Source organism: Mirounga leonina, unplaced genomic scaffold (genome assembly GCF_011800145.1).
Source record: "Mirounga leonina isolate KUSES-001 unplaced genomic scaffold, KU_Mleo_1.0 Mir_507, whole genome shotgun sequence".
NCBI lineage: Eukaryota > Metazoa > Chordata > Mammalia > Carnivora > Phocidae > Mirounga > Mirounga leonina.
The window spans coordinates 967,944-1,112,122 of record NW_023270789.1 but is presented as its reverse complement, the minus strand read 5'-3'; the positions used below and the strand labels follow the sequence as shown (position 1 = coordinate 1,112,122).

Sequence of the window (144,179 nt, the reverse complement as noted above, 5' to 3'; positions counted from 1 at the left end):
CCCCAGTGGCATTTGTCCACCCCGTGGTGGATGGTAGCCAGTGGGAGGCAGACCACCACCTCTGCCCTCAGATTGGGAGTTTCCTGAGAACAGAGCCTGTTGATCTAGCATTGGAGCCATAACTCCAAGGTCACTAGGGAGATGCTGCTCCCTATGGTGGACCCTCAAATGTTTTTAAAGTGAGTTCTCCTCCTGCCTCCTTTTTCCTCCCACCTCCTTCCCCCTCCCAACTGTACACATATTCACAGGGCTCAACTTTGAGGTCCATAGTATATTTTAGTCCTCATTCCTCCAGCTCAGATCTGTTTGAAATGCAAATAAGGAACAGGTCTTGTGGCCCCAGCACTGATTGGTATCAGCGGTTTATTCCTCAAAATAGCTGAGGCCCCAGATACCAGATTTGTCGCATAAAAAGGAACAAAGAGGGAAAACTCCTAGGGCTTTGGGGCCCAGCCTAAGGGAGAACTTTGGAGTTTGGAAGAAATACCTTGTCTTGGGAGGAATAGCTTTTTGGTTTAATTTGGTGGGAAAGGAGAGAAAAGCAGTGGTCCCTGGTGCCCAAGGAGGTCTCACTGTGGAGCCACAGACCTGCCAGGCTTGGGCAAGAGACAGACTCATCATCGGAGTCCTCATCCCTCAAAGGTGCACTTCAGCAGGGATGCCCCGAAGTCCCAGGAAACCTTCAGGCTCTGTGGGACTCAAACAGAGTCCAGTCATGTTGCATGCCCAGGGGACTGCAGCCTCCTCCCTTCACCCAAGTCACAGACCTAGTTCTTTCCTCCTACACCCAGTGAAGGTGGGCAGGCGTGGGGAGTTGGGGCTGTGGGTGTGAAGGGAGCTTTTCAGATGGAGAACAGTCCCTGGGATGGCCCCGGGCACTGGCCCCAGCCAGCCACTTCCTGCAGGATCCAGAAAGAGGGAAGAGGGTGAAACTCAAGCAGACCATCCCTTCTCTTTTTTCCCTTTTCCCGACTTTGGTTTCTTGGTGGAATGTTGGCAGCCTCTCTTCTTGGGCTATTTTTTCTCTCTGCCTGATGGCAAATCCAGTCTCCCTGGCTGACTTGCTCTGAGCAAACACTGCGTGAAAACTCCTGTCGAGGCCATGTAGTGATGTGCCAGAGTCCTTGGGGTGGCTGTTTCCCCAGGCGGGAGCTCCATGCTGCTCTCCAGCCTCCCTTGTGCTCTCACTGGTAATATCTGCCCCTGTCTCTCGGGCCAGGGAGCTTCCCTCAGTGCCACAGATGCATTTTTCCACCCAACCAGCTGACCCAGTCCACTTTTCTACCTGCCCGGGACTCCCACGTGTCTCCTTTCCATCTATTTTTCCTGAATTTTTACATTGAAACTGGAAGCGGAGCTCACACGTGTCCTGTGGGGTGGAGAGCGAGGTGAGTGAGGGTGTTAGGGCTAAGGAGAGGAAAAGAATGTGCAGGGGGAGCCAGTCCCTGTCCTGGGCCTTCACCTCAGGCCCTGAGAGGCCCTTGACCACTCTAAGACGGTCAGCTTCTGTTTTGCTGCCAGTTCCCCAGGCTTCCCATAGGTTCTATCTCAGATCTAGTAGTGCCGATGGGCAGTGACAGTGGCCTCCTCAGAGCCTGAGAAACATGATTGGGACTTTTAGGGCTGAGGCTACAGAAAATAAAAGCCAGAGAAACCTAAGAGGGAAAGGAAGGATCCAAGGATAAGACAAAACTTAAGGAAGAAAGAAAGAAAGAAAAGGAAAGGAAAGAAGAGGAAAAAAGAAAAAGAGAAAAATCGAAGGAAAGAAGACAGGACTGCTTCACCTCCTAAAACCTTAACCCTGGCCTGGGCATAAAATCAGGGTCCCCCACTCTGATCCATCTTCCCAAAGTAGGATTTAGGGTGAGTCAGGACAGAGGATTGGGGACCGGGCCTGGAATGGGTCTTCGTCAGGCAGAGCAGAGAGAGCCCCTGTAGCCAACCGCCTAGCCTAGGGTTCTTAGTACAAACCAGACTCCTACAGAGACCCCAGTGGCCTAGTTAAGACCCGCCTGCAGACTGAAGATGGGCGAGGCTCCAGCATGGCTTCCTCAAGCTGTGACTTGCTGGATACACAGTCCCCAGGTCTCAGAGAGAGAAGAGATTTGAATTAGACAATAGAAAGTTAATGGGGCGAAAGGGCTGGCGGGCTGAAGACCCCAGGGAATCCAAGACTCCAAGCGGGCTCTGGAACAGTGGGAGTTCCGCGGGGTCGGCCTCCTCAGAAAAGGGAGGGCCTCTCCGCTGGGTGTGCGGGTGGGAGACATCGGTGTTTGGAGCTGTACGGAGTTTAATATTCTCGAGAACCTAATCCAATTTGAGGCTATTAGGCAAAGTGCCAGAAAAGGTTGCACGTGGGTTTTATTTCAGTAAATCCCTTTGGCGGGAAAGACCGATAGAACAGGTTGATACTGGACCTCCACCCACCGAATCTGCAGCTGCCCCATTCCCGGCGAGGAATACGGTGGCGGGTACCGAGTTTGTCGCAGGAAGGCGGGAGGGTCTTTTACTCTCTGAGCTCCTCCACCCCTCTCTTCCAATTCAATTCACAAAACGTGAAGCCAGAGTCGGAGCTCTTCCTACCGCACCTTCCCCTCCGCCCCACCCCCCGGGTCCCGCCCTGGCCAACCTCTCCACACCTCTCCTAGCATCTCTAAGTCAAAGACAAATAAAGCACAGCTTCCTGCCTGGGGTGAATCACGCGGTCCCGTCCGCTGGGAAGGAAGAAGAAAAAACCCTGGCGAAGAGGAATGCGCTGCAAACCGGGGCCGAACAGATGTGCCTGGCATCCCGGGCCCAGCCCTGGTCCGGCCCAGAAAGCCGCTCCTCAGCCCCGCGCCCATGGAATTGCATTATGTTCTCCCCGGCCCAATCATCTTTTTACAGAAAAAATTTTTTTTTAAGAAATAGAAATTACTGCTTTGCAAGATCAAAGTGCCGCTTTCTGGTGCATCTGGCTGAGCGGGGAGATGGGGGAGATGGGGGAGGGAGTGGGGCAGAGTGGCGCAGTCCTAGATACCCAGCTTCAAAGTGTTCTCAAGAATGAATTTTGGCTAGTGTATTTTAAATTTTCTTTCTCCTCCAACTTCGCCGGGTGCGCAGCGGGGAAGCGCGTAACTGCGCTGGTTCTGGGCGCGTGGAGGAACTGCCTGCACCAACTCCACTCGCACTAGATTCAGAGCCCTGAGGCTCCAGCCCAAAACACTGACTCCGGGACTGCGCAGGGGCGTGGTGAGCTGGAGGGCGAGGGTGGCTAATCGCGGACCATGGGGTCACCAAATACCCAAATAAACCGCGGAGACGCCACCAAATCGCCAAGTTCCTACCAGGTAACTGCCAGGGGATCCTTGTCAGCCTCCTCTGCGCTCCGGCAGGCAAGTCACTTTTGCTCTGCCGGAAGAACTGGGGAGAACTAGGTTAGGATTCGAATTATTCGGGGGGACTCGGGCCAGTCCCAGGCTTTCCAGGCAGAAGGTAGCGAAGATCTTAATTGTGGACTTGTTTCTATATGACAGGTCAACTATTCAGACAGGGCGACTATTCAGGCCTGGTCAATTAGACCAGAGCTCCCCTGAGCCCCCTCCCGCTTTCCAAGCGCAGGGCTTGGCATCTGCCACGCCAAAATCTCGCAAGGGTGGTCGGGGTGCCAGCGGCGGAAGCCGCGAGAGGTGCGCGGCGAGTTCGCAGGGCTTGGGAATTTTTGCGGCCAAAGAGGCTGAATCCAGGTTGGGTTGAATCCCGGGGAGGGGCCGGCCGCCTCTTGGCGTTCGCCGCCAGGTTATCGCGGAGCCAGGCGGCAGAGATGAGGGCTTTTTCTCGCGCGTCTGCTGAACCCACCTCCCGAGCAAGGCGCGGAGGAGGACCACCATGTCCCCACTGGGCTCCCCAAGCCCTTCGGGGCCGGCCCGGGGGCAAGCCGGAAGACTCGGCTGTTCCCAAACCGCGGCGGTCTTTCCTTTCCTCGAAAGACCAAGTGCGCAATAGCACCTCGATTGTACTTGATCTGCGTTATCCCTGCGTGGCCGTTTCTGATGTTTTAAATTTCAGATTTTCCTGCCAGAGCAGAATGGGTTAAAACCATGGAGAGCGCGGCTGCTTTTTTTCCTGCCCTGGGTTCCGCTTCTCCCCAGCCGCCTTGGGGACTGCATCTCGGACCAGAGAGCTGTCACTCCCCTGGGGCGTGGGGACAGCATGCTGTTATTCTCGATTCTAGATAAGAGAACTAGAATCTCTAGATAAGAGATTCTAGATAAGGTCCCTAAAACTTCGTTGACTGCTCCGAAATTATTGTGAGGCAAAATTACGTAGGACCTTTCACCCAAGTCGCCTAAAAACTCTTATTCTTCCCACTCCCTGAGGGGTGATTCGCCCCGCTTCGCACTCCCTTCTCCCGCCCATCACTCGAGGACGTCGCCGCGGCCGCTCGGGCAGCTGGGCGCGGGCCTGTGCGCACCGCCCTCAACGCGCGCGCCGGGCATCTCACCTCAGCCAGGCAGGTGCAGAGGTGGCGGGCGCGGCAGCCGTGGGTCGTCCGGCCGAAGGGCAGGAGAAGGCTGGCCGCCTCCTTCTGCTGCCCGGTGGCTGAGGGGGCAGGGCGGGAGGTGGGGGGGCGGGGGGGAACGGGGCTGGGGAAACCGCCGTCAGCGGGTCCCGGCCCCGCCTCCCGAACAGAACATCCAGGAAACCTCGTAACTTTCCATTGTCTTAGGAGCTTCACTGAACAAATTGTCTCTGTAGCTCTGGAGGTACTTAGGCGAGCGGCTAATTGGGGGATCGAGTTGAAGAGCCGGCCCGGGCAGGCCAGGGAGGAGCCCCGTGCCCGCAGCCTGCCCGCCGGGGAGTGTGACCACCGGAAGCCCTCAACCGCCCGGGCACCGCGAGGAGGGAAGAGCACAGCGCCTGTGCTTCCCGGCGCCTCAGTCTGGGAGCTGCGCTGCGGGCGTCTAGGCCCCAGGAGGAAGGGGTGTCCAGGCCTGGACTCCTGGGTTCCGGATGGGCAAGAAGGGGCTGGCTCCTGGGAGAGTGCTTGTTCCTTGGAAGACCTGGTGCCATAATACCGAGCCCAAGGGCCAGGTTTCCCGGATATTGAATTTGTAGAGATCCCCACCCTAGATGGTGGCGGGTGGTGAAGCTCCCGCTTCCTTGTCTGCACAGAAGTTACACCCCTCCACCCCCAGACATTGCCTTCCTGTCTCTGCAATGCACGCGCCTTCCTGCTACGTGCACTACCCTCAACCCCACCCCGCCCTCAGAGGTGGATTCCCAGGAGGCCCAGGGACTCTCTGAACGTCAATCCCCAGTTCTTCTCACTGCATGGGGTAAAAGAGATCGGCTGCCCTTTCTTGGGAAGTAGATGCGTGTGGGCGTGGACCCGACTCCCTGGGCCACCGAGTCGCGAACTAACGTGGCACAAGTCTCTTGATCACCAAGCTCACATTTATTTGTCAAATCAGGGCGATTAAAGCAGCCGAAACGGGCTTTACGGTTCCTGGGGACCGTCAACTGTGGCACGGATTCCAAGCACATCGGACACGTGTGCACAACTACATTGGAATCCCTCCACCTGAGACCCTCAAACACCAGTGCACAGACCTGCACTGTCTTTCTGTCCCTCTAGCCACTTTTCCTGCTTGCTGGGCTGGTTTCTGCTGGGTGATTAACGACCCCAGATAGTGTAAGGAATTCGGCTTCTCAAGCTCAGCATTTTCAAATTCTTTAATTTGTCCCTTGGTGACCATTAGCGATCGCGGCTGTAGATCCCATCGGGGGCGGGTCAGGTAGAGCGAGCAGCTGATTCAACACTGTTGAGTTGGATTTGATTTCGTTTTTTAAAGGCGACTCAGAAAGCAGCCCCCGGAGAACTTCAAGAAGGCAGCAGGCGGCAAGCTGCCCAGGTCCTTGAGCTAGACTAGCCTTTTGGGTTGTCACCACTCTCATTCTTTATAAACTGTAAAGCGCTAGCAAATCGCAAAGCCCCTCTGGGCCTTAGCCTCTGACGTGGGTGGGGCAGACAGGTGAGGAAACAGAGGATCACAAGTGTCCTGACCCAAATCCAAAGCCTCACTGGGAGAACTATGCTCTGGGTCAGGCCTGTTTCTGGAAACTGCTCACCACCGGGCAGCTCCAGAGGCAACCACGGCTTGACATTTTTCTAGCTGTTCCAGTTAGAAACAAGTTGCACTCCCCTCCACCTCCACAGTCTGTTTGCCGGCGAGACCCCTTTTCCCCAACCCCTGAGTCCTGATCGCTGTTCATCTCATTTAAAGAGGAGATATTATCCTTCCTGTGGGGCTGGCGGTGCCGTCTGAAACATTCTAGGTTGTCCTCCAAAGAGCTGCCACTGGTTTTTTGTTTGTTTGTTTGTTTGTGTGTTTTGTTATTTTTTTCCATTTGGCTTTAGTGGAGTTTTCACATGCTCCCTTCTTGCCCCTGCCCCCACTCTCCTCCCTGATGAAGGAGGCAGCAACCCTGGGGGCAGAGCCTTTGGAGACAGCTCCCCTCCTGGACCTCCTGGACTTCCAAATGCTAGGGGGCCTATGAGGGAAGAGATGAGAGGTGAGGAAGGGGAGAGCAGAGGGTTTCGAAAGGGAAGAGTCTTTGCCCTTGTTTTCCTGGGTCTCTCAAACTCAGGCAGACTCTGTTCAGAGAGAACAGAAATTAGCCGGGCTCCTGCCCTCTGGTGACTAGGACACTGGTTTGGCTGCTCCTTCCCAGCTTGCTCCTCTTCGGAAAGGGTATGGAGGCAACAGGAGGAAGAAGGTACCTCATCCTCTAGGTGGCAGCAGGATGGCTGGGGCACAGAAGAGGATCTTCCCACTCCCTCAGAGGAATGATGACTTGGGGTCTACCGGATAGTAGTAGTGAGACCCACTGGGCTCAAAGGTCCTGGCACTGCACTCTCTGAAGCACCAGGTTTGTAATTTCTACACACAGAATTGTGATTAAATGCACATTTTTGTAATACAAATCTAGGTTTGTAATACAACCTAAAGCATGAGACTAGTCTCAGCCAGATTGGGAACCATGGCTTCTATCCTTCCCGGAACTGGCAATCCTTTCCCATATTAAGACCCAAAGCTTCCTGGGAACTTTGGCCACTCTATGAAAATGCTGACTGAGGCTGGGTCTGTTAACAGAGGCGACCTGCCTGTTCCCAGGCCTGTGAAACCCAAGCACTATACCACCTATAGAGAGTATGAAGGAATGTGGGGGTGTGCAGGATGAAATTAGCCGAAGAACCTTTATAGAAACATGAGTGTGATCTGTGAGGGAAGTAAGGACGTGACCAAAGCAATGCATTTGCTTTTACTGGCTGACTGACAGCCTTTGGTGGGGGACGGATAAGTTTACCAACTAGTTGCAGAGACCTGTGCCTCTGGCAGGGATTTAGGGGAGGGGATTGCTGGGGGGTGGGGGCTGGAAAGCAAAAAGGGACAGATACAAAAATTCCCCTATATTCTGGGCACACAATTCTTTGTTACATAGATGTTACATATGCATATGCAAGCTTATTTAGTTTAAAAATTGCCTTGGAAAGAATAAATATACATGAGTTCATTCATTCACTCAACAAATAATCATTTATTGAATGTCTACCACGTGTAGGGCATTTTACTAAGCTCTCCTTTGTAAAAATGTGTGTGTGCGTGTCTGAGTACAAATTCATCCAGCAAGCTCTGATTTGGCTTCATGGCAGGTTTGTGAGACTTGCAGCTCTGAACCATCAGAGCGATGGGGCTCAGATACACACACACTTTGGGTCATTGCCAGAGGTGGTAACGAGTCTGCTGGAGCCCTAGGAGTTCACACTTTTCCTCCTGTGCCATTGTGGAAGTGGGGGAGGGAAAGCCTTGAGCTCCAACTTCCACTTCTGAGAAGTGGGGGGAAATGCTGAGAAGCAGAGTGTGCTAAATCCCTTTTAAATAATGCTTTCCATTCCTAAAGCCTGTTCCCCTTCCAGGAGCAGTCTAAGGAGGTTGGGAACCATAAAGCCTGCAACCAAAGAATTTCTTTTCAATGTATATGCCAGAGAGAAGGAGAGACAGGTTTAGGGCAATTTCCATAGGTGCGCACTTCAATATCACCCTCTCACACACAAACATATGTGCACACAAATACATACATTGTAACATTACTATACAGTGTCATTTGCACACAGTGTAATCACACCTACAACAAAAGCAGAATGGGAGAAGAGTTTTTCCTACTTTCCAAATTCAGAAGCTCTGCAAGTAAGCTCAAAATACCACTTAGTTGTTTTTTGTTGTTGTTGTTTTGGGTTTTTTTGCAATCATTTTCTTGCATCTTTACTAACTTATCTGCTTTATCAGTGCGTGACCTATCCTGGACCTGAAGCAGCAAATGAACCAATGGCCCGTGGCTTCGGTTAAAATCCAATCTGCACTCCCTGGTGTTGAATGCTCAGACCCTCTGAGACGTATGAGAGCCTGAACAAGGCTCAGCAGGCTTGGGGTAGGCATTTGCATGTACAAGCATATTCCTGGGTAGTGACTTCGAATTCTACAATTTAGGCCAAGCAAAGAGGTACTAATATGGGCATTCGGTCTGGAAGTGCCCCCTCCTTTGTTTTTGGTCAACTAGGGTAGGGTGTGACAAAGGAGTAGGGAGGAAGGTAAAACGTCCCAAAAGACAGAAAAGCGACCACAAAATGTCACAGAAAATAATGCCGCTGGAGTGACGGGGGGCAAAGGCAGGGGTGGGGGTTGAACGTCAGCCAAACTCGTCCAGATGTGGCTGTGCTCAAGCACACCCTGCGCCAACGGCCGAGGCGGGTACAATTCTCTCAACGCGAAGGCAGTGACGAGAGGGCACTGCGAACGGGGAGCCTTTCCTTGTACGAATTCAGAGGAAGTGTAAATTTCACGCGACCTCCCTAATTGCCCATTCGCCTTAGCTATATCTAGTGAAGCAGACAACAGAGAAAATCATCCAGCTGTATCAAGCTGCAAACATTTTCACTTTCACCTTAAACAAGTGAAGCAAACGGCTTTTCCTTTTCTGAACATCGCTCTTATTTCTGCAACTAGTTTTTGGAAATGTAGCCTCGGACTTAAACGCGCGCAGTCATTTTCACTGCACCTGCACAGGTCAGAGACGCTCACACCCCTGCGGCGTTGGATCGCTAAATTACAAAGCCAGGCGGCTACCACCCAGGGGTGGCCGCGAGCTTCCCTCCCCGGCCCGGGTTCTTCGGCAGGGCCCAAACTGGTGCGGGCCGGTGGGAGAGGCAGCGAGGCTGCTTGAGGACCCCAGCCGCCCACCGGCGCTGCAGCTTGGCTGCAAAAGGGAGTCCGGCCGCCGGCCGCTCTAGCGCAGGAAGCGGACGGTGCCAAACGCGCCCTTCGCACCTCCGCGCTTTCCACTCAGCGGGGAGGAGAGCAGAGGCTTCTAGGTCAGGTTCGGTCCCCAACCTGCGCAGCGCAGGAGCTCCTTGTGCGACTCGGGCACGTCCGCGATATTCAGACGGAGACCTGGCCGCTACGCCTGCCTTTGTCCCAGGCGGGAAGCGCCGTGCGGAGCTCGGGTGGGGCTGCAAGAGGCAAAAAAGGAAAAGGGTGGGGGAGCCGGGAGCGGCGCGGCCGAGCGCCTGGCCAGGGCCCTCTAGGAAGCCAGCTCTGCGTCCAAATACGCGGATTTCACACCCACAGGGACACCCAAGAGCCTTCGACCCCGGCTCCCCGGCGCCCCGTGCTCCCTCGCGAGGTTTCCGAGCAGAGGCTCTTTCCCACGCAACCCACAGCGCTAATGCCCCACGTGGGTGGGCCGCGCGGGCGGCTACGGCAGCGGCGAGGGGGCAAAAAGGCGCCCTCGTCTTATTTCTAAGGGCTCGAGATGAAGAAGGACTGAGGCGCCTTGTTCACCCTAACCCAGAGATACCTCTTCCATGTCTTTGGGGGGGGGGGGGGGGCCGTCTTGAGTTTTCACTTTTTTTTTTAGATTTTGAAAAGCTACGGCCTCGCCTTCCTTGCCACTAAGGGCCTACCCCTCTGGGCACAACTTCCGGAGAAATGGGTCCGCGCCGCGAGCTCCGTGGAGCCTGCGGGCTGTGCCCTGGGGCTCGGATCGCCCCCTCGCGCCGCGCAAACCGGCGTGTGGTCCTGGGCCCGAGGAGGCCTCCGGAGCTGGCTCCAGGTTAAAGCGGAGGCCAAGTCCTCCAGGAAGCTTCCCCTCTTCCTGACTTTAGCGGGTGCCCCCTTCTTCTGCCTGCACGGTGGGCCCGTGGGGAGAGGTAAAGCCTTGAGGAAGTCCTCCCTCATAAACCCAGGCTCCCCGCCGCTGTTTTGTGGAGCGAGGATCTGGCTTCGTTTCGGGCTCGGGGCTCTTAGGTTTTGCTCTACACTCTCACGGCTCGCACGCCCGACTGCACGGGCGCTCAGCCGCCTCCCGGGCCGCACCAACACATGCACGCCGAGGGACAGAACCGTCTAGGCCCCGGGCTCCCGCCGGCCGGCTGGCTGAGGCTGCGGTCCGCTTCCCTTGCACCGACTTTAGCTTCTAGCACAGGAAGGTCTTAGGAGCTCTTAATTAATGCCAAGACGTGATCCCCGTCGGAAACAGCACGCAGGGCTCGGACAGTCTCGCGCCCTGACTGCCAAGGGTGCGGCCAGTAAGCCCCAATCGCGCCTCGCTGCAACGCGTCTCCCCGGCCGGCCGTGGGGGGAGGCGGGCGGCCTGGGCCAGCTCTGCGCCCTGGGGGTGGGCTGTGGGTGCCCGGGCGCGGGCCGGGAAGCTCCTGCGGAGCGGACCGAGGAGCGCACTAGCTTGTGAGAGAGGGATTGTAACACTTGCGGCGGCCGCCAGATAGGGGCAGGCCTGGCTGCCGCCGCCAGAGTGTCCACGTTGGCCAGTGAGCACCCCGCGGGGTCCACGCCCCCTCCTCCCTTTGCTAACTAGTCCCCGCGCGGTCGTGGGCTGGAGCCAGGGCGTCTCCGAACCCGCGGGGCAGGCCCGGCGCGGTGGGGTAGGGAGGCGGGGACGTGTGTGTGTGTGCGTGCGTGTGTGCGTGTGTGTGTGTGTGTGTCCGGGTCGGGGTTGGGGGTCTCCGTAAATTCCCGGAATCTCGGGAATCCCGGGCCTCTGGCTCTTGCCATCCGCGCCGAGGTCGTTAGTATCCCAGGACCCGCTGTCTGCGGGCCCCCACCCCGCCGCCTCCTCGGCTTCTGAGGCTTTCCATTTCAAAGACCCAAAGGAAAACCTTTGTGGCTGTTCACAACCTCTGGCACAGTCCCGTGCTATCGCCTCCCGCCGGACTGAGAAGGGCGTGAGGCTTAGTTCCTGAGCGTCCTTCCCCTTTGCCCCCCCTTTTTTTTTCCTCACTCCTCAACCTCAGATAAAGAAGCTGAGCCCATCGAGAAAAAAAGTAGTGAAATCCGTGCGAGAACGAGGCCGAGGAAACTTAACAGTCACAAGACTGCCCCCCGGTGATGGTTTACAGCAATAACTTTTCTGGGTAACTTCAGGTCGCTTTATCTCTCTTTTGAACTAATGTCATCTGTGGTAGAAAAGTTACTGAATCCAAACGTTTACGTTAATCCCCCAAGAAAAGGAGAAATGGCCTTGAGAAACCTCCTTTCCACAGACGCTGAGAAATTGTTCAATTTGTCTTTCTAGCCTCACTACATTAACATTTGATGAGGGCACCTTCAAAATCAAACTCTCCCCTCCTGGAGGGGCAGACCTGCTCCCACCCATCCCCTTTTCTCCCTCCCCTTCCTCCTTGTTTTCTCTTTCTGAAACAATAGTCCTCCAGGCTGCTGGAGTCAGTCTGATGATATAATCCTTAAGGCATTCACGGGCAGACCAAGGGCCAAGCTATCAAAGGGTTCAGCTTCTTCTTTTTTTAAGCTGTTTACTATTCAGGAAATTTGGTAATTATTTTTTTTCTCCATGTAGTGGTATTACCCTCTTCCTTTTGATATTAGATCCTCTATGGGCCCCTAGCTTCATGCTGTAGAGAAAGGAGAAAGATGAAGGGGCTGAATTCTGCATCAGAATGTAATTTTCCTTTATGTCATCATTGCTGCTAAAGACCAGCTGAGGGCTTCCAAAAGAACAGGAACCCCCAGAGCAGGCAAAGTCCTCATGTTTCTAAGAGCAAAAGGGAGTGCCAGTTTCATTTATTCTTTTACACCGCAAACTTGTTTTTTTTCGTACTTCACTGCACCAAAATATTTTCAGTACTTTTATAGTAGGATTGAAAGGGTACATCGGGAGGGGCAAGGGAAGATAATAACCAAATTGTATTTATTTTTTTTTAAAGATTTTTTATTTATTTATGAGAGAGAGAGGAAGAACACACGCTAGAGAGAGCACAAGTAGGGGGAGCTGCAGAGGGAGAGGGAGAAGCAGGCTCCCCGTTGCACAGGGGGCCAGGAAGCGGGGGCTGGATCCCAGGACCCGGGGATCACAACCTGAGCCGAAGGCGCTTAACTGACTGAGCCACCAGGTGCCCTGATAAGAACCACATTTTAAAAAATCATTTGTTTAGAGTGCTTCACAGTGAATCATTTTTAGGGGGTTTTATTGATCAGTGTTAATATCCTTGATACGTTATCAAGGTTTTCTCTGTGCCCAGCATAGTGCCTTGCTCATAACAGGAGGCATTCAATAAGTATTTGTTGAATGAATGGACAAACTGAGAAGTATAAAACAAAAAGGATTAGATATTTAACTACATTCGGTTAAAAACTCCTCCAAGACACATTACTTGTGTCATACAAAGCAAAACCAATTTTGCTAGATTGTCAGGGACTGACCATGTTTAATGGGTTTACTTTTTTTTTGGTCTGCCAGACTGTAACATACTGAGATGAGAGACTCAAAGTTAATACTTTGATTAAATACAATGTCTTATATCTTGCTGGGTATACTGGTTAATTATCTTAGAGTAAGGTGAAGGAGGAAGACTCAGTTATTTAAGATGGAAAATGTTAAGAGACATTTAATGTTCAGACATCCCTTTAGGCAGTGCCAGGTATCCTGAGGGACAATATACCAATATACAGTAGTCCAGGGGTATTGAAGTTTCTATTCAGATTTCTCCTTTAATTGGGTCAGATCTCTTCCTGCCCCAGTTCTCTCCAGAACCAACATCCTCTCCTCCCTTATCTTCCCACATTAGGCTATAAAACACAGAGAAGGGGATGAGTTAAGCTGAAGATGACTCTTCTGTGTTATTTCCTCCAATCGCCCAGCCATAACTTTTTTTTGGTTCCACCATTGTACGCTGTGATGACTGGTTAGTGATTGTGTGGGTACTAATGAGGTCATCCCAAAGGTTCCATCCACTTGGGCATTAGTTGATTTGGTCCTATTCCAAGTATGTCCTTTTTTTTTTTTTTTTAAGATTTTATTTATTCCTTTGAGGCACAAAGATCGAGAGAGAGCATGAGCAGGGGGAGAGACAGAGGGAGAGGGAGAAGCAGGTTTCCCGCTGAGCCAAGAGCCCTATGTGGGGGGCACGCGGGGGGCGCCTGGGTGGCTCAGTCGTTAAGCGTCTGCCTTTGGCTCAGGTCATGGTCCCAGGGTCCTGGGATCGAGCCCCGCATCGGGCTCCCTGCTCCGCGGGGAGCCTGCTTCTCCCTCTCCCACTCCCCCTGCTTGTGTTCCCTCTCTCGCTGTGTCTCTCTCTGTCAAATAAATAAATAAAATCTTAAAAAAAAAAAAGCCCTATGTGGGGCTCGATCCAGGACCCTGGGATCACGACCTGAGCCAAAGGCAGACGCTTAACCATCTGAGCCACCCAGGTGCCCCCCAAGTATGTCCTTGATAGCCTTTTCTGTAAATGTGTGCTGTCTGGCTAAAGGGAACTGGGAAAGAGCCACGCTTAATATATCCTCAAGGGAGGTTATATTTTTGGAAAAGGTATACCAATCAATTGGATTTACCAAGGGAGCCAACTTATCACATAGGCTTATGTGCTGTGTCAGACTATGTAATAAAAAAAGATGTAAAACCCACTTTCAAGGAGCTTTCTGTTTTCCACCTCTTTTTGTATTTTTCATTTAAAATTTCCCTATGGCAAACATAGGCACTCAAGGTCAAATTGTTGGTCATTCCTTGTGGCTTTCCAAATAGAAAGACTTTCTGCTTTCTTAAGGAGTCATCTCATTAATACCCTGTACCTAGATGTAAAGCATAAGGCACAGAGGGCCTTCCTAATAATGAATAGCTCCTTCTTTGATTCCTCACTATGTTTCTGCCTTAGCATGTTCAAAAGTCTCAAATATTTGAATTGGATGTTGGCTAAATTAGAAAGTGAACAGTGTTGAGTTTGATCCTAACTCCACCAAATCAGAAGTATTTTCTATCTCAGCCACACATCCTGCCTGTTATGATGGTGAAGAGTAACTGTCACTAAGGACTCTTTCCTTTGATCAGTTAAATTTTTTAAAAAGGATTAAAGGATGGAAAGCTGACTAGAAAGCAATGGGGCTGATAGATATTTTTAAACACCAGAATTTATTTATTCAAATTGGAGTTGTCCTTCAAAGAAGATACCCTGGGATTCTCTATCTTATTCAAATGCTTGTTCAAAACATTTTTGGAATGCTTCTTTTGGAAATGTCTTTAAGAATAGCTTACCAGCCACATGAAAGACTGCATCATCACTGACTCCAGCATTCTTTTCCTCTTAGCCAGCTAATATGGGTACACGTCTAGAAATCAAAGCTGTTCATACTGAGGCAGTAACTCTAAAAACTAGGAGTGTCAGGTGCAAAGCAACATCTTTGCCCAGAGAAAGTATGTCACCTCAATGGTGTCCCTGTGACGGAACACTTAGCAACCAATGCAGTGCCCTAGAACAACCGTGCGTCAGTCCCACCTTCATCCAGGGGCTCCAGAGCTCCAGAACAAAGCAGCCCCAGGTAATCAGAGCAGATTTCTAGAGAGGGTGTGCCTGCCTGGAGAGCCCCGGGTATTCTGAGTCTCTTTATTCGAGAGAGGGCTTGTTCCAGGAAAGTCTCCCTATGTGGAAGTGTCTGAGATATTGTAAAACAGTCTCAGAGGAGGGGTGCCTGGGTGGCTCAGTTGGTGAAGCAGCTCAAGTCATGATCTCACTGTTGTGAGATCGAGTGCCGTGTAGGGCTCTGCACTGGGCGTGGAGCCTGCTTAAGATTCTCTCTCTCCATCTCTGTCTCCCCCCATCCCACACTTGCCTTTCTCTCCCCATTTAAAAAAAAAAAAAAGAGAGAGAGAAGGAAAAGAAAAGAAAGGTCTCAGAGGAATTGGATAATTTAGCTGCCAGGCCCCTCATCTTCCTAACCCCTCTAAACAAAATAAACAAAACAATAAAAACAAGTGCTTTAGACTAAGAGTCAGACTAGCAGGGCCAAACAGTGAAATTATAAAAGTTTGCCAATGGCTTAACTGATGATGGATCATCTATAGGTTAAGAAATAACAACCCAATGGCCAACCGCATGTTTCTCATGCCCTCCCCACCCTGTAATCTTCCAAAGTGCAGACCAAAGAAAAACTACCTTGCTCACTACCCATGGTCACTACCCAGCCTAAGCCTGCTACCAGGGGATGCTGGAAATGTGGGGGATCTCATGCTCCAGCCTATACATAATACTGGCAGCTGGAGGTGGAGGATGTGTCCCCTTTGCTCCTCATTGTTATTTCCAGATCATTATCCCTCATTCCTCCCTAAAACCCCTGGCTTGGGAACTTGGGCCATCAGCCTACAGCCTCCCAAGACCACTCCCCTTCATTTCTTGAAGATTTTCTTCCTGGCCCTCTCTCATTGTCTCCAGCGCCTCTCTGGGCAAAGTCTTTGTGGTTGCACATTGAAGTCAATGATCTTTACAATACCCTAGCTCCTTCGACTTTCTCTTCTCCTGAGATCATCCTTTCCAACCCATATATCCAATCATTCCTCAGGCCATCCCTCACACTTGATTATCAGTACCGAGCATTACCTGCCCATAAGCTTGAATTCTCAGATTGACATCTCCTTCAATTCTTGGACACCCCTGGGACCTTCAATCAACTGATCTTGCCATCCTTCACTGTTTCCCCACCCCTCAGAGCCTCACTTCCCCCCTCGCCTGGTTTGGATGCCATGGCCCATTGTTAAACCCACTTAGATCCTTTGCCCACTTTGACCTTTTGTTGCAATTACCCAGTAAAGCCCAGCTCTAGGTTAAATCCAACTCTTAACTACAGGAACAAACTGAGGGTTGCTGGAGGGGAGGGAGGTGAGGGGATAGAGGGATGGGCATGAAGGAGGGCACTTGATATAATGAGCACTGGGCGTTGTATGCAACTGATGAATCACTGAATTCTCCCTCTAAAACTAATAATACAGTATATTAATTAAATTGAATTTAAATAAAAAATTTTAAAAAGAAAATCCAACTTTTCCTGTACTTGTGCCTACACTCAACACAGTGCAATGTGGCTGGGCAAAATAATCAACTGCCTTGATTGCCCTCATAAATTCATGTTCCGTAGCCTCAAGAGAGCCCGTAAATGCTGCCTGTCAGTACCATTTCATTTCCCTGGTACATTCCCTTTCCTTTTCCCCACGACTGTCCCCTCCTCCTCAAACCTCCATGTCCTTCCTTGTCTTAATTCTCTGCCGTGGACTTTGATTCCTATTTCACTAGGAAAATTAAGGCAACGAAGAGACTTTCTACCACTTGCTTTTCTACCACATGTAAAAATCCATCTGCATCTGCGTCCATCGACTCTTCCTCCTCTTCTGTGCTCTCCCATCTAACGCCACCCTGTTCGCAGGTGCTCTGGATCCTATCCCTTCTTACTCAAGAACGTTCCTTCAGCAATTGTCCTCTCTCTCTCTCCTGCATCACCACATTTTCATTCTCTACAGGATTATTCTCATCAGCATACAAACATGCAATTATCCATCCCCCCCCCTCTTGATTCCATATCACTATACTCCTGTCCCATTTCTCTGCTTCTCTTTACAGCATTACTCCTGCAAGGGTTGTCAAGGTCACTGTCTTTCATTTCCCTTTTCCCATTTCCTCTTAAACGTATTCAACTTTTGACCCTTCCATCCACCCGAACTGCTTTGATCAAGGTCACCAATGACCCCCACGTCGCTAAATCCAATGGTCCTTTTCAGCCTTCACTTTACTTGACACAGATTTGTCCTTTTCTGGGAAACAGCTTTTTCATGTCTTCCAGGGTAACACTCTCTTCTGGTTTTTCTTCTGTCATATTGGCCTTTCTTTCTCAGGCTCCTTGCTGCATATTTTCTCATTTCCTTCTACCTTGAAATAGGATCAGTCCTTGGACCTCCTCTTTTCTCTGTCCACACTCATACATGCAGAGATTTCTTCAAGACTCCTGGCTGTAAGTGCTGTCTCTATCTTGATGACTCCCAAATTAATATCTCTAGCCTGGACCTCTCCCTGACCTCTAATTTTAAATATCCAACTGCCCGCTAAACATCTCCACATGTCAAAACCAAACTCACGCACTTTCCAGATTTACTTCCCCTACAGTCTTTCCCATTTCAGTAAACAGCTACTCCATGCTTCTAATTTCTCAGGTCAAAAACCTTGAAGATAGAACCTTGACTACTTTTTTCTCTCAAATATCACAACCAATCTATCAGCAAACCCCATTAGCTCTCCTTTCACAAATGTATCCCAAATTTGACCACGTCTTAGCACTTCCATCACTGTGATCCTACTCCAAGGCTTCCCTCTTCTATGGATGATTAAAATAATCCCCTAACTAGTTTTCCCACGTCCATGTCTGACCTCTATAATCTATTTCCCAACATAATAGCCAGCATGAACCTTGTCTAACTTAAGCCTACAATGGCCTTCCAGTTCCATTGCCCTAAAGTAAAAGCCAGTATCCTACAATGACCTGTCAGGCCCTGGCTGCACTAGATTTCCATCCTCATCTTACACTTCCCTTCTCATTCACCCAACTCTACCCCCAAAGGTTTTCTTGCTGCTCTTTCAACAAGTCATGTACACTCCTGCTTTTGCATTTGATGTCTTCTCTGGACTGGTCTCACCCCAGATGTTACCTTGCTGTCTTCCTCACCTCATTCAGTTTTCTGCTTAAATTTAACCTCAGCAAAACCATCCTTTATAAGCCTATTTAAAACAAGCACTCTGTATGAGTTGGGTAGGGCTTCCATAACAAGATGCTGCCAACTATTAAACAGGAAAATGTGTGGAGGTTGGAAGTCCTAGATCAAGATGTCAGCCTCTTTGGTTTCTTCTGAGGCCTCTCTCCTTGGCCTGCAGATGGCCACCTTCTTGTTATGTCTTCACACGGTCCTTTCTCTGGCAAGAGCACCTCTGATGTCTTTCTGGATGTCCTAATCTCTTCTTATAAAGATACCAGTCAGATTGCACTAGGGCCCACTCTAGCTGCTCATTTTAAGTTAATTACCCTTTTAAAGGCCCTGTCTCCCAATAAAGGCACATTCCCAGGGTGCTGGGGGTTGGGGGCTCAACATATGAATTTTCGGGGGTGGGAGGAACCACAATTCAGTTCACAGCACACTCTATCCCATTTTCTTTGTATTTCTACATCACTCATCACCTTATGCCTAACCATTTACTTTCCTAGTTCATTTATTGTCTGTCTCTCTCCACTACAATATCAATTCAAAGAGGGCGGGGATTTTTGTCTTTTTTTTTTTTTAAGATTTTATTTATTTATTTGACAGAGAGAGACACAGCGAGAGAGGGAACACAAGCAGGGGGAGTGGGAGAGGGAGAAGCAGGCTTCCCGCTGAGCAGGAAGCCCGATGCGGGGCTTGATCCCAGGACCCTGGGATCGTGACCTGAGCCGAAGGCAGATGCTCAACGACCAAGCCACCCAGGTGCCCTTGTCTGTTTTGTTCACCACAGTATCCCTGGTGTCTAGAGCAGTGCCTGGCACATAATATGTGCTGAATAAATATCTGTGAAGTTATTTAATGAATTCACATAGTTACCTGTCTTGTGAAGCCATTTGAATTTGCAATGCCCTCAAAGGCACTTACAAACACGTACACACACAATAAATGAATAGTAATTTATGGTGCAAATTTCAAGGGCAGTAAATAGGTTAATGAGTGCCAAAGTACACATGGAATACTTAACTGTAAAATGGGGATAACAATTCCTATGCTCTATACGGGTTTGTGAAGATGTAACATGGTTATTGTTTGCCAAATATTTCTCTGTGTGTTAAATTAGGAAAAGATTAGAAAGTCACAAGAAGAAAGACAGAGACTTCTGGGGGCCAGATAAGCTCTCTCATGGAAGGTTCTTGAAGATTGACAGGAGTTAACCTGCCTGGAACACCCAGGGGCCTGTTAGGCCTGGTCAGCCAACATAAGCAGATCACAATGATGTAATCCTTGTAACATGAATCCTTGCTGGGGTGCAATGGTGGGGCATGCTGGAGCCTCACAGAGGGGTCCCTCTCTAGCCTGCCCACACAGTTCAATTTGCTCCCAATAAAAATGCAATAAAAAGCTCACTTGCCTCCAGACTGTTGAATGCTTTTGATTCCAAATTATTTGGAATAGAAATGCTGACTGAGAGTATTTTGGGGAAGACGATGGATGAAATATCCTTAAAGGGAAAATGAGGGAAAGAAGGAAAGAAATTGGTTGTATCTTACCAAGCTGGACGATAGTTTCAAGACCCTGCAAGATTTTAAAAACATGTAAGCCAGGGCTGAAGTGATTTCTAGCAGCAAATGACTTTGTTCCTAACAGTGGGGTGGGGAAATTAAACCCTTTCTTCTAAAGATGCTCAGAGCTTTGAGCAACACTGACTGCTACCTCTTCATCATCACAAAGAGTCTAGCATTCCTAAGTTTGGCTAAGTGTACTAACACTTATTTTAAATTTTTTAAAAAAGACTGTATTTATTTATTTGAGGTAGAGAGAGCAAGCAAGCAAGAGGCAGAGGGAGAGGGAGAAGCAGACTCCAAGATGATCAGGGAGCCTGATGTGGGGCTCGATGTGGGGCTCAGTCCCAGGACCCTGGGATCGTGACCTGAGCCGAAGGCAGACGCTTAACTGACTGAGCCAGCCAGGCACCCCTAACACTTATTTTATATGTTAGCACTATCTAAAGTGTTTAGCTCTGATGCCAAAGGCATAAGAACAGTTTGCTATGTTTAGTAATAATATTTTATGTAGCTTTTAGATTTTCTACAGATTTCAATGATCTGAATCATCTCTTCTCTTATTAAGAAGAAGAATGGCAAACTGATTTTAATCTGAAATAACAAATTCTTTTACAAATTGCATCCATTGTCTCCTTTATTTCCTCTACCTTTACTTAAGCCCATTAAATCTGAAGGGTATACAGGTTTTATACAAAACACACTAAGTCCAAGAGTCTTTATTCTCGGGCATTCTCCTTTCTAGCCCATCACCGATACCACATTGGTCTAGCCCAGTCTAGCCTAGAATTCTGAACACTGAAGATTATGATAATAAGGGTGGTGACAGCAAGGACGATACTTACCTTTTATGATACTGATGTCAGATACTTTCAGAATAACTTGAACATTCCTAACTTGTGTTTAATGTAATTTTATGACTTTCTCACCCATGACTTTAATCCATGCTCAACTGTTTTTATTTCTAGACCATATAATCCTTTATAGGGTAATAAGTACTGTACTTTTACTACCCACGGTATAAAATAACTCCCTCTGCTTATTTGTCTTTTTTGGCTTCAGGAGATGCTCATCAATTCTAATATTGATGATCAAATCTGTTTATCCTATTACAAATGTAGCTTTAGTTATTTCCCCCTTTAGGATTTGCATAGACCCACATGACCTAAATTTTTAGGCTGTCTTTAAACAATCACATTTGTAAACAAAAACAATCTAAGCTATATTCTTTTGAGTTAATCTGACGAAAAAAGAGAAGCAGACAGGAAAATAGACAGTCAAGGCAATAATTATGTTTTTATGACTGATTACCTATTTGCACCCTTTTCCCTCAAATGTAAATTCCTTGATAGAGGCCCGTTTTTATTCCTTTTTTTATCCCCCAGTACAGTGGCTCTAAAGCATTAACATTCATCCAGATCACCTGAAGGGCTTGTTAAACCCAACTGCTGAGCTCTACCCCAGAGTTTCTCATTCAGTAAGTCTGGGGTAGACAGTTTGTGGATTTTCATACCTAACAAGTCCCCAGGTGAGGATGATGCCCCTGGTCTGGGACCCATAATTTGAAAAACAATGCCTCACCACATAGAAGGTTCTCACAAAATGTTGGTTGGATTGAACTGAAATAACCCAACTGGAAGGAAGACATCAGACAAAGAGTCTAGTAAGATTTGTGTATTGGTTGGGATAATAGCTAAGGTACTGTAACAAAGAGATCTCAAGATAAAGTGGCTTAAATATAATAAAAGTTTATTTTTCACAGAACAGTCTGGAGTTAAGTAGGGCAATCCAGGGCAAAAAGATAGCATTGCTTACTGAGCCCAGGGGACCCAGGCTGAGGGGTTGAGTGCCCCCATCTTTCTCTTGTGGCTTCCATCAATGGGCCCAACAGGCTGTTCCAGTAAGGGTGTGTGTGTGTGTAAGCAACTTCCTTTAAAAGGATGTGTCTTGGAAATCACATATCACTTTTGCCCATATCCCATTGGCTAGAACAAATTCACAGAACCATCCGTTGCTGAAGGGTAGGCTTGCAAATGTGGTCCCTACCTGGCACTATGTTCTCTGCTAAAACTAAGGAAGAGGATTCCATCACTAAAAAGGAAGGAGAGACAACATACTGGGGCATGGTGAGGAGTCTCTGCCACAGCAGCTTGATGGCAAGTGATGTAAAATCTGAACCACAAGTACAGTAAGGGTTCTTTGTGTATCTATACATATTGTTTTCTGGGGGTGGGGATGGGAGGTGGGGAAGCATTTATGCTTAATACAGAGGTTGTTACTTTGGGATTTAGATGGATCAAGAGGCAAAAACTCTTCTGTATACCTTGACATGTTCACATGCCAGGACATCAAAGGGGCATCAGAATGTGCTCTCCTCAAAAGAACATGAAGCCATAGAGGGCGTGAGAATGGCATGGAAGTGATGTGGCTGATGTAGGAAGGACAATGTAAGAACCAGCAACTTGCAAGAACCAGAGGACAATGTAAGAACCAGAACTTCAGGAAGTCCATTATTTGTTAATTCCCAGGAGGAGAATCCATCATAAAACAATTCTGTGGCTCTGAATTCCCATGAGGTCTCATCTCTCCTTCTAGTATAAGAACTTTCTTCTGGACTCCTGCTAAGGAATAACACCCTTCTTGCTCACTGGCTCTCTGGCTCTAGGTGGGAACACCTCTCCCCAGGTCTGGTTTCTGTGGTCGTGTCTGAACTAGCCACACAATGTTTGGTTTTTTAAAAAATTATTATAGGAGGGGTGCCTGGGTGGCTCAGTTGGTTAAGTGTCTGCCTTTGGCTCTGGTCATGATCCTGGGGTCCTGGGATCCAGTCCCACATCTGGCTTCCCGCTCAGTGGGGAGTCTGCTTCTCCTTCTGCCCCCCCACCCCTGGCTTGTGCTCTCTCTCTCGCTCACTTTCTCTCTCAAATGAATAAATAAAATCTTTAAAAGAATTATTATAGGAGTTCTTTTTTGGGGGGGGGAGGTGGGAAGGCTGCTACAAACTGAGGGAACTCTCCGGATAATCTATTTATTTGAACTGACAGTTGCTCGCAGTGGGATTCTCTGTGGACAGGCTAGCATGGGGTGATCTGGTGGTAAATGCCAGGCACACATACTTCTTCATCCTGCATTCACAGATAAAAGAGGGGATGTGGCTTCCTTCTCAGGAAGCCTGTATTGTAAAATCTTATTTGAAAAAGGGATTAAGTGGATGGAACTGGAGGGTGTTATGCTGAGCGAAATAAGTCAATCAGAGAAAGACAGGTATCATATGACCTCACTGATATGAGGAATTCTTAATCTCAGGAAACAAAGTGAGAGTTGCTGGAGTGGTGTGGAGTAGGAGGGATGGGGTGGCTGGTGAGCGCTGTGAAATGTGCAAGACTGTTGAATCACAGACCTGTACCTCTGAAACAAATAATACATTATATGTTAAAAAAAAAAGAAGAAGAAGAAGAAGAACATAGCAGGAGGGGAAGAATGAAGGGGGGAAATCGGAGGGGGAGACGAACCATGAGAGACAATGGACTCTGAAAAACAAACTGAGGGTTCTAGAGGGAAGGGGGTGGGGGGATGGGTTAGCCCGGTGATGGGTATTGAGGAGGGCACACTCTGCATGGAGCACTGGGTGTTATACGCAAACAATGAATCATGGAACACTACATCAAAAACTAATGATGTAATGTATGGTGATTAACATAACATAATAAAAAAATGAAAAAGGGATTAAGGTGACTATGATAAGACAGTGACTATGTAAAATCACATCAGTTTATTCTAAATAGAGTCATTTAAAGTCACATCATGTGCTTTTCAGAAACTTTAGGAAATGATGACTATCAGCCTGGTTTACCATGTGTCTGTGTGGGTAGGGATGGGGAGGGGGCATAAAAAAAAAAAAAAGAATTTGCATTCCATAGAGCCAACATGGCTATATCAAATACTAATTATTCTGTTCCTTTCAGAGCCACTAAGCAAGTGGGACATTCAGAAGCCATATTTCAAATAAACAAGAGCTAATGCCATAGTCAATGGCATGTATCCGAGAGAGGTACAAGACCCAGAAGACTTTGCTTCTAGTTCCTATTCTACCTCTCACTGGCTTTCCATGTGCATCTCCAACAGACATCTCTTGAGACTGTGTCTCATTTCTAATTCTTGGTGTTTTGATGGTACCTGTAAGACAAGAGCTTGACAAAACGCTTGTTCGTTGGATAGATCAGGTTAATCCACACTGAACTACCAGGAAGTTATTTTTTTTCCAAAAAAATAACAATCAAGTATTGACAATTTCAACCTAGTATTTCCATTCTCATTTTGCCACACACTGTGTGGATTGGCTCTTCCCTAAATGCTTTCATGCCCCTGTGTCCTAGTTTCTTACTGGCAAGTCCTTTCTCCCATCATGTATCTATTTTATTCCTTCCCTAAACATCTTGGATGATCTTTTGTTGCCATGCTCACTCAGCATGTGCCACCTAGTACCTCTGTGTGTCCTCCTCTAACCTACTGGCATATCGTCTTTCCCCTGTACCTTCCACAAAGGAGGCCCTATATAGACATTTGTCACAATGCTGAATTACGTATCTGAGGATAAGTCACCAGCCCGCTGAACCGGTTTCCTTCCTGGAGAAAGAACAGAATCCCTGCCTAGCCAATGGAACAGAATTACTGGAAATGAACATCTGAGAACTTAAAATGATTAACAGTAAAGCCTCCAGGTCATTCGGCCAATGGAGGTACTTGGAAAAATGACATGAGAGTCAGGGGCATTCTGTTTTCAAGCTCAATTTCAGGGAGGAATGGTCTCTTCCCAGCCAAAGAAATTTCAAAAGACCCCCTCAGGTTGACAGTGAAAAGGGAATGTTGATCACACAGGGAGAACACAGAGTCAATGAGAACAGAGTTGTCATTTTTTTAAAAAGATTTTATTTATTTGTCAGAGAGAGAGAGAGAGCATAAGTAGGGGGGAGCTGCAGGCAGAGGGAGAAGCAGGCTTCCCGCTGAGCAGGGAGCAGGATGCGGGGCTCCATCCCAGGATCCTGGGATCATGACCTGAGCCGGAGGCAGACGATTAACCGACTGAGCCACCCAGGCGCCCCAGAATTGTCATGTTAAAGAGAAAGAGACTAAGAGCCACCACAGGCTAAGGTCACGGGACACACAGGAGAGGCTCACAAGTGCTGAGAGAAGAATCTAGACTGGTCAAGAAGGGGCAGAACATTCCCTTGGGCACACCAGTTAAGGGGTATCAGTGGGTTCCTAACTCGGAGATACTAGACAGGAATAATCAATGTGTGACTTTACGCAAGTGGCCGAATCTTGTTTATTTACTTGAAAGAGCAGCACTAATCGTTCCTATGTTATAGCCTGACAGAAATATGAAATGAGATAGCACATATAAACACACAAAGTGCCCCACAGAGAGCAAGTGCTGAGTAGGATCTGACCTATATGTGTTTGAGCTACTACAAGCAAAATCAGCAAGCTGAATGTTTTCACCCGGCAGTGTCCAATGGACGTTTCTGTGATGATGGAAATATTCTCTAGCCACGCTGTCCAACATGCTAGCCATTAGTCCCTGAGGCTAGTGAGCATGTACTGAGCACTCCCGTGCCTCGGTCTCGTTCTTAGTAATACAAGACTGATACTAGGATTGGGTTTTGAGAATTAAATGAGAGAATACATATAAAGCAGTGGTTCTCGAAGTTAATTATGATCCGAATCACCTGGAAGGTTGTTAAAACACAGATTGCTGGGTTCATCCCCCACATTTCTGATTCAGTAGGTCTGGGGTAGAGCCAGGGAAGTTGCCCAGTCGTGTTCATGCCGCAGGGCAGGGAACCACATGTGGGAAATATGGTTCTAAGACATTCGGTAGGGTGCCCGATACATGTGACAACTCAATAGCGTTATTTAGTGTTTGAGGATCAGCATCTCTAAGGTTTCTGAAAAAAGCAAGCAACCCACACTTTAATAGAAACCTCTAGTCCATTTTCGGACACTATTTTGAGAAACATTTATGAGGTACCTACATAGGACAAAATACCCCCATGTGTTCCAAGTGACAGTCTGTCAAATTGGGTTTGAAATGGGGTTTGTCAGAACACCAAGTTACCTGCCCATTGTTACTGCCATGTGAAATGTCTTTCATCATTTTAACTCTCTACAAAACATATGGGAAATGACAATTAAAATCACCTTTTGAGGTGGGCCACAAGTTAGATGTCTCTCCGATTCTTCATCTCGATGAAAAGATTGTGCTGAGGCCTATAAATGGTAGGTGGAAAGGAGGGAAAAGACGTCTATGTTCTCAACTTGGCTCATTTATCAACTTCCTGAGATCATTGGCACGTCTCTCAGCCATGGCTGCAGATTTTGGACTTGATGAGTCCTCAGGTCACTTGCAAAGGTAACCAGAGCAGGATGGTCACAAGCCCACCCTCACCTGTGAGGTGAGGTGGTCACCACCCACCCACTTGCTCCTTGGAAGTTATCACAAGTCCCCTAGTTTTTCTCCTCAGAGATTCTTTCCATGGCACCTTTAGTTCTGTGGATGAAAGTGCAGAGAAGCTAGGTTTTAGAATGACTCGTTATTACTCAGAAAGGCTGAGGTAGAGGAGAGGTGAGAAGCTTCCACTCATCAGGGAAATCTGATCTCTCAGGACTCACTACTATGGTAGTCTGGCAGAATATACTTTGAAGTGTCTCTGCCTTAAGCATAGGAGACAGAACTTTGGACCTGCCTTGGGGATTCTGAGAAGCAAATATGACCAAGGTTGGCGGAATCCAGATTTAAAGCAGGTGGCTATTGGCTGAGTTACTGATTTAAACAGTGTCCACAGTTCAGGTCTTATATTTCGAGTATTCACCTTCAAAATCAGAATGCTTGGAGTCCATAGATCCTGCCTTTCATGGTTCTGTGCTGACGGAAAAAACACTACTCTTTAAGGAGTGAAGGTTTTAATCTTGGACTTGCTTCTTACGGAGTGATCCTGCACAAGCTAATGCACTCTCTGAGCCTCACTTTCCTTGGGGGTAAAATGGCAATCCCCCTGGTATATTTCCCAGGGGGGCTGGTGATGTTGAACTAGAAGCGAAGGCAAAGAAGCACTTAACTACAAACAGAATCCAGAAACCTGGGTTCTTGTGAATCAATCAAGTTGAAATAATGCAACCTTCTCAGAAGATTGTATCATGTATTTCTGAATTAAACAAAACACAACAATATTTACTGGGACAGTCAGTGTGGTTTCATTGGGAACAAGTTAAGCAGCTTAAATACATTTAGGCAGGTACTATCTTAGTGACAAATGAACTCTAATAATCAACTTATTAATATAAGATCTCAATACAAATTGGTCCAAATGGCATCCCAAGGATTATAAGTCTAAGAATCTACATACTACTTTTTAAAAGGGTTGGGACAGAGGGGCACCTGGCTGGCTCAGTCAGCGGAGCACGCGACTCTTGAATTCTGGGGGGTGAGTTTGAGCCCCACGTCGGGTGTAGAGATTACTTCAAAACAAAACGAAACAAAAACATTTAAAAGGGCTGGGACACATAAGGTGAGCACCCGTAATAGGATGTACTCAAGTGAGAGAGACAAATGATACCCTCATTTGCCAAATCACTGCTCACCTCAGTCACATTCAGGTACCTAAATTCAGAGTAAGGCGTGTGCCTCAAATAATTGAGGATTCAGAGAGTTATGCCTTCTTTCTTTCTTGGCCACAGCATTTTGCTGATGGGCTTTAGAACACTGCTCAATTTGAAAGTTACAGATTCTTTTTTTTTTTTTTTAAGATTTTATTTATTTATTTGAGAGCGAGAGGGAACATGAGCAGGGGGAAAAGGCAGATGGAGAGGGAGAAGCAGACTCCCGACTGCGCAGAGAGCCCGATGGGAGACTTGATCCCAGGACCCTGGGATCATGACCTGAGCGGAAGGCAGACGCTCAACCCACTGAGCCACCCAGGTGCCCCTGAAAGTTACAAATTCTTATTGACCAATGAAGCCGATAATCATGTGTACCAAAATTAGGTGTCGCCAAGCCATCATTTTTCATTTGTGAGGAAAGCTGCCTTTATTAATAGGAGTGCACAGGCCACAAGACATAAAAGGTTTTCTGCCACGCAGGGAAGCTTCCTATAGAAACCCCACCAATTTCTTCACCTCCTGGCACACGGGATGGGCTAATTCTTTGGCTTTGGCTGAGCCCACCTGGAGAACCTTCTCTAAGTGGCCCCTGTCGGTCTTCAGTTTTTCAATCTCCCTCTGAATTGGAGCAAACCTCTGAATCACGGCGTCGGCCACCAGGAGCTTGTAGCGAGCGGTGTCCACGCCCGCGCTGTGCTGCAGTGCTTCCTCCACGGGGAGGCCGGCCACTGCCGCGTGAATGGCCACCAGGTTGGAGACCCCGGGGCGGCGCGCTGGCTCGTAGGTCACCTCCGACGTGAAGTCCGTCACAGCCTTGCGGAATTTCTGCACGATCTCCTCCGGGCTGTCTGTTATCCTGACTGTGGCCAGTTTATCAGGGTCCGATTTGGACATTTTGGCAGAAGGATCACGGAGGGATTTCACCTTCTTCAGCGATGCTAGGGAACAACGCCAACATGCGCACACCGAAACCCAAACCCGAAGGCAGTAACAGGATGAGAAAACATCACACCAGGAATGTCAGTGTCCAGATCTTAAAAAGTGCCAAGGGTACCAAATGACTTCACTGTTATTATAAATGAGTAGGGCTGACACACCATGTTACCCCAATGTCAGTGTATATTTGACAAACTGATATATTACGCTATGTTTGCCACACGTGTCCCTACCATCTGTCACCTACACGCTATTACCATAACTGACTCTATTCCTTATGCTGTGCCTTTTATTCCTGTGACTTATTCATTCATAACTGGAAGCTTGTACTTTCCTCTCCCCTTCATCCATCTTGTCTATCTCCCCTCTTCCCCTCGGGCAACCATCAGTTTGTTCTCTGTGGTTATAGATCTGATTCTGCTTTTTGTTTTATTCTTTTTTTTTTTTTTTTTTTTTAAGATTCCGCTTATGAAGGAGATATGGTATTTGTCTTTCTCAGTCTGACTCACCTCACTTAGCATTATACCATCTAGGTCCACCCATGTTGTCTCACATGGCACAATCTCGTCCTTTTTTATGGTTGAGCATGTGTATAAATACTACATCTCCCTTATCCATCACCTAATGATGGACACTTAGGTTGCTTCCATATCTTGGCTATTGTAAATAATGCTGCAATAAACATAGGGGTGCATACATATTTTTGAGTCAGTGTTTTCATTTTCTTTGGATAAGTACCCAATAGTGGAATTACTGGATCATAGGGTAGTTCTATTTCTAACTTTTTGAGGACCCTCCATCTTGTTTTCCTCAGTGGCTGCACCAGTTTACGTTCCCACCAACAGTGCACGAGCGTTCCTTTTTCTCATCCTCGCCTACACCTGTTGTTTCTTACCATATGACCTTATTATTTTTATCTGATTATAAAAATAGCTAATACCCATTGTGAAAAATTCAAGCCATTTATATAAGCATGAAAATAAAGATCACCTGAAACGTAATAAAACTGTTAACATTTGGTTGATATTTTCATGCATCTTTTAATGCATATATACACATAAAATGTATAATCTTAGACAAATGAAATTGTATCAATTATACTGCTTTGCCGTGCATACCCTTTTAAAAAGTCTGGTCTATTTCTTTCCTCTCCTTCTCTCTTTTCCTCTCTGCTCATCCCTATTAGTTAATCACCCTCTGCCCATAACCACTGCCCTTCCTGCCCCCAACGAATTTTAACAATCTGTGGCAATCCTTTCATTTCTTTACCCCAGTTATATCAATATCAGTATATACCAACACACACACACACACACACACACACACACACACACAAATGACTTGGTTATTGCTCTGATAGAATCAAGATGTTAAGGTGTGCTTTATAAACCAGTGTTATTAATAATTGCCTGTGTTATGGCTATTGCAGAAACATATCAATTCGAAATAGGTAAATTTAATAACAGGCAAAAACATTAAAATATTACTTATTGCTAAAGGAAGCTTGATTTCAATACATGGTAGGCCCGTTTTTTGTTTGTGTGAACCACTGGAATAGCTCAGAAATTTATACCTGCCTTATGCTTCTGAACTGATACTGGGTCCATGTTATACTCTATAAAATGCTGTCAGCTTAATAAAGATGGACAGAGCTTGAGCTCAGTGATCTCTGCCCCTGCCACAAATCTACATCACTACCAAAATGTTATAGAGAGGCACAGCTTCTTTCCTCAAGATTCCAAACTAGCATAGCCTCACAGCTGCTGGTGGGGTTTCAGATCCAGTGGGGGGATTATACATTCCATCAATGTGCATTTAAGAAAGGAGAGTGTGAGAATGATCAATTCCCTCTAGTTTTATCTAGCTGATGATTCAGCAGTTCTCCTTCTTATGGCTTTGTTTTCTTGTGAATAGGGAAGGCAGGGTCCAATGGCTTTGGAATCAGAAGAGCTTTGTCACTAGCTTGAAATATGACTTGGATGCAACATTCCTTGCCAAGCCTTAGTTTCCCCATCCATAAAACAGGGAAGGATATATGTACGTATTATATATAATTCCTTATAAAGTATTAAATATGTTACTATATTAATATATAATAATGTTAATACATTAATTTATTAATATCTATTCAATATAATGTATGATATAATTTATTAAATATATATGATTGGTAAATTATATAGTGCTTTATAATGAAAATGATTATTTTTCATTTTTAGTCTTTCCCACATATACTTTTCAATATAAAGTATTATTAATTTACCAAATATGTGTATATATATATGTATTACGTAATTTAATGAATTTGATTATTTTTCATTTTTAGTGTTTCCCATGCTTTTCAAGCTTTTTTGGCTATTTTATTCAATAATCTAATGAGGTCTGCCCATCCCACAGGACAGAGAAAGATGGGGATTCTAGTTCCAAATCCTGAAGCCTGTCCCAAGGAAATTCCAAGCCTCAGTCCATTATCCAATCCTGTCTTGGAAACCGGGCCTGATCTAACAGTCATGTGTCTGTTACTTACTTAGAATGGACCTGGGCACCGGGAAGAACTCCCCATACTTCTTGTTAAACTCTCGTGCTAGATCCTGAACGAGCTCCATGTGCTGGACTTGATCCTCCCCGACAGGAACGTGTGTGGACCTTTAATAAAAGACAGACAGAAAAACTCAGCAAGGCTCCTGCTTATCCTGAAATGATATTGCAAGCAGCTGCATTTCCTGTGCCTATTTCACTGTTGGTGTTCAACAAATGTTCACCAGCTCCAGAGGGGAATGTTGAGACCCAAGTCTTTATGTATCGGACAAATGCCAAAGAGACATTTGTCTACTCTAGTTCTGTTTCTTCCACAGCAGAAGAATACAGCCATCAACACCAGTGTGACAGGATCTTGCTGGGAGGGAGGAATGGCATCCTAAAGAGCATATGCTCTAAGCGTAACTGTATTTTAAAACCACTCCTCGTCCCCTCACCCAGTCGGCACACATTATCCTAGCCTTGAGCAGATGCTTTTTACTCCAGAGCTGTGCTCACACTTGAAAGCCACTCCACCCCACCCTTCAAATCAAAGATGGCAGAAAGCTCTTCAGGCAAGAGGTTTTCCTCCCTGTCATACGGGGAGTAACAAGATCTTTCTAGAATATGCTCCTTCGTTTTCCAGTAAACTGCAATCACAGCACAATTAATATGCCACGGGGAACTTAAAATAAACGAACAAACCTATCAGTACAATGTAGACAGATCGCAAAAACAATGTTGAATGAAAAAAGTCAAGTTGTAGGAGACATGGAGAGTACACTGACATGTAAATCTTAGACCTGAATTTTATCCTGTAATATTTTATTAAAAAATAAAGATGCGAGACAGAAATACTAGAATAGAGGAGCTTTATTTATAGTTATTTTAATCCCACATATAAAATTTGCGGTGTTGGATCACGATGAGGTATATCAAACAAGGGACGAATTAACCATTACAGAGAAGTCTTAACAGGGAAAACTTTCTCCTGAAGTATTCCTGGGGAAAGAAGAGATTTTAAGTCTTTAATGCTCGGCTGGGGAGTTTACATTTGATAATACAGGTAATAAATTGCTGTCATTTTTTGATCAAAAGAGTTTGATGTTCCTCCTGTGAAAGCGAACATGAATATTTAATGATAATTGCACATTCTGAATGGAAAAATAACAGCTTTCCAAAACGACCTCAGGAAAGGAAAATTATTCTCCTTTGTTATGGAGAGGAAAACCTCTTATCCCCGTGGTTAAGGAGTGGTTCCCAAAAAACTGGCAGAGATCTTCTTATTTCCTTTGTGAATTACTGTCCACAGGCTACTGGTCCACTTAATAAAGCTGTCTAGCATACGGACTAGCTACTTTAATATGGTAAAACACTGGAGAACATTTTGAAAAAATCTGAAAGATCCCACATTATTTTGCAATTATTTTTCTTTTGGCAAATTACTTTCCAGTCTTTGTTCTTGTCTATGTGGATGCATATTTTTACATAACTGCAGTATAATATGCACACCATCTCTTGTGTTAACATAGTTGATATTTCCCATGTTTCTATGTGGTCTTCATTAATAGAATTTTTTAACAGCTGCATAAGAACATTCCTGTACTATAGTTACACAACCATAAGTAATTTATATGATTTTGTAGCAGATTCTTTTGAATATTCACATAGGGGGAAATTTTGATTCAAGTGAAAAAAATTATCTCTTACAATAACCCAAAAGTCCTGTGGAGACATTCAGTACTTTCTGACCAAAAGCAAGTTATGATTGTTAGTTAATGAGACTAATATTTGTTTGTGTCCTAAAATAATTCTGTATATATGTCCTAAGAAATGCTGATAAATGTTTTGAAATTTAGAGTAAGCAATAGGTTTGAAAGCAACTCTTTGACGCTTCTTTTGCATGGAAGGAACACATTTTATTTATTAAAAAATATCTCTGAACATTAGTTATGTTTTCATATAGCCCCTCAAGTACTCATGTAGTTGGGCTATACGTGTGTGTATGTGTGGAGGGGGGACTCAGTATAGCACTCATTTAAGAGCCAGCTTCAAATCCTGACTGACACTCTCATTTTGTGTGACTTTGGGTAAATCATAGGATTTCTATCATAGGCAACTTTCTTTTTTTTTTTTAAACTTTATTTATTTGACAGAGAGAGGGAACACAAGCAGGGGGAGTGGGAGAGGGAGAAGCAGGCTTCCCGCGGAGCAGGGAGCCTGATGCGGGGCTCGATCCCAGGACCCTGGGATCATGACCCGAGCCAAAGGCAGATGCTTAACGACTGAGCCACCCAGGCGCCCCTAAAAAACACCTTAAAAAAAAAGACATTAGGCTAAAAATAAAGACTCCACTTAATAATTACGTATCAATATTAGTTCATTAGTTGTAACAAAGGCACCAAGATGTTAAAAAGAGCAGAAATTGGTGCTACAACCTTTGTAACTTTTCTGTAAATCTAAACCTGCTCTAAAATAAAAAGTTTACTGGGGCACCTGGGTGCCTGTCTGTTAAGCATCTTTTTTTTTTTTTAAAGGATTTTATTATTTATTTGTCAGAAAGAGAGAGAGAGAGGAAGCGAGTGCACAAACAGGGAGGAGCAGGCAGAGGGAGGAGTAGGCTCCTGAGGCGGGACTCGATCCCAGGACTCTGGGATCATTACCTGAGCCGAAGGCAGATGCTTAATCAACTGAGCCACCCAGGTGTCCCGTAAGCATCTGACTCTTGATTTTAGCTCAGGTCATGATCTCAGGGTTGTGGGATGTAACCCTACATTGGGCTCCAATGCTCAGCATGGAGTCTGCCTAAGAGTCTCTCCCTCTCCCTTTGCCCCTCCCCCTGCTTGAATGTGCATGCTCTCTCAAATAAAATCTTTTTTTTTTTTTAAAGATTTTATTTATTTATTTGACAGAGAGTACAGGCAGGGGGAGCAGCAGGGAGAGAGAGAAGCAGGCTCTCCGCTGAGCAGGGAGCCCAATGCGGGGCTCGATCCCAGGACCCCGGGATCATGACCTGAGCCGAAGGCTGACCCTCAGTGACTGAGCCACTCAGGCGCCCCATAGGCAACTTACTTGGAATTATTAACAAAAGACTCCAATATTTCTGCTAAGTGAAAGAGAAACAGACAATGGCCAGATGAGATATGACCACAAAACCTGATTCAAATCTCTGGAGCCGCCAGTCCAGGAAGCCAACTACAACCTCTGTAGCAACTGGCCCAGAATGGTCTAGACTCCGTTAATGATTGCCAACACCCTGTGTTAGCTTCCTCCAAGTTTGGACCAGCCAGGGAAAGTCAAATATACTCCCCAAACTTATCACATAAGAGGCCCCCTTCTAGCTGGCCAGCCTCCAGCCTCAAATCTAGGTGGCAAGAACCTCAAATCAGAGCATCCCCGAATCTTCCTTTTTGCCACTACAAAGCCTCTCCACTCTCCTGCCTGCCTTGGGTCTCTGTGAAACACAAAATCCAAGGCATGGTGGAGGTTTCCCTTGCTGTAGCAAGCTCTGAATAAATAGCCTCTATTTGTTCTCAGTGGGTGGTCTTTGTTTAAAGATGATCATTACTGGAATTAAACATAGAAAGCACACCTTCCGAATCACTGGAATAGGTAAAAGGAAAGAACGCTCAATCTATATAGCAAGAGACAGAAAACAAGGAATCAAGAAAAACAGTCAATATTTAATGATGTGGAAAAATAGAAGACAAAATCAGCAGGCTATAAATTTTGGGGGAAATACATATAACCTGCACTCACGCTGAGGAGAAGCCAGAGTGGTTAGAGTGGAGACTCGTGTCAGGCAGTTCTGGGGTCAGGTTCCTACTCTGCCACTGACCAGCTCATGTGCCTGGGAAAGTTACTTAACCTCCTTATGCTTGTTTTTGTTTTTGTTTTATTTTAAAACAACTGCGTACTCCTGGAGTTGCGTGAAGAGAGAATATAATAATACACACAAAACTTGTAGCCTAGAGCCTGTACATGGAATGCAAATAAGAGATACTAGCTTAAAAAACTGATTTGAAGGAAATGCACTAAGATGTTAATAAGACCAGAAATAGTATCAGCAATTTTTAATTTTTTCCTGCTGAACATAAGAAAGAACATCTAAACTACATTAGAACATTGAAATGAACTGGTGAGAAACTGTTGACTCTCCACTGCTAGACTATAAAGATAGTGAAATCATGTATCCTGGAGAGCTTACAGGTCAAACATCAAAGGCTGGTAGTTGCGTCTGTTGAAGACACCGTTCCTCTAGTCTACTAGAATGTTCCTCCCATAGCTCCTGCACCCTGGCTCCTTTATTTTGGGTCTAAGCTTAAATACCACCTCCTCAGAGAAGTCTTCCCCAAGCATACTCTCCAAAGTTGGTTTCTCCCTTTTATTCTTTCCTTTTTTTTTTTTTTTAAGATTTTATTTATTTATTTGACACAGAGAAGGAGAGAAAGAGAGAGCACAAGCAGGGGAGCAGCAGAGAGAGAAGAAGCAGGGTCCCCGCTGAGCAGGGAGCCCGATGTGGGGCTCAATCCCAAGACCCTAGGATCATGACCTGAGTCGAAGGCAGACACTTAACCCACTGAGCCACCCGGTGCCCCCACCTTTTATTTTTGAACTTTTTTTTTCCCTAAGAAATCTCTACCCCCAACGTGGGGCTTGAACTCACAACCCCAAGATCAAGAATCGCAGACTGACTCACCCAGGCACCCCTAAGTAATTGTTTCTTGACCTTTTGGCTAAGATTAAGTGTAAATATTTACTGAATAAGGGAGTGATCTGAAGAAGAGGGCACTATGACCTAGATAGTTTTATGTTTATTTATTTTTATTTATTTATTTGACAGAGAGACACAGCGAGAGAGGGAACACAAGCAGGGGGAGTGGGAGAGGGAGAAGCAGGCTTCCTGCTGAGCAGGGAGCCCGATGTGGGACTCGATCCCAGGACCCTGGGATCACGACCTGAGCCGAAGGCAGATGCTTAACGATGGAGCCACCCAGGCGCACCTGCTTTTTATTTCTTTACCTATATTCTTAGCAGACACTAAGTGGGAATACCTTAAAGTAGTGATTCTCAAAGTTGGTCCTTAGAACCTTGGGGGGATTACTCTGATATGCCTTCAGACATTGGCAAAGTTAAAACTGTTTTCTTTCTTTCTTTCTTTCTTTCTTTCTTTCTTTCTTTCTTTCTTTCTTTCTTTCTTTCTTTCCTTTCTTTCTTTCTTCCTTCCTTCCTTTCTTTCTTTCTTTCTTTCTTTTTTTTTAAAGATTTTATTTATTTATTTGACAGAGAGAGACACAGCGAGAGAGGGAACACAAGCAGGGGGAGTGGGAGAGGGAGAAGCAGGCTTCCCGCGGAGCAGGGAGCCCGATGCGGGGCTCAATCCCAGGACCCCGGGATCATGACCCGAGCCGAAGGCAGACACTTAACGGACTGAGCCACCCAGGCGCCCTGACCTAGATAGTTTTATAGCAAGAGAAAAATCATAATGAAATCAGTTTGTCATCAGTATAGAGGATCACAGCATGGACTCAGGAGTCAGACTACCTGAGTTTTTGTCACAGCTCCACCACCTACGAGGGGAGTCACCATAGCCCAGCTTCATACTTTTCCAAATCTCTGTCTGGAATTGGGGGTCATAATGGTGCTTACCTCATAGGATTGTTTGGAGGACTAAATGAGATAACCAAGCATAGTACTTGGCAGCAGAGCTCAATAAACACTAGCTATTGATATATTTATTAACATCTGACCTGAGGAAGGACAAAATGGTGAAAGACTGATCCTATCAGGGACCTCGGTGTGAGGTCCATTGTGACTTTTTCTTCAAACCAGGATCATTTTCCTTTTTTGATAGGTGATTTATACCACAAACATAAATACTAACATATAGTCTCAGGGACAGTCACAGATCTGGGCAGTGATCCTGATACAGATAGGAAACATATTTGATAGTTCACTGATCTGATTAGGCAATTCCCAAATATTAATAGCATGTTATAGGGATTCTGAGAACACCTTTAATTTAAGGAAAACAGAGATAGAATAATGAATGGAAAGGCAAAGCATAGGGGCGCCTGATGGCTCAGTCAGTTAAGTGTCTGACTCTGGCTCAGGTCATAATCTCAGGGTCCTGGGATGGAGCCCCGCATCGGGCTCCCTGCTCAGTGGGGAGTCCGCTTGTCCCTCTCCCTCTGCCCCTCCCCCTGCTTGCATTCGTTCTCTCTCTCTCTCAAATAAAATCTTAAAAAAAAAAAAAAAAAGAAAGCCAAAGCATAAGGACCATGACAATAGATCAGGAAGTAGTTTCTCTTCTAAGGTCATACCAACATAATGATCGTTAGGGCTTTGTCCATTGCTCTCTTCCACACAGCCCGGATCAGAAGAAAGTCACTGGCTTCATAAGTGGTAAAACCAAAACCAAAATGTTCCTTTTTATGCTTCCCTTAGTGCTCACCAGCCCGCATGCGCTCCTCTCTGAGGAGGCACACAACCCCACCTTTCTAAGTCTCCCCTCTTTGACTGGACTCTGTTACTCCTGCCTTGTGATTCCAGTGAGGCTGAGGTGCAGCGGTCACTCCAACTCCCCCACACCAAATTAACTAACAGGGCAGGTTAAAAAGCAATTACAGTAGCCCGTAGGAAATCACAATGGACTGCAGCTAACACAGAGAAAACAATTACCATAATCAATACACTTTAGGCACATCAAAATGAATATTTCCACATGTCAAAATGGTTCCAGATCCACAAAGCAACCAAACTAAACAGAAAACACATTTAGTTTTCATAATGACTCTGCATGTGTCTTTGCTTTCTGTGAGATCCTTGCCTCTTTTCTTACAATTCTGTGAGCTTTTTCTTTTTTTTTTAAAAAAGGGGGGATTAAAAAATTTTAATTTTTTTCACCTGGTCCTATTGCTCCATTTGGCTTTTTCATCTGATTTTAGTTTGTTTGTTTCTAGTCTTTCCTCCCTCTGCTCCTGCTGCTGTTTTCACCTCCTATAATTTATCTTGGCTCCTACTTCTCATCCATTGAGTTTACACTTTACGTGAATTCAGCCTGTCTTTGATTCTGCTCACTTATGGGGCTTATTCCCTTCACATTTTCAACCTTTCTCCTCATTGTCTTCCTTGCACTTCAAATAATTTAGAGCTGCTCTTTTAAAATTTATACCCTATGTAATGATATCCATATTAATATCTTCTCTTTTTCCCCATTTCTTTTCTTTTCTCTCCTTTTCCCTTTCTTTCTTTTTCTTTCTTTTTTCCCTTTTCTTATCTTTTTTCTTTTCTTTCTTTTTTTTTTTTTCTTATCCTGACTGTGCTTCTTCTTTGGACACAACATAAAACAAAAGCTTTTTATAATTTTGATTGTTATAACTTGTCACTTAATGCGTCTGATCTTCTTTGGTGACTAACTCCTTTTTTTCTTCCACTCTGTTCCCTGTCATATTCACGTTTACTTGGGATCCACCCCACCCTCCGGCAGAATTAGAGTCCAGATGAATAATCACTGCCTACATATATCTGCTCACAGAGATTGGGTCTCTTATTATTATTTTTTTTCCTACTTTGGCTGTGTTTGTGAGTTTTCAGTGCTGCTGCCTTTAACCAGCCTGGGTGGGGTAGAGTTTGGCACTGTTTCTCCTTTCGTGAAGGATGAACTCCCGATCACCAACAGCTTGTTGGATATGCCGTAATGACTCTCTAATTTAGGAATTATTTCCTGAACACCTATGATGTGCATGGCTTGGTGCTGGGCCCTGTGAGAGATACAGTGAAGGTTTTTACCCTCTAGGGAGTTACAGCCTCCAGGAGGAGAGAAAACACCACACGAAGCTATAAATTCTGCCTAGTCCTCTTTCAGTGTTCCTGATCTCCATGAATGGCAACACCATCAATCCAACCGCCTAAGTCAGAAATGTGGGGTCAGCTGAGACCTCCTTCTCATACCCATCCAATCCATTATGAAACTCTATCCATTTTATCTCCTAAAGTCTCCTACATTTGCCTACTGCCTTTATCTTCACTGACACTGTCATGGTCCAAACAGACTAGTGAAAGAGCCTCTGAATAGACTGCCCCAGGTGCTCTTGTCCCCCTACAGGTCATTCTCTATATTTTAATCAGTTCATTTCTAAACGTATACATCAGATCATCTCCCTCTGTCCTGAAAATCACAAAGAGCTTCCCAATGCTTTCAGGAGGGTGTCTTGGATAATCCGCTGTAATCTCAGCACCACCCTCTCCCTTCTATGCTATTTGTCGATTTCCAGGGGCTTGCGGCCTGGAAACTACATGTCCATAGGCTTCCAGTTTACCATACGCACTTGCCCCAGAGCTGGAAAGTGAAAGAGAAAGAGAAGACACACTATTGCTTGGCAGTTGTGGGTGAGTATATGGATGGCTGGAATGGGGTTTGGCTGGCAGGTTTCAGGATCTCATAAAAATTCGGGGCAGTCTGGCCTCACAGAGAAAGGATGTAATTCAAGAACCGGAAGTCTCCAAAGCAGTTTTAGGAACGAATTATCTCGATTGTCCTCAACGGCAGTGATCTGATCCTCAGACGTTACGGTCGACTCACCTCTTCTCTGGAATTACCAAGTGTGAAGCTTCTGACCAGTCATCATACTCTCTATGCTTTGTTTTTGGTTGGCTTTGGTTCTGCTTACTCACAGCTCATTTTCTTATGTCATGTCAGCTTTTGCTTTCACTATCATCTTATCCCCTTCCCATAGTTCTCCGTTTGTGTTCTCGAAAAGAGACACTGGTTAGCCCAGGTAATCGCTCTCATCTCTGTTTGAGCAGACTTAGTAGTAACTCTCTAAAACTTCCTTTCTTTATCTGTAAACTGGGGATACTATCCTTACCTATCTTGCAGAGCTGTTCTGAGAATCTGAATAGATAACGTATGTGTAGCACCTGACAGTGAATGCTCACCTCATGTTAATTCCTTCCATGGACTTGATCAAGTCCATGCAGAGTGCCTTTCTCTGGATTAGCAGCATTGCAGGTACTTAACATGTATTTGCTGCATGTTAATAAAAACTGTGTGTGTGTGGAGAGAGAGAGAGAAAGAAAGGGAGAAACATTTACTTAATATATAGCCAGTTATTTGAAATTGGATATTCAGAAAAAGAATACAGACGCAAAATAAAAACTTGGAGCAAATGCTTTGTTGAGTATTTTGTCTCTCTTCAAATATCTGCTATTTTATGATACTCTCAAGCTTAAGATGGTCTCAGCTTTCCATTCCTGGGTTTCATACCAAGTTCTACCAAAACAATGAAATAAATCTTTCATACACTTATCTGGAAGGCCCCCCTTTCATTCCCTCCCCTCATGTCTATTCTCTGGCCCACCATGTCCCACTTATTCCAATGCTGATTTTGACAAAAGCAAACACAAAAGCTACACACGCTCTGCATCAACATTTCGTGAAGAGGCCCCACAGAATTTGCTCGAGGGAGAAAATACAAATGTTTTTTGAATCCATCTAACTTGCTTGTTTGTATCTATCTATCTATATTTATGACATAAATATTCATAGACATTCTGGCTATGACCGGTTTCGAAATCCAGACTTATCTGAAATAAAACCAAACAAAGAATACCCCAAGTGCTTGAGCTATGTTACAGGGAAAACAACAGTACAGGCTAAAAATCAGACCTGGGTTTGAGTCCTGCCATTGCTCCATATTAGGAAACAGTCAGGCATTTCTAAGCTTGGAGGAAGCATAATGAAACAGATGAGAAATGTACGTTAAAATGCTGCAGGAAACCAGAACTGATTTTACTGTACTTGTCTGCATGCTTTGGAGGGGTCCCAATGACACACGTGCCCAGGAAATGTGGGATACGTGTGTGTGGCAATGGCACCCACAGGCTCAGTCTGAAGGAGGAGGGCAGAAGAAAAGAGCCCAAAGGACCAGAGCCTACGAGCTGGAGCATGTGTGGCCAGAGGGAGGAGGTCTGGCCTGAGACCCAATGTAGGGCTCTTTCTCTTAAGCAAAGGAGCACACAGTTTTCCGTCCCATGCCCAGGATCTAATTATGGCATTGCAGGTAGACTAGCTGCTAGGCTAAGGTGGGAGGCAGTCGTCTTGAACGTAGGTAATTACCTGGTTTTAATACTTTAAATACTTTTCTCTGTTTAATAAATTATATGTAGAATATCAGAAGCCTGATGGAGATACATAACGATCTGCTACTATAGTCCTCCTTCCAGAAAATAGGAAAAAGAAAGGTATTTCATGGCATTCATGGTATTTCATGGTATTTCATTTCATGGCATAGTATATATGCTAACCACTAAATGGATCAGTAAGAGGTAAAGAAGGAATATTTATAGTATGGGAATTTCTTTGCTTCCCAGGAGTTGGCTGGAGGGTAACTGGAAGGCTGGAAGTTACCTGGGGGGTAACTTATCCTTGGAAGCATTAACCAACTGTGAGAACCTGCTGATGTCAGGGCAGAGAGAGACAGGAAGCTACCAAAAGCTTGAGTTTACCAGCCACATCTGAAATAATTACTGCTTTCTGTAAGAGAAGAAGACATTCACAACCTCAGGCCTGGCTTGAAAACAGGTAGAGTATGTGTCAGATTTGGGGATCTGGGGCTACTTTTTGCCAATGTCAACCTTTTAAAATGTTGCTTGTTGTTTGTACTGAGCATATGCTAGGTGGTAACGATTCATACATAAGTTATTTAATAACCCCTTGAGCTATGTCCCATTAGCCCCTACTTTATAGATGAAAGAAACTGTAGGATTTTATCATTCTGCTAATTGTATTTTGGGCAATGGGTTAAAAATTAATTCATCATCACTTTAGTATGTATGGTCTTGTATTGCCCTGGTTGTTTACGTGATGATCTCGCCCCCTAAACATAACTACTGGCTCCTTAAGGAAGGTCAGCACAGGCCTCAGGAGACCATAACCAGGCTCAGATGCGCCACTGTCCACTGAATGGCTGTGCAGCTTTGAGTAAATTGCTTACCCTCACTGGGCTGTGTTTGTAAAGCTAGGGAATTGAAGCAGAGCCTCAGCAAAGTTCCTCCCCACTCTGTGCTCCATGGTATCACAAAGGGGACAATCACTCTTGCTCAAGTTTACTCTTTTTCACAGCTCTGAGCTTAGAGGACTCTCGTACGACAGCTCTTGAACTGTTAAGGAAATCTACCATGCTCGTATGCTTCCATATCCTGGTGCTTACAAACCTCAGCCTTTGCTTCTATAAAGAATTCCCCCCAGGGTGCCTGGGTGGCTCAGTCAGTTAAGCGTCCGACTCTTATTTCGGCTCAGGTCATGATCTCAGGGTCATGAGGTCGAGCCCCGTGTCGGGTTCCACACTGGGTGTGGAGCCTGCTTAAGATTCTCTCTCTTCCTCTCCCTCTGCCCCTGCCCCCACCCCTCTCTCTTTCTTAAATAAATAAAATAAATAAAATAAAAATTTTAAAGTTTTTTAAAAATTAAAAAAAAAAAGTCCCCGTTGAAAGTGAAATTTGACAGAAGACTATGATCATTAGAGACAATCATCACCAAGCATGACCAAGTGACAGCTCCCAGTCACAGCACTGCCTGGCCCATATTTCATTTTAATCTTGGACTAATCCTGTGCAGGATAATTAGTATTCCCATTTTACAGGTGAGAAAACACGCTGCTTTGCTGGGAAATGTATTAGACCTTTATTAGACTTTCATTTGCTACTCCTGGAGGAAAGTGGTGTAGATTTCCCAGGATAAGTCAAAAGTTACTTACTATAAGTAATAAATGCTGTTAGGAATCCAGCATTCAAATTAATACAACAAACAACACACAATCCTTACATACATGTTTTAATCAGAGTTCAAGATAGCCTGCACGTATTAAAGGACATTCCCGATTTGTGAAGCTAAGCAGCTATTCTTCTAGCTGTTTTCATCATAATGGCACAAGGGCTCTGGGGTCATACTACAAGGTGCATATACTGTCATCTCCATGCTATTATCGTATTTACATGCAAAGAATTCTAGTTTTCCTAGGGAAGAATCACTTTTGCAGGGTCAAGACTTTAGGGGAAAAACCGATTGACAGTTCCTCCTTGACCTCAGAAGCAGGGCTTGGCTATGCGTGCACGCTGATTGGGAAGCTTTATCTCTAGAAGGCCAAATGGGGGGCCAGGGAGGTGATGTGGGGATGGCAGGCAAGGACTGGGAGAGGGATGGGGTCAGAAGTACAGAGAGGGCAGGCCTCACCATCCTCTGGTTATAGGGTTTGAGGCCTGTAAAGGACAGCATTGACTGACTAGAGGGATTACGGGTCCAAGAAAAGTAGGGTACCCTACAGCATGTTGAAAAACTTGCTCTCAACAGCTGATCCAATACAGTAGCCACCAGACACAGGTGGCTATTTCCATTTAAATTACTAAAATTAAATAAAATTTAAAATTCAGTTCTTCTGTCAACATGTCCTGTGGCTAGCAGCTAAGGTCTTGGAAAGCACAGATTCATTTCCATAATTGCAGGCAAGTTCTATTACACAGCATTGCTTTAGAATCTAGATTATACGAGAAATCAACACTGAAAACTCTTGAAGCTCAATTATTACCAGGGAAGTATATATTACATAGTGGTTAAGAGCACAACAACCCTGTACCCAAACTTTCTACGCTCAAATCCTGGGTCCAAGCTTTGCTAGCTACATGACTTTGGGCAAGGGACTAAGCACTCCATGCCTTAATTTCCTCACCTGTAAAATGGGGATGATAGTCATGCAACTTTCACAAGGTGGTTGTGAAGATTAACTGGGTGAATGTCTGCCAGGCACTTATAACAGTTTCCAACACATAGTAAGTGCTGTGTAAGTGTTAGCCTTGTTACTAGTTTCACAGTAAAACATAACTTCTATCATGTTGTACCTATTACTGGGAAGAGAGGCACACTGATTCGCACAATCCTTTCCATATCCCCCTTCCCCGTGAGCCAAATCTTCCTGGGATAGGCTCAAACACTCTCTTGTCAGTATGCCTAAGACCAGGGGTGCACTCTGTTCCTTACTTGTACAACAGGATGTCGGCTGCCTGGAGCACCGGGTACGTGAGCAGGCCCACGGTCCCGCCATGCTTCTGCGTGGCAATCTTCACCTGTCCAGTGAAAAGAAAGGAGGCAAAGAAATCAGACGTGAACCTAATGATACCGCTAAATTAAGCAATCTTTAAAGCAAGCCAAGGGTAGTCTGAAGCTACTGTACTACCATTATATCTCAGTTCCTTTTAGCAACACTAAAAGCCAGGGGGCTGCCTTGGCTCCCTGCTGCAGGCTCAGGCAGGAATAAGGCAAATCCGCTTCACCACAGCCCCCATATTGGATCCCGCACTGCCACTATTTCGGGTGCATTTAATTAAAGCCAGGGGAGAAGAGTCTCTAGGTTCCAAATCAGATAAACTCCATTATTAATTAATTTGACAAGTTAACATCAAAAGCCATATTGTTATATCCGCGGAAACTTCCCAGAAAGTCCCCCACTGTGCTACTGACAAAAAATAATGTAATGGCGCCCCAAAATCACACTTAAAAAACCAAAACACCAAAAGTCACGGCATTTAAAAAATGAAACGAAGAGAAATTTTAATCGAACCAATTATGAACCTGTCTTGACCTGTAGGTACTGACAACAGAGGGATAAAGCGATTCCAGTGAACAGGACAAGCCGTAGAGGCTAAAATATTTCCTTAATGGGGAAGCTGATAGTAACACCAGAGGTGATACAAGAAGGATTTAATTAATGGATGCCAACTATAAGCTACGAGTATGTACCCACTCAACAGAAGCCCCTCATGATGCCAATTCCCTGCTACAGCTGAGCATTGCTAACAGGTACTTCGGCTCTCTGGGTAGAACTACCAACTGGGGAAGACTGTGTGATGTTTACTGGTCATTGCTTCCAAGGCCTAAGCCTATCATCTCTTGTAAAATGATAAATGGTGATTTTGGTGTGTAGATATTATTCATTTAGTTAATATGAATCGCCTCCCTGAGGCCTGATTATTTCTAAATGAACTGAATTGAATATATAAACTTGCATGATTCTGAGGACCAAGTTCATGGGCTCCTAGCTCGGGCTGCCCCAGCCAACACACCCTTTGAGTCTGGCTCTGAAAAGCATCAGCTTCTCTCTTTATCCATCTTAATGTCAATGTTCCATTATTTAGGTATAAATTTAACTCTTCTGGTTACTTCAAGTAGTTTCTGGCTTCTAGCAACGAATGCTAAAGGAAATTTAGAAGTTTGAATATATAATTCCTTCAGTACATCTCTTTATTGCAGTGTCCATGATAAAGCCCAGTTTGCAACGATCGCAGGATAAAGATAATAAAAGTTTAATTTGGCAATGAGCAAATGGGAAAAGAACTCAATTTTTAAAAATTGCTACTGCATTAGATTTATAGTCTTTTTTTTTCTCCCCCACCCCCCTCTTCTCTAGAACCTTCAGTTTGTTTTTCAGAGTCCATCATCTCTCATGGTTCGTCTCCCCCTCCAATTTCCCCCCCTTCATTCTTCCCCTCCTGCTATCTTCTTCTTCTTCTTTTTTTTAAACATATAATGTATTATTTGTTTCAGAGGTACAGATCTGTGATTCAACAGTCTTACACAATTCACAGCGCTCACCATAGCACATACCCTCCGCAATGTCTATTACCCAGCCACCTCATCCCTCCCACCCCAACCCCCACTCCAGCAACCCTCAGTTTGTTTCCTGAGATTAAGAATTCCTCATATCAGTGAGATCATATGATACATGTCTTTCTGTTTGACTTATTTCGCTCAGCATAATACCCTCCAGCTCCATCCACGTCGTTGCAAATGGCAAGATTTCATTCCTTTTGATGGCTACATAATATTCCATTGTGTGTGTGTGTGTGTGTGTGTGTGTGTGTGTGTGTGTGTGTGTGTATATACACCACTTCTTCTTTATCCATTCATCTGTCGATGGACATCTTGGCTCTTTCCACAATTTGGCTATTGTGGACATTGCTGCCATAAACATCGGGGTGCATGTACCCCTTTGGATCCCTACATTTGTATCTTTGGGGTAAATATCCAGTAGTGCAATTGTGGGATCGTATGGTAGTTCTATCTTCAACTTTTTGAGGAACCTCCATACTGTTTTCCAGAGTGGCTACACCAGCTTGCATTCCCACCAACAGTGTAGGAGGGTTCCCAGAGATTTATAGTCTTTTTATATTAGAATACTGGGTCTTGAAATTACAAAGGAAGAGGGGAGATGTGGAGAGCATTAATATTTATTGAGTGCCTATTATGTGCCCCAGATGCCTCCCATCTGTGTTACCCCCTATGGAATCCTGACCCCACCTTTCTACCCTACTATTCCCCCCAGTCAAAACCAAGCTAGATGCTCTTAGATCCTCCTCAAGTACTGGGACCCCTCCCTCTGATCACTTTTCACACTTCTTGACTGCTTGTGCAACTGTCTCTGCCCAAAGAGACTACAAGCCTCATGAAAGTGGGTGCGTCTGTCTGTCCTGTTGACTGCTGTACCTCCAGCCCCTCGTGTGGTATGAGAGTTGCAGAAGGCACCGCCAGTATTTGCTAAGGAAGGAATGACCTGAGAAGGCAGTAACATGCTCTAGGATAAGGCTGGCATTTGAAATCCACGTTTTTTCCCACAAATAAAATATCACAGTGGGTGCCTGGTGGCTCAGTCAGTTGAGTGACCCACTCCTGGTTTCAGCTCAGGTCATGATCTCAGGATGTGAGATGGAGCCCTGCTTTGCCTCTGTGCTCAGTGGGGAGTCTGCTTCTCTGTCTCTCCAGTCCCTCTGCCCCTCCCCTGCTCACACTCTTTCTCTCTCTCTAAAAAAAATAAATAGTCCTTTAAAAAAAAAAAAATCACAGCCTGGTGGGAAGGCTTCTCCAGAATATAGGTTTCCCCTGCTACCTGAAACTTCTCATTTTGCCACTTTGCTTTTCCGAAAGACATGTATTAGTGCCTGCTTTCAGTAACTGAAAGAAACCAGAAGAGGATTTTCGCCTTTATGAAATGGTACTTGTTTCTTGGCTCTGCTCCATTTTGGTTTGTGAACGGTTTCATTGGGATGCTCTAGTTTTGAATAGTGGGGGAAACCTGAGTTAGTGCATTCTCTAGTCATGTGTTATCAGTAGGTCCTCAGACACGATTTTAAAGTGGGAACATTTCCCATTAAATTAGTATTCAGTTCTGAAAAGGATCTCAGTATTCAACTTAGAGTATTTTGATAAAATGAGAAAGTCTTGGCTGAAACCAAAATATGGTAGAGAACATTACAAAATTTTGTTTCTAATCCCTGGCAGGTAATGATTCTGCAGCATTACCACTTAACCTCTTATTTCGGCACGGTCACTTTAGAAGCTCTGTTTCTCTCTGCGACGGATCTGGAGGCTTCTGAACCAGCTTTTGAAGAAACCAACGGCCCTAAAAATATGCTGGAAAGAAGCTTGAAACTGAAATTTAGTGTTGACGCACTTGGGGGCTACCTACCCTCAGGTTATCCAATTGCAAAAATAAATGGAAATGAAGTACTATGAATTATCCAATTTATCTTCCTCAGTTGAACTTCCTAGAAAAAGTACAACCTCAATTTTGCTGTGGGTTTGAACTGTTGCCTGGACTCAACTTGTTTAAATGTTAAATAAAATATGTTGTTCCTTCTCCGCACACTGAAAACATTCCAGACTTACTGCTGGCTAATTACATGGCGATGGCAGGCAACTTTGGGGTCCAGTAATCCAGAAATTGCAATTGTTTGTTAATTATAATGTGGTAGGTCCAAAGTCATTACCAAATCTATCCAAAGATCACTCTGATTCGACCTACAGGTAAAATCAAACAGTTAATAATGTGGATATTTTTACCCTGTTTTTAAGTTGGAATCCTGGAGAACCCTCTTACTTTCCATTTAATAAGATGCTGTTCGGGCCACTAGTGAGTAACAGACCAGGGAGGCCACTAAACTCAGGATTCCCAGAGCAGAACACAAAAATAAACAGGGGAAGAAAAAAATAGTCATAGCGGGGACTTTGAACTCCTTTTTGTTTATTAATCAGATCACTGGCATTTACCTTCCACTGGTGTAAATGCTGTAACCGGGGTAATCTGACCATGCAGGTGAGCATCCAACTTAATTGTGTGTGTTCAGACACCTAAAGAAATAAAACAGGACATTAGTGAAGGCAGTCAATGGTTTCTTGCAAATAAGGCAAAACTAAACAGACAACAGGTATTACCTCAAGTGGCTGGAAATACCCCAAATCAAGGTAATTTAAAAAATGACAGGCAAAGGGGACTGATTCATAATGCATGGGATTTTAGATGAAGAAGAAAAATTTTAAACTACAATTATTCTAGTGCTGAAATCTTCTTCACAACATCCCTAGCAAGTGGCTGAGCAGACTCTGCTTCAACACCTTCAGGGAGAGGGTCTCATTGTGCCCTGAGGCATCTATTCCAGCTTTAAAAAGCTAAGGTAATTAACACACACACACACACACACACACACATTCAAATCCTCTCTAAATAACGTCTAAATATATGAAAGCCACTCTAATACCTTACATGTATATAGTACAGAAAGGTACTGGCCTTAAAATTAATGATTGAATCTTTTAGACCTGCAGTAATTTCAAATTTAAGAATCACTTTATCATCCCAAAGGGTAGTGTTTTTTTTACAGTTTCAATTCTTCTCTTTCTTTTTTTCTTTCTTCCTCATCTCCCCCTCCTCTTCCTCCTCAACTTCTTCCTCCTCCTCCTTCTTCCTCTTCTTCTTTTTAAAAAAGAGGTTTAGTCAATGGAATATTATGCAGCCATCAAAAGGAATGAGATCTTGCCATTTGCAACGACGTGGATGGAACTGGAGGGTATTATGTTGAGTGAAATAAGTCAATCAGAGAAAGACATGTATCATATGATCTCACTGATATGAGGAATTCTTAATCGCAGGAAACAAACTGAGGGTTGCTGGAGTGGGGGGTGGGGTGGGAGGGATGGGGTGACTGGGTGATAGACACTGGGGAGGGTATGTGCTCTGGTAAGCGCTGTGAATTGTGCAAGACTGTTGAATCTCAGATCTGTACCTCTGAAACAAATAATGCAATATATGTTAAGAAAAAAAAAAAAAGAAGAAGAAGAAGAAGAAGAAGAAGAAGAAGAAGAAGGTAGCGGGAGGGGAAGAATGAAGCGGGGGAAATCGGAGGGGTAGACGAACCATGAGAGACGATGGACTCTGAAAAACAAACAGGGTTCTAGAGGGGAGGGGGGTGGGAGGATGGGTTAGCCTGGTGGTGGGTATTTAGGAGGGCACATTCTGCATGGAGCACTGGGTGTTGTGCACAAACAATGAATCATGGAACACTTCATCTAAAACTAATGTTGTAATGTAAGGGGATTAACATAAGAATAAAAAAATTAAAAAAAAAAAAGAGGTTTAGTCAACAAGAAAATATAACCTTTTCTCAATTTGTTTTAACCAAATTTAATCAAGTAAGCAAACCTGGCAACAGATGGGATATTCTTGGGTCCAGGCCAGGTTCGAACTGATGACCTAGAACTTAAGGCCTATGTATCCGTTTCTGGACTCTGGGGATCCCGAGCCCTTCATCCATTGTGGCTTTTTTGTGTGTGTGTCCATATGATTTCCTTAAAACGCAGAGACTGTTGCCAACTCTGAAAAGTGGCCCCAAATGTGTTCTTTGTGGGTTTTGCAAAGGGAACATAAAGGGATGGAGCCGAGTCAGCCCAGGCCTATTTTACTAGCAAGGAATCACCATCTGGTGTAAGATAATTTCTCATTTTTTTCCTTAAGTCGTGGAGAGAGAAGAGTTGTTTTTCACATGTTTGACAAGGAATTGTTTTTAAAATTTTGCAAGTTGCTGGGCTGAATCCGTCTTCTTTCTTCCAAGAGGCATTTGGGTTTCATTCAGAGCAGCGCTGTCCATACAAATTGCTAACTTGTGCTATAAACAAACAGCTATCAGACAAAAACAGTTACCCTGGATGGAAGCAAGAGGATTATGGTTGCTTCCAATCATCAAGCAAAACACATTCCCATTAGAACTAATAAAACAAGAGTTGTTTTTTTGGCATGAAGAAGTAGGAGAAATTTTTTTCTTCTTTACTGAATTAGGGAAAGGAATGAAAATACAGAAAACAACCATGCATATGTGGAAGGAGACAAGATGACTCCTTCCCTTCGACTCAGGCTTAAGTACTCAGTTTTGGTGATATGCAAGAAGCTACCATGATGTCTTCATGAAATCAAGTATTTTCCTCGGAGTAGCTTTTTATTTGAACATATAGAATGAAACTTATTTAATATTCTGTAGAGATCTTCCTGGTATTTCCAAATAAGGGGGCATAAAATTAATCTAAATTATTCTTATACAGAAAAAGGCAGGAAAAAGGCAAAGGCGATTTTCATAATCTATCATTAATAATTATATAAGAAGGGGGGGGCGCCTGGGTGGCTCAGTCATTAAGCGTCTGCCTTCGGCTCAGGTCATGATCCCAGAGCCCCGCATCGGGCTCCCTGCTCGGTGGGAAGCCTGCTTCTCCCTCTCCCACTCCCCCTGCTTGTGTTCCCTCTCTCGCTGTACCTCTCTTTGTCAAATAAATAAATAAAATCTTTAAAAAAAATAATAATTATATAAGAAGGGGTAGTATAGTTCAGGATTTGGCTCTCTTAATTTATCCATATTCATGACAACTGCTCAGAAAGGTTCAGATTTCTATCCGGGGAAAAGTGAAAATGGTACAGTAATTCTGACTACATGTTGCAAAACAAATAAAAATAACCATATGATCTGTTTTAGCCATGGGCGGGGGGAAAAAAAAACATGGAACACAGAAGGTGGCTTGTTGACCACCCACAAACAAGTCAGCAGTGACCGAAGATTCTGACTCCCTAACTGTACCAAGTAAAGACATACACATCCTTCAGCTGCAGGCAGCTTTGCCTGGTTGGTTCACTGCTGTCAAACAATCTGGCACACTGTGCTCAATAAATATTTACTGAATGTATGAACAATATCAAAGGCTGCAGGAAGAAAGGTAAGGACCAAAAAAGAACCCATTCGATTTAGCAACAGACATTTTTTTTTTAAAGATTTTATTTATTTATTTGAGAGAGAGAGCTCAAATGGGGGGGGGGTGGAGGTGGGGAGGGACAGAGGAAGAGGGAGAAGCAGACTCCCCGCTGAGCAGGGAGCCTGATGCAGGGCTCAATCTCAGGACCCCAGGATCACAACCTGAGCTGAAGGCAGACACTTAACTGACTGAGCCACCTAGGCACCCCTAGCAACAGACTTATTGGTGATCCAGGCAAAGCAGAGTCAGGGGAGTGACTGGGAGAGAAGCTAAATTATAGAGGGGTGGGCTGAAGTGTGACAGGATACGAAGACAGATACACAAGAAGTAGAGCAGAGCATCTCAGAGCTCTGCCTTTGGAATGAGGCTGCCTGGATCTGACTGCTAACTCTGCCAGCTATGAGCTGGGTGACCCTGTAAAGCGGCTTCACGCTGTGCCCCAGTTTTCTCATTTATAACATGAAGTTAACAATAGTAACCACCTGTCAGTGCTTAGAACAGTACCTAGCCCACAGCAAGAACTCAATAAATGGTGGTTATTATTACAGATAACTTTTAGAAAGGTTTCTGTTTTAACTTCCTATTTTGAGATAATTGTAGATTCATGCATAGCTGTAAGAAATAATACAGTGCAACCCAATATACCTTCACCTAGTTTCCCCCAATGGCAACATCTTGCATAACTATACTATACTATATATCACATATATATACTATACTATATATATCTATACTATACTATACTATAATATCACAACCAGGAAATTGAATTGGATACAATCCATCTGCCCTAGTTAGATTTCACCAGTATTGCATGCATTCATTGTGTGGGTATATTTAGTTCCATGCAATTTTATCAAATATGTAAGATATTTCTTTTTTCAGGAAGGAGAGAGATGGGAATAGCTAGCATGGGTTAGAGAATAAAAAAAAATTATTATTATTTTTTTAAGGTGGGATAGACCTACTTTCTATAAAATGTCTTCCACTGAAGCAGGGGGAGGGGAATTAAATACAGACGAGGATCTATCTTATGAGATAGGAGTGGAGAGCAGAAAGTTAGAGAACTTCACATCTAATTAGTTAGGTTCTGTTATCTCTGAAAATAGAGCAGATGGGTGAGTAGGAACAAATGGGATGAGAAATATACTCAATGGAATTGCTGGGTTTGATAGGACAGAACAAAAAATCTTCTGGAATGGAGTTATATAAGGCTTGATGTTTGGTGGATGCTTTTGTAAATGAAAGAGGAGAGTTGTTCAAAAAATATACTCTTGGGAAAGCACTGCTGTTCTTCAAGGGAGACTAAAATGTTCTGCATAAATCATAGGATTTTTCAAAAAAAATTTACAGGAAAAAAATTAAATCAGTTGATTGCATTTGATTTCCTTGAGTCAGTACAAAATCTTAACGGGATCCAAAAAGTACTAAACATAAAGCAAAAAATACTGATAAATAAAATTACATTGAATTTAATAACTTCTCTTTATCAAACACCAACATTTAAAGAAGAAAAAGGCAAGTCACAGAGTGGAAGGAAATATTTGTAAACCCATACAGAATATATTGGTATACAGGATATGTAAAGAATTCCTACAAATTGGGGTGCCTGGGGGGCTTAGTCGGTTAAGGGTCTGACTTAGCTCAGGTCATGATCTTGGGGTCCTGGGATCGAGCCCAGCATTGAGTCCACGTGGAGCCCCTTGTCAGGCTCCGTACTCAGTGAGGAGTCTGCTTGTCCCTCCCCCTCTCCCCCTACACAGCTCATGCTCTCTTTCTCTCTCTCTCTCATAAATAAAATTTTTAAGGAAAAAAAAGAATTCCTACAAATTGATTAGAAAAAAGCAGATAACACTATGAAAATGGGCCAAATGCATTATGTTCAAATTAAAGTCATAATGTGATACCACACATATTCAGCAGAATGATTAAAATGAAAAAGTCAAATAATACCAAGTCTGGCAAGGATATTGAGTAAATATAATACTTACACATTACTGTGAGAATGTAAATTGGTATACCAACATTGAAAACTGACTGTATCCACAAACATTTAACATTCATATAACAAATGACCCAGGTGTTCCATTTCTAGGTATATATCTAACAAAAATGTACACATATATACAAAGATACATGTGCAAGAATGCATTGTAACAACTCTAAATTGTAAGCGATCCAAATGTCCACCCAAGTAGAATAGAAAATTGTGGCATATTCATACAATGGAATACTAGAGCAATGAGGATGAATGGACAATTGCATCCGACAATGTGAATGAATTTCATAAACATAATGTTGAGTGAAAGAAGCCAGACACAAAAAAGTATATACTAAATCAAATTATACCAAGTTTAAAAACAGGTTATCTTGGAGGAGGGATACTTAGTGACTGGAAAGGGGCATGAAGAACATTCTGGGTACAAGTTCACAGGTGTGTTCAGTTTGTGAAAACAGATAAAAGGCTAGTAAAATCTAACTATATTTGGTCTCGAATAAGATAAAAATTAAAATGTTTGGGGTGTTTAAAACAAGGGTGGAGGGCCTTCTGGAAAGCAGAGTAACAAGCTCTGAAAATTGGCTCCTCCATAAAAGCAACGAGAACACTAGCAAAAATTGTCCAAGTCAATTTTTACAGAACTCTGGAAAATTAACCAAAGGCCTACAATAATGTGAAGGGTACTTATTTAAGAAAAACATCTGAATCTCAGTAGCAACAGCGTTTTGTGGCATTTTAACTCACCCTATTCCCATCATCCTTGCCCCATGTCTGTGGTGGCTATGAAAACCAGTAGCCTAGCAGCCACTGGAAAGAGAAGACTGGGTTTGGAGCTTCTCAAAAAGACCATTCTCATCCACAGAGAACTGTCACTACTTGAGCTGACAGCTCCATGGAAAAACCCCACTTGCAGGGCGTGTTGTTATCTGACCTCACTTAGAGCTCACTCAGTGGGAAAAACCTTATCCATAGGACATTTTCCAGAAATAATCAGCAGCAATGATTTAATATTGCAGCTGCCTGAGGTGCTGATACCAGGAGGGGAAGATCAGGGACTAGCCAAAAACTTAAAGAAATGATATGCCCATCGGGTGTTTTGGAAAAACCTGACATATTCATGGGCCATCTAAGAGGACACATACATGTCCAGGGCTATGCACATGTCCAGGACAGACCTGAGAAGACCCTGATCTTTCACCTCTGGCTCACCTTGAGGCCCTATGTAAACCCCTCAGCAAAGGGTCAAAAATATAGGATCAAGGGGCGCCTGGGTGGCTCAGTTGGTTAAGCATCTGCCTTTGGCTTAGGTCATGATCCCAGGGTCCTGGGATCGAGCCCCACATTGGGCTCCCTGTTCAGCAGGGGGGTCTGCTTCTCCCTCTCCCTCTGCCCCTCCTCCCTGCTTGTGATCTTTCTCTCTCTCTCAAATAAATAAAATCTAAAAAAAAAAAATTAAAAAAAATACAGGATCCAGGCATTTGGAAATGTCTGTTCAATTGTTACCTGAATACTAAGCTAACCCAACAGACCGCAGTGGCCAGACATGACAATGAAGACAGACTTTACATAATTGCTGCAGAAAAGTCACTAAACAGTCAGCAATGAGAAAAAGGAACGCTAAGTGTGTGCGGGGTTAGTGAATTCTAACAAACATTTAAAAAATAAATACCAATTCTTCCTAATCTCTTCCAGAAAATAAAAAAAAAAAAAAAAGGAGGGCATGTTTTCCTCCTCATTTTAAGAGGCCAGTATTACCTCGATATCAAAGCCAGGCAAAGGCATCACAACAAAAGACAACTACAGACCAATACCCTTTATGAACAGAGATGCAAAAATCCTTAACAAAATACTAATAAACCAAATGCAGTAACATATACAAAGAATTACACAACATGATCAAATGGGATTTATTCCAGAAATGCAAGCTTGGTTTAACAGCCAACTATCAGTCAGTATAATACTATAGTAATCGAACGATGCACTATTAGTGGTATAAGGATAGAATATGTAGATCAACAGAATAGAACTGAGAGTCCAGAAATAAATCCATACATCTACAGTCAATCCATTTTCACCAAAGGTGCTAACACAGGTCAATGGAGGAAGGGTCAATCTTTCAACAAATGGTGGTGAAATAAGTGAATATCTACACGCACATATTTACATGCAGAAGAATGATGTTGGACCGGACCCCAACCTCTCACCATTTATAACAAGTTACTCAAAATGCATCACAGACATAAATAGCCAAAACTATAAAATGCTTACAAAAAAACAGAGGAGTAAATTTCCATGACCTTGGGTTAAGCAATGGTTTGTTAAATATGACACCAAAAGCACAAGCAATAAAAGAAAAAAAAACTGGACTTCATCAAAATGAAAAACTTTTGTGTTTCAAAGGACACCATCAAGAAAGTGAAAGTCAATACAAAATGGGAGAAGATATTTGCAAATCCTACATCTCATAAGGGAATTGTATCCTGAACATAAAAAAAAAACTTTTATAACTCAACAATTAAAGAGAAATAAAGCCAATTAAAAATGAGCAAAGGATTAGAAAAGACATTTCTCCAAAGAAGGTATACAAATAGCCAATAAGCCTATGAAAAGACTCAACATCATTAGTCATTAGGAAAATATAAATCAAAACCACATTGAGATCCCATTTCACACTCACCAGAATAGCTAAAATAAAAAAAGACAGACAATAACAAGTTTTGGGAAGGGAAGGGAGAACTTGGAATCCCTATACATTGGTGGTGAAACCCTCATACAAAGTGACATGGCCACTTTCAAAACAGTTTAGCAGTCCCTCAAAATGGTAAATACAGAGTTACCATATGACCCAGCAATTTTACTCCTGGTGTATACCAAGATAACTGAAAACATACAAAGAACATTACGCAAATGTTCACGGTGGCATTATTCATAATAGCTAAAATCAGAAACAACCCAAGTGTCTGTTGACTGGAATGAACAAAATGTGGTATATCCATACAACAGAATACTATTTAACAATAAAAACGAATGAAGTACTGATAATACTAAAACATGGATAAACACTGAACACATGATGCTAAATGAAAGAAGCCAATCACAAAAGAACAGATGCTATTTGATTCCATTTGTATGAAATGTTCAGAAAAGGCAAATCCACAGGGGACAAAGTAGATTAGTGCTTGCCAGGGAGCGGGTAGAGGGGGCAATGAACACAGGGTTTCTTTTTGGAGCGACGGAAGTGTTCTAAAATTGGTTGTGATGATTGATGGATGCACCACTCTGTGAAAATACTAAAAACCAGTAAATTTACACTTTAAATGAGTGAATTGTATGATGTATCTCAGTAAACAGTTTCAATAACTATCCCGGTGCAGTTCATCACAACTATCCCTTGAGGCATCCGCAATTAATTATCCTGTGGCTATAAAGGTACCATCGTTACAGGAATCCAGATTTTCTGATCTTTAGCATGATCTCTCTTTTCCTCCATATGGGAATACGTGGTCCTCAAGGCAAAGTCAACTCCAGATCTTTCAAAATGGTGAGTGGGGAGAATGGGTTCTCATCAATGAAGAAAGATAAAGATACGAGAGCTGCCACTTCCTTCTCATTTCAGCCCATCCCAGTCAGGGTTTCACCTCTACCACCCCACTACAACCACACACCACTGTTAGTAAGGGTAGTGGCTAGGATAAACCATTAACATTATATTGACATTAATTAATACATTAAAAATATTGTCTTAATACTGCAGACATCCAGGTTTTTGTCCTTGATTTCTTACTTCTATTCTTTTCTCTACTCACTCTTTCTGCAACTTCATCTCCTATCATGGCTTTAGATACAATCATGGTTTTAACTATAATCCGAATAACTGATGACTTTTAAATTTATAACTCCAGCCAGACCTCTTTGCTCAACTCCAGACTCATATATCTAACTATCTATTGAGCATCTTTATGTGGAGACCTAGTGGACACCTCAAACTCAATACCTCCAAAACTGAACTCTCATTCCTCCATCCTGAACCTGCTCTGTCCACGGTTGTCCTCTCTGTTGGTGGCAACTCCATCCTTGCAGTTACTTAGACAAAAACCTTGGAGACATTCACACACCTCTTTCTCTCTCACACTCCATGTCTAATCCATTTGCAAATCTTGTTAATTTTACCTTCAAAACATATTCAGAATCTTACCGCTTTTTACCATTTCCCCCAGTGTGCTGGCCCAGGTACCAACAACCCTCAGCTGGGCTACTGTAATAACTTGCTAACTAGGCTCCCTGCTTCCACTGACTTCTCATACAATCTATTCTCAACATAGTAGCAGAAGCAAGCCTTTAAAGATGTAGATCATCTGACTTCTCTGGTCAAAACCCTGCACTTCTCAGGGCACCTGGTGGCTCAGTCGTTAAGCGTCTGCCTTTGGCTCAGGTCATGGTCCCAGGGTCCTGGGATCGAGCCCCACATCAGGCTCCCTGCTCTTCCGGAAGCCTGATTCTCCCTCTCCCACTCCCCCTGCTTGTGTTCCCTCTCTCGCTGTTTCTCTCTCTCTGTCAAATAAATAAATAAAATCTTAAAAAAAAAAAAACAACAACCCAAGAAACAAACAAAAAAAACAACCCTGCACTTCTCATTTCCTCTGAGTAAAAGCCGAAGTCCTCCCAATGGCCTATCACACCAGGCACTATCATCTCCTCCCATTCAACCCTGTAATGTCTGTGGTTCCAATCCTCCACCCCTCCCCCTTTGCTCCCTCTCCTCCAGCCATGCAGGTCTCTTTGTGTTCCCTGAACACACTAGCATGTTCCCACCTTAGGGGCTTTGCACTGGCTCTTTTCTGTGATTGGGATTCTCCTCCCCCAGATATCCACGTGGCTAACTCCTTCTCCTTGTCTTTGCTCAAATACCATCTTATTAAGACGGCTTACCCAGACCGCACTGTTTAAACATCTGTTTCCCTCAACGGCACTCCTAATATCCCTTAATTTTTTTTCTGTATAACCTATCACCTTCTAATATACCTTATGTTTGGCTAATTTATTATACTTATTATTTATATTGTGCACCCCAACAGAATGTAAGTACCATGGTGGCAAAGATTTTTTGTCTATTTCTTCACTGATACAACATGAGTACCTAGAAGAGTATCCAAGACAGAGAAAATGCTCAATAAATATTTGTTAAATGAATGCATGAATGAAATTAAAGATTTATTAATAGGGAAATGTCTAAATAAAGTGTGGCATATTTATATAATAGCATATTATACAATACATAAAAGAAACAAACTAGATTTATATGCATAAACATGAGATCACAAAAACACACTGTTGTATGAAAAAAGAAAATTGCTAAAAGGTACTCCAATATGGCACCACTTATACAATTTTTTAAAACCACACAAATAAAAATATTATATATTGTTCATGAAATTATACATGAAAACGGGTATCACAAACTGCCTACATTGATACATGCCGAATCCACGATTTTGGTTGCCTGGGGAGAGAGAAAAGGGATGCACAGAGGAGGGGTACAGGGAGTAGGCAAGGGGAAGGATTAAAGGGGCCTTCACCTTCATAATTATTTTTTATTATATTTATTTTAATATAAGAAAGTCAAGCAAATATGAAAAAATGTTAACAATATTCACCCTTGCTGTTGGAAACATGAATGTTTATTACATTGTTCTCTGTATTTTGCCGCATTTAAAATTTTTTTTCAAAAATATATAATTAACAAAAAGAGTATGGAATACCATGATTCCCAAAGCTATAGCTGCTAGATATCAATCAAACCCACTCAAGCAATGAGCTGGTTCAGTAAATACTGGATCAAATGTCTAAGATACCCTCAGTGCCCCTTACAATTTTACTATTTCCCATATAAACATTATCTTCCCAGGAATCAGGTCCTATAAATTTTGGTTAGAACATGTGGAAGACTATTCAGACTCACAAGTTCCCATTTATCATATCCTCTCGAAATGAGCAATTTCATGCTGAGTTATTTTTATTGGATGCTTATCATCCCCATGACAAATCCCCTTAAAAGAACCTTGTTTGGGGATCTGATCTTAATTAAAAGAATTATGTTATCAATAATAAACTCTCACCCACTCTCTTCTATTGTCAGTATTTATGTTTGCAATGAACAGCTCTATGTACACATTTGGATTGTTCTATACTTTTTCTTAGTCCAATACTTCCAAAGCTAAATAAATAGCTTCTATCAGCCTGCTGTTGAGTTAAAAGCCATCTAAATTCTATTGCTGATTGTGTATATGTGTATTTGTGTATATATGTTTTTAAAAAATCTATTGCATTATATCAGTCAGCTATTTCTAAGCTATGCTGAGTAACAAATAACCCCAAATATAAATGGCTTACAGTAATGGTTTCTTTCTCATACACATTACATATTGGTAGCTGTAGGCTGGCTATAACTTTGCTTTATACACCTTCTCATTCCAAGACCCAAACTGAAGGAGTACTCCCTACCTGGAACATGCCATTCTTAGGATAGAGGAAAAGAGTAGCAGAGTTAGAACAAACATGGAATTGCTTTTAAACATTCTGCTTAGACATCATGTACAAAATGCCCACTCACTTTCAAGTGGCTAAATCAAGTCATATGGATGAGCCCAACATCAGTGGGGTAGGGAGAGACACTTCTCTTATAGGATGCACTCATAGTCACATGGTAATGGATGAGGACATATAATCCTCATACATGGGGCTTAGCAAACTACTGTGGCCTGTGGATTATTTTCATTCAGTCCAGGTTTTTTACATTTTTAAAGGGTAGTCAAATAAAAGAGAGAGAGAGAAGGAGAAGGCAAAAGAGGAAGAGTTAAAGGAGAAGAGGTAGTGGTGACGGAGACTGCATGTGGCCTGCAAAGCCTAAAATATTTACTATCTATGCCTTTCCACAAAAAGTTGGCTGATCCCTGTTCTTTCAGGAAATGAACATGAATAATTAAAACAATCACAATCTACCACAAGCAACTCCCAAAATTACCTACGTTGAGGCAGGATAAGACAGCTACCTTGTACAGAATTTGATGGCAGACAGTTTATTTATTTTCAGTAAAATCTATTTTTTTAGTAAGCTTCTATTTTAAATTTCTATGTGGGTATATCTGAAAGCCCTGGGAATTTAGATCCAATAAAACAATGGAGAGTTTTTGGACTACATGAAAATTAAAACCTTTTTTTCATCAAGAACACAATCAAAGTGCAAAGGCAACCTACAAAACAGGAGAAAATAACTCCTACACCTCAACAAACAAACAAACAAACAATCTGATTTTAAAAATGGGTAAAGGACTTGAATAGACATTTCTCCAATGAAGATATTCAAATGGCCAACAAATATATTAAAAGATGCTCAACAACACTAATGATTACAGAAATGCAAATTAAAACCACAATGAGATGTCATCTCACATCCATTAGGATGGCTGCTATCAAAAACAAATCAAAAAAATACAGAAAATAACAAGTGTTGGAGAGACAGAGAAATTGGAACCCTTGTACACTGTTGGTAGGAATGCACAGTGGTCCACCTGCTATGGAAAACAGTAAGGTGGTCCTCAAAAAATTACAAATAGAATTACCATACGATCCAGCAAAAAAGAATTCAAATCAGGGTCTCAAAAGATATTTGTACACCCATATTCACCACAGCATTGTTCACAATAGCCAAAAGGTAGAAGCGACTGAAATGTCCTTTGACAGATAGATGGATAAACAAAATGTGGTATATACATATGATGGAATATTATTCAGCCTTAAAAACAAAAGCAATTCTGACACATGCTACAGCATAGATGAACCTTGAGGACATTATACTAAGTGAAATAAGCCAGTCACAAAAGACAAATACTATATGATTTTACTCATATGAATTACTTGGAGTAAACTCATAGAAACAGAGAGTAGAAAGGTGGTGGCCAGGGGCTTGGCGGGGGCGGGGGGGAGTGGGTATGGGAATGGGAAGTTGTTTAATGGGTATACAGCTTTAGTTTTCTTATTTTTTTAATTTTTATTTTTTAATTAACATATAATATATTATTTGTTTCAGGGGTACAGGTCTGTGATTCGTCAGTCTTACATGACACCCAGCGCTAACCACAACACATACAATGTCCATCACCCAGCCACCCTATCTCCCTCCAGCAACCTCCAGCAACCCTCAGTTGTTTCCTAAGATTAAGAGCCTCTTATGGTTTGTCTCCCTCTCTGGTTTCATCTTGTTTCATTTTTTCCTCTCTAGAGGGTATTATGTTAAGCGAAATAAGTCAATCAGAGAAAGACAATTATCACATGATCTCACAGATATGTGAAGTTTAAGAAACAAGACAGAGGATCACAAGGGAAGAGAGCTTTAGTTTTCTAAGATGAAAAGTTCTGGAGATTGGTTGCACAACAATGGGAATATATTTAGCACTTTTGAATGGTACACTTAAAAATGGTTAGGATGGTAAATTTTACATGATGTGTATTTTACCAGAATTTTTTTAAAGGCTATGTAAAGAAAAAAACATAGATGAAAACTATTTCTCAAGGTAGGAAAAAATGGCTAATTTTATGTTATGTGAATCTCACCTCAAATTATTTTAAAAAATCAGGTGGAGGTGCTGGTCAGAGGTAAAAAGGAAAGTTCTGGCCTCAGATATGTTAAAGTTGAGAGTTGGAAAAGATATCCAGATAGAGATGTCTAGAAGGTAGCTACAAGTGCAAGTCTAGAATTAAGGAAAAAGGTCGGGGCTAGCAACAAAGGTCGGAAGAGAAAATGGCTGAAGGTTACGGAAGGAGGTAAGACTTCAGGAAGGTGGAATACATATATAGAGATTTTTATCTCAGGACAGAACTTCTGGGGAATTAAAGAAGAGGAGTCAATAAAGGAAACAAATGAACTCTCAAGAGAAGTAGAAGAAAAACATGTTACTGCCGAATCATTGGAGTCAAGAGAAAACCCTAAAAGGAAGAAGTGGTCAATATATTAATACATCAGAGAAGTAACGATGTTTAAGAATTAAGAAAAGACTAAGCCCAGATAAGAGGTCACATGGCGCTTCACTAAAAACACAAACACTGAGCTGTGTTCTTAATCCTGTGATATAATATAAAGAAGTAGAAAATATGTTTGTAGAGGTGCCTGGCTTGCTCAGTCTATGGAGCCCATGCCTCTTGATCTCGGGGTTGTAAGTTCAAGTCCCACACTGGGTGTACAGGTTACTTAAAAATAAAATCTTAAAAGAAAAAAAGAAAATGCGTTTGTAACAGATGGGCTCTCGCTAGGTATTTTTTGTTTTGATTTGGATAAATAATGTTTAGACAAGGAAAGACATCAATTTCAAAACAAACAAAAATAATGAAAATCATTATAAGATGGTTTTTAAATTCTTTTTTTTTTTTTTTATTTTTGACAGAGAGTGTGTACAAGCAGGGGAAGAAGCAGGCAGAGGGAGAGGGAGAAGCAGGAGAGGGAGAAGCAGGCTTCCCGCCGAGCAGGGAGCCCGATGCGGGGCTCGATCCCAGGACCCTGGGATCAGGACCAGAGCTGAAGGCAGACGCTTAAACGTCTGAGCCACCCAGATGCCCGATGGTTTTCAAATTCTTATTTTAAGCTCTTTTTAGTTCTTGACTAAAATTTCCTGATATTCTTGGCAGTTAAAATCCCTTCAATCTAATTCAAAGCACTGTCCTAAACAAACTGCTCTCTTTCATACTTTCCTTGGAGTGAGGTCAATGGTTACACTTGGTTTCACAGTGTTTCTGGCTGGTTTAAAGTCTATAACGTTTGGGGCGCCTGGGTGGCTCAGCCGTTAAGCATCTGCCTTCGGTTCAGGTCATGATCTCAGGGTCCTGGGATCGAGCCCCGCATCGGGCTCCCTGCTCGGCGGGAAGCCTGCTTCTCCCTCTCCCACTCCCCCTGCTTGTGTTCTGTCTCTTGCTGTGTCTCTCTCTGTCAAATAAATAAAATCTTAAAAAAATAAAAAATAAATAAAATAAAATCTATAACGTTTGAAGAAGCATAGGGAACATGCTATACCAACAAATCAAATAATTAGTTTACTTACCAAATTCGTGAGCAGTTTGCTTCTTGGTTTCACTGTGAATGGATGACTCAAAGATCATATGAAATTTTCATTCCATATCTATTTTGCCTGTGTCATTTTAAGTGTCTGAATGACAGCTACATTGAAATGTCTGTATGTAGTGTTCCTACACAATTCCATGGGCTCTCTCTTTTTTTCTACTTGATATAACAACTTATTTAAACATTTTTTAAAATATTAGATCAACTTTGGTGAGGCATAATTTACATACAGTAAGATGGACCTATTTAGCTGTTCAGTCCAATGAATTTTGACAAATCTACACACATGTGTAACCACACATGGTTACACATGTAACCACCATACCAATCAAGACACAGAACATTTCTGGGGCGCCTGGGTGGCTCAGTTGGTTAAGCGGCTGCTTTCGGCTCAGGTCACGATCCTGGAGTCCCTGGATCGAGTCCCGCATCGGGCTCCCTGCTCGGCGGGGAGCCTGCTTCTCCCTCTGACCCTCCCCCCTCTCATGTGCTCTGTCTCTCTCATTCTCTCTGTCTCAAATAAATAAATAAAATCTTTAAAAAAAAAAAGACACAGAACATTTCAATGTCCCCCAAAAGTTCCCTCATGCCCCTTTGCAGTCAATCCCACACCCCTGCTCCTGGAGACCACTGATCTGTTTTCTGTTATTATGGATTAATTCTGCCCGTTGTAGAATATCATATAAATGGAATTATATAATATGAACTCTTCTGTCCTTGGCTTCTATCAACATAATACTTCTGAGACTCCTCTGTGTTGTTACAAACTCCTTTTTGATTATTGAATAGTATTCCAGTGACTGAATGTTCTATAATTGTTTATCTACTCACCAGTTGATGGATGTTTGGGTTTTTGTTTTTTGGTGTTTTTTTTTTTTTTTTGGCTATTATAACTAAAATACTATGAACATTTGTGTACAAGTCATTTTGTAGACAATGTCTTAATTTCTCATGGATAAATACCTAGGCCTGTTATTACTGGGTCATGTGGTAAGTATATGTTTAATTTTGTAAGAAATTGCCATTTTATACTCTTGCCAGCAATGAGAGTTCGAGCTGCTTCATATCCTTACCAAAACTTAGTATTGCCAGTATTTTTAATTTTAGTCATTCATGTGGGTGAAATGGTTTATCCCTATGGTTTTATTTTGCATTTCTCTGATGACCATGATGTTGAACTTTTCATGTGCTTACTTCTTCATTTGTGAATGTCTGTTCAAATACAGTGACCAATTACAACATCAGGCGTCTTATTACATTATCAGGATAAGAGTTCTATATACATTTGGACACAAAGCTTTGTCAGATGTTATGTGTTACACATATTTTCTCTTTATGGCTCACCTTTTCATTTTCTTAATGGTGTCTTTTAAAAAACAGAAGCTTTATCTTTTCATGAAGTCAAATGTATCAACATTTTCTTTTAAGTTAAATGCTTTTTGGGTACTTTCTGAGAAATCTTTGCCTACCCTCAAGGTCTGGAAGATCTTCCCCCATGAATTCCTCTAGAAGTTTTATAGTTTTCACTTTTACATTTAGATCTATGGTAGTTTTCAGTTGATTTGTTATGAATGGTGTGAGGGAAGAGCCAAGGTTCATTCCCTCCCCCCATATAGATATCCAGTTGGATACCTAACACCATTCGCTGAGAAGACGATCCTTCCCCCACTGTAATGGTTTGACACTTTTGTTGAAAACATTTGGCTTCTGGATGTGGGTATACTTCTGGATTCCTTATTCCTTTCCACTGATCTATTAGTTTGTTCTTATATCAAGACCACACCCTCTTGATTACTGTAGCTTGACAGTAAGTCTTGAAGAAAGGTGGTCTAAGTCCTCCAACTGTGTTTTCTTTTTCAAAATTGTTTTGGGTATTTTAAGTACTCTCTGTATTGCCATATGCATTTCAGATTCAATTTGTCAGTGTCTACAACATTTTAATTGGGATTGTAACGAATCTGTGGATCAAACTGGAGGAAACTGACATATTAACAATATTGAATTTCCTATCCAAGAACAAGCCTTCCACCTATGGTAATGGCTGAGTAGCTCTGTATTAATCTGCTAGGGCTGCCATAACGAGTGGGTGGCTTAAGCAACAGAAATTTATTGTCTCGCAATTTTGGAGGCTAGAAGTCTGAACTCAGGGTGCCAGGGGGGTCAGGTTCTGGTGAGAACTCTTTTCCTGGTGTGCAGACAACTGCCTTTCCACTGTGTGCTCACATGGTAGACAAGGAGTAATGTCTCTCTTCCTCTTCTATTGGTGGGAATGTAAATTAGATACCAATTTGGAGAGCAATCTGGCAATATCCAGTAAGGCTGATGATGTACATGTCACATATCCTTATGACTCCACTTCAGGTATGTATAGCTAGAAAAGTCTTTCACGTGTCCACAAAAACCATATACAAGTATGCTCACTACAGTATTGTTTACAATAACAAAAAATCGGAGAAAAGAATCTAAATATTCTTTGCTGGGAAAATGGATAAACTGTGATAGAGCCAGACAATGGAATACTGTAGAGCAGTCAAAATGAACAAATCTCAGCCAAGTAATGCTGAACACAAAAATACAGATGTGGGAAGCTATGTGCATGACACCACTTATATAAAGTTTTAAAACATGAAAAATTAATAATATGGACTGTTACAGCCAAATCCTATGCAATAAAAATATAAACATATACATTGGAGGGGTGCCTGGGTGGCTCAGTCAGTTAAGTGTCACATTTCAGCTCAGGTCATGATCTCATGGTCCCGGGATCAAGCCCTGTGTCCAGCTCCACACTCAGCGAGAAGTCTGCTAGTCTCTCTGCCCCTCCACCCCCACCCCCCGCTCTTGCACTCTCTCTCTCTCTAATAAATAAATAAAACCTTTTAAAAAAATAAACACATACATTGGAATGATGAGTATCAAATTCAATACTGTGGTTACCTCTGGGGAGGCAGCAAGTGGAAATTCGGAAAGAAATACATGAGGACCTTGGTTGTATAATGATTTTCCTAACTTCTCTTTATTATTTCTACCATGGGCCATTCAGATCCTTTGTCTCTCTTGAGAAACTGGAGGAAATGCCAATTTTACAAATTGATTCCTCAAGTCCATTAATCCATGCGGACATTTGTTTGCGTCCTTTCTTCACAATTTTTTAAATTTATTTTTTAAGTAATCTCTACACCCAATGTGGGGCTCAAACTCACAAACCTGAGATCAAGAGGCCCATGCTCTACCGACTGAGCCAGCCAGGGGCCCCTTCTTCCTTTCTATTATGAGTTGTATGTTGCACCTGTTGTTGGTAGCCTAGCAACTTTGAAAGTCCAACAAATACAAATCTGTACTCAAAGAGGCTTCCAAAATTACTAGGATAAGTGAAAACATGATACTGTCCATCCAAGTTTAGGTACTGCTGGTCTCACATCTCTAAGATATGGGACATGGGTCAGGTACAACTTTTGTTTGTATACAGTGAGCCAGGATTCATGTGAGAGCTTGCTTATTATTTATTATTAGCCATTATTATCATTATTACCATTGATTTGAGTTTCCTGGAAAACAAAACATAACTCTAACTAGAGAATGAAGCCACCTTCCAAGGCTGCGGATTCCATTCTCCTCCCTCAACTCTTCTGCAGACTGTTCTGGATGCTCTGTAACATGATGTCTGCTGGTCAAAACTGTCCTTTTCTCTTAGCCTTGGCACAAAGCCAGCGCCCAAAGCTACGAACTCCAGCTTCTATCTTCCATCTGCACGGTGATTAGTTCACAAGGAAAGTAACAACTAAAGAAGTGGAGATGTGCACCTCAGAGACAGCTGTGGGAATCAGATTGGATATGCACTCAGGCCTGCTGGAAATAAAAGACCATTGACTTTGGCATTGGGATGGAAACCTCTGCCAAACACACACACAGGCAGGCGCGCACTCTAGCTCTCTCTTTCTCAATCACCCTCTCTCTCTCTCTCTCTCCCTCTCAAACACACACACACACACACACACACACACGTGCGCACACACACACCTTTCAGAGGAGAGGCTCTGTAAAATTCCCCACATATGGCAAACATATTTTAGGGGAAGCACCATGACTAGAGGCCAGTGGGAGAGAAAGAAAAAGAAAATAATGAGAAAAATCTTCAATAAGTCTAAATTGTTTCAGTCAGACTGCTGAGAAAGAATGCAAAGGATTGGAGATGAAAATCATTGGTAAAATAAGCATTATAACACAGCTGAATTCTTTCCCTACTTCAAATGATTGCTAGAACTTACTCCCCAGTACAACAATAGCACCTGGGGGAACTAGTTTTTATATTTAGCTCCAAGTACTTTGCTTAACACAATGGATACACATGAAAAGAGCACATTATATAATATAAAAAAATAGTTTTCTCTAACTCACAATTTCAAAAATTCTGAATTTTACTTGTAAATAAGTACGGGGGGGGCATGGAATGCAGGTGTATCTAATTTTAGCTGGCATTGGCTCACAACACTTTAAGTATAATTGTTTTCTGACTTCCTATCCTCTCGGTTACATATTTAATGATCAATTAAATGCTAACGTGCATCACAAAACTCCCAGAAGAAAGGAACTAACAAAAAACCATGTTAAAATGTAGACAACTGATCTCTAAGCTATCCACTTTATAAGAACTGATTTATCATATTTTCTCAAAATAAAACCAGAACCACCCCCCAACTCTTGCTTTAAAGAGTTATTAGTAAAAGTTAATCAGATCATCTGAACAAAAATAACCTGATGACTAAAAAGTGATGGAGTGGAAACAACACTGGCCTGATGTTCTCATTTCTCAGGGGCGTCATTCTTTTTTTAATTTTTAAATTTTAATTCTAGTATAGTTACATTAGTTTCAGGTGTACAATATAGCGATTAAACACATACAACACCCAGTGCCCATCACAACAAGGGTCCTCCTTAATCCCCATCACCTGTTTCACCCATCCCCCTACGGTCCTCCCCTCTGGTAACCATCAGTGTGTTCTCTAGAGTTAAGAGTCTGTTTCTTGGAGACACCCGCGTGGCTCAGCCAGTTATGCGTCTGCCTTCCGCTCAGGTCGTGATCCCAGGGTCCTGGGATCGAGCCCCGCATCGGGCTCCCTGCTCAGCAGGGAAACCTGCTTCTCCCTCTGCCTGCCACTCCCCCTGTTTGTGCTCTCTCTCTCTCTGACAAATAAATAAATAAATAAATTTTTAAAAAGCCTATTTCTTGGTTTGTCTTCTTTTTACTTTGCTTATTTGTTTTGTTTCTTAAATTCCACACAAGTGAAATCATATGCCATTTGTCTTTCAGTGACTTCTTTCACTTGGCATTATACTTTCTAGTTCCATCCATGTTGTTGCAAGTTGCAAGATTTCATTCTTTTTTATGGCTGAGTAATATTCCATCATATCTATCTGTCTATCTATATCAGGGGCCTCATTCTTGAAGGGATTTCTAGAAACTGAGCTTAGATTTTTACCCTGAGGGTAAGGAGAGAGGTGCTGAGGTATCTGAGGTCAAAAGATGAGCATGGCTACAGTGTGGGGGATGGGCTGCTGCCACGAGAGCCTGAGGCAGGAGTGAAGGGGGTGAGAGGAGTGTCCAGGCAAGAAATAATGAGGACCTTGGGGTCAGCTCGGCTCTCCACTGCCTCTCTGCCATCAGCTACTGAGGCAAAGGCATGGGGGCGGGGTGCGCAGCATAAGGTTCTCTCCCATGAGAACACCTTCTAAAAGCGGTGTTTTAGGAAGAAAATTAAAAAAAAGAGTCCTGGATTTGTCACCTGGATGACCTGTCGTTAAATTAAGAAGATATATTTGTTAAGCATTTACTAAGTACCAGGCACCATTCAGAGATGGTTTTAAGGACATTTTATAATTTACTCCATCTTTTCATACCTTAATTTATTCATCTGTGAAAGAATAGTAATGCCTAACTCATGTGCTCTTTCGAGGATTAAAAGTGAGTTCATATACATGAAAGGCTTCTTAGATCTTACACACTGAAAAATATTAGTTTTCTAATAAACATGACTTCTCATTTTTTTTTCTAAATCTGACAATGCTATGAGTATTTTCTTTTCAGTCTCCATCTATTAGAGACTCCACAGACTGACAAAGGCAGTTGTTAACTACTGTATGATAAGACACAAAACACAGACACCACGAGGCTTCTTCCACCTACTAGAACACTGCAAATATGGGGCCAGCTGTCTAGAATAATCACTGTTTCAGGGACACTAGCTTATCCGATTATACTCCTACTTGAGAATGGTTCTAAGAAGCAAATCCAGTACATGCCTTCATACTTTCAAGATATAGCATGAGGAAGACCTTCCCACCATCCTCCTTGAACCAACAGAAGCCTCATGGCTGCTTTGAAGGGACTGATGTCCGGGCATTCTACGGGCACTAGGCAAGCAGAGTTTCTATTCAAACTACCAAAAATGGCGATGAGCAACTATGTGAATGGCAGTTTATAGCCACTAACCATCAGTCAATATACATCAGCACAAAGAGAAAGGAACAAAAAATTATAAGGTTTATTTTTGTGTTCAAAAGAGCTAATTTTATACTAAATAAAAGGAAACCCGATTAACATATCAAAGGCATGAAAAAAGTGGGAGTATAAAAATCTAAGTTTTTTTTAAAGATTTTATTTATTTATTTGAGAGAGAGAGTGGGAGAGAACAGCAGAGGGAGAGGGAGAAGCTCCCTGTTCAGCAGGGAGCCCCGATGTGGGGCTTGATCCCAGGACCCTGGGATCATGACCTGAGCTGAAGGCAGACACTTAACCCACTGAGCTACCCAGGCGCCCCCTAAAAATCTAAGTTTTTAATTCTTTTCAAATGCAGGATCAACTTTATGGGAAATAAAAATAAAACTTCAGCAACAAATAAAAAGATATGAAAAAAATGTAATGTGTGGACCTTCATTGGATCATTATTTAAACAAGCCAGATGTAAAAGACATTTTGGGAGAATCAGCATAAACTTGAATATGGACTGGATATTAGATGATCATATGGAATTTTCATAGCTTTGTTAGGTGTGATGACAGTATGGTGGTTATGTAAGAAAATTTCCTCAGTTTATGGAGAGGCACACTGAAATATTTAGGGACAGAAATGCCATGATGTGTGTTATCTGTTTTAAAATACTTAAACCACAACCAGGGCACCTGGGTGGTACAGGCAGTTAAGCATCCGACTCTTGGTTTTGACTCAGAGTCGTGATCTCAGGGTTGTGGGATTGAGCCCCATGACAAGTACCCCCTTTTAGCCCTGCACTTGGCTCCACGCTCAGCGCAGAGTCTGCTTAAGACTTTCTCTCCCTCTCCCTCTGCCCCTCCCTCTCTCGCGTGCACACTCTCTCTCTTTCTCTTTCAAATAAATAAATAAATCTTAAAAAAAAAAAAAAGACTTCAACAACAACAAAAAACAAGTGAGATGAGACAAATCACAAAATGCTAGTAAGTGATGGGGTGTACGGTACACTATTCTCCCTACTCTTCTATACGTATTTAAATTTTTCTTTATTAAATATTTAAGAAAGGAAAGAAAACCTGATAAAATATCCAGTCTATCCACTGAGTTGTATTAAGGTTGGTTGCCTTAGTTAAAAAAGGGAATGGCCCAGATGAAATATGTCTTGAGGTCAGAAAGACACCTGAAGAAGTCTTGCATACTGTCTTTGTGGGACAAAGTGTAGACTGTGGGCAGATGAGTACTTCCCTCACATTTTCCTGGCAGGCTACCCAAACTCCCTGGAGGGGACCTGTGAGACAGGGTGGAGCTGCATGAGGCCACTGAGGAAACAGGCAACACCAGCAACCTGCCCTCTCTGACCTAGACCCACAACCACTACAGGAACCAAGGAGCTCATTACATAACATAAAAAAAAAAAACAAAAGGAAGGTGACTTTCATGATCCCTCATCTATGAGGGAATTCTTACAAAGTCTCCCACACTGTGGGCGACCCTTTCAATTGCTGTTTTGAACAACAAAGTACCATGTTGAAGAAGAGACCTCAATTATTGCAAATTTTAGATGCTTGCAGAAATCACTGCCAAAAATTATAACGTGGTGATCATTCCTGGGGGTATGAGCTCAAAGTGCAAGCATCGGATGTGGCTGAAATGAGCCTTTAATTTTAAACATCACTTAACAAAGCAGTCTGGCAACTGGTTACTTTGTGGAGATGTAGATATTTTTGCCTTCCAGAAGTATGGAAATAGGCACTGGGAATACACGATTTTTAGAAATGGTATCACATAAGGATCAAAAGGGAGCTTGTATCAAAAACAGCTTAGATGAAGTGAAAATGTATCAGGTAACCTACAAAGTGGTTCTAATGATGATCAGTATTATGATGTCAGAAACAGACTTAAAGAGTGTGAATAAACACTGTTTCATGAAATAGGACAGGCACATTTCTTTCAAACAGATGGCGAGAGAGCTCCTGAGGTGGGACAACTAGCTTGAGGAAGGTAAGACCTATGGGGTAAGGACCTGTTGGGTAAGGCTAGCATGTAACAAATGTCTCTGAGTATTTCAAGAGTAGTCATGTGGAAGACAGAGTTGATTTACTATGTATTCTTAGAGAGCATAAGTAAAATGAGTGGATGGAAATTATAGGGAGACACGTATCTGCTCAACATAAGCAAGTATATTTATATATTTAAAACCATTAGATCAGTCCAAGATTGAATTTGAAAAGTTATGTGTACGTAAAGGCTCTCTGACTGAATGTGAGGAAGGAAATGGAGGTAAATTGCCTTTATGGACATTTTAATGGTCAGATTCTATTATCACATTATTTCCAAGCTGGAAACAAGTTTTAAGTTGATAAATATATTTATTTATTTATTTTTTATTTTTTATTTTTTTTTAAAGATTTTATTTATTTATTTGATAGAGAAAGACACAGTGAGAGAGGGAACACAAACGGGGAGTGGGAGAGGGAGAAGCAGACTCCCTGCCGAGCAGGGAGCCCGATGCGGGACTCGATCCCGGGACTCCAGGATCATGACCTGAGCCGAAGGCAGTCGCTCAACCAACTGAGCCACCCAGGCGCCCTAAATATATTTATTTTTAAATATTTTATTTATTATATAAATAATTATTATATAAAAAATTATATAAATATTTTAAATATTATCTTTAAATATTATTTTTATTTATTATTATTTTTAAATTTTAAAATTATTATTTTTAAAGATATTCATCTCTTACATTTTTTTTTTAAAGGGTCACTCTCTGTGAATACTAAGTTCTGTGGGTGATAACATATACATAAAAATGGCGATTGTCAGAAGTTTATGATCAAGGCAAGAGATACACACATGGATAACCCATACCACACATGCATACATGTTAACATGTAGCAAACATGTATAACATACTGTTCCTGGGCTGTGGCTTTGTCACAAGGTTCAAGCGGATATGCAATGAGGGCATGATCCAGTTAAATTTTTCATCTTCCTTGCTATAGAGTCTCTTAAGTGCCCTGTCTGGTCCAGGCTATCTGCGCGTCCAAGAGTAAACTGATTCATCATAGTGATGATATCAGTCAAATATTTTGGCTTTGTTATGAAGCTTTTCTTGGCTTGGACTCAAGAGACTGGACGTTGTCTTCCAATTTCCCAACTAGTTCTCTCAAGTCTTCTCAAAAGCTATTATACAAAGAAGGAACAATGGGAATTATCCAATAGGCCTTCCAAATGCAATACCCAGTAAAGCAACATTGAAGTTATGCAAAACCACTGGTTGCTAAATTCTATCCTTGATCACCAGGAGATTAGTCAACAGTATGAATTCAGCAGTTTGGATGCAACCAAGTAGAGAAAAACAATTTCAGACTTACAAGTACTAATGAGATGCAACATTTTGGTACATGAAGCAAGAATAGTGGAGGAAAAGGTGAAAAATACTATTTTCATTATGATAACATTTAAAGATATGAATATAGGGTAAACATGAAGATGAAATCATAGCAGCTGATGAAGTCACTCTTGAACAATTTTAAAAAGGATCACAAACAGGAGCTATATAAACTTTCCTTCAAAGTTTTCCTCAAATACTTTGAAAATACAAGTTTTCTTGGTTCTAATGTGAGAAGCTGACCTGAGATTGTTGGAAAAGGATGGTCTTCTCTGGGTTTATGCCACAGGCGAGAAGAATAGCAGTCATGTCCAAGATGCTCTGCCGAAGGACGGCTGGGTCCTGGGGGACAGTGATGGAGTGTAGGTCAACGATGCTGTACAGCACTGAGCCATGCTCTTCCTGCAACCTCACCCAGGTCTCAATGGCTCCCAGGTAATTGCCAAGGTGGGGGATTCCTGTAGGCTGAATGCCAGAGAATACTCGCTTCACAGCATCTTTCTGGAACAGACGAAAAACAAGCATTTGCTTTCAAGGCAGAATCCATGGATCCTACACCCATGTTACTGTAGCAATGGTGACTAGTTCTATTTCTTACAGCTGTAATCTGACAGTCATTATCCTTATGCATTTATTTTGTGTCTGTGCAAAGCACTATATTAGGGGCTATTAGGGACAGAAAATTTCCATCATTAGTTTTTGTTGTAGTGTTCAATGTTTCATTAGTTGCATATAACACCCAGTGCTCATCACCACATGTGTCCTCCTTAATACCCATCACCCGGTTACCCCATCTGCCCACCCCCCTCCCTTCTGTAGCCCTCAGTTTGGTTCCTGGAGTCCAGAGTCCCTCATGGTTTGTTTCCCTCTCTGAGTTCTGGATTTTTTTTTTTTCACTCAAAAACGTATAAATACAAAGGCACATAAGAAAGTCTGCAACCCCAAGCAGTGCAATCTAATTGGAGATAGAGGATAGGTTTACGAAGAGATATGTAACAGTACAGCGTGACAACATGATCATAAGCAGTTTGCAAACATAAACAGTGGGGTACAGGCAGAGTTCCCAAGAGGAAAAGATGACTGTGGATCTGGGGGTCAGTGAGAAAGACTTCAGACACAGAATCAAATTTCACTGGAGATTAAAGGGGCCTGGAGGGTTTTACATGTGATTTCGTTCATTTTGTAGTTAAGGCAAGGAAGTCACAGCATTAGGGCTGAAGGCTACTGCTATTTACTTAATTCAGTTTTCTTTAGAAATAATTGCTGATATTACAACTTAGTGTGTAGGATCTTGGGCTAGAAATTAGAAAACCTACACTCTATTTCTACAATCTATTTCTCTATTAGAAATAGATTAATTAAATTAAATATTGCTTCTTGATCAAGTTAGTAAGATTAATTAAATATTGCTTCTTGATCAAGTTATTTAACTTTTTTGTGCTTCAGTTTCCTTTTACTTTTGTTAAATCATACTTTTATTTCTTCAAAGGGAGTTTTTTAATTCTGTATAATTTTTTTAAATTATAAAAACATTTTTGTTAAGGGCATGTTTTCCTACTGGTTTGTACTTTCTAATATTGAAGTTGTAATAGGAAAATGAGAAGGAAAAATGTAATACAGGATGAAAAAAATGCTATTTCTCTCTTGAATCATTTTGCATTCTGTAGTGAAACATGAAAAATGAATATGTATCAGTAAATGTGCTGTCATTAAGAGGTTCTGAAGAAATAAAATGAGCCATCATTTTTAACAGCAACAAAATATTAATAATGGCAGCCATAATTTGCTGGACAACTATGTTGTAGGCATTTATGCTCACGGTCTGGTATACATTAATGTGTTTAATCCTTACAATACCCAATATGGTAGGCATTTTATTACCTCTGATTTACAGATGAGATAACTGAGGCTCGCTGATCTTTAGAGACTGCCCATGGTCACACAGCTAGTAAGTGGTGAAGTTGGGATATCAAGCCAATTTCACTTACTTCAAAGCCCATGTATGTTCTTTCCACTAGCTACTATCCAGTAAGGCTTTATGAAATTCATTGTATTAATTTTGCAGCTTTTCTGTAGGCTTGCCAGTTTCTAAAAATAACTTATGGAGAGAAAAAAAAGAACATTTTTATACATGTATCTTTGTGTTCTGTGCATCAACTTTTTCTAGTGTATATACCTAATTGCTGGGTCCTAAGGTATGCATTATGTATCTTCAAGTGTACTACAGTGTGCTAAACCCTTCCAAAATATGTAACATATTGCAATTTCTACCATCAATTTCTGTTGCTCCTCATCCTCATCAACACTGCCAGTTTTTTTATTTTGATCTAATATGGTGGATACGAGGTGGAATCTCATGATGGTTTAATTGCATTTCTTTGATTATTAAAGAAGTTGAGAATTCTTATGGTTATTGGCCATTTTTATTTCCTCTTCTGTGGAGAGCCTACTTAAGTTATTTTGCCTATTTTTCTCAGATTGGATTGTCTTTTTATTGATTTAGGTATTTTTATATATCCTGGATACTGATAGTTTATCAATTACATGTATGGACAATATATTCTCTCATTGTGTAGCTATTTGTCTTCTTTATGTTATCTTTTAATGAAGAGATATCCTTAATTTTACCAAATATATAATTTTTGACTAGAGATTTTTATGGCATACAAGAACTCTTTCAATACCTTGAGGTCATGAACATAAGAGTGTTTATACATATATACATATACAAAGCATATATAAAGCATATGTATATGCATGTGTGAGTATGCTTTAAAGTTTTATCTTTGACATTTAAGTCTGTATCCATTTGGAGTTTTTTGCATATGGTGTAAGGTAGGCATCCAATTCCTTTTCTTTCTTTCCCCCCATATGGAGATATCAAATTGTTCCAGTGCCATTTATGGAAAAGGTTGGCTTTGACCATTACTCTTGAACGTCACTTCTGTCATAAATCAAGCATCTCTTTATGCTTGTGTCTGTATCTGGTCTTTCTATTCTGTCCCATCGGTCTGTGTGTCTATCTCTGATCAGTACCACAGTGCCTTTTTAGTAAGTCTTGGGAGCAAATTTTTTTACTTTCATCTTTAAGAATTAGCTCACCCATCCTTGGCTTTTTATATTTCCCTATACATTTTATTTTTTAAAAGATTTTATTTATTTATTTATTTATTTATTTATTTATTTATTTATTATCAGAGAGAGAGAGCACAAGCAGGGGGAGTGGCAGAGGGAGAAGCGGGGTCCCCACTGAGCAGGGAGCCAGACGTGGGGCTCGATCCCAAGACCCTGGGATCATGACCTGAGGCGAAGGCAGACGCTTAACCAAATGGGCCACCCAGGCATCCCTTCCCTATGCATTTTAGAATCACCTTGTCAAGTTCCAAGAGGAAAAAAAACAAAACAAAAAACTGTTAGGATTTTTGATTGAGATTGCATTGAGTCTATAGATTGCTTTGGGTGTTTTTATAATATTAGGTCCCCCAATCCAGGAAGCCATATAGCATATGAGGATCTGAGGTAAAACATGGTGATTATAGTTAATAACACTGTATTGTATAAGTAGAATTTGCTAAGAGAGTAGAACTTAAATATTCTCACCCAAAACAAACAAATAAGTGAAGATAAACACGTAAGGTGATGGTGTGTTAATTAACCAGGCGGAGGGAGCCCTTTCACATATGTATATCAAATCACTGTGATGTACACTTTAAATATCTTACAATTTCTTTTTTCTTTATTTTTTTTATTTTTTAATTTAAATTCAGTTGATTAACATATAATGTATTACTGGTTTCAGAGGTAGAGGTCAGTGATTCATCAGTCTTATCTAATACCCAGTATTCATTACATCACGTGCCCTCCTTAATGTCTATTACCCTATTACCCCATCCCCCTGCCCCTTCTACCCTCCAGCAACACTCAGTTTGTTTCCTATGATTAAGAGTCTTTTGGGACCTGGGTGGCTCAGTCGTTAAGCATCTGCCTTCGGCTCAGGTCATGATCCCAGGGTCCTGGGATCGAGGCCCTCATTGGGCTCCCTGCTCAGCGGGAAGCCTGCTTCTCCCTCTGCCACTCCCCCTACTTGTGTTCCCTCTCTCAGTCTCTTTCTCTGTCAAATAAATAAATAAAATCTTAAAAAAAAAGTCTCTTATGATTTGTCTCCCTCTCTGATTTCATCTTGTTTTATTTTCTTCTCCCTTCCCTTATGATCCTCTGTTTTGTTTCTTAAATTCCACATATCAGTGAGATCATATGATAAAAGCCACCAAAAAAATGAGATCTTGCCATTTGCAATGATGTAGATGGAACCAGAGGGTATTATCCTAAGCAAAATAAGTCTTACAATTTCATTTGTCAATTATAACTCAATATAATTGAGATACAAAAAAAAAGAAAGTGACATAATAAAAAGTCTATATACCTAACACTAGCTTCTAAGAGCTAATCTTCTTTAGGTATGTGCGGGCCAAGGCTATTTAAATTTTGCCTTTCCCCTTCCCCAAGAATCCTAAATCCTACAAATACAGTCTGTTTTCCCCATATCTGCATATTTTCCTCTTTACTTCTGAGATGACAGCTCTAAAACAGAATGCTACATTCTACTGATGCATCATAGCTCCATGGTCCAAATTATTCTCAATCCAAGCACTCAGGAGACCTGAAAGATTTGTGGCTCCGAGGATATGAAAAATATCCTTTAAGTAACTGAGAACAAATATAATCTTACCACTTAAAACCACGTGCGTGCACACACACATGCACACAGCCTCGCAATGACTAATATGACTAATTCCCCAAATCATAATTTAGAAATATTTTGTAGAAAACAGCTTGTGGTTGCGAACTGAGGCTGGGGGTGGGGGATGAGAGAGATAGAGAGAGAGGATAGAATAAGCACATATCAGTGAGGTTCTTTGGGACCTCAACCAGCCCTGGGTTCCTGATATGGGAATAAGCAAAGAAGCTTTCAGCGAGGTAAAAAAAATGATTAATGGGCTTTAGGGACTGATTGATGAAGAGAGAAAGCAAAGCAGAAAAACAAGCTCTGAACTTAATAAATGGAAGAGAAAAAAAAAATACCATCCAGAAATACTTGACTTAGGATGAAGAGGGGCTGTTTATGCTAATGTAAAGGGTTATGAAGAATAGGAATATCAGGCTGGAAAAAAAAAAGACTATGGATATTTGCACATACATTCCTCCATGGTCAAACTAAGGAATTATTCCCCAGGAGAAATGGAAAAACTAATTCTTGAGAAAAGCACTACAGAGTACAGAGTGTGGGAAAAAAAGAACTGTAACCACTGGGAACAGCCTAGACATGATCTAATATATCTTTTCCATTCTCTAGTTTCTGTGATTCTATACATCCATGCAGAGGGAATGATGTTATCAAGAAATAAGAGCAACAAGAACTGTTTTGTTCAATTTTCAAGGAGCTATTAAAAAAAAATACAGCCTCTAAATGAGAACTGGATTCCTGGTCTTAAAAATATACAGAGAGCATCCTGCTCTTCTGCAGCGAGTTTATGTTCCCATCTGGTCCCCCTGTACGAGTCAGCAGGCAGCCTGCCGGCATGGCAGGGGAGCTCTGCCTGGTACCGTGAAATCACGGGGCTGGAATGTGGAGTTTGGGTGGTGGGAGGATGGGGGTTCTGTGTTCAAAAGCACTAGAGCTAGAAAAGAATGAAAATGAGAGGAGCATGGGCTTCCCAGTGGACAGGAGGCGAGCCACAAAGAAAAGAGCTTCAGGACTAGCCCATAGGCACTCACTCGTAGGGGCATCTGGAGCATCAACCTCCAATCCCATCCCAGTGCAGAGGATAAAAAAGGAGTATTTTACAAAATAGGGCTCCGTTTTGACTTCAGGCGCTATTTCCTGAACAAATGCCACTTCAATCAACATATTCATTGGCTCATTTTGTAACAGAAACAGCATTACCAAGGGGCAACACCAGCCGCCGGGGATTTGATCTATTCCAGAAGAGAGGGTGGGTGTGCAAATCAAAGGGACAACAGACTTAGCAATCTGACAGACTAACACCAGTCCTGTCTTAAGGTACGAAGCAGATCCAAAATTCATGATTACCTTCATTTTAATTACTGCACCCAAAAGCAATTGAAAAATAGGAAGCTGCTAATTCTAGCAAAAGATAATTTTTGTGATTAGCTAGAAAGAGCTTCTGTCTTTAATTCCAAGTGAATAAAATACATCAAAAGGAGGCTGCCTACTAGCTTTGAGACACTTTCAGCTTGGGTACAGTGTTGGGAACCAAAGGTTTCAAGTACAAATTTCAAGACTCTTATTACCAAGGCCTGCCTGTAGCCAGCTGTAACATCAACTGGGCATTCAGCTCACCTGTTTTAACTACAGTGAACGGTGCACCAAAGCCTTGGCTGAACAACCACTGTGTCTAACTGGTTCCATAAAGGGCATGTTCTCACAGAGTATGATTTTAAAAAAAAAAGCAACCACCATTATTAACTAATGGGGCCGAAAATCTCTTTCTGTAAGTCTATTTATTCTTCTAATTGTATATAAGTAAAAATACATCTTCAGATTCTCACTCCTTAGCTCTCTGTGTTTCCCAATTCTATCATATATGTCACCCTACTATTTCAATCCTAGGCTCTTTGAACGTTTCAATGTTTTTGTTTTTGTTGTTGTTGTTGTTGTTGTTTTAAATGCCTCTCCTACCAATTAGTGATTTACGAGCTGAAACAGAGGAGACTCAGCATAAAAAAACAGCACCTCAGCCCTGGCTGGGAGGAGCCAGGTGCTGCTCCTCTGAAGCATTCTTTGGCAACGGCTCAGCATTGTTCCACCACAGTCAGCTCTTTCTTCCAGAAAGTTCCAGAGCCCTGGGTCTGGGGAGAAAATGCTGACTCAGCACCAAGAAAAATGGGTTCATTTCTGCTTAGAAATGAAACCAGATGCTCAGACCTGGGAATCAGTATAGTAAATATTAATTCAATATAAGAAAAAGTCAGTCTTATATCACCCCCAAACAAGAGGCAATATGTAAGCTGATAATTAAAACTGAAGGGAAAAAATTATTTTAAAAAGAAAAAATTAGAAAGAAGTGATGAACCCAGTCATCTGTGAGTCCCTTAAGGGCACAGATGATAAACACTTAATATTGTTAGGCTGTGCAAGAGTTGAAAAGGAATAAACTTGACTTTTAAAAAGTTTCCTGGGGGTGCCTGGGTGGCTCAGTCGTTAAGTGTCTGCCTTTGGCTCAGGTCATGATCCCAGGGTCCTGGGATCGAGCCCCCACATCAGGCTCCCTGCTCCGTGGGAAGCCTGCTTCTCCCTCTCCCACTCCCCCTGCTTGTGTTGCCTCTCTCGCTGTGTCTCTCTCTGTCAAATAAATAAATAAAATTTAAAAAAAAAATTTTTTTTAAAGTTTCCTACAGACTTATTTAAGCCTCTTCCACATTTCAAGAGCTGTGCGTCTATTTGTCCTGTGTGCTCTGTGTGGTCCTCCCACCCTGTGATGCAAGGAAGGCTCATGCACTTTATTTTCCTTCTTGGCATGGACTGCAGCAATCGGAAACACTCCTGGGCACTTGCACGTACCTTACCTCGCTTGATGGACTTGGAGTTACTGGCCTTACCTTCTAGGGAAGGATACTGCCCGGGGAAATCACAGGCAGGGGGTCAGACCCAGAGCTGAGCTCTTGCTGCTGACTCCGGCTCGCTCCCTTCCTCCACATGGGCTGCAGCCCAAGTAGAACGTCTTCACCTCGAGGTTGGCCTGGCCTTTAAGCACCCTCAGCCCACCAACACCTCCCCTCTCCACACAGGCTTCTCAGAAGGACAAAGTGTGTCCCAGAGATTGTTTACCAAAAGGCCAAGGGCACACAGCTGCTGGTACAGCTGGGACCAGAATCCAGAACCCCAAATCTCTGCCACAGACCACAGAACACTCTTCCCGAGGTTTGGACGTTGACCATGGTCTTTTCTTCTGTAGCTATTTCGTTTGTACCTCAACATATCTCTGGGCTTATATTCTTCGGGTCTTCTTTGTTTCTTTTCCCTACATGTTAAATGGCAGTTCAGTGGATGTCTCCCCATCAGACAGAAATGACACACAATACAAAGTCTGGGGACTTTGGCTCCCAGGAAAGATTGCATTGTCACTGTCACCTCAGGGTGGCTAAGCTATATTTAAATGCAAAGGTTATATGTATGTACAGAATAAACTGGCCAGTCTCTTAAGTTTTCATTGGAAAGGTGATTAAAACTAAATTAGCATATTATCTGAAGATGACAAATACTTATACATAATGTGATATGTGGTAAGAAATATTTTTAATTCCTAATGATAACTCCACTTGCTAAACCAAATCAGCAAGGGGAAAAAAAATAAAAATAAACAAACCAAAGCAGCAAGGGTCAAATTTTTGACATAAACATCCTAACCACCACGGCACATTGTATTTTTATGTTGAATGGAGCAGGAAACACTGGCAAGAGATCAAGAAGTACTAAACTTTTAAAAGTGTAAAGAATAACCTGAAATGCTTAAGAAAAGATCAGTTTTTCCTCATAAGAAAATGCAAACGTCGATCTTAAAGTATGAGATCATCCTGGGGAGAAATGAGTTTCTCATTACCTCTTGCGGCCAACTGAAGGCTTACCTCCTAACCACTGTCACTGGTCACCCAGCCACATCAGTGCCTGCCTGATGTCCCATCCGCAGCTGATTGTCCGAGAACATTATCTTTTCGCTCGCAAAGGAGAGATTTGGCTATGCACATCAGAGTCCTCAGACTATTAGGAAATGTGTGAGGAGTAGATTACGGTGATTTTAAAGCCTTTCTTTTTAAGTTATGTACCCTTTTTCAAATGTACTATTCTTTTTTTTTTTTAAAGATTTTATTTATTTATATGTGTGTGTGTGTGAGAGAGAGAGAGAGAGAGAGAGAGCACGAGGTGGTAAGGGGCAGAGGGCGAAGGAGACTCCCCACTGAGCAGGGAGCCGGATGCGGGGCTCAATCCCAGGACCCCGGGATCATGACCTGAGCCGAAGGCAGATGCTTAACCAACTGAGGCGCCCCTCAAATGTAATATTCTCCCTAGATGTGCCCAACATGTAAAGCAGCCCAAAGAAAAGCTGCGTAAAGCAGGTGGCTAACGGGAAGGAGGGAGAGTGGCCCCGTTGGCTCTTCTGCCCTCACCCCAGCCAGCCTCTGAGGGGGCCTCCCAGAGCACAGGTTTGAACACCGCTGGATTCAAGACATTTTCTAAGTATTAATATTTTGTTGAAAATAAGAAGTTGTCTGTTTCTCAGGATAGTGGGAAAGATACAGGAGAAGAAAGTTCTTTTAAAAAGAAAGTCTGAGATAACAATGCAGTCTTCTCCCTTCTTCTGCGTTAAGGTTCAAACTTGGTGTGGCCAGAAATGCCCTTCCCAGTCGTCCTCCATCATCCTACGTGAGGAGCTGACCTGGTTACTTGCCAGTCCTTTAGAGCTCATCACCAATGTGCATTCAGACAGTTCCATCACCCTGGATGCCCTTCACCCCCTTCTCTGCTGGGCAAATCCCCTGGGTCTTCAAGGTCTAACAATCTACCCCTGATTCTAAACCTCTTAAACACGTCTTCTCTTCACCTACACACACACACACCAGAGTCAGCCCCCCTGCCCCTCCCCCATTCTCTTCCTCTCTCTTCCTCTCTCTCTCCTTCCCTCCCCCTCTCCTCCTACCTCTCTCTCCCTCTCTCCTTCCGACCCCTCCCATTGTCTGTCTCCCCCATCCCCAGGGCAGAACAGACCCCTCCCTCATTCATTCATTCTTCATTATGGCACATATCACACTGGCAACTTGGTAAATATTTTCTTATTTGCTTAGAAAATGTTTTCCCACCTAGAATACGAGCTCCTCTAGGGCAGGGGCTGTCTTTTTCATCTCTATATCCCCGTATACAGCAGTGCCAAGTACATTGTGAGCACCTAATAAATGTTAGTGGAATGAATGATAAGTCTTCCCCCGCCCCACATTGGCTCCAAAATGGAAAGGGCAAAATAACTATAAACAAAATGAACCAAATGTTCCAGTTACAGTTAGTTCCTAAACAAGTTATGTTCTAAGGGCTCGTTTGAAAATTGGTTTTCTGAAACTCAGAAAACTCAATTCTTTAAGTGCTGGTTAAGTTCCTGGAAGGCAGTCCATTGAAGCCTTACTGAGCCCACAGTATTCCTGACAAATGGTTTTAACATCACCATTTCAACTCTACCTAAACACCATTCATAAAATTGTTTCTGTGGGAAAGCGAAATCAAAGACCCACTTTGTGACACCAAAACCCCACCCAGTGGTGCGTCTGATTTTGATGTACAAGGGGCTTAAGGTGAGTGATCTGGAATAAGGAGGAGGTTGCATTTGCATGAGGAGTGGACTTTTAAAAAATTAGATTGCAAGAGGACTTGGAGGTGGGGCAGTATGCTAAAGCTTGCTCAAGCATCCATTTCCTAAGGTGAATATTGACAGTGTGGGCCGCCCTGGAGGCAGGTGCCCTGGCCGCCACTGCTGGGAAAGAGAAGAGCAGAGGGAAGGTGGAAGGAAGATACTAGAGAGGATGTTGTCACCGTGTGTTCTCTGGTACCAGCAACATCACCGTAACAGGGAACCTGTCATAAATGCAAACTCCTGGGTCCCCACCCAGACCTCCTAACTCAGAAATGCTAAGAGTGGACTTATCCCAGAAGAAATAAGAGTTAAGCAATCTGGGCTTCGATAAGCCTTCCAAGTGATTCTGGTGATTGTCCCAGTTTGAGAGGCTTTTGGGGGCACCAATATCAGATCTAAATGAAGTACAGATGAAAACGCTATGGACAAAAAAAAAAAAAAAAAGAAAGAAGAGAACTTCTAAGCCAACAGTTCCCAATCTTGGCCTCACAGTCATCACCTGGGAGCTTTAGAAAATACTGATGCCTGGTCCCATCCTCAGAGATTCGGATTTAATCAGCTTGGGATTTGGCGTGAGCGCTGGGGGGTTTAAAAGCTCCCCAGGTGAGTCTATGGTGTGGCCAAGATTGAAAAAACACTGTTCGGAGCCAACTACTACATAATTATTCTCCAAAGCTGCCAACCTGCTAGGAAACACACACACACACACACACACTGTAAAAATGTGAAAAATAAGTTCATTTGCTTATAATTTACATTTTGAGGTAATAAAACCCTTTAGATGGTTATGTATTAATTCCTGTTCAAAGGCCATTTGGGCATCAGGCAGTCCTGATCTCACATCTGGTAGCCAGGAAGCCTAGCAGAACATGAAGGTGTGGTTAGAGCCTCTATGTTGGTGAGAAAAGACACCTGTAACAAGTAAGCACACCATCTTTGATGCCTAGGTAGACTTACTTGGCAATGTCGGGGTCCATAAATCCGTACGGCTCAGGGATTCAGGAAGCATATGCAGCCTGGCCTTTACCAAGAAAATAATCCCACTTAAGAAGGTGTTGACATCAGAATTGTAATGGATAGAATAAAAAGTGATCTCTGCCTCGAATGCTCTTTTCTACCCATTTTCCTGCCTGGAAAACTCTAACTCCTTCTGATCCCTATGAGAGAGTCTGAATTCAACACTCAAGCATTGTTGGTAAGTCTTATGGGGACTCAGCTGACCAAAACCTGGACAAGCAACAGGTGGTGTTGGCTACATGACGTGGAAATGCCAGAAATTCTTAGACCCAGTGCAGGAAATAACTCCATGACTAACTCAAGTGTTCTGAACTGTTGAGAGAGACAGAGTGTGAATTTCTTACAAGGGGTCACACTACCAATGGAGAATAAAAAATTTCTAAGTTTATTTCCCTGGCATAAAGATAGTCCTTTCCAAAAAAGAGTCTCTTTGGCTGTCCTGACCACTACCAAGAGAAAGAGGTCTCCCTTTCCAGCCACCCATGGCTCCCTTTTCTCTTCATCCAACCTGTCGACTGACACAATCCCGGGGTTGTTGCAAACACATTGGCTTCAGTTCAGACCCTTCTGTCAGCCCAGAGAGTTATATCGACTTTAGAATAAATTAGAAAAATGACAATGTCAAGCAGTAAAATGGGACTATGATGACTTGGTTGGTTATTAACCATGGTAACAAGCAGGCTTGCACCAGGTTGCCTGGGGTTAAAGTCCTAGCCCTACTACTTATATGGCCTTGAGTGTCTATAAAATGGGTGACTGGGGGGAGGGGAGTGTGGTATGTTTATTAGTGTAAAGTGCTTAGTGCCTGCCATGTAGTAAGCTCTCCATAAGTTACCTGGCCATTTATGGAGGTCAAAATTTAAGGGTTTATATATTTTGACGTAACCATTCAATGAATAGAAACCTGTCCTAAAGAAATACTTATACAAGACCGTAAGGATACCTGCCATTCCCTCCATTATTTAATAACGAGAGAGCCACAAGCAACTAAATGTCCATCAGTAGGAGGAATATTAAATAGGTCACAGTTGTATTTTTATGAGATGGAATCCTGTGGAAGAGATACGAATATAAGTACTGAGAGTCCAGAGTGGGTGAAGGGCCTGACTTGAGCCAGACGCTGAGTTCGAGGCCAGCTCTGCAGTGCAGTAGGTGTGTCTCCTTGTGCAAGTCACAGAACCTCCCCATCGGTAACAAGGGAATAATAATAGCAGCCCCCTGGAGGTTGGAGAACAAGGCTTGGCCCAGCAGGGTTCTATATAAACGTTTGTTAAATAAATGAATTCTGACAAGGAAGAAGAATACACACTTAAACAATAGTGATTGTGACCCCAGGCCATGGGCCTAATGACCTCCTTTTTGCTACTTTTGCATTGTCTTAACTTTTTAAGGGCAAGAACATTTTCTGTAGCTAAATTTTTAAGAGTTTTTGTGCATACAACCTGATGATATTAATCAACAGGTAATTATAAGAGGCTTGTCCTAACAGGAATGTCTGTTAATACCATTCTCATTTTACCTGATGGGAAATAAAGACATAAATAAAGTCAAGTGATTTATTAAGCTTGCACATGAGTTATTTTTTAAGATGGAACTGGATGGAAACAATGTAGTCAAACAGGGGCGCCTGGGTGGCTCAGTTGGTTAAGCAGCTGCCTTCGGCTCAGGTCATGATCCTGGGGTCCTGGGATCGAGCCCCACGTCTGGCTCCCTGCTCAGCAGAGAGCCTGCCTCTCCCTCTTCCTCTGGCTGCTACTCTGCCTATTTGTGCTCTCTCTTTCTCTGTCAAATAAATAAATAAATAAATCTTTAAAAATAAACCAATGTAGTCAAACCGAAAGGGCACAAATTTGGGGGGTGGGGCAATGCCAGGTTCAAATCCCTTCCGTGCCTCCTATGACTTGCACTAATTATTTAATCTCTCTCAACCTCAGTTTTATTATTTGAATGATGAAGTAAACAATGATAATTAGCGGCTAACATGTATTGATTGAGTGCTTATAATGTGCAAAGTACTATAGCAAGAGCTATGAATGTATTATCTCATTTAATCCTCACAAAAAGCCCTATGAGGTAGGTAGTATTATCATCTCTGTTTCACAGATGAAGAAACTGAGGTACAGAGGGGTTCAGTGAATAGGGCATACTTAGTGAATAGTGGACTTGAACCTAGCTAGATCAACCTCAGCTGTATACACTTAGAGGGAGACTGAAAATACAGCAAGGCACCAAAAACTATTTGCTTTTACCCCTCGGATCCCATAAATGATGCAACCTTTAGAATGTATGACCCCAAATCTGCTTGAATTTTAGGCTTTAAAGAACTTCTAAGGGCATGTGTGATTCTCTCTCCTGCACTGTTCACAATACAAAGAGAATTGCCTTATGTACTCCTTGTTTTCATTCAGAAGTGGTGGCCCGTACCAGGGCAGGTGACAGGGACAGTGGTTCTTATTCATCTGGGCAACAGCTCCAATGCTAATTCTAAACACAGGTGGTGAGAGAGACAGCCAACAGGAAGGGGGAAGGAGTCACTGCTGACATGTACAACTGGGAAGATTGATGGTTTCCCTCCCTCTTTTTCCCCAATGCGTCGGCCTGGGGGCAGAAACGCAGGCGCTGCTGAGCTAGGGACAGTAAAATACACAGCACAACGTCTACCTTGCTGCAGTGCTGATTAATGAGACTGAACTGACACAGAAAACAGGCGGTGCTTCGCAAAGAGAATTCACAGGCCTTTCTTTCTTTCATGATCTCAACAAAAGCAGTTCCCGTAAACCTCTGGGTTTGAACTGGAATACCCCGCGGTTAGAGCAAGGCAAGGGGCATATTTGGCGGAATGCTGGAGCAAAGGGTGGGAGCGGGAGGGGAGTTGGTAAGGAAGGAAATCTTCTCATGATAGATCGGGTGGGTACAAATAATTCACGAATGCCTCTCCTCTTTCCACTTGGCTGAAAAATGTCACAAAGTTCCAGGCAGGATAGTCATTTACCTTCCCAACTTAATGTAAAGAGGACTACGTGAGGAGACGCTATCACAAAGAATTTCACCCTGTTAAAAGTACTACTCTTCCTTTTGTAGGAGCTGGGAGACTGGATCACTGATTTTTCCCTATCTTTTACTACAGCTTGCGTACCGTATACATTAAAACAGTATTTTCAAAAAGAAAATCGATTGAATACATTTAAAAGATTGATTTTAACAAATATTGGTCGAGTACTTACTACAACTATCTATTGGACATATCCATTTGGATTTCCCACCCGCAGCTATTCCAACTTATTATTACATCCAAAACCAAATGTACTGACTCACAACCTTCCAGTCAAAATTCCCTACCCCACCCGGCCCCAGACCTGCTACGTTTCTGTATCTCAGTCCTGGCTAATGACACAACCTTCTACTCAATCTCCCAATCTCAAGAGTCACCCCTGATTCCTTCTTTTGGCTCACCAGATTCTGTGGATTAAAATCCTGGCTCCTCCCACTACCAGGTCGGTGATCTTTAACAAGTTGTGCCTCAGTTCCGTCATGTGAAATCAAAATTTTAATAGCACTACTTCATAGGATTATTGCAATAATTAAATAAACTGGTACACAAAAGTGCTTACAATGGTACTTGACACATAGAAAATGCTCACTAAATATTACCTGTGATTGATCTTAAATATTCTCAGCACAGACAAAAAGTTATAATGATGTGAGGTGACGGATGTCTTAACTAACCTTCTTGTGGTTATCTTTTCTCAGTGTTTACACATATCAAATCATCATGTTGTACACCTTCCACTTATACAATGTTATATGTCAATTATATCTTAATAAAGCTGGAAAAAATTAGCTATTATTATTAACATCATCTAATCAATTACTAAGTCATCAGGATGTTACCCAATACATTTTACTTCCCCACCCCCATCAATGTGGTCTAAACCCCACTCATCTCATCTGTTCAGTAACTTTGATCTGACCACCTGAAATATCTTTTTGAAATAGTGCATCTCCACTGGTTTTTCCTTTCCTACAGGGTCAAATCCAAACACCTGAATTTAGTGTATAAAATCCTTCATAATTGGACTTCACACACATGTAAATTACTTAGACAGGGTAGGGGCACATATCTCCATGAATGAGCCTTAATTAAGCATGTGAGAAATCCTATGAGAAATTTTGGGTTAATGTTTAAATTTAACATTTTATGACATGTTATTTTTCACTAATTATTCTAGCACTAGAAGCCAATATCACATTCCACTGAAACCCTAAGAGTAATCTTTAGTATGTATAATTTAAAGCCCAAAATGCAAAAAAAAAAGTATGTGACAATTGACATTATTCGAGATACGATTAAATGTACAGTATTTCCATTGCTTGGTGTCATAGGTTGAATACATCTCCCTAAAACTCATGTCCACTTGAACCTCAGAATGTGACCTTATTTGGAAATGGACCTCTGCAGATGTAGTCAATTAAGAAGTCATACTGGATTAGAGTAGGCCCTAAATCCAATGACTGGTGTCCTTATAAGAAGAGGAGAGAAACAGAGGGGAAAAGGCTATGTGACATGGGAGGCAGAGACTGGAGGGATGTAGCTACAAGTCAAGGAATGCCAAGGATTGCAGGGAGCCACCAGAAGCTGGAAGAGTCAAGGAAGGATCCTTCCCTAGAGACTTCAGAGGGAGCGTGGCCCTCGCTACCAGAGCTGTGAGAGAATGAATTTCTGTTGTTTTAAACTATCTGGCGTGTGGCACTTTGTTATGGCGGCAGTGCAGTGAACTGATCCCCCGGGAGTCTTTCAGCATCTGTAATCTGCTGGGGCAAGGCAGAGAAGAATACAAGCATTCGCCAATGGCTATTGAGACTGATCAGACCCCAGCAACACGTGCATAGGCAGTGGTGCTGAGCTGCAGGCAGCATTTTTGCATAGATCATGACCAATGAGTAGATGAAGTCGCTGTTACTCTGTTCTGGGAAAACTGAAGTTCTAGGATCATACTTGCATTGATTTTTTTTTTTTAGATTTTATTTATTTATTTGAGAGAGAGAGAATGAGAGAGAGCGAGCACATGAGACCGGGAAGGGTCAGAGGGAGAAGCAGACTCCCCGCCGAGCAGGGAGCCCGATGCGGGACTCGATCCAGGGACTCCGGGATCATGACCTGAGCCGAAGGCAGTCGCCTAACCAACTGAGCCACCCAGGCGCCCCAAATTCTTTTTTTTTTTTAAGATTTATTTATTTATTTATTTGAGAGAGCGAGAATGAGAGAGAGTGCATGAGAGGGGGGAGGGTCAGAGGGAGAAGCAGACTCCCCGCCGAGCAGGGAGCCCGATGCGGGACTCGATCCAGGGACTCCAGGATCATGACCTGAGCTGAAGGCAGTTGCTTAACCAACTGAGCCACCCAGGCGCCCCTTGCATTGATTTTGTACAATTATTGCACATGGTTAGCTCTGCTCCATTTATTTCTTACAGTTGAACAGTAGCTCTGAAATTTTCACTATGCTGTAATCACTCCAAAAAATGCAAATTTAAGCTTAGCACATACTATTTTCTTTGGTAAAAATATTGTGTACCATTTATCTGATTAAGTAGTATGACATGCGCTATTGAGATGCTATGATCTGCTGTTCTCCTCTGAAAGACTTTTTTTTCCCCCCTTTGAAATCTTATCAGATTGTTTTTGGGCATAATTACCCAAATGGTTTTGAGATATAGATTTTCTTACATCATAAGCAATGAACTATTTCTTTTACTTTTAAGGACAAAGTGAACAGGTCCATAATTTCTCTTTGAAGCTCTTTAGCTTCTTTTAGAAAAAAATCTTAAAATGCTTTGAATGTAATAAATAAACATGGGAGAAAAGAGGGAAAATTCACATTTGGAAGTCAGTGTCAGCCAATCATTAATTCACTATCCCTCTTTACGTTTGAAAGATTGTATGGATAATCTCTGGAAGCCCTTGATGACAGCCCATAACATGAGAGAACAAATAGTCCAACATATTTTTGACATCCCACATAGCTTCCTGAATGTCACAGCTTTCAGCCTCTTAAAGAAGTTTTATTTTTGAAAGATTTCATTAAGTAATCTCTGTACCCGAAGTGGGGCTCAAACTCACAACCCCAAGACCAAGAATCGCATGCTCCACCGACTGAGCCAGCCCGGTGCCCCCTCTCTTAAACAAGTTTTGAAAAAATTGGTAATCTCTATGGAGATGCAAAGGACTGTGGGGTCAAAGAGGTGTCAGTACTGGGGGCATTTCAGAGTTTTCAATTCCTCACACTCACCAATAAACCTTAGAATTTTACACAATCAAGTACTTAGCTCTTCCTCTAAAGCTTTGCCACCACATTTAATTTTCTACTCATGTTTAGTGGCCCAATCATTGTTCTGATTTGCATTTACTCTGTGCTTGTGTGTGTATAAAATAACTCCATTCCTTAGTCAGTTGTCTCCTTATGCCTATTAAATTCAAGAATATTTCTTTAATCAAGATAGCCTTTCTTTTCCTGATTGTTTATACAAATTGATGACATTGTTTTCATTCTGTTATTAAATTGTCTCATCATGTGTTATTGCATAAGCTGAAGAAACATGTATCTCATTTATACAATAATGCAGCTAACTGCAACAAAATGCAGTTTTATTTCCAAGTCCAATGATTTCATTTGGAATTTGTGCATTCTTAAAGTAATCACGTTCTAAATGTATAAACCAAAATAATTATTCTCTTTTATATTTTAACTTCATTTCCAACAATTCCAAAAACCTCCCTTTATTCACCAATGAATATTGATCATGTCTCTTTTGCAGTGAACACTGTTTTCCAATAAATTTTTAACTCTTCTTTTTATATATTTTTCTGTATTTTTACATGTTTTATATTTTTATATAAGTATATTTTACTTTTGTAAATATGCTTTGAGTCAAAATGATAGTTTTCAGCGGCTTCACCACAAAATCAGTACTCATCCTCAATCTCTAATGATTTTAAATGCAATTTACTTCTGAATTTTTGAGACTCCTCTCCTCTCTCCTGTGGGGAATTTTTTCTGTTGTACATAGTTCTCCTCTATGACTAAATTCTCCTAGGCAAAATAATGTGTAAATAATAGAATATTACTCTAATTTTCAATAATTTCAGTCACATGGTTCGAAAGTGTACTTTGAAGTGTACTTTTTCCTATCTATTTACATAACCAATTACTGTATACTGAGCAATTATTAATGATAAAATACTTGGTATCACAAGTGACATGACTACTTGCCAAAACTGGTAAACTCTTTTGACCTTTTTGTGAAAAATAACACTGACTTTTGTTTTGATATTACCATCAAAAAATCATAGTTACTGAGAAAGTAACTGCAAATATTCATGTGTGAACCATCAATTAGGGAAGAAGAGTGAGAAATGTATGTATCAAGAGGAAGGGGGAGCTGTTTTATGTAGACAGGAAGAACCCCCCACTGCTTAAGATGATGCTGTTGAAATGTCATCGGTGAGTTACACGAAAGGGATTTTGTTTATTTTCCATCTGGATGAGAATTACAAAAGAGAAAAACAGTGTTGCAGAAAAAACTGCCCAGGTACCTATCAGACGATTTATGTAACAAACTCAAGGTATTTTTGCAAGTTTTCTCATGTTTCCAGCAATTTTACCTTTTTTGCTGGCCCCTACCCCACCAGCACTCTGAGTTGGTAAGACCCAGGTCTATGTTGTGAGCTTTTTCCTTCCACTGTTCCATTCCATGAGTTGCAGACGCCTCTCACTGCCCTGAAGAAGCCATACTCTTTCTAAACGCCAAGTCTTTGTACATTCAGTTCTCTCTGCCTGCTGTGCCTTCCTCCACCTGACACATTTCAATTTCTCTTTTAAGACCCAGTTCAGATATCACATTTGTGAAGTGTTCTCCACTTTCCCAAGGCAAGGCGAGTTACTTGACCCCTATAAGTGCTTATAATTCTTGTTCCCCCTATGTTATAGCTCATGGTTGTATGTAATTTACTTTTCCTACAAGTCTATTCCCCTCGCCAGCCAGTGAAATCCTCAAGGGCGAGAACCATGTTTTTATTCCCAGCAGCAAGGGTGGCGGTTCAATACATGCATTTGAATGAAGTAGAAGTGAACCCTAACTTTTGAACCTTATAGAATGCAGGAGCTGAATCTGTACCTCTGAAACAAATAATGCAATATATGTTAAGAAAAAAAAAGAAGAAGAAGAAGATAGCAGGAGGGGAAGAATGAAGGGGGGGAATCGGAGGGGGAGAAGAACCATGAGAGACCATGGACTCTGAAAAACAGAGGGTTCTAGAGGGGAGGGGGGTGGGAGGATGGCTTAGCTTGGTGATGGGTATTAAAGAGGGCGCGTTCTGCATGGAGCACTGGGTGTTATGCACAAACAATGAATCATGGAACATTACATCAAAAACCAATGATGTAATGTATGGTGATTAACATAACAATAAAAAAATTTTTAAAAAAGAATGCAGGAGCTGAAAGTCTGGTGTTAAGTTCCACGGCACTCAGTAGCACCTGGGGAGAGGATGATGCGGGAAGGGCATTTACCAAGACCAGTAGGATGTTATCAAATTATCCCTTCCCAGGTTACCTAAGCAAGTGCTGCCCATCTTTTAGTCAACAGTACCCACAACCATCACAACAGTTTTCCAAATTCTTAATGTACTGCAATTTTAGTTGAATCTATAATTAAATACTCTTTGGATAAGATGTGCTGAAAAAAATTATTTTTGTGAACTCCTTATAAAGTGGGTTCAACTCTCCTTAGAATGCAAGTGATCTTAAGGTTTAGAGTGGATTTTATGTAATAATGTGCTGATATTTTATTTTAACAATGAGCCACTAAAGAGGCACTCCCAAGTTGACAGGGAGCTCAGAGTATAATCCAGTTGGGTTTCTAATTAGGTATGCCTTAGGTCCTTAGGTTGAGTGTGTCTACCCTACAACACAGTGCGATTTCCCCTTTTCTGGAAGACAAGCAGTGTGTGCCCCCCACCAGGCACCCAGGAGCACATCTACCTGGCAGGGGCAGAAACACAGCAGAAAACTACAGGATCGGGATTTTTTGAGTTGAGTTAAGGGATGAGATTTATGAGAAAACCAAGTGGAAATGTGTTTACTTTTTTTTTATCTGAATCTTTAAAAAGGATAAATTAAGAATCTCAAAATCAACATCAGATGTTGTGTGACGACTTCACCATGACAAACAACCTCTTAAAACAAAATATTTTGAAACTGAGTTCCTCGGCTGCTCAGCGGCTGCTGCAGCCGCTCGAGGGGCGAGGACTTCCACTGACAGTTCCTAACCAGCAAAAGCAATGGGGGGGAAAATTGCTTTGGTACAACTAGTGTCCCGGTAATAATGAAAAAAAAAAAAAAAAAAAAGAAAACAGCCAATGCCTGAGGTGAACTGGTAAGGTGAGGAGAAATATATGTTCTAGAGTCAGGATCATTTCAACATCCCTTTGTTAGACAATAATCAATTTGGAGTATTAGTTCACGGATTTAAAATAGAAACAAGACCATGCTATTTTTTTTTTTTTAATAAAGGATAACCAAAAACTTTTCCCAGTGAATTAGTTGCAATTTACTAGCCTCATCTTAAGAAGAGATGTCCTCTGCATACCACAGGGGCTCGATATAGAATTATTGGGTAAGTGAGAGTTTCATCACCAGTTTCTTTTCTATCTCAGAAAAATAAAAGAGTGGAAGTCTTTTTCTTCTTCAAACAGGCCCGGTCCTCCTTTCTCTTAGAAGTCTTTTACCAAAGAAAAGGCGTATGCCTTTAAATCTGAAATCTTGATGTTCACTTAACAATCTGATACGGGATTCCTAACACAGGTTCCCAAGCCTCTCCAACACACACGCTAGTTATTCAGTTTTAAATAGGGATATCTGAACTATCTCAAAGTTACTGGAACATTCAGATGAGAATGCAAAAGCAGGAAGATGCAAGTTCCTCAGGAGGCTGCAAATAGGAGCCCAAATATGGCATTTCTGAACTTGAGCCAGATTCCAGAGCCAAAAGCAGCATAATAATGTGTGCTAGGTGTAACAACTCTCCCTTTCATCCATATTGCCAAAGCAAAATACTACTGCTAACCCTCATCCTTCAGAAAGCCAACACACAAAATTTGGGGTGTATAAAAGGGGTACCATCTACTTAATTAAGTCCTGTTTCCAAACTGTAGACTTATATATAGGCTTTGTTTAATGATTATGTTTAATTTCACCTAGGGATTAGGGACCAAGTGTAGTTTAATTCAGTAAAATAAACTTTCAATAAGCACATACTACATACCAGACCATCCATGCATCCATCCATTCAAATATTTATTGAGTGCTAATCATGCACTAAACATTATGCTGGGCAGTGGGGAGACAAGAGTAATAAAACACAGTCTCTGCCCTTGAAAACTCTACAGTCCAAGGAGGACTGTGCCAAACCCAGCTAATTCACTGCTCCTTTTTCCTTAGAGCGAATTTTAAAATCTCTAGTCCACGTAAACTCCCAGGAGTTTCCCTCCTTTTATCGGATGACCTCGGTTCTTGCTTTACTGAGTTTGGTATGTAATATATCTTCTCTACTCTGTATCTCCAAATATTTCCATGTAGATAGCCATCTTCTCTCCTCTTTTGTTTTGAAGAGAAAAATCCCTCTGAGACTAACCCTTTCCCACAATGCTGATTCTGTCCTTTCTTGTGTTCTTCAGACTATTTCTCCATCAAGTTTTCTTTTTCTCTTTTCCACCTTTAATCTTTCCTACTGCGTAGAAATATGAAGAGGTCCACCCCTATCTGGAGTTATTTCTCCCTTTATTCTACTCTTCCCAAATATTGCTATGAGAACCCGATACTCCACCACCACCTTAACTCCCCATAATCTACCCCCTCTTTAACTTGCCCCATAATCTGTGTTCTCATCCAAGTCACTAAAACTTCTCTAAAACCAATAATGGTCCCCTAATCCTTTAATCCAATGGCTTTTTCTGTCTTGTTGCTCTTCAATAATCTCTTTGAATCTATCAACTGACACTGTTTATCATCACCCTTTCAAACACTCTCCTTTGATTTTCATGAAGCTGCATTGCCTTGTTTGTTATTTTAGTCTCTGGTTTCTCCAATTTTGTCTCTGTTTTTCCTGATTTTCTATTCTCACTCACCCCATAGCAGCAGTTTTCAACCTTTTTGCTGCATGACAAGTAATGCTCACTGAGAGGGGAGCCTCCTTTCTTCCCCTGTTCTCATTCTCCACCTGGATCAAAGAACTGCTCATTGAATTGATTGACTTCAAGGACGATGACGGGGCCATGTTTGTTTCCAAATGAGTCTTGCCCTTTCTATCTTCCCTACAAGCCTATCTCAGAGCCAGTCCTGGCTCCCTAGACTCTCTTGCCTTCATTCAGGAGATGATGTCCATGTCTGGCACCCTACTTCAGGCAGCTGGTAATTCACATTCCCATTTTCGGGTCTGGGTTTAGGGCAAGAGTCTTGGTCTAACCAAGTTTACCAGAACTATACATTGGGGTATTGGGACTATGCTGAGTTGATAATAAAATACTATTTTAATTCTCATATCCCACTGTCTTTTGATATCTATCTATCTATCTATCTATCTCCTTTGGAATCTCCTAGAGAAGGAAACCTGAGGTTTGAAGAATTAAAATGCACTCCTGGACCTCAGGCCATAATGTCATCTTTTATTCCTCCTTGTCACTTTATTAGATTTTTAAAAAGTCAAATCATATAGAGATACATAAAGAAGGCAGTTAAAAAAATTCTTTCCTTCTTCATGTTACACCCAACTAAAGGAATCAACATTAAGACTCTGGAGTGTATACACGCATACCTTTATCAAAAAAATATGAAAAATTTTATATATGTAGGGTACATTTTTAAGCAAAATTGGGATCATATAACACATTACTCTGACCTTGCTTTTATTCCCACTTCACAATATGCCATAGTCAATGTAAGTATATGTAAGAAATTCCTTTTAATATCTTAATACCCACAATATTAGGATCCTTTCCCCCTCACACCTATATTTTTATAACTTCTCTGCTGGTGTCCTTGTCTCCATTCTCTTCCTCTTGAAAATCATAGGACTTAGGAATATTAAAAATCATTAAGTCCAACAGCAACATTTTCTTTTTCTTTTTCTTTTAAGATTTTATTTATTCATTTGCCAGAGAGAGAGAGAGCGAGCACAGGCAGGGGGAGCAGCAGAGGGAGAGGGAGAAGCAGGCTCCCCATTGAGCAAGGAGCCCGATGCAGGACTCGATCCCAGGACCCTGGGATCATGACCTGAGCCAAAGGCAGACGTTTAAGTGACTGAGCCACCCAAGTGCCCCAAACAGCAACACTTCTGATGAAAAAAGTGATGCCTTAAGACATTAACTGATTTGCCCAAGAACACTAAATTAGCAGGAGAAATGGCCATTCATTCATTCAACAAATATTTATGAGCATCTACTAAATGGTCCTGCTATTGTGGAGCTTAATTTCAGGAAAAGACATGCAAAAAAACAGGTAAACAAATAACCATGATAAATACAGACTGTGATTAGTGTCAGGAAGGAAAAACAGGGTGAAATAATAGAGTTTTTTTTTTTAACTTTTTAACCATAGGATGGACACCGAAAGTATCTGGAAATAGATGGCATTTGAGCTTTTATCTGAAGAATAAGAGAGAGAACAGATTGTAAGAAGAGGCAAGGCAAAAATATCCCAGACCAAAAAACAAACCAGCAGGAACAGAGAGACCAGTACAGTGTCAGTGGTGTGCACTGAGTAAGGGGAGAAGAGTAGCCAGAAGTGAGGATGGAAGAGCATATGGCCAGGTGCTTGGCTTGAGAACTGAGTCAAGGAATTTAAGAAAGGAGTGACATGTATCCTGCAACTTTACTAAATTCATTTATCAGCTCTAGTAGTTTTTTGGTGGTCTTTTGGGGTTTTCTGTATATAGTATGTCATCTGCATAGTGACAGTTTGACTTCTTCTTTACTGATTTGGAAGATTTGGATGCCTTTTAGTTCTTGTTGTTGTCTGTTTGCTGTGGCTAAGACTTCCAGTACTATGTTGAGTAAAAGTGGTGAGAAAGGACATCCTTGTCTTATTCCTGACCTTAGGGGGAAAGTTTTCTGTTTTTACCACTGAGTATGATGTTAGCTGTGGATTTTTCATATATGGCCTTTATTATGTTGAGGTATGTTCTCTCTAAACCTACTTTGTTCAGAGTTTTTATCATGAATGGATGACTTTGTCAAATGCTTTTTTTTGCATCCATTGAAATGATCTTGTGGTTTTTATCCTCTCTCCTGTGGTGTGAGGTATCACATTGATTGATCTGCAAATATTGAACCATCCTTGCAATCCAGAAATAAATCCCACTTGATCGTGGTGAATCATTTTCTTTTCTTTTCTTTTCAAGATTTTATTTATTTGGGGGGGGGTGAGCGAGAGAGAACAAGCAGGGGGAGAGGCAGAGGGAGAAGCAGGCTCCCCATGGAGCAGGGAACCTCATGTGGGGCTTGATCCCAAGACCCCAGGATCATGACCTGAACTGAAGGCAGACGCTAATGGACTGAGCCACCCAAGGGCACTAGTGAATCATTTTTTTAGTGTATTGTCAGGTTCTGTTTGCTAGTATTTTGTTGAGGATTTTTGCATCTATGTTCATCAGGGATATTGACCTGTAGTTCTCTTTTCTGTAGTGTCTTTATCTGGTTTTGGTATCAGGATAATGCTGGCCTCATCAAATGAATTTGGAAGCTTTCCTTCCTCTTCTATTTTTTGGAATAGTTTGAGAAGAACAGGTATTAACTCTTTAAATGTTCCATAGAATTCACTGTGAAGCCACCTGGTTCTCGACTTTTGTTTGTTGGGAGTTTTTTGATTACTGATTCAATTTCATTACTGGTCATAGGTCTGTTCAAATTTTTTATTTCTTCCTGATTCAATTTTGGGAGGTTATTGGTTTCTAGGAATTTTTTCCATTTCTTCTAGGTTGTCCAATTTGTTGGCATATAGATTTGTATTTCTGTGGTGTTAGTTGTTACTCCTCTTTTATTTCTGATTTTGTTTATTTGAGTCCTCTCTCTTTCTCCTTTTTTTTTTTTTTGATAAGTCTGTCTAAAGGTTTATCAGTTTTGTTGATCTTTTCAAAGAATCAGCTCCTGGTTTCATTGTTATGTTCTACTGTTATTTTAGTTTCTATTTCATTCATTTCTGCTCTAAGCTTTATTATTTCCTTCCTTCTACTGGTTTTGGGTTTTGTTTGTTCTTGTTTTTCTAGCTCCTTTAGTTATAAGGTTAGGTAGTTTATTTGAGATTTTTCTTGCTTCTTGAGGTAGGCCTGTATTGCTATAAAAATCAATATACAGAAATCTGTTGCATTTCTGTACACTAATAATGAAACAGCAGAAAGAGAAGTTAAAAAAAATCCATTATATGTTAAGGAAAAAAAAAAAGAAGAAGAAGATAGCAGGAGGGGAAGAATGAAGGGGGGGAAATCGGAGGGGTAGACGAACTATGAGAGATGATGGACTCTGAAAAACAAACTGAGGGTTCTAGAGGGGAGGGGAGTGGGAGGATGGCTTAGCCTGGTGATGGGTATTGAGGAGAGCACGTTCTGCATGGAGCACTGGGTGTTATGCACAAACAATGAATCATGGAACACTACATCTAAAACTAATGATGTAATGTATGGGGATTAACATAACAATAAAAAAAGAAAAGAAAAAGAAAAAGAAAAAAAATCCATTTACAACTGCACCAAAAATAATAAAATACCTAAGAATAAACTGAACCAAGGTGAAAGACCTGTACTCTGAAAACTATAAAACATTGATGAAATAAATTGAAGATGACACAAACAAATGGAAAGATATTACACGTTAATGGACTGGGAGAACAAATATTGTTAAAAAGTGTGTACTACTCAAAGCAATCTATACATTTAATGCAATTCCTATCAAAATACCAACAGCATTTTTCACAGAACTAGAACAAACAATCTTAAGATTTGTAGGAATCACAAAAGACATTGAATAGCCAAAGCAATCTTCAGAAAGAAAAAACAAAACTGGAGGTATCACAATCCCAGACTTCAAGATACACTGCAAATGTATAGTAATCAGAACAGTATGGTACTGGCACAAAAATAGACACAAAGATCAATGGAACAGAATAGAGAGCCCAGAAATAAACCTACAATTATATGGTTAATTAATCTTTGGCAAAGGCAAGAATATACAATGGAAAAAATAAAGTCTTTTCAGCAGATGGTATCCGGAAAACTGGACAGCAACATGCAAAAGAATGAAACTGGACCACTTTCTTAGACCATACACAAAAATAAACTCAAAATGGATTAAAGACCTAAATGTAAGAACCTGAAACCATAAAAATCCTAGAAGAGAGCATAGACGGTAATTTCTCTGACATTGGCCATAGCAACATTTTTCTAGATATGTCTCCTGAAGCAAGGGAAACAAAAGCAAAAATAAACTGTTGAGACTACATGAAAATTAAAAGCTTCTGCACAATAAAGGAAACAATCAACAAAACAAAAAGACAACCTACTAAATAGAAGATATTTGCAAATCACATATCTGAAAAAGGGTTAGTACCCAAAATATATGTAGAACTTATACAGGTCAAAACCAAACCCCCCAAAAAAATCCAATTAAAAATGAGCAGAAGACATGAACAGACATTTCTCCAAAGAAGAAATACAGATTGCCAGTGGATACATGAAAAGATGCTCAATATTATTAATCATCAGGGAAATGCAAATCAAAACCATAATGAGATATCCTCTCACACTTGTCAGAATGGAAAACCAAAAACACAAGAAACAACAAGTGTTGGTGAGGATGTGGAGAAAAAGGAACCCTCTTGCACTGCTGGTGGGAATGCAAACTGGTATGGCCACTCGAAAACATGGAGGTTCCTCAAGAAGTTAAAAATAGAGTTACAGGGGCACCTGGGTGGCTCAGTTGTTAAGCATCTGCCTTCGGCTCAGGTCATGATCCCAGAGTCCTGGGATCGAGTCCCGCATCAGGCTCCCTGCTCAGCGGGAAGCCTGCTTCTCCCTCGTCCACTCCCCCTGCTTGTGTTCCCTCTTTAGCTGTGTGTCTCTTTGTCAAATAAATAAATAAAATCTTAAAAAAAAAAAGTTACCATACGATCCAGTAATCCCACTACTGGGTATTTACCCAAAGAATATAAAAACACAAATTCAAAAAGATGTGCATTGCTATGTTTATTGGAGCATTATTTACAATAGCCAAACTATGGAAGCAAGCCCAAGTATCCATCAATAGATGAATGGATAAAAAAGACACGGTGTATATAAACATATACAATGGAATATTATTCAGCCATCAAAAAGAATGAAATCTTGCCATTTACAACAACATGGATAGAGCTAGAGAGTATAATGCTAAGCAAAATAAGTCAGTCAGAGAAAGACAAATACCATATAATTTCAGTCATCTGCAGAATTTAATAAATAAAACAAATGAACAAAGGAAAAGGGAAATAAACAAACAAACAAACAAAAAAAACAGACTCTTAACTATAGAGAACAAACTGATGGTTACCAGAGGGGAGGTGTGTCGGGGGATGGGTGAAATAGGTGATGGAAATTAAGAGTACACTTATCATGATAAGCATTGAGTAATGTATAGAATTGCTGAATCACTATATTGTACACCTGAAGCTAATATAACTATGTTATCTACACTGGAATGTAAAAAATTAATTTAAAAAAAGAAAGGAGGGGCACCTGGGTGGCTCAGTTGGTTAAGCATCTGCCTTCAGCTCAGGTCATGATCCCAGGGTCTAGGGATTGAGCCCCCTGTTGGGCCCCCTGCTCAGTGGGAGTCTGCTTGTCCCTCTCCCTCTGCCCCTCATCCCCACTTGTGCTCTCTCTCTCTCTCAAATAAATAAATAAAATCTTAAAAAAAAAAAGGAAGGAGTGACATGATCAGATTTACACTTTATAAAGGATTACTCTGGCCTCTAGATCAAGAAGGGATAGATGGCAGTCAAGAGGGGAAGCAGGGAAATCTCAGCAGGAGCAGAGGTAAGCAATGACAGTAAGCAATTAGGGTATTGGCAGGCAAATGGGAGATGTGGGCAGATTTGACAAATATCTGGAAAGGAATTTCAATAAGACTTGCTGATGGAATGGGTGTATGGCTGAAGAAAAGGGTGATACCAAGTTGGAATCCTAAGTTTAGTTGGTGAAACTGGTAGCTGGGGCCATTTTTTTGTTCTGTTTTGGACAAGTCAAGTTTAAGATCCTTACTAGTCTTCTACACAGAAATGCTAATTGGGTGGATGGATACAAATGTGATGCATAGGGGAGCTCTGGAACTGTAACTTTGGAAATCATGAGCATCTTCATGGTATTTGAAGGCACGACACTGGACAAGCTCACTCACGGAAAAGAGTGTGGTAAACTCAGTAGACATAGCTCAGGGGCCTCAAACACATAGATTTCAGGGACAGGAGTAAAAGGAGCCAGGAAATGTGACTAACAAGGTACAGCCAGGGAGGTAGTAGTAAAATCAGGAGTGTGTGTCCTGGAAGCCAACACATAAAGTGTTTCATAAAAAAGGGTGGAATTCAACTGTGTCAGATGCTACTGACTGATCAAGCAATATGATTACTAAATATTGACCACTGGATTTGGCAATGTGAAGGTTACTGAAGACTTTGATCAAAACAATGAGAGCAGGGAGCTAGACTAGAACCCACCTTGTAATAGGCTGTTTGGGGAGGTCGAGAGAGCAAGTACTGACAATATTTTTGGGAAGTCTACCGTGAAAGGGAGCAGAGAGGTGGGGAAGCAGTTAAAGGGAGTTATCGGGTCAAGACATGTGTTTTTAAGATGGGAAATATCAGAGCATTTTGTATGGTAACAGGATTTATCCAGAGAGGGAAACATTTATGACGCAGGAGACGAGAGAGAGACAATATAGAAACGGGTGAGTAGAGGGAACCCAGAACACAGATGGATTGAGCGACTCACACAACGAGCAGGAACACGATTTCCACTGTGACTTAAGACAACAGAGAACATGGGCATAGATGGTAAAACAAAAATAGGGAGCATATGTCTCGTTCTGTTTTCTTCATGAAGTAGGCAGTGAGAACCTTACCTGTTTGCCAGGAGGCAGGGCAAGGCTCAGGAGTAGAAATAACACAGACTCTCAGACAGTCTGCCCTTCAGAAAGGCCAACCAATTTACTAGAGAAACACAGTTACCAGGCAATATTAAGTGCCTGTTTGAGACTTTGGCCAGGAATCTAAAGTTGAAGCAATGAGCCTGTGATGTCATATTCGGCAGCCACATTTGGCTGCCTGGGGACAAGTGAGAAGAAAGTGAAGAGTAGGCTGGGTTTCGCTGAGTGCATGCAGCAGAGGGAGAGACTGCAAAGGGACTTAGAATATTTGCAAAGGAGTGATTTATGATGACAGTGGAGTGGAGTGGCGGACTGTGAGAAAGGAGTCAGGTCAATAGGTTGGGGGACATGTTAGGGCTGGAACACAGTTGGCATGTGAGTGCTTGATGGAGCGAGCCGGAGGTCAGCAGGTGGGTTTCAGAGAGTGGGGTGCTGAAAGGTGAGGTTTGTGAAGCTGTGCAACTGTCCAGAGTTGAAGCCATGTGCGACTACTCAGAATTTCTGACTGTGAGCAGCACCCTGACGTGGGCTAACTAAAGTAGAAGAGACCAGCGAGCAGGAACAAGCCAGCAAGGATGCTGTCACTGCCCCTGGATGCTGTGGGGCCTCTCCCACTGCCACCATGAAGCTCATCCTCTACCCTTTCCTCTTTTAGCCTCCCCTCTGTAGGATTCAAAGGCCCAGGCAGGTGAGTCCTCGTGCTGGAGCTCGGGTCCTGTGCCTTTCCTTACTCATTCTAGAAACGGAGGAACCCCTCCTCGGGCTTCCTTAGTGATGGAAGTGGTCCTGCCTCCCACCGAGCTCACAGAGAGGATTCTTTAAGACTAAGAAGAGGTCTGGACAGATAATGGCAGTCAAAGAAAACAATTTTTTTTTTTTTAAAGAACAGTAGGTAAAAGATACATCTGTTGTTGTTTTTTAATTGCATGAGTTTGTGAAGGACTGAGCTGCAGAGGAGATGGTCAGGCACTGTTCTAGATATTGGTAAGACAAAGATGAAGGAACAAGTCAAACCCCTGCTCTCTGGGAGCTTAACGTCTAGCAGGGGTTCTGGTCTCTTCGCTCCTTCCAATAAACGAGGCCCAACAGGCAACAGTGTGATCTTGAGGATCCCCCTTGCTGCAGTCTTTCCTGCTGACTAACCCCTAAAGTCTTCCCGCAGAACTCACAATCTTTTCATCTACAATAAATAATAAAGAGTTTAAAGTGCTAAATAATTGGTTGAGGTAAAAGGAACCAAACCTATTTATACTAAAATAAATCAAGTAATACCAACAACTGTGATAAATATAAATTAACACCCTGCCATGCCAGGCTCTTCCTGACCCTTACTTGACTGTCACAACACGTCTAGAACATGGACACTGTTACTAGTCCCACTTTACAGATAAGGTGACCAAGGCACTGAGGTGTTAAGTAACTTGGGTAGGAGGGGCGGTGCCCGGAAGTCTGGCTCCAATGACTTGATATCACAGCGTTTCCTCTGTCGTCGTTTTTGAGTTTAGGTCGAGGAGGGGATCTGAAAGCTGGTAAACCCTACAGGAAAAACGAGCCACTGAGTACAGAAAAGGAGAGGCTAGCCTGAAAGGGTCCAGACACATAGAAGCCATGAGTATGTGCCCAAAGCTCAGAGGGATAATGCTGCTAAGAATCGGCAACCTTGCTTTGCCTGATTCACAGTTTGGAGGGGATTTTGTTTTTCTTTTTTTTTAAGACAGTGAGAGCGGGGGTTGGGGGGAAGCAGAGGGAGAGGGAGAGAGAGAGAGAATCTTAAGCAGGCTCCACACCCAGCTGCGTGAGCTCAACACAGAGCTCGATCTCACAACCCCAAGATCACAACCTGAGCCAAAATCAAGAGTTGGATGCCACCCAGGCACCCCTTGTTTTTCTTAATTTAGGAGAACTACTTGTTGTTCTCAATACCAGGAGATCTGAAGGGAGAACGGAAGAACAGGGTAGAGTCCCTGAATGATAAGATGGGAGTGTGGACAGTTTGTACAGTTTGGAGCAGAATAAATAATAACTTTGGATCTACTGGATAACCTGAACAAGGTACAAAACCAGAGCACTGCTGCCCACGATGCCCCTTTAGTAAGCTGGCTGGACCCCAGCAAGGGCTTCTCCAGCTGTCTGCGTGGGAGATTTGGAAGCTGCGCTAGTATTTAGGGTGCAGCTTGGGGACCATTCCTGTCCACAAGGAAAAGTCATGTCTGTGGTGAGGGTTTGGCAACTCTTCCTGCCATCCCTTCCCCTGGGTAAGAGACAAAATGGCAGTTGTCCCACAATTTTTAGCTATTGCACAGGCCATAAATTCATCCCTAAGTACATCCTGCAAAGATTCAAACCAAAGCTTGCTTTATCAGCGCTTACAGTTAGATGGCCTCCAGCAACCTTAAAACACAGCCATATGCTCCCTGACATTACAGGTCCTATTATGCAAGGCTCCTCCCCAGTCCCAGAGGAGACCAAACGACATGCCATTGCTTGCTGTTGCTTCCTATTCACATTTTTAAATAATAGAAGAAAAAGAAAAAAAAATCCAGCCACAATTGGCTCCAGTTGGTGTGAATAATGAGATGTGGTTGTCAGATTCCTGGAAAGCCGCCAGTATGGTCATTAGCTGGCTGATACTGGGCCCACTTATAAAGAGGATAAAGAATATAACTTTAAATGAGGTCAGTTTAAAGGAGACGTTAAGTTTGGCGTTTGGGTGTGTGAGGAAACAATCTATGAATTAAAACCCTCCTTGCATGAAGCGCCTTCCCTAAGAAAATGGGGATAGACTGGCATGAGATGGAGCTTCCTCAATTTTGGAAATCGAGCTTTGCCCAATTAAAATCTGGTCCTTTTTTGAAGTCTATGATGGAAGAATCCTAGCTTTGACAAGTTGGCAGTAATCCCTGTGATCTATTTTACTGGGATATATATTGTCACTGCAAAAATAAAACATTCTACCAAACTGGAGAGCAGACCCTGCCTGTGATCATGAGACAGACTGGACCAAGTGCCTCAAGCCTTTGATGCCCCTGACATATTATTTTCTGGATGGTGTCCAGCAACCCAATGCAGAATAGCTTTTTCTCTACTGTATCCAGATGGCAAATGGAAGAGATCAAATTCAACAGTTTCAGAGCTAACCTTAATGGATGTGAAAGGCTGGAGTCTCTACTAGCTGTTCAGAGATCTATGATACCAAAAAAAAAAAAAAAGAAGAAGAAGAAGAAAAAAAAGCCTTTGAACAAAGAGACAAATAATTGGCTTTTCTTCTCTCTCTCTTCAAAACTAAACCATGGATGTAGTAATCTGGTTCAAATCCATCTTCTGGTTGAAAAGGACAGCCAAATATCTGATCAGTTCTAATCATTGACACTCTCATGACACTTTCTGTGAAGTTCAGATGAGTGTTGTTCTTAATCTTCTGGACATCTTTTTTTTTTTTCCCTGCCATTCAAGCAAATATTTTCAATCTTGCTCTATTTCCTCCAAAACTTTAATAAAATATATATATATTCCTAAATGTGTAATTAGCAGCTTCTTAGAGTAAGATTCTCACACCCCTACTAAAGACTGAATTGCAGAATTGGCTAGCGTGAGCCTTACATATTTGTTACTGCATATACCAGAAGTTCACTTATAAAGCCATTCATACAGAAAGCAATAAGGTATAAAGGTCTACCTCACTCTCCAGACAAGAGGTTTTATGTATTGAAGTACCACAAACACTTCATTATAAACCAATTGCACATAAAAATCCAATGGTGTCGATCATAAGACCAGCTTTGTAACTGGTTAGCAGCAGAGAAGGCAATGAGGAAGAAGGCTCAATATTTGAAAGAAGGGAAGTTTACCTTTTGTGAGTTAAACTAGGAGTTCTTAACCACAGTTTATGGACTTCTGAAATTGCACACAAAGTTTTGAGAGTTTATGTACATATTTTTCTTGGTAGAAGGTCCACATTTTAATCAAAGGAAGTAGTGACCACCCCCGAACCCAAAAAGTATAAGAACTCTGAGGACAAGACTTAATAGAAACAAGATGAGGTACATTAACATATCTAAAGAAAGAATACGTCCCCTGGAAAGTAGAAGCTTAGAAAAGCAGCTCTGTTGGGAAAACCTTGGCATGTGTTTTAAAGAGCTGTCCAAGGGAAGTGGTGCTGTGAAACATACCAAGAATATGTTGCTCCAGGAGCAGGTATGTCCCATAATGGAGATGAAGCTTTGTTATTATAACTTGATTACACTAGCCAATAAGGTGATCTAATGAACTCTCCTTGTTTTGATTCCCCACCCATCAAGCTACCTATTTAATAATCTGGTTTTCCAATTAAATTTGCCTGCAAGTAGAGACAATGGTAATCAGTAAAGAAAAGTAGCTGGTACTCGTCATTCTAAATTCATAGATGATATGATGAGGTGTGTGTGTGGGTGTGTCCATGCACACATGCACGTGCATTGGCCTATGAAACATTTTCCTCATTTGGCTTCTGGGATGTCACCTTTTCCTACTTTTCCTTCTACCCATCTGGCTACTACTGTCTTGGCTGGTTCTTCTCATCATCCTAATCTCTTAATGTTGAAATGCCCACAGGCTTAGTACTTGGACCTCTTCTCTTCTCTTTCTACAAAAACTACCTAAGTGATCACACCCAGTCTCATAGCTTTAAGCACCCAGTCTCTCTCTATACCACAAACTCACAGATTTATAGCTCCATCTAGACCTGACCCTTGAGCTTTGGTCTCATGAATCTAACTGCTTACCTGACATCTCCACTTAGATGTTCCCTAGGCATCTAAATTCCACATGTCTAAAACTCAACTCCTCATCTGCCCCCCAAAGACTTGTTCTTCTCGCAGTGTTTACCATCTCAGTAAATGGCAAATTCATTCTTCCACTTGCTCTAGCCAAAAGCCTTGGAATCTGTTTTGCCTCTTTTCTTTCTTTCAATCTACATTTAATCAGAAATCTTACTGGCTTTACCTCCTTCAAAATAAATATCCAGAATCTGACCACTTCTCATGAAACCATTTGTACCACTCACCCAAGTCTGAGCCTTGCTTGGATCTTGTACTAGCCTCCTAACTGGTCTCCTTGCTTCTATCCTTGCTCCTCTGCATTCTGTTTTTAACACAGCAGTGAGAGTAAGCTTTAAAACCTTCATCAGATCATATCATTCCTCTAAACAAAGTCCTCCAATGGCTTTCCAACAACCCGTGTAAAAGACAGTCTTCACAATTGCTTCTGAGGTTCTATACAATTGAATCCCCACTTCTACCTTCCTATTAGCCATCTGACTTCATGTCCTACTACTATTTTGGGCAGAATAATTTACCCAAGGTTAGAACCCTCGCTCCCTCCCCTTTTTTGCTATGTGCATTTTGTTGCTCCTGTGACAAGTTACTTAACATCTATTTTATAGATCCTCATCTGTTAGCACTAGCACTGGGTTTATATAGGGTTGTTATGAGAATTACATGACTTAATATTTGCAAAGTATTTAGAGAAGTATCCAACACATACTAAGTACTATATAATATTTGCTAAACAAAGGAATGCTCACTTTTCTTCAGCCACATTAGATTCTTTGCTGGTCTTCAAACATGCCAGATTAGCCCGTTTGCATTCTTGTTTGCTCCACCTGGCATGCTCTTCCCTGGGATATCCACTTTGTACATGTTCTTATCACCTTCAGGTCTTTCCTCAAATGCCACCCTTTTGGAAGTCTTCACCTAACCTCAAACTGGACTTACCATCTCCTGTCTCTGCTTTATTTTTTCTTCCATATCGCTTATTATCATTTAACATATTATATATTTTAATTACTTATTTATTATTTGTTTCTCCCTCTGAAATGTAAGATTTTTGTCTATATTCTTCAATGGTCTATCTCCAACACCTTGCACATTTTAAGTATTCAATATTTATTGAATACATCAATACAAATAAAATATTCATGACCTTATTACTCCCATGAATTAGAGATGAGGGCACAGTTCACCAGGTGACAAATCCAAATAATATTCCACTGAACAGTCTTTTAATAGTTCAGGAGACACTTGGCATAAATGGGCCAAAATGTCTTACATGGCTGCAAAAATTGGAAATTAACTGTTTACACATATTCAGCCCTTTGTTGTTATGTTCCCACCTCTTGAATACTCTGGCTGGCTCTCTTTCTTCCCTAACTTCCATTATCCAAGAGAGTTCAAGGATCAGGTACACTACCGATTCAATACACTCGTTTGATCTCTCCAACTTCAACCACCTATTCCCATGGTCAGCTACTGGACCTTGTCATCACCCATGATTCCTCCATTTTTGAAATCATAAATGTCAATATTCCACTCAGTCTGAAATCTTCCACCTTTCAACTCTTCGTGCTTTTATTTCCACTATACCTGCTCCCAAAGCTCATTTAGGAATCAGAGCCTCTGATTTTTCCCATTTTTTTCCTGGTGCAGTGGTCCCTATTTGTCCCCTCCTCTTCCCTACGCAGCCTGGCTCCAAGGTCAATCATCTGGACTCTGCTCTCATTTGCAACGCTAACTGCTCTTGCCATTAAGTCTCAACAGCCACATAAAAGGCCAACCCTGGATCAAGGCTACAGAGCTTGTTCTTCACTTATACACCTTCGTGACTGGCTAAGCAATTTTGGTGAAAAATTTCAAAACAATGCAGAATTTACCTATAAATCTAATTTATGGTTTCTCATCTCATTTAGGCTCTCAACTCTCAACACTGCTTATTGAATCCTTTTTTTTAAACTTACATAGCCCTCACAATATGCCTAGTACTGTTCTAGACACTTAACTCATTTAATCCTCACAGTGGTCCTTTGAGGTAGATACCATTAGATGCAGAGGTTAAGGCACAGAAAGGTTAAGTGACTTGCCAAACACATAATGCTAGTTAGGGACTAAAGTGGTGGAGCTTACTAGCTCTGAACTCTGGCAGTTTGACCACAGAATTCAAGCGTTTAACTTTTCATTCATCTTACAAGATGATGAAAATGAGATAGAGAGATTCAGTAACTTGCCCATGGACATCTAGTTATTAAGTGGAAGAACTTGGATTTGAACCCAGTCAGACTTTACAGCCCATACACTAAACCAGTAACCTATCTCATCTCCTCAGGTAAGCCACTGAGAGAATTATACCCAACAGGTTTTGGAGTCCCTGATTTCCCATCCCATTCCCAGCAAACTGATCTAGACACACAGTCATCTTTCCTCCAGTCTCAGGGTTGATTGGTCTCTCCTAGTGTTTAATCATTTGCTCTGGATTGCATTTCTTCTCTTTCTTTCCATCTCTTTCCTGTATTTTCAACCTCTCCCTCTTTACTGGCTCCTATAATCATGCTCAAGTTGCTTCCACCTTTTTTTTTTAATTTAAAGATTTTATTTATTTATTTGACAGAGAGAGAGACAGCTAGAGAGGGAACACAAGCAGCGGGCATGGGAAAGGGAGAAGGAGGCTTCCTGCTGAGCAGGGAGCCCAATGCGGGACTCGATCCCAGGACCCTGGGATCATGGCCTGAGCCAAAGGCAGACACTTAATGACTGAGCCACAGAGGCACCCAAGTCACTTCCATCTTAAAAGACCCTACCACCGAAAACTTTTCTTGGTCAGACCATTCTTTATAGCTCTCTTCTCCCCTCTCTGACAGTTCCTTCTCACTCAGGCTCCTCAAAACAACAATCCTCACTTCCTCACCTCTTGTCTCACTGTAATTAATCTTCAGCACCAGTAACTCTTCTAAAGCTGTAGTTGCTTATATCTTTAGTGACATACCAATTGTACATTCCAGCGGATAATTTTTAGTCGTTATTGTACCATACCACTATCTTGCTCCTCATTGCGTCTTTGAAATCCTCTACCCCCTTGAAATCCCTAGATTCACACTCACATTCCAGTAACTTTTCTCCCATCTCTGTCTCTTTTTCATATTCATCAACTCTGGGCTCTCTCCTCGAGTTTGAACCTATAGAGGGTTAAAAACCCTTGATTTTTAAAAATTATTTTTCCCAATTTACATGCTTTTCTTGATGATCTTGCTAAAGAAGACACAAATTTAAGTGCTCTTCAGCTGGCAGTAATCCTATCAGTAGTCATGGCCTTGTTACTCCTTTTTGAAGATTCACTCCTTTTTGAAGATCCACTCCTTTCTCTCCCCAGCCCTCCTAACATGTGGTCCAAATGGAAGCTGGATGACCCTATCTCCAAATATAAAGGTGGGCATTGGCCTTCAGGAAGACAGGTATCGAAGTCTGACTCCAAGGTCTGCTATTTAGACAGAAAAATAAGACTAGAGCATAAGCTGTGTCTCTAGCTGAGTCATAGATATGTTAATATATTTCTAATCAAAATTAAGGACACATGGTCTGCTAAAGAATTTCTCTTCCGCTTTAGAATGTGAAAAACAATGTGGGAGATGTCATATGGATGCCAAAACATTGGAATTTGCAAGATATTTTAAAGATTTATGGGTATTACTGGTCCCTGATTTAACAAGATGTCTGGCAACTGTAGTCACGGACTTATCTGGAAGATGCTTCAATCCAACCCCTTTTAACAGACATGACATTCTGTGACAGTTCTATGATTATGCTGGGTTGATTTAAGGTTTATTAAAAATGTAAAGGATAAATTGGTAACAAATATAACAATAAAACTTTCCTGATCAACTACTAAAATACTACTGGTCACTTTAAAAAGAAGAAAATACAAGCTCTTTGTAATATATATTTAAATTCTGCTTGAATCACACTGCTCTACTCTTACTATGGTGCAAAGAAAAATGAAACAGCATTAAATTGTAAGCTAACAAATGGCTTCACTGTCTAAATAGTTTAATAGTGCAGTGGGACCTAAGGCTATTTATCTACGTAGGGCATACCAAGATCAATATAGCAAAGGTACTAGGCATAGTTTGACAGATTGCTTTAAAAGGACTTAAGATGGACAATTAAGAAAAAAGGCAATGTTGATACAATAAATGAACTTTTTATTTCCTTCACGAGTTGCATGAACTCTTGATTTATAATATTAGAAAACACAACATCAGTTCTTGTGAACCAGACAGTATTGAGGCACAACTATGCTCAAAATAAAATCTTCTCATCTTAATCCTGAGTATGTCTATACTTTTCTATATACAGAGGTAACAAACTTTAATGTGATATACAGAAGTAGCAAACTGCAGTATAATGCAGTATATATGCCTGTGAAAAATAAATTTAAAGCTAGAGTATCAATAAAAGTCGGTTATAGCAACAAGTTGGAAATTACAGCAGCCTTCTTGGAAAAATCACTGAAATAAAATTGATATTATCTTCCAATCACTTATAAATATCTGGATAGTTAGGGCAATAATAAGATCATTTATGAACTGCAGCAAACACTGAACATCTTTTAAAATTAGATACATAAAAATATACATAAAAATGTACAGTTTAAATTCAACAATAGGCTAAATGCCAATGGTATGCACTTTCTCTTGTCTTACCTCCTTGGCTTTACTTTTCACTGAATTCATTCACTCCAGTAATTATTGAGCTCTTTCTGTTACAGGAATTATTATGCCAAAGATTTAAGTAATAACTCACTTTCTCACACATACAGTTATCATAGCCAAGGCTCAACAGGAAAAATCCTTCCCTCCCCAGCTTTTATGACTGGTGGAGGTTTCCATGAACATACTTCTGGTAAGATCTGCCTGCTGAGTGGCAGCCTAAGGCTGCACCTATGGAACCCTGGTATTAATTATAAGTCATTTCCTGCTGGAGTGTTCAAAAAAGGTCTAAATAAAAAAAGAGCACGCTCTCCATCTGTCCTAAAGCAAATGCCTATAAACAGAGAGAGAATATAAGGAAGGATGTATTAATTTCTATAAGGAAGGTACAAAGTCCTATAAAATTTCAAAATGGGAGCAATCATTTCCAACTTCAGAACAAAGTTTTCTGGAACCAATAGAGAAGTTCTGTTGTTATTGTTGTTGTTGCTGTAAATTCCAGTTAGCTAATATACAGGATAATATTAGTTTCAGATGTACAATATAGTGATTCAACACTTCCATACATCACCTAGTGCTCATCATGACAAGTGTATTCCTTAATTCCCATCATCTATTTCACCCATCCCCCCACACCCGCACTGGTAACCATCAGTTTTTCTCTATAGTTAAGAGTCTATTTTTTGGTTTGCCTTTCTCTCTTTTTTTCACCCTTTTCTCGTTTGTTTTGTTTCTTAAGTTCCACATATGAGTGAAATCATATCTTTGTCTTTCTCTGACTGACTTATTTTGCTTAGCATAATACACTCTAGCTCCAACCATGTCACTGCATTCTTTGTGAAGGTTGAGTAATATTCCACTCCATATATATCACTTTTTCTTTATCCATTCATCAGTTGATGGACACTTGGGCTGTTTCCATAATTTGGCTGTTGTAGATAATGCTGCTATAAACATCGGGGTGCATGAATCCCTTTGAATTACTATTTTTGTATTCTTTGGGTAAATCCCTAGTAGTGCAATTGCTGGTCGTAATGTAGTTCTATTTTTAACTTTTTGAGGCACCACCATACTGTTTTCCACAGTGGCTGCACCAGTTTGGATCCCCACCAACAGTCAAGGGTTCCCCTTTCTCCGCATCCTCACCAACACCTGTTGTTTTTTGTGTTGTTGATTTCAGCCATTCTGACAAGTCTGAGGTGGTATCTCATTGTAGTTCTGATTTGTATTTCCCTGATGCTCAGTGATGTTGAGCATTTTTTCATGTGTTTGTTGGCCATCTATATGTATTCTTTGGAAAAATGTCTATTCATGTCTTCTGCCCATTTTTTAATTGGATTATTTTTTGGGTGTTGAATTTCGTAAGTTCTTTATATATTTTGGATACTAACTCTTTATCAGAAATGTCATTTGGAAATATCTTCTCCCATTCCAAAGGTTGCTTTTTAGTTTTGTTGATTGTTTCCTTTTCTGTGCAGAATCTTTTTATTTTGATGAAGTCCCAATAGTTTATTTTTGCTTTTGTTTACCTTGCCTCAGGAGACATATCTAGAAAAAGTTGCTATAGCCAATGTCAAAGAGGTTACTGCCTGTGTTCTCCTCTAGGGTTTTTGTGGGGTTTCAAGTCTTACATCTAGCTCTTTAATCCATTTTGAATTTATTTTTGTGTATGGTGTAAGAAAGTGGTCCAATTTCTTTTCTTTTTTTTCCATGTTGTGGTCCAGTTTTCCCAGCACCATTTGTTGAAGAGATGGTCTTTTTTCCATTGGATGTTCTTTCCTGCTTTGTCAAAGATTAAGTGACCATAGAGTTGTGGATTCATTTCTGGGTTTTCTATTCTGTTCCATTGATCTATGTGTCTATTTTTGTGCCAGTACCACACTTTCTTGATCACTATAGCTTTGTAATATAACTTGAAGTCCGGAATTGTGTGTTTTTGTTTCATTTTTTTAAAATGGTGGAATACAGATAAATAAGAATGGGAAAAAAGTCCTTTCCAAGAAGAGACAGTGGCATTAACAAAGAGGTAAAAGGGAAGAGCTCTGAGCAAACTTGGAAATGCTATGAACACCAAGGCAAAGGATCCATGTAAGATAGCAATTGCCTAGAGAAATGTTTTGGATCCAGACTGTGGAAAGTCTTGAATGTAGAGCTCTAAGGGGACTACATTTCCTCAGAGGCCCCCGAAGGTTGCTGAGCAAGGGGAAAACCATAATTAGAGTGCTGCTTTAAGGGGATTAATCTGATGAGACTGATTTTGGGGAGGGGGGGATAGAAGGGTAGGAAAGTGTGGTGATGGGGGAATCAAAGATTATGAAGATTGATAAGAGTAGAGGAGAGAAAGTTCACTGAGTAGAAATATATGTTATTGAAGAAATAATCATCATCCAGCATGAAGGACCCACTAGGTGCTATGCACTGGCAAAAGGACTTTTGGGAAGAGCCATATATATATGGCAGGATCTTGAATCCACATATTCCTACAAGGCATTATTATGAATACCTTACAGATGAGAAAACTAAAGTTTAGTGAGGTCAGATAACTTGCCTGGCATCACACAGCTGGTACAACCAGGCCTAACTGATCCCAAGAGTCATGTACCTTCTGCTTTATCACACTTCCTCTTAGGAAGGGGCCAGTAAACTTTAAAATGACAAGTATAATGTTCATGTGATTGCTTATTCTCTAGACACTTGCTTCTCTAGGTTACTGCATTTCACAGCTTGGTGGCATGGGGGTGGCTGGAAAGTTGCCAGCCATTGGAGAAGCCAAAGTTGCCTGCTGCAGAGAAGGATTTTCCTTCACAACCAAGATGGGCAGGTAACTAGTATCCACAGAGGGCCAAGCTGGCTCTCTCCCCAGAACTGGCAAGGGCTCCACATAGTCTGGTCCTTAACATCTCCCTTGGGACTCCACTCTCATCCTGCACACTTAACCCCCTCTCAAGAGACCTCTTCTCTCTTCCAGCAAATTTATGAACTGGCTGCTTAGCCCATTCTCCCCATGGGAGGACAGGAATCCAAATCAGGGATTTGAGTAAACAGCTCCATATACCTTTTCCATTACATTTTCCCACTTCCTAAAAGGGGCCCAAGGTAACATAGTGAGGAAAGTGTGGGCCTGAATGACTATAAAGTAGAATGGCCCATGCAGTCTTTGTTCATGGGGAGTATTAGGAAAAGGTCATGAGGAGCCCTTTATTTGGTATATAAAATAAATTCTGTTCAATGTTGCTCATTTTAAAGCCTTAACAGCATCCTAACTGATGTACTAAGGGGAAACAATTCACTTTAATTCAATTACTGAATTAGAGACCCCTTTAAAAACTCTTTGGAATGAGGATCTTTTAGCATAAATTCTCACTTATCACTTGCAGAAATGGCCCACAACACTAATTACTTTCATCTCTCCCATTTTCCCACTTTGCACCTCTGCTACTTTTGAAGAAAGTACTCTTGCCATAAATCCCAACTAGACCCTAGATAGTGGTCCCTTGGTCATCCATCAGCTTCAGCACTCACCACCTCCCCTCTGACTGCAGGGCTGTGCACAGGTTGACCTTTTAGCTATAGACTGTGTGTAAACAGAACTTCCTACATGCACCTTGGGACTCATGCATTTAAAGCCCTTATTTTACACACAGTAATCCTAGCGGCAGTAGCCAAATAGAGACATGGAGATAAATTTACAAGACAGCTTTGCTCCTTCTTCATAATTCATCGAGCCAAACAAGAGGGTAGGAACAGTGACAACAAAGGATGATTTATAATTTCTACTCTGCATGTCACCATGGCAAGATACATAAGTGGCTTTCATGGAACGGATTTAAAAGTTGCAAGGCAGTTATCGGCATATTATCATGGGTAATTTGTTTCAGAATTTAATGGCATTTTACTACAGTTAGGGTATAGACTTTGGAATCAGGCTCCCAGGGTTTATATCTTGGCTCTAACATTTGCTAGCTATGTGACCTTGGGTGAGTCATTTAACCTCTTACTATTCTAATCAACAAAATGGAGTTCATATTGGCACAAACCTCATTGCGTTGTGATGATTAAATAAGCTAATGCATGTCAAGTGCTTAAGACCATGCTTGGTACATGGTAAGCATAAATATGTGCTGGTATCACCTCTTCCATCATTATTGTGTTTATAATAACAATTGTGTTTATAATAACACTAAATGATTTCAATACAAACATGAAAATAACATCCATTGAACTAAAACTTTAAAGAATACTGATGTTTACTTAGATTCGTCATCATTACAACTGGTTAAAAAAACTGGAAGACACAATGAGAATGTAATCAGTGAGTCAAAATTTTAGATGACTAAATAGTGAAACTTGGTATGCTGCACTCAAGATTAAAAGAATATGTGAAGCATTTTGGAGATTACAAAGTGTTATATTAGAACATTAGAATATTATAGAAAATAACAGATTCTACTTGAAAATGTTTTGTAAGGTGAGATTTGTTATTTTATGTTATGCTTTCAAATACCCTTAATGAAAAATCTACAACTATCATCTTAAAAACCTGGGATAAGAAGCAGTGGAACCAAAGACATTCATTCAAGACTCTGTCAACAGTGGACTTGCCCAGCCCTATAGTGAGTCCCAGCCAGAACATCAGGACAGGAATGCAAAGGAGAAACTGACAGACCTGCATGCTAGCTGGTGTGCTGGCCTAGAGGGCAAAGGATTGAGAAGCAGAAGCTGTGAGCATCTCCATCGGTTAGAAATCAGGGTGGCTTAACTTTGCCTTTAAGGAGACCAAGGGGGCACTCAAAAGGCAGTTCCTTAGCCAACCAGAAGTAGGTTCAATAGATGCCAGCATGACTGTGTGCCATGAAAAAAGAAAGCTGTAGATGAATTTTGATAAATGGCTAGACGCCCAATAGAACTTAGATGTCAGGGTAGTGTGAAGACCTTGATATAACCTTGACTCATTCAGTAAGCAGGGACGTTAAGAAAGTGTTATGCCTCCTACTGGGAATAAAAGATACGGTATTGCTAAGAAATGATATATAGAGAAAACCGTAAATGCTGGAGCAGAGTTAAATTAAGTCAAGCTGGAGTCCCTGTAGCACCTCTGTGCCTATAAATTATCTCTCTGCATCTAGTGTCTCACCCTGCAGAGCAGTTTCCAACCTCCATGAGTAAATGGCTCCTGTGGAAATTCAAGAAGAAGCCTTAGGCCTCATGTTGCAGTCTCGAAAAGAGAAATTCCTGAACCCTGAGGGGTGCGGTAGAATGGAATCAAGAGCAGAACTGGATAAGTGTTCTTTATGAGGAGGCTAGAGGCTGGGTTAGTTGTAATAATGACTGAGGGAATCCACAGAACCAGTCAAAAGGCAGTTCCTTAGCCAATTTTGTGCACAAAGATGAGCATATTATGCAGAAGTAAGCTGTATTTAGAAAGAGAGAAGGAAAGAAGGAAAATTGACTATTATCTTCAGTGCTTGTGCAGCTTAAGAGAAATAGAACATACGTTGCATTTTATTGAAAAAATACACACATATCAAAGTGAATACTCTCCAACTACTTATTTTCAGGGCAGCTCCTCGAACATAATTCATCCATCATATGTGGTCCTCAGCCAACAAACTTACTTGGATATGTTAGGAAGCTGAAGTATTTTTCAAATGTTATCATAAGAAATTTAAGATTGTGTGGCACCATCTCTTGGCCCACTGTTTGTGTGTGGAGGGAGGGTGGTATGGGGGAGTGGGGGCGGCGAGGTCAAGCAGGCAGGGCTCTAGCTACTCCTCTATTCCTGAAATCAGAAAAGCTCTGCTTTTATGTTTTATCATTAACATTGATTGAGACAAGATTTTATTTGGTAAGAGAAGACCACTGGTCAGGTGGAAAAAGCACAGATGAAGCTGAATTTGAATCCCGGTACCGCCATTTACTAGCTTTGACTTAGGAAAGTTACTTAATCTTTCTGAGCCTTAGTTTCCTCTTTTATAAGATGGGTAGAATAATATTTACAGGACTGTTGTGAGAAGAAAATAAGATAAAGTGTGTATAGCACATAGCACTGGGCCTTAGCACATAGAAGGTGCTAGCTAAATGTCCGTTCCTTTTCTGAAAGACAGGGTTATGTATGGATATAGGCTTAAATCTACATACTTGTGTAAGGCTCTGCAGATAGTTCTTCTGTAACCTGCAGCCATGCAACGGGTAGACTGAGAAAGGATCTCAGGGAGCAGCCTTACTCTCTTTAGCATTTCCTGGCTACGGATGCCAGAATAGTTACTAGCAAAAATCCTCAGCTTCTACTTACTGTTCCTTCCTCTATATTTTCATCAGTTACCATCAGTAGTTTCCATTATCTACTCAAATATAGTTTTAAAAATTATTATTTCTAATAAGCTAAGTCAGTTCTCAAGGAAAACCAATCTAAAGAGGATTTTAAGTGAATGGGCTCCTAGGCTGATTGAGCTTAAAAGGGGCGTTCGAGTGGGTCCATGCAACACCATTTAAGAGAAGCACAGAGATGAAATAGCCCCCTCAAACCAGCCCAGTTATTGTCTTGCAAAATGATGGCTATAGAAGCTCCTGATAGCTCTCCATGCTGATTAGCTCTTGGTGCAAGTTGGATGGACAATACATAGCAGAGACAAGCTAAGGGAAAAGTCACTGGGAACACTTCCCCATTTTAATGTCATTAAGATCACAGAAACCTACAACAACAAATATTAATTGCAAAATAGGGAAGGAAATCCCAATAGTAAATTTTATCATCCTAATTCCACAATTAATTAGCGTTGTGATTTTAGGCTAGTTACTTAACTAAAGTCAGCTTCCTCATGATTTAAAATCAGGTGCTGATACCTGCCTTAAGGCCTTGTTATGAACAGTCTAGTCTCTCTTTGGTGGTATTCTTGCCAAAATCCATAACCTAATAACGAGAAAACATCAGACAAACCCAAATTGAGAGACATTCTAGTAAATAATTAACCAATCCTCTTCAAAAGCGCCAAGGTCATGAAAGACTGAAAGTGCCATAAATTGGAGGAGACACGACGGTTAAATGCAACATGGGATCCTGGATTTGATCCCAGACCAGTAAGAGACTACTGGACAAACTGGTGAAACTTGAAATGGGTCTTTAGCTAGTATTGTACCAAATTTATTTCTTGGCTTAGATCATTGTATTATGATTATGTAAAAGGAAGCTTGGTGAAGGATGTACAGGAAAACTGTGTACTAATTTTGCAAACTTGGTAAATCTGAAATTATTTTAAAAGAAAAGAAGTTAAAAAAAGGAGCAATTGTTTGAAAAGCCTAGTCATGAGAACTGAATACAAGAACAATAATTTAATACACTGCCTAGTTTTGTTTTGTTTTTGTTTTGTTTTTGCAGGGATGATTCCTTCATCTACGGCTAAACTTGGTAGCCATTAACATTGGGAACAGTATGTAAATACTGGCCACACCCAGCTTGGGACAGCTAACTGTGAAGTGTGTTGTTCAACTGCAATATAATGTGGACATTTTACACTGAATAATTACAAATATTCTTGCAAAAGTCTACTAACCATCAATATTTCACTCTTGGTACAACACCATCATAAGTTAGGGCTTCAAGAAGGGTGGATTCTATGTTTGGCCAACGATGACAGGCTTAAATTTACCTAATGCCATCAGTATTTAAATGTAGCATGTCAAATCTTCATTCCTCTGACTCTGTGACTACTCTCATCTTGTCAAATGTCAACAGTTTTTTGCGAGGTAACACCTGGCAAAATAAACCGCTTTCACATAAATTGTAGACAGCTCACAATGAGTACAGCTTGAAACACTGTCATTCCTGATTTCTCTCTATTTTTTATTTTAAACTTGAACCCATCTCTAGCCTTGAGGGGCAAAAGCCTGCCTTTGAGATAACTAAAGGTCCTCAATGCCAACCTTATTACTCAAGATTTTTTTTTTAAAGAAAACATTAAAACAACCTAGGAATCACAATACTTTTATCAGTCATAGTTTCCAACACAGCACCGCTTTGGCCCACCCACTTTTGCCTCTCACCTCAGGGAGTAACTGTGTAACCAAACTAGTAACAAGCAACTTGTCTATTTCTTAGTTTTTGATAGAATTATCCATATGATAAAATTGTATTTTCTGTTAGACTATACTCTTGCAAAATAATTTTTGTTTTCTACAAAAGTTATGAGATATCATAAAAACGTCTAATGCATCTGGTTTAAGAATCCAATTCTTCCTTCACATATATCTGCATCTGTTCACAAAAATCGCTTTGACTTCAAAGGAAACTTTTCAAGAGAAAAAGACAATACATACACGAAAAGTGCCCATAAATTTCTAGTCCTTTTCTAAGGCCATTTTAATAATAACACTGTGGGACAAGTATCTTTTTAGGTCTTTAGAGATCTAAAATATCACAGATGCTATTAATGACTATGCATTTATATGGAGATTTGTGCTTTAACACTTTATTCTGGGTCTAAAAGTGATATATCTTCAATTTTGAACATGTGGAAAATACAGAAAGCTTAAAGAAGAAAATTTAAGTGACTTTTAATCCACTATTCAGGAAGACCAAAGCAAAACAAAAAAAGTTAAGGCTGGTTGTTTCCTTCCAGTCTTTTTTTGTGTGCATATATTTATATAAATATTTATTTATAAACAATATTATAATTACACTATGAAAACAATTCTGTATCTTTTCTCAGTTGCTCTTTCAAAAGACTGTATTTGTCTTTCAAACCATCATATTTAATGACTGAAAATTACATGTAGATTTATACTTTAAAAGAAATGCTCTCGCTTATATTTAATCCCTATTCTACTCAAAGATAAATTAAAGTTTTGGAAACACTAATCTGTTCTGGAAATTCTACATTTTGAAACTGTCTAGATTAGCAGTTGATTAACCTTAAGATACCCATATTCATTAATTCCACTGAAACAATACCAGAGGTTTAAGACATTTTTTCTTAGCATTTATAATAATTTAGTGCCCTAAAATTCCCTGGGTAATCATTAGTGGGCTCTAGCTTATTTTCCTTTTCTCTTTGATTTTCTATTTCTTATGATATCCTCACCTCTTAGGTTTGGAAAGAGAGGAAGTTTGGATCTAAGGTTTAGTTACCTTGGTACCACAGGTTTTAATATGCTATTATCTAGCTATAAAATAGTAAACAACCAATTCTGGTTCTGCAGAATCAAACCTTCAAACTTCAAAAAGAGGAGTATTGAATGGATTTATCTAATTTCGAATCAATTCTTACCTAACATTGATGCCTAAAATTTAAAATAACATTTAAGTAGCTGTTTTGTTGACAAAGAGTTCTCTGGTATTTCCTTTACCCTTAAATGAATCTTGTGAGGCCCATATCAATGAGGAAAACTTAAGTACAGAGCATTAAGTAATTTATGAGATGACAGGAAAAACAAGATAAACTCAAATCTTGGTTTTCATAATTAATCTCATTGCTTTACTTTGGCTTCATGGAGCCATAGATTTTCGAAAGCTTGAAGGAACATTAATGGGTCAAGCAATCCCACCCTTCCTCCACCCATTTTGCCAAAGAAAATAAATCCGGTGAGATTGACTTGCCATGTCACACAGCTAGGAAGTGTCAGGCAATCTCTTGACCTTTGATTTCCTAATTTCAAGTCTAGTGCTCTTTCCAATATACCAGTTACCACACAAAATCCTCACACCTATGCATTTTGACCACGAATATGCAAGGATGCCAAGAAATCACCTAGTAATCACAGAATCTTAAGTTTCTTCGTAATTCCCTGAAGATACGTCCCAAGAGACGCACAACAAAGTGCCTACCACCAAGATCGCACTTGGAAGACATTTAAAAGTAAATGTCTGAATGAGTGAAGTAAGTATCTAAATGACTCGAAGGTGGTATTTTTACCATGGGGGTAAAATTCCAAATACTGACGGGGGTAAAATTCTAAATTTTGAAGCCAGTGCCCACGCTCCCAGCACGACACGGTAACGGTGACAGCAGTGCTGCCAGGCGCAGGACAGGACGACGCATTTTGGCAACTTGCTGCAATTCCCTCACAGAGGGAGGTCTATGCAGGTCTACCTCGGGGAATGAGGAACCAGAGTGTAAGACTCACTGACACTTGACACTGAAGTGCCGCCCTGCCAGAATGAGGATGTCAAGTGGCTGCTCGTACTTAAATCGTCCAATTCCTCACAAGACCTCCTCTCCGATTTCTCCGCGGGCCCCTCGGAAAGGAGGGCGAAATAGTAATGGGACCACGAGAAGGCGGGCAGCCCGGGGAAGACCGGCCCTCTCTGATGGGGTAACTTCACACCTGACTTGGCTTCCCGCGTTGCCTGGCAACAGCAGCGGTGCCCCGCTCTCAGGGAAAGGGGCCGAGGCCAAGTGGGCAAGCGGAGATGCGCTCCTCCCACCACGGCGCGTGACATCATCGCGCATCCTTGCAACGTCGCTACGTTCCGAGTAGGGAGGCAGTCTTAGGAGACTTGAGGAGAGAGACGACTCGGTATTCTCCAGAGAAAACGGGAAGAGAGAAACCAATGGAGGGAGGGGGAGACGAGACGGACCTAGCGGGATGGGAAGCTGGCGGGAGAAAGGCCAACTGTGGTTACCTGGGGAGTCTGACCAGCTTCGGGTCCTTTATGAAGTGCCCGGATGCAGCTCCAGCACCCACGCGCCTTCCGCATTGAGCGCATCGCCATCTTGAGGGAGGCGGAGCCGAATTGACTTGAGTGACGTCTGCCCAGAGAGCCAGTCCCTGAGTCGTAGCTGTTTTGCTTGCTGCGTAAGCGCCCTTGTCTTCCGGGCCTGCCTCTGTGCAGCTGCGTGCGGGAGTCCGGTCTTTGCAGAGCAGGTGGGGACAGGAACGGGGTGGGGCTTGGCTTTAGTGTTTCCCCTGGACACCTAGTCTTTGCGGAGACTTCCGGGTGGGAGAATCTCTTTCGGGGATATTGGTAGCCGCGTTTTAGACCGGAAGAAAGTCAAGTAAATTGTCTTTCGGATCCTAGCCGTCCAGAGGCAGCTTTTAAGAAGTCTCTAGGAATGGGGCCTACCCAGTAAGTGGTCCTTTGAGACTTAGGTGGCCTCATTAATTCATTCGATCTACAATCGATCTGGGTTTGTTAAACCCTACCATCTGCTAGGGGCTGAAGGTACAAAGACGCCTATCTTATACGGCCTAGTGCAGAGCAGGCAAATAAATGATGCGCTGTTTTAGGTGTTATAGAAGCAAACCCCAAGATTGGGGAAGAGTGGTGGTTAAGATTGTGGCGCTTAAGCCTGATCCAAGGCAGGCTTCAGAGGGTGACACTTGATAGAAGAAATTGTTCGCATTTTGGGTTAAATTATGAGAAGAGTTAACACTGTACTTCTGCTTCTGTTAATGTGCTCAGAAAGCTCCCAGACAGAAAAGAACCTATCAGTAAACATGTAACAGGAAGAGATTAGTCAGAATTCCTTTATGTGTTTTTTTGTGTTTATCCATTGAACAAATACTGAAAATTACCACATTTCCACAGGGAGAGGTAGAGATAAATGGAATAAGGATCCCCATACTCTTAAAGCAACTGAAATCCTAACAGGTTAAGACAAAGTTTGTGAATTAAAACCGTACATTAAAATCTCTTAAGAGTGGTTCTTTTTACTGGTGAAATTAAAGCGCAATTGGTGTAATGTAGAAATAAACGGAAGCAATTAGAAGGATGAAGGCCAAAAAAAAAAAAAAAAACCTAAGAAAATCAACTGTTATTCTTCAACAAATCAGTCGAGTTTGGTTTTGTCTCGTAAATTTGAGGGGTGTGCTGTAGTTCCAAATGTGATGACCATTAAGTAGGTCTGGAGCCCAGGAGAGCGATCCAAATTACAAAACGCATGGTAATTGAAAGTTAGGAACTCTTTGAGACCACTAGGTAGAATCTGTGGAATAGAAGTGGTCCAAAGACGAACCATGAGAGACGATGGACTCTGAAAAACAAACTGAGGGTTCTAGAGGGGAGGGGGGTGGGAGGATGGGTTAGCCTGGTGGTGGGTATTGAGGAGGGCACGTTCTGCATGGAGCACTGGGTGTTGTGCACAATGAATCATGGAACACTTCATCTAAAACTAATGATGTAATGTATGGGGATTAACATAAGAATAAAAAAAAAAGTGGTCCAAAGATATTTAAAACCTCAAAAATTTGGTCTTTACTGAAACCCAGCTAAGAGGCCTTGCCAGTAGAAGTGATAATTGATCATTATAAAGATGCACAGTATCCCTTGTAAACATGCCTAAATATTTTGTACTCATATATACAGCAAAGCATCAAAATACAGTGTTTTACAGATATGTTATTAATTAAATTAAATGACCCTAGGAATTAGTAAGGTTACACTTCTGACATGCTTAGCCATCTGGATTATAAGATAAAACCTAGCAATAAAAGGAGGGTTACAGCAGAAAGCTGTCACAGGCCTGCCTATTTTATTTCCTCAAGCAGTAATTTTAGTCTTTTATCTACAATGACTCACGTGACTGATAATATTTACATGGGAGATATTTCCAAGGCATACTCCCATTGAAGAAGGTATATCCGAGCACAAGTGGAACAACTTCAATATCTGTACTTTTTAAAGTACATTATTTTCAAACTTAGAAGTAAGAAATTGTTTCCCATCATGGTGGTGACTTGATGACTCGAGCATCACTCAGCCAGCCAGGTTGCTCCTTGGACAAGGACTATTTTGTATTTCTTCTCCCAGCACCTAGTATAGTACTTTGCACAGAGCAGGCACATCTTTTAAATCTAAATTTTATTTTGACAAAGTATGTAACTAATTGTCAGAGTTGGTATGTTTTTAACATCCAGGAGAAAGCTGACTGAAAAGTCGCTAGACTTATTTAAAGCAAGCTAGTTTCGTCTGCCTTTGTACTTTTTTACAATGGCATTCTGAAACCTTTTGGCATTGGGAAAATATCATGAAAAAGCTCACCATTGTGTAAGCTCACCGTCTTCTGCTCTTCTAAGAAGTGCACTACAGTCAGCATATTTTAACGAGTATAAATGTTAATCCTGAATCTTCAGGAAAAATGTGTTATTCAGGGTATCTTTTAATGAAAAATTGTATAATACACTTTTGAAATGTTTGCATATAAAGTGATTAACATTTTAAAAGTTTGCATAACGCAGGAATAGTTTGGTTACATGAGAAGTTCTCTTGTGGAATATTTCATTTCCAAGTGTTTTTAAGTGAAACATCACTGTATTTATTGGCAATCTTTCACCACTGCTATTATTTGGTAAGCCAACGAACTTTAGTAAAATGAGATATAAATGTTGTACTTAAAGCAGACTTTAGATACAATTTAAAAACCTGTATAGTACTATACTTACGGCATGCACTGTATGTCTACAGATGTTCGTGCTTACAATTTTGAAAACTTGTTTAAAATTTGATTTCTCATCAACACTTTTATTTTATATTAAGTTCTGGTAATTTTGCTCTTTCCTTAACATTCCCTGCAAATCCCATCTTGCTTGAAACAATAGATTAAAACCAGACTGGCAGTTGGGGAACGCTTTCTATTGCAACCATGTGTGTCAGAAGAAAGGATTAGGTTTCCTTGTCCAGGAACATCAAGGGGAACCTCCACCTCTGCAGACACACCTTTATTCCTTGGTAATGGAGAGTTTATATCTAGTTAGATTTAAATGGGATAAGGAAAGAGTTTAAATCCACTCTTAGCTCTAGTAGTATAATCAGCCCTCAAGTCTCAAAGTATCTAATTTTGTTTCTCTAATTTAATTCTAAGTGTCAGGTTGGTATTAGATGCTGATCAAGGTAATGGAGAGTTGCCCTACACATTTATTCACTTAAGGAAGAATTTTGCAGACTGCAAAGACTAGATGGCATCTATGTTCAAAACTACTTAAAGCAAAACCCATTCACCTCTGACCTTTCCTCTATATTGAATATGTTTTTCAAATATAGAGGAAGAGATTCCATAGTGGAGGTAAACCTTTCTCTTCATAATTTGGGATAGAGCCATGCTATCTTATGCTGGACTCAATTCTAAGGACCTAAATCAAAGACAGAGTCCACCTTTGAGTGAGATCACTTCCGAGTGTCATTAAAGTATGCAGGAAACCATAATAATAACTGGGAGATTGTTTCTTTCTCCTCCCCACCTTTGGCTTAATTCTAGTTCTGCCCCTCGTTTTATAAAGCAATGAAAGTCATCCAAAGATACTAAGTACCTTGACAAAAATCACACAATAAGAGCAGGATAGAAAGAATTATAATCTCCAGACAAGGACTCTACGTTAAGTGACACCACTATAAAGTGAAGTAGGTAAGGCTAGGGCTGATCCAAGGGCAAGGTTTCACCTAAAGGCACATATTTGTGTCATGCTTCCAAGTCAAGGCAACTAAATGACTGATTTTTAAAGGGTTGATGTACTCATCTCTCCACCCCTAACATTAAAAGATGCTGTCTTTCCCTAGCAGTTTTTGGGGAAGTGCATATTATACCATCTTCTTTGTGTGAGAATAATAAGCAGGAGGCCTATCTGGTCTTTGGGAGAGGGGCTTAGAGGGTTTAAGGGAGGCATTACTATCACTTTTCCTGGAAGATGCCATCTAGCAAAATTAAAGGCGAGGCTGCGTGATGTGGTTAGCAAAATAGAATTTTTCTCAGAGCATCTTTTCCTTAAAATTAAGGGCCAAGGCCATAGTTTCTTCCAGATTCAACTTTTTACCTTAAGTACTGTCTTTCCCACTTCACAGTTGGGGGTGGGAGAAGGTGAGAAGGGTGCAGAGAGAGCAGACATAAGTATAATTTGCATGCGTTGCTCTTCAGAGAAATGACTCCATTACTTGTAGAATCCTTAGCATGGGGTACCGGGAAGCGGATTGATTATATGGGAATGCTGAAGGCCCAGGAACTCCTGTTCATATTTAATCTTTTCTCTATATACTTTTTTTTTTTTTACTGCTGTTTCAACATCAGAGTACAGGTCTTCAAAGAAGACCGAGAATTGCTCCCATTAAGTATGATCCAGAATGGGGAAAATAATTTTCTAGAAATGTAGGAGACTACTTTCAGTATTCTCTATCCCCATTGTTCACCCTCAGTCTTAGGACACAAGTTCCATGGAAGAAATGGAGCTTAGAAATTAGCAAATTAAAGTTTCGGAAGAACATTTTACTTGTCTCTCTTTGTGTGCCATATCTGTTCCAGAAGGTGTGGCCGTGGAGACAAAATCTACATGTTACCTGCACACTCATTCTGTTTTTAAATCACCACCCTTTGCTCCCAGCTACTTCATAATGGGTGAACAGGCATTCCACTTCTGAGTTTATGTTTTACAAAAAGAACTAGGTCTCAACTAAGTTTCTTGGAGTGTCTTCTAGATAGGCTTCTTTCTATTTTGTCTGTGTAATCAAATTCCATTAGGTCCCTTCCCACACTCTATCTCTGTGGTGTGATGCTAGGAACAACTGGAAATGAGACACAATGCTTAGATTTTGATCTTTCTTAAAAAACAACATGAAAATATTGATCTCTCTGAAACAAGAGTGTTAACCTCATTGTCTCAGTCAAATCCCATCCTAACCAGTTAGATTCTGTTGGACTTTTCCAACACCAACCGACAGTTGCAGTCATCTGTGATTTTCTTCACTTTTTGTCCTTAATAAGTAGAAGTGAGCATGAACTCAGAGAAAATTTGTATGCTGGCCACATTAGTGATCTCAGTGAACCATTTAACCTTCATGTGCCTCTTTTTTCATATCTGAAAGTGAGTAAAAAATAGTAAAAATACAAAGAAAATGAAAACACTAATTTGAAAAGATCATCTGCACCCCTATGTTTATTGTAGTATTATTTATAATAGCCAAGATATGGAAGCAACCTAAGTGTCACCCAACAGACAAGTGGATAAGGAAGATATCACGCATACACACAGACACAGGAATATTATGCAGCCATAAAAAAGGATGAGATTGTGCCATTTGAGACAGCATGGATGGACCTAAGAAAGTATTATGTTAAGTGAAATGAGTCAGACTGAGAAAGACAAATACCATATGATTTCACTCATGTAGAATCTAAATAATCAAATGAATAAGCAAAAAGCAGAATCAGACCTATAAATACAGATAACAAACTGACAGTTGCCAGAGGGGAAAAGGGTTGGGGGATGGGCAAAATGGGTAAATGGGAGTGGGAGATCTAGGCTTCCAGTTATAGCATGAATGAGTCAAGGAAATAAAAGCACAGCATAGGGAATATAATCAATGATATTGTAGTAATGTTGTGTGCTTACAGATGGTAGCTAAACTTGTGATGAGCATAACATAGTATATAGAGAAGTTCAATCACTCTGTTGTACACCTGAAACCCATATAGCATTGTGTGTCAACTATACTCAAAAAAATTAGAATAGGAGGGCCAGAGGAGATACATTGTAACTCTTGTGGTTCTAGGAACTAGTTTCTGTTTTCTCTCAAATTAGATTCATTTAGAGATGGAGACATAGGTATTAAAGTCAGGATCCACATTTCAGAGCACATCCCCTGACCCCATGTCCATGGCAGAAAGTGACATGCAGATATTGAGAATGGGCCTCAAAATTTTCCCAAGACTGCTCCAGGCAGCTACTCTCCATCAAATAAAATGGGTCCTACTTGTCATCCTGTCACAGCCGGGTTAGGTTTATGAAAAACGGAATATGAAACTTTTCTCACCTAACTGTGACCATGAAATGGCTCTCCACATATCTTTTTTTTTTTTTTTAGAGAGAGAGAGCATGCACGAGTGTGGGGAGGGACAGAGGGACAGGGAGAGAGAATCATAAGCAGGCTTCACGCTCAGTGTGGAGCCCAACATGGGGCTTGATCTCACAGTTCTTGAGATGATGACCTGAGCCAAAATCAAGAGTTGGACACTTGAGTGACTGAGTCACCCAGGCCCCCCTCCACATAGCTTTTCAAAGGGTAAGCAAGAAGAATATCCTGACCCATTTTCATTCTTTCTAGCTGCTTTAGGTGGCAGTTCACTTAGTTCCCAATCATATTATTTTTGTTATTTCTCAGAAATACACTCATTATTTTGTAATTGGCAATCACAGTGATTTATATGACAGCTGCTAACCCAAGAGTTCGAGGAGAGGGTTATCCAGCAGGTGCTGTGATCTTAGGAGAGGAAGGTAGCCAATATCCACCTATAGCCTGGGAGGTGTGGGGAATGCGGTGAGGGGGGTGATGGCATAGGGGCAATAGCCCTGCCTCCCTCCTCTCCCATCCCCTGATCTGGTCTTTTGGTTCCTCCCAAAGTAACATGATTTATCTGGTCCATAAAGGTCAGTCCTTCTCCCTCCCTCACCCGCCATCTCCCACAAGCCCAGAACAGGCTGCAAAATGGTAACAGGATCTGGAAGGCCAAATGGAAATATTCAGTACAGAGCTACTATCCATCTACAAAACTAGAAATCCAACTCTGAAAAAAAGATAAAAATCTAAATCTTATTAGGATAGCTTTCTAACCAGGCATTGCATTTGAAGGCAAGACTGTGTTTTCATCCCTGACCTAGCAGACTACTTGGGACATCAGAGGAGGCCTCAATAAATATTGGCAGATTGATTAAATGGACAAATAAACACATGTGAGGAGGAAGAGGGAGGTGTGCAGTGGGATATTTTAAAGATAGCACAGGGAATTAGGGGGAAAAAATTAAAGCCTAAAATAAGCCCTAGAAGCATTTTTAAAAATCTCTGATATATGCCTGCTTTCTTGTGGTTTGCTCTTTCCACTAAAAAGCAGAATGCATAAAATATTCTGATTAGTTGAGGGTTATTACTTAGGTTCCAACTAATGTTTTATATATAAATCTAAATTACTGCTTTTCCTCCATTCTGCTGCTCTTTCTGTTCGGTCGAATCCCTGTGGGAGGGAGAAACATTCCTGTGGTGGGTAAAATAATTTCTATGGAAATTATTCAAAACGCAATTTCTGTAAACACTATGTGAAGGTATGATTTATTTCTGGATTCAGCCCTCGTGCTTGCATCATCTCCCTATTTATCATCAAGCTCTCTGTTTGCCAGCATCTCTTCTCAAGGATCTGTCCGTATCGGTTTTGCATCTAAGAAGATGAACTTCCATCAGGAGGGTTAAAGCACTGGAAAACAAGCGAGAAGAAATTGTGTTCCAGTAGGCAATGAATGAGTGTACTGAAAAGAATACTGGATTTTATGCCCAGTTCTGACTCTGCTATAACTAGCAAAGTGACACTGGAAAGCGCTTAACCTCTCAGCCTGCTTTTTATGTGAAAAAAGATGGGAGTGGTTGAACCAGCTGATTCTCAAGTCTCCTTCCAGCCCTTAACTCAGTAAGCTTATGCTCACGCAGGGGCCTCATTTTTAACTAAGGATCTCCCGGTACTTTGGCTGATGGGATGAAACATGCTTCCGTTTCGATAGATGATCCTGCCAGGACCTCAGTGATTCCTTAACTATTAATTATTATTAATTAATAATCTATGCTACTACTAATAATTATTATAACTATTAATTATTATTCCACACTGTTCATGTGTGGAAGACCCAGAAACTGTCTTGGATAACCTGGTGTTGGAGGCATTGAACTGAAACGTGACTAACTTGAAGAGCGGATTGTTAGTGAGGAAATCATTAGATAGTGAATTCAAAGGAAAGGTGGAATAACGCATCTTCTAATAGCACCTGCATCTCTGGGGTGGGGGGCAGTTTGGCAGCTAGTGCTCGGGGAGAGTGCCTGGAGGTAGAGCAAGAACGGGAGGAGAAAGGTTCAGTTGCTCTCAAGTTTGCCGGTCGAAGGTGCCATTGCTCTGTTCACACTATTTACTCATTCAAAAATCATTTACCGCCTGCTTACTGCATGCCCATAAAACTGAGTCACTAAAAAGGTGATCTGTGTCACCACAGGCACCACATATGATGCATCCTACAGTTACCATGGGTATCGCCTTCTTTTCTTGACTATAGTTTCCTAGTTCCCACTCTGAAAATTTAGAGAGAAGGACCTGGAAAGGCAGCATTCTATCCTTACTCCTTCCCCACCCCCCCACCTCCCATCCTTCCTTCCTTCCTTATTCTTTCCCATGCTTATTGACCACCTACTATTAACCTGGGACTGTCTAAAATACTGGGATCCACGGAGGATAAAGATGTGGATCCCACCTTGGGGAAGCTGAGTACTGCAGGGAAGATTTCCTGTCAACTTGTTAAAACACAACAGGGGAGGTGCCATTCTAGAGCATGCACATGGTAGTGTGAACTCAAGTCCCCCATTAAAAAAAATATATTAGCAACTAGATGACTCAGTGTGAGTCCACAGGGTCGCTGACAGAACAAGGATGCAGTTCTTAGGGTCTGTCTCCCAGTCAGCACGCACAGCTCCTACATCAGCCCTGGCTACACTTAGCAATTACCTCGTCACTGTCAGTTACCCCCTCAGTAAGAGCAAGACCTCCATGCCGAGGGCCAGAAGTTCACACGAAATAGGACGGCTTTCTCCTTGAAGAATACCATCCCTTCAGAGCTTAGGTTATTCTTCTTATCCTAGAATTGCTTGGAGATCAAAGAGGGAAGGAAAAAGAAGGGGTCTCTAGCGCCAACCTTTTACTGTGTTAGGAAGATCCCACCCCTATCCCAGTGCCACGCCTTTTGTTAAAATAGTAAGGCCTCATTTCCTAGAACAATGGGTTTAGCTCTCATAGATTCTTAGACCTTTCCAGTTGTCTGACATTTAATGCTGTGGGGCAGTGGGCTGCAGTGGGGTGGGGAGATATGCTGCTCATAATGTATAAACACAGACTCTCGAGGGCTTGACATTCTGGTATGTACACATAAGCAAATACTTATTGGGGTCTATCACGTACCAGGCACCATGCTAGGTGCCAAGTATACAAAGCTGAATAAGATACTCTCTGCACTCTTCAAGATCACAATTTAATGAGGAAAACTGCAAGCAGCAAAAGCATTTTGGGGAAAACGTTTTTGTATCAAGAAGACCTTTTCATTTCCTTTGAATCAGACTTTCGGGGCAGTCCTGGCTCTACTCCTTGCTCTTTGTATGACCTCAGACAGCCGTCCTACGGGTCCGGGTCCCAGTTCCCTCATCTGGAGATGAGGCCAAAGGAAAACAAATTCCCCGAGTGCCCTTACAGCTCTGAGGTGAGGACTGAGCAGCACTGGAAGGAGGAACTGAATGGAGTTTTGAATTGGAAAGAGGACCAGGGTGCCCTCAGGAGGGATAACTGCAAAGGAAGCATGGCATGCACATGAACAAGGCATACCAAAAGGTGAAGTTAAAGAGAATAAGGTATGAACACCTCTGCCTGCTTCCTTCCTTAAACCCTTCAGTCTATTCTTAATTAGCAGCCACAGCAACCCATTAAAATGTATGTCAGATTATGGTCATCCCTCTGCTCAAAACCTCCAGTGGCTTTACCTGTCATGTGGAAAAAATCCTAACTCCTTACCAACACCTCTAAGGCCCATATGGTCTGCGTTCTCCAACCCAGCCTCCCTTTCTGGCCTCTTCCCACACTGCCTCCCCTTTACCTTGCTCTCCCTGGGACGTACTGGTCTCCTCACCAGTCCTCAACCCCATCACCATCTAACATATTCTACTTAATTTATTTGCTCCTCCTCTAGAATGTAAGCACACAAGAGCAGAGAATTTTGTCTGTTTTAATTCTGTATCTCTAAATTTTAGAATGTGGATGGTTAGTAACATATTTGTTGTATGAGTTTCCCCAGTTTACAGAGAAGGAAGGTAAGATCCAAAGAAGGAAAGTGAATGAGGTCAAACTGTTCTTAGAAGGAGAGTCTAGGGGCACCTGGGTGGCTCAGTTGTTAAGCATCTGCCTTCGGCTCAGGTTATGATCTCAGGGTCCTGGGATCGAGCCCCGCATCAGGCTCCTGCTCAGCGGGAAGCCTTCTTCTCCCTTTCCCACTCCCCCTGCTTGTGTTCCCCTCTCTTGCTGTCTCTCTCTCTGTCAAATAAATAAATAAAATCTTAAAAAAAAAAAAAAAGGAGAGTCTGGACTAGTAAGTACTTAGCTCTTCTATCTCTCTGCCCTGTGGGCTCCATGGTAGACAGAGTGATGGGCTCCAGAGATGTCTGCGTCCCACTGCCCAGAACCATGGCAGAAGGTACTGTGCAGATGTGATGAATTTAAGGATCTTGAGATGGGGGAGATGATCCTTCTGATTGTTGACTTGACTTCTGACATCCCTTCCCTTGGCTTCTTCATTTGTTTACTGATGTATTAATTCACTTAGCCAGCATTTACTGTATATATTGTTATATCCCTTGTAGCAAAGGAAAAAGGAAGGATGTGAAAGGGGAACATTTACATCTTTATGTAATTTTTTTAAAAGCAGTGGGACTAAGTGTGTGCATATGTTTTACTTTAATTTGAGGATTTCCAGTTTTTTTTAATTTTAAAAATAGAAACAAATATTTTCTGAAAGTTACTTTGAACCAGGCATTATGGCAGACACTGGACATAAAAGAAAATTCCTGAACTACACACACTTAGAGCTCAGTAGGGGTGATAAGTGCAGAGTATTGCCCCACAGAAAGCAGGTGCCACCAGGGGGGAGTCAGGGCTTTGGTGGAGGCCCAGAGGGGGCAGCTAACCCTGCCTGGAGGACAGCATCAGTGGGGATGGAACGGCAAATAGAGAATCCCCAAACTAACATCTCAGTTGAGTGGTCAATTGTTACCGAGTTTTGGGCCCTGGGGGCTTGCCTGTCCCTGGCCGTGGCTATTTTGCTAAACAGAGCCAGCTGTTCTGTGGATGCCCTTTCCCCCAGTTCTGGTGTCCACCCCTGGTCCCTTCACTCACTGTGTCCCATGCCCTGGCATGACACAGCATTTTCAGACCTTTCTCAGAAATCTATTTAGAGCCAATATCCTGTGCGGCTCACGAGGAGTCAAGGCCAAGATGAGATAAGGGAGGGGCTTACGGCGAACACAGACAAAGCCAAGGGGTAAATATGCATGCTTTCATCTGCCTTCTCCAGACAGGATGCTTTCACACCACTTTCTATAATTCAAACAGTATGTTTCTCCTTAACATACTGTGAAGATGTGATGGCTATCTATATTCAAGCCACATGAGACATGTTCTTCTCCCAAGATGGGGTTAGCACCCGTCCTGGTGCTCCCTTGGTTGGCACGCTGTGCTCCCATATTTTACAAGGTCTTTCACACCCTATCCCATCTCTGGACGGTCTGCGTGCTCCATGGACCCCTCAGATCCTGCTAGAGCAGCAACCGGTCTTGCTTGAGACACTGGACATAAAATTCCCGAACTACACACACTTAGAGCTCAGTAGGGATGACAACTGACAAGTGGGACATCCTCCCTCTCCCCCCCCACCCGCCCCCTGCATACAGAGAGTGCTTAATAAATAATTGTTTCATTGAATTGAACAGTATACGATGTAGGTGCTAGTTTGGGCAAATTTTGAAACATCTGAAGCCACACTCATTTGGGAAGGCTGAAAAATGGTTCTCCATTTTAATTGATGACTGTGAAGCAAAAAAAAATGTTCTGGCAATTCTCAAATAAATATTCACCAAAGACATCTCAGCCTGATTTGACTGACATCCCTGGCTGAGCAGGGATGCAGGCTGAGTACGTAACAGAAACCATATTTGAGTTGCCCTCTTCTTTGCGGTTGTGTAGGAGAAAGAGCACAGGACAGGCGAGGGAAAAATGCTTTGAAAACTCTGAAGTGGGTTGCAGATGTTTAGTTTTGCTTTCCCACAACTGCGGCAGAAACTGCCCCTGCACTCAGTCACTTGGAGACCGAAGCGGACATCAGTGTCGGGATGGGACTCAGGAATGGTACGGAGGAGTGGTGACTTGTTGCACAGAGCATTCAGCTGTCCTGGGCTTAGCCAGGGGGCAGATGGCTTTCCATGGCTGGAATTGCTAAGGTGAGGGGAGGACTTGGGCCTTGCTTTCACTGAATCGGTGATGCAGAGTTTCCAGAAATCTTGGAACAATAACACGGTTCAGGTACCTACTTAAGGAAGTCAACTGTTGATTGATATTTTTTAAATTAAATCAGACAAGTGACAGTGACACATCCTGGTGCCATTTCATACCATTCCAGACTTCTCAGAAGCAGCTGATGCCAGTTTTGCCTTCTCCAGCAGGGATTGCTAGCCCTGGCTTTGCAACAATCCAAGGAGCCTGCAGTGCTCCAGGGGAATTGCAAAATACTCCTAAATATTCTAAAAATGAAATTAAATATTCATTTTATTTTAATTTACATATGCCATACTTCTAGAAGATGTCAGGACTATGGAATGACATGGCCAACCATCATATGCGACAACTCTGAGATATGGCTGTGAATTCTCAGACTACAGTACTGATGGACTGCTGTCCAATGCGTCCAATGTCTGATTTTCATCTTGGCCAGCTATGAGGGTTAACCAATACTTTTTCTCTCTGTGTGCCTGGGAAAATTTTATAGGTCCGGGATGGTCAGATATTATTTCATAAAGCCTTCCTTAGTCTAGTAGGTTCTAGTAATTCTTTTTTTTTTTTTAAGTTTTTTTAAAATTTATTTATTTGACAGAGAGATAGCACAAGTAGGCAGAGCGGCAGGCAGAGGGAAAGGGAGAAGCAGGCTTTCTGCTGAGCAGGGAGCCCAATGGGGGGCTCAATCCCAGGACCCTGGGATCATGACCTGAGCCGAAGGCAGCCGCTTAACCGACTGAGGCACCCAGGCGCCCCTCTAAGTAATTCTTGATCTTTCTCAAATGAGTACTGGTCAAGTATTCCTCAATAACAAAGTAACTAAGCATCCACATTTTCCGATTGTAATGCAATCTTGGCATGAGGAAGCTATTTCCTGGTCTCCGGGATTTAGAAAGTAAACATGTAACAATTAGGAATGCTACCATCAGGGTCCGGGAGGCAGAAGTTCTGCACTTCTCCATCCCAAGAGCCTAACTTCAAATTTCTTGCTCTTTTCCTTTTTGCTTAAGTGTTCTTGCTGTGCTGCCTGGAAAGTTAGATGTGTTGTTATAACACAATGAAGAATTACGTCAGACAAAGTCCAACTCGCTTTTCTTTTCCCTTCTGGTTCCACTATACCTGAGACAAAACTCAACCATTCTCTTCCATGCTGTAGAATGGCTATTGAGAAGGAAGGATGTAGAAAAAAGAAAACTTTCAGAGGATAGTGGGAAACAAATGCATTATGATTTACCTAACAGGGAATTGTAAGTAGGAGTTATGTCCAAGAACATGGAAATTGCTTATTTAAAATACTTTTTAAATTTTTTCTTTTCTTTGTTTTTCTTCTTTTCTCGCCCAGAAGAGCTATAGAAGTGAGTTATCTATTTTTTTCTTCTGCTCCTTTTTTTATTGAAATATAATGACGTACAGTGTTACATTAGTTTCAGGTGTACAATATAATGATTCAGCAATTCTATACATTTCTCAGTGCTCAAGATAAGTGTACTCTTTATCCCTTTTACCTGCTTCACCCGTCCCCCCCACCTACCTCCCCTATGGCAACCATCAGTCTGTTCTCTGTATTTAAGAGTCTATTTTTAAAAAAGATTTCATTTATTTATTTGAGAGAGAGAGAGAGAGAGCCCAAGCAGGGGGAGGGGCAGAGGAAGAGGGAGAAGCAGAATCCCCGCTGAGCAGGGAGCCCACCTCAGGGCTTGATCCCAGAACCCCGATATCATGACCTGAGCTTAAGGCAGACACTTAACTGTCTGAGCCACCCAGGTGCCCCTAAGAGTCTATTTTTTATTTGTCTCTTTTTTCTTTGTTCATTTGTTTTGTTTATGAAATCCCACCTATGTGTGAAATCATATGTATTTTTCTTTCTCTGACTGACTTATTTCACTTAGCATTATACTCTCTAGGCCCATCCATGTTGTAGCAAATGGCAAGATTTCATTCTTTTTTTATAGCTGAGTAATACTGTAATATTCAATTATATATATATATATATATATATATATATATAAATATATAAATCTCACATCTTCCTTATCCATTCATCTATGGATGGACATTTGGGTGCTTCCATATCTTGGCTATTATAAATAATGCTGCAATAAACATAGGGGTGCACATATCTTTTTGAGTTAGTGTTTTCATTTTCTTTGGGTAAATACCCAGTAGTGGAATTATTGGATCATATGGTATTTATATTTTTAACTTTTTGAGGACCCTCCATACTGTTTTCCACAGCAGCTGCACCAGTTTGCATTTCCACTAACAGTGCACGAGGGTTCCTTTTTCTCCACATCCTCACCAACACTTGTTATTTCTTGTGTTTTTGATTTTTAGCCATTCTAACAGGTGTGAGGTGATAGCCTATTGTGGTTTTAGTTTGCATTTCCCTGATGATGATGTTGAGCATTTTTCATGTGTCTGTTGGCCATCTGGATGTCTTCTTTGGGAAAATGTCTATTCAGGTCCTCTGTCCGTTTTAATCAGATTATTTGGTTTTTTTTTTTTTTTTTTTTTTTTTAGTGTTGAGTTGTATGAGTTCTCTATATATTTTGGATATTAACCCCTTATTTGATATATCATTTGCAAATATCTTTTCTCATTCAGTAGGTTCCCTTTTTGTTTTGTGGATCATTTCCTTTGCTTTGCAAAAGCTTTATGTTTTGGTGTAGTCCCAATAGCTTAATTTTGCTTTTGTTTCCCTTGTCTTAGCTTTTCTATGGCTGTTTCTATGCCTGATGTCAAAGAAATTACTGCCTATGTTTTCTTCTATGAGTTTTGTGGTTTCATGTCTCACATTTAGATCTTTAATTCATTTTGAGTTTATTTTTGTGTATATTGTGAGAAAGTGGTCCAATTTCATTCTTTTGCATGTAGCTGTCCAGTTTCCCCAGCACCATTTGTTGAAGAGACTCTTTTCAACATTGTATATTCCTGCTTCCTTTGTTGTGGATTAATTGACCATGTAAGTGTGTGTTTATTTCTTTTTTTTTTTTTTTTAAAGATTTTATTTGACAGAGAGAGACAACGAGAGAGGGAACACAAGCAGGGGGAGTGGGAGAGTGAGAAGCAGGCTTCCTGCAGAGCAGGGAGCCCGATGCAGGGCTCAATCCCAGGACCCCGGGATCACGACCCGAGCCGAAGGCAGACACCCAGCGACTGAGCCACCCAGGTGCCCCGTGTGTGTTTATTTCTGAGCTCTCTGTTCTGTTCCATTGATCTCTATATCTACTTTTGTTCCAGTACCATTTTAAACAGAATACATGCACATGCTAATGGAAAAAAATCAAAAGGTAAAGAAAAATACAAAACAAAAGTAAATGTTCTGTTCTCCAATATCCCACCCCAAGTCTCCACGGCCAAAAGAAACACCCTCAGCCATTGGTTTTGCATCCCCCCTGAAGAAGTCTATGCATATTACAAAAATGTCACAAACAACCACATGCTGTCTTTCAGTACAGGTCCTACAACTTGATGTTTTTCCCTTATTGTGTCTTAAACATCTTTACATATCAGTAAACATCTATACCTCAGTTTAAAAGAAAATTAGAAGCTTCATAGTATTTCATTGAGTGAAAATATCATTATGTGTTTATACAATCTCTTTTTGGATTGTTTTTTCATCATTACTATTGCAAACAATACTTCAGTGAACACCTTTGTAAATATATACTTGTGCACATAAGAAAATAAATCTAATGTCTGCAGGGTAAACTTCTAAAAGTGGAATGGTTAATTCTGAGATTACATATATTTACATCTTGATAATTATCTCCTAATTTAGCCTCCAACTTGTTTTTTTCGAATTTTATTTTCTTTTGTCATGTTAGTCACCATACAATACATCATTAGTTTTTGAGGTAGTGATCCACGATTCATTGTTTTCGTATAACATCCAGTGCTCCATCCAGCCCTCCTTAATACCCATCACCAGGCTAACCCATCCCCCCACACCCCTCCCCTCTAAAACCCTCAGTTTGTTTCTCAGAGTCCATAGTCTCTCATGGTTCATCTCTCCCTCCGATTTCCACCCCTTCATTTTTCCCTTCCTTCTCCTAATATCCTCCATGCTATTCCTTATGTTCCACAAATAAGTGAAACCATATGATAATTGACTTTCTCTGCTTGACTTATTTCACTTAGCATCCAGTCCCTCCTCCAGTCCCATCCATGTTGATGTAAAAGTGGGGTATTCATCCTTTCTGATGGCTGAGTAATATTCCATTATATATATGGACTACATCTTCTTTATCCATTCATCTGTTGAAGGGCATTTCAGCCCTTTCCACAGTTTGGCTATTGGGGACATTGCTGCTATGAACATTGGGGTGCATATGGCCCTTCTTTTCACTACATCTGTGTCTTTGGGGTAAATACCCAGGAGTGCAATTGCTGGGTCATAAGGTAGCTCTATTTTTAATTTTTTGAGGCACCTCCACACTGTTTTCCAAAGTGGCTGTACCAACTTGCATTCCCACCAACAGTGTAAGAGGGTTCCCCTTTCTCCACAACCTCTCCAACATTTGTTGTTTCTTGCCTTGCCAATTTTTGCCATTCCAACCGGTGTAAGGTGGTATCTGAATGTGGTTTTGATTTGAATTTCCCTGATGGCTAATGATGATGAACACTTTTTCATGTGTCTGTTAGCCATTTATATGTCTTCTTTGGAGAAGTGTCTGTTCATGTCTTCTGCTTATTTTTTGCCTTGATTATTTGCTTTTTGGGTGTTGAGTTTGAGAAGTCCTTTATAGATCTTGGATACCAGCCCTTTATCTGTAGTGTCATTTGCAATGCAACTGTAGAAAGAGAAATTAGAGAAACGATTCCATTTACAATAGCACCAAAAGCCATAAGATACCTTGGAATAAACCTAACCAAAGAGGTAAAGGATCTATACTCTAGGAACTACAGAACACTCATGAAAGAAATCGAAGACACAAAAAGATGGAAAAACATTCCATGCTCATGGATCAGAAGAATAAACATTGTTAAAATGTCTATGCTATCCAGAGCAATCTATACCTTCAATGCCATCCCGATCAAAATTCCAATGACATTTTTCAAAGTGCTGGAACAATCCTAAAATTTGTATGGAATCAGAAAAGACCCCAAATTGCCAAGGAAATGTTGAAAAAGAAATGCAAAGCTGGGGGCATCACATTGCCCAATTTCAAGCTATATTACAAAGCAGTGATCACCAAGACAGCATGGTACTGGCACAAAAACAGACATAGAGACCAATGGAACAGAATAGAGAGCCCAGATAGGGACCCTCAACTCTATGGTCAAATAATCTTCGACAAAGCAGGAAAAAACATGCAATGGAAAAAAGACAGTCTCTCCAATAACTGGTGCTGGGAAAATTGGACAGCCACAGGCAGAAGAATGAAACTCAACCATTCTCTAACACCATATGCAAAGATAAACTCCAAATGGATGAAAGACCTCAATGTGAGACAGGAATCCATCAAAATCCTAGAGGAGAATATAGGCAGTAACCTCTTTGACATCGGCCGCAGCAACTTCTTTCAAGATACATCTCCAAAGGCTAGTGAAACAAAAGCAAAAATGAACTTTTGGGACTTCATCAAGATAAAAAAACTTCTGCACAGCAAAGGAAACAGTCAACAAAACAAAGAGGCAACCCACAGAATGGGAGAAGATATTTGCAAATAGCCTCCAACTTGTTAACCAATGTATACACTCAGCAACAACACATGAGAGTGTGTTTCTCAACTGTTCCCATCCCTGGAAATTTGTTATCTCTGGGCTCAGGGAAATACTTTTACTTTTTACTTTCATAAACATCTGTACTATATAAACAGGATATAAGATGATGTTTCCTTTTGTAATTAAAAAAGATTAAAGAGATTTCGAACACTTGTTTGTAACTGTTTGAGGGAATAAGATTCTACTTGCAAATTACAGCCCAGAATATAAGACCATTCATCAAAAGAAGACCCCAGGAGGGGACAGTTAGAAACAGAGCTCTGATAAGGGTAGGCTCACAGAGGGGAAGGGAATATGTCTTACTGGCTACCTACGGCTGAGCACTGGGGGAGGTAACCCTGTAGTAACAAGATGCAGAAGGCTAGAGATGGCTATAAATCTCTCACACTGTTACTATCTCCCCCATGAGATCATAGCCCTAGAATGAGAATTGATTTTTACGGGATACACCTACAATGCAAGGGACATTGGCCAAGTACTGCACTCAGTTCTTCTCTCTTGTACCCTAAGGACAATACAATCTGCACTTTTCATTTTAAATTCTTCTAGAATACAGTGTGCTCAATTCCTCTTTTTCTCACACAGACTGGAAAACTTGGATCTATGCCCACATGTAGACATTTTCTTTAGTATCCCACCCTCAGAATCATTACTGTAGAGAAGTTTTTCTGGGCAGGAATTCTTTGCAAAACAATATCCAGATTCAAGGGGGGGGGGAAACTGAGTCACAAGAATGTAACGTTCTGTCTGGTCTGCTACAAAAGATATTTCTGTAACATCCAGAACCTCATATGCAATCAGTAAATAGGAAAATAATGTCAGTATAAAATGGAATTTGTGGAACTCAAACATGATTATCCTGGGCAAGGGCAGTGGGAATAGCAGGAGTACAACTATAACCTTCAGTATGAAAGGAAAAACTTTTAGTGTGCCCACTGCTAAGCAGTAGTTCTTTCCGCTATATTTTAAGAAATTTAAAAATAAGTGCTTAATCGCTAATGGTAGTACAGAATTGTATAAACTCTGTGACATGGAATTTGACAATTCTAGCATTTACTCTTGGTTATGGGCTGAATTGTATCCCTTCCCAAATTCATATGTTGAAATCTTTTATGCTCCAGAATGTGATTGTATTTGCAGAAAGGATCTTTAAAGAGGTAATTAAGGCAAAAGGAGGTTGTGTGTGCTCACCCTATTCCGATATGACTGGTGTCCTTATAAGAAGAGAGATCGGGACATAGACAATACACAATAAAAGGAAAGACCACGTGAGCACCCAACAAGCAAGTGGCCATCTGCAAGCCAAGCCTCAGAAGAAACTAAACTTGCTGGCACCTTGATTTTGGATAGTCTCTAGAACTGTGAAAAACTAAATTTCTGTTGTTTAAGCTACTCAGTCTATAGTATTTTGTTGTGGTAGCCCTAGCAAACTAATACACTCTTGGACACATAAAAGGGAAACAACGTAATTAGCATTATTCGTTGTGATAATATTTATGAGAGCAGTAAAAATGGAAACAACCTAATTTCCTTCCACTGGAGACTAGTCAGCTATGGTATATCCACACAGTGGGGTATGATGCAGCCATAAAGGATAGAAGACTTCTGTAACCTGATATGAAGTGATTTCCAGGATATGCTCTTAAGTGAGAAAAAAGCAAGATGCAACAGAGTTTATGTAATATGTTAACTTTTGTGTTAGAAAGAAGGAGAAATAAAAATATTTTTGCAAAAAATAAGCACAGGAAAGACAAAGCCAAAATGATAGGCTACCCACCAGTAACCTTATGTGGGGTCAGGGGCAGGTAATGAGCTAGATAAGATGGGGCTGGGAACATGGTATCCCTAGGTATATCTTTTTATGTAGTTTGAATTTTTTAATATGTAAACATTTACAAATTCAAAAATAAATTAGATTGAAAAGACTGAAAGAAGCAAACCCTGAAAGTGAATACAACCAGAAAAAAATAAACCTAACCTTTATCAAATTGATAATATAACCATGTAGGTTAACAGAATGAAAGTAACTTTTGGACACAGTAATCCGAACGGGATGTAGTCTAAAGATCAAAAGATCTGTAACAAACTCTGGAATTTAGGTTTGTTGTTAGGATTGGTATTGGAGTGCTGAAATTACTTTATTTGTATTGTAGATAGAGCAAAAGAAAAAATATGTTGAGATAGTTAGGAACTTGGGTTCTTCCTGTTTAGGATAAATATACAATAGGGAAGGGTGAGGAAGGGTGCTGAAATTGGAGACACTATTATGAACTCTGTGTCAGTAGCAGTGGGTGCACCTGGAAATTAGATCTTGGTTCCTAAATACTGTTCTTTACTAACAGCAACAAGGCTCCCTGGGAAAATGGCCAGTTCTAAGTTTGGAGCAGAGTAAGCACAAGATGAACCCAAAATGTATAGTACCAGAAACCAAATCAAGGGTGCTCAAAGACTAAAAAAGACATGTCTAAAGGACACAGGAGCAGTCTTGAAGGAGCTGCTAATGGCCACATTTGAGACAATTTGAGCATCCCAAAGAATAACATACATTAACATATACATCATATAACATATAACCCATTAATAATATATTACATTATATATTATAATAATATAATAACATATAACAAATTGAATTTTTAGAAGTCCCCATGTCCATAGTGATACCAAAAAAAAAAAAAAAAAAGGCAAGGCAGGAGAAGGGAGGAAAGCTCTTCTTTACAGAAGAATGCCAACTAATATACACAGAAGTGATGATAAAATTACAAATTTACTGTTTTTCAACTACCAATGCAAGAATTGATTCAGGTAGAGATCATCAATAGTGGCTGTTAACTAGACTTATTGTGGGGATCATCTCACAGTACATACGTGTGTTGAATCATTCATTATGTTGTACACCTGAAATTCATATAATGTTACGTCAATTATATCTCAATTTAAAAATAGAAGACTAAAAAAAGATTATCAATGGTGAACTGTTACTGGAGAGCACAGTATTCATATATCTCAAAATATCACATCATAGATTGCTTATTAATTACGAAGAGAAAAGATATCTTTACAATGAATAAATTTAGCAGATGCCACTCAACCAAGGTATTAAACTTAGCATCACCAATGCAGCAAATGGTGTTGCTACTGCGATACAGCAGGAAGTGTGCAACATCACTCATGTAGTATACTTGTTAAAAACATTTAAACTGCAGGGCGCCTGGGTGGCTCAGATGGTTAAGCGTCTGCCTTCGGCTCAGGTCATGATCTCAGGGTCCCGGGATCTAGTCCCGCATCGGGCTCCTTGCTTAGCGGGGATCCTGCTTCTCCCTCTGCCTGCCACTCCCCCTGCTTGTGCTCTCCCTCTCTGGCAAATAAATAAATAAAATCTTAAAAAAAAAATT

At 41.6% G+C, this 144,179-nt stretch overlaps 1 protein-coding gene across 1 annotated transcript; it reads right to left on the bottom strand.

Annotated features, from left to right (window-relative positions):
* Positions 1-27,572: 27,572 nt before the first annotated feature.
* WARS2 (tryptophanyl tRNA synthetase 2, mitochondrial) lies at positions 27,573-122,732 on the bottom strand. The gene is made up of 6 exons (XM_034990175.1): positions 122,643-122,732; positions 73,106-73,363; positions 47,854-47,934; positions 43,792-43,877; positions 30,766-30,884; positions 27,573-28,240 (listed from the first exon to the last, which is right to left on the bottom strand). Exons 1-6 carry the CDS (start codon positions 122,730-122,732, stop codon positions 27,792-27,794), a joined length of 1,083 nt encoding a protein of 360 aa, XP_034846066.1. The 3' UTR covers positions 27,573-27,791.
* Between the last annotated feature and the right edge of the window lie 21,447 nt (positions 122,733-144,179).

Bases quoted from the DNA above. Each gene is read 5' to 3' on its own strand.
- WARS2 (XM_034990175.1), bottom strand. From the start codon at position 122,732: ATGGCGATGCGCTCAATGCGGAAGGCGCGTGGGTGCTGGAGCTGCATC. The intron at 73,364-122,642 runs GTAACCACAGTT...CGTCTGTTCCAG, and splicing joins AAGCTGGTCAGACTCCCCAG to AAAGATGCTGTGAAGCGAGT. The intron at 47,935-73,105 runs GTCAGCTTCTCA...TTATTTCTTTAG, and splicing joins TCCTTTTCCAACAATCTCAG to GTGTCTGAACACACACAATT.